This window comes from Phasianus colchicus, chromosome 1, assembly GCF_987193195.1.
Source record: "Phasianus colchicus chromosome 1, bPhaCol1.hap1.1, whole genome shotgun sequence".
Classification (NCBI taxonomy): Eukaryota; Metazoa; Chordata; class Aves; order Galliformes; family Phasianidae; genus Phasianus; species Phasianus colchicus.
Window position 1 is genome coordinate 197,413,852 of NC_143436.1, and position 137,652 is coordinate 197,551,503.

At 53.3% G+C, this 137,652-nt stretch overlaps 8 protein-coding genes and 1 pseudogene across 25 annotated transcripts; 6 read left to right on the top strand and 3 right to left on the bottom strand.

Annotated features, from left to right (window-relative positions):
• The first annotated feature begins 695 nt into the window (after positions 1 to 695).
• Positions 696 to 43,909, top strand: STIM1 (stromal interaction molecule 1). Of its 10 annotated transcripts, XM_090134309.1 has the most exons (15): positions 698 to 1,156; positions 12,847 to 12,980; positions 16,917 to 17,031; positions 20,170 to 20,281; positions 21,163 to 21,278; positions 26,377 to 26,554; positions 29,125 to 29,302; positions 31,556 to 31,723; positions 32,370 to 32,470; positions 33,109 to 33,344; positions 34,672 to 34,752; positions 36,595 to 36,661; positions 36,903 to 36,973; positions 39,138 to 39,156; positions 42,338 to 43,909. In XM_090134309.1, exons 1-15 carry the CDS (start codon positions 1,048 to 1,050, stop codon positions 42,855 to 42,857), a joined length of 2,205 nt encoding a protein of 734 aa, XP_089990435.1. In that variant the 5' UTR covers positions 698 to 1,047; the 3' UTR covers positions 42,858 to 43,909. The 10 variants fall into 10 exon arrangements, with proteins under 10 accessions (XP_089990432.1, XP_031455094.2, XP_031455095.2 ...); XM_090134306.1 differs by having other exon boundaries at positions 696 to 1,156; positions 36,595 to 36,973; positions 42,338 to 42,835; XM_090134310.1 differs by lacking the exon at positions 34,672 to 34,752 and having other exon boundaries at positions 701 to 1,156.
• On the bottom strand, positions 43,909 to 53,342 carry LOC116232704 (sodium-dependent proline transporter-like). Of its 7 annotated transcripts, XM_090134318.1 has the most exons (18): positions 52,789 to 53,342; positions 52,336 to 52,683; positions 51,773 to 51,863; positions 50,618 to 50,937; positions 49,142 to 49,340; positions 48,336 to 48,467; positions 48,094 to 48,242; positions 47,647 to 47,696; positions 47,405 to 47,543; positions 47,194 to 47,328; positions 46,985 to 47,088; positions 46,734 to 46,858; positions 46,532 to 46,644; positions 46,065 to 46,199; positions 45,851 to 45,950; positions 45,510 to 45,628; positions 45,228 to 45,401; positions 43,909 to 44,732 (listed from the first exon to the last, which is right to left on the bottom strand). In XM_090134318.1, the coding sequence occupies exons 4-18, from the start codon at positions 50,681 to 50,683 to the stop codon at positions 44,598 to 44,600; spliced, it is 1,875 nt and encodes a 624-aa protein (XP_089990444.1). In that variant the 5' UTR covers positions 50,684 to 50,937; positions 51,773 to 51,863; positions 52,336 to 52,683; positions 52,789 to 53,342; the 3' UTR covers positions 43,909 to 44,597. The 7 variants fall into 7 exon arrangements, with proteins under 7 accessions (XP_089990444.1, XP_089990441.1, XP_089990440.1 ...); XM_090134315.1 differs by having other exon boundaries at positions 45,510 to 45,950; positions 48,094 to 48,467; positions 50,802 to 50,937; positions 52,793 to 53,342; XM_090134314.1 differs by having other exon boundaries at positions 45,510 to 45,950; positions 48,094 to 48,467; positions 50,802 to 50,937.
• Positions 53,343 to 55,126: 1,784 nt separating this feature from the next.
• On the top strand, positions 55,127 to 73,470 carry RRM1 (ribonucleotide reductase catalytic subunit M1). Of its 2 annotated transcripts, none has more exons than XM_031599232.2 (19): positions 55,127 to 55,256; positions 56,030 to 56,118; positions 58,195 to 58,372; positions 58,795 to 58,895; positions 59,470 to 59,529; positions 61,939 to 61,978; positions 62,834 to 62,996; positions 63,785 to 63,926; positions 64,519 to 64,602; positions 65,203 to 65,364; positions 65,863 to 65,942; positions 66,426 to 66,627; positions 67,528 to 67,677; positions 68,592 to 68,813; positions 69,731 to 69,807; positions 70,106 to 70,241; positions 70,820 to 70,915; positions 71,728 to 71,916; positions 72,230 to 73,469. In XM_031599232.2, exons 1-19 carry the CDS (start codon positions 55,238 to 55,240, stop codon positions 72,410 to 72,412), a joined length of 2,373 nt encoding a protein of 790 aa, XP_031455092.2. In that variant the 5' UTR covers positions 55,127 to 55,237; the 3' UTR covers positions 72,413 to 73,469. The 2 variants fall into 2 exon arrangements, with proteins under 2 accessions (XP_031455092.2, XP_031455093.1); XM_031599233.2 differs by lacking the exon at positions 55,127 to 55,256 and adding an exon at positions 55,302 to 55,475 and having other exon boundaries at positions 72,230 to 73,470.
• Positions 73,471 to 83,795: 10,325 nt separating this feature from the next.
• On the bottom strand, positions 83,796 to 88,245 carry LOC116232702 (olfactory receptor 52K2-like). 2 transcript variants are annotated; one of them, XM_090152430.1, is made up of 3 exons: positions 88,127 to 88,245; positions 87,354 to 87,500; positions 83,796 to 86,078 (listed from the first exon to the last, which is right to left on the bottom strand). In XM_090152430.1, the coding sequence occupies exons 2-3, from the start codon at positions 87,489 to 87,491 to the stop codon at positions 85,092 to 85,094; spliced, it is 1,125 nt and encodes a 374-aa protein (XP_090008556.1). In that variant the 5' UTR covers positions 87,492 to 87,500; positions 88,127 to 88,245; the 3' UTR covers positions 83,796 to 85,091. The 2 variants fall into 2 exon arrangements, with proteins under 2 accessions (XP_090008556.1, XP_031455089.2); XM_031599229.2 differs by lacking the exon at positions 88,127 to 88,245 and having other exon boundaries at positions 87,354 to 87,883.
• A 2,359-nt stretch (positions 88,246 to 90,604) lies between these two features.
• Positions 90,605 to 91,721, bottom strand: LOC116232701 (olfactory receptor 52I2-like). The gene has a single exon (XM_031599227.2). It carries the CDS (start codon positions 91,565 to 91,567, stop codon positions 90,605 to 90,607), a length of 963 nt encoding a protein of 320 aa, XP_031455087.1. The 5' UTR covers positions 91,568 to 91,721.
• Positions 91,722 to 106,180: 14,459 nt separating this feature from the next.
• Positions 106,181 to 107,126, top strand: LOC149920378 (olfactory receptor 51H1-like; annotated as a pseudogene).
• Positions 107,127 to 123,123: 15,997 nt separating this feature from the next.
• LOC116232700 (olfactory receptor 51G2-like) lies at positions 123,124 to 124,098 on the top strand. The gene has a single exon (XM_031599226.1). It carries the CDS (start codon positions 123,124 to 123,126, stop codon positions 124,096 to 124,098), a length of 975 nt encoding a protein of 324 aa, XP_031455086.1.
• A 3,946-nt stretch (positions 124,099 to 128,044) lies between these two features.
• LOC116232699 (olfactory receptor 51E2-like) lies at positions 128,045 to 129,001 on the top strand. Its single transcript, XM_031599225.2, has one exon. It carries the CDS (start codon positions 128,045 to 128,047, stop codon positions 128,999 to 129,001), a length of 957 nt encoding a protein of 318 aa, XP_031455085.2.
• Positions 129,002 to 134,976: 5,975 nt separating this feature from the next.
• On the top strand, positions 134,977 to 135,939 carry LOC116240327 (olfactory receptor 52R1-like). Its single transcript, XM_031610646.2, has one exon. The coding sequence runs from the start codon at positions 134,992 to 134,994 to the stop codon at positions 135,937 to 135,939; it is 948 nt and encodes a 315-aa protein (XP_031466506.2). The 5' UTR covers positions 134,977 to 134,991.
• Positions 135,940 to 137,652: the final 1,713 nt, after the last annotated feature.

The following is a 137,652-nucleotide window of genomic DNA, read 5'->3' on the forward strand; positions in this document are numbered from 1 at the left end:
TTCCAGGCCCAGTTCGTGTCTCCAACCCCATCCTATTCCCATCCTCATCCCACCCCATCTCCATCATAGCGCCCATCTTCATTCCCATCCCAACTTTTGTCTCCATCCCCACACTCACCCCACCCCACATCATCCCACCCCATCCCTATCCCCACCCATATCCCATCCCATTCCCATTCTACCTCCATCCTCATCTCATCCCCCTCCCATCCCCGCCCCTCCCAGCCCCCATTGCCCCGGGGTGGGGGATGGGCGCTGCTTTTGCCGCCGTTCTCCCTTTGCCGCTCGCTGAGGTCTCCGCACACGAAGTCCAATTCTGGTCACCCATCCAATCGCCGCACGCAGCCGTTCCTGCTTAGCTTTCGCGCCTCGCCGGCGGCCCCAAACCTAGTCTGCACTTCCTCCTCGCGTCCAGCAGGTGGCGCTGCGGCGCGGCGGAGGTGAGAGGGAGGGCGGAGCCGAGCGGAGGGGCGTGGCCAACATCCCGCGCACCGATTGGCCGAGAGGCGCGGCGGCGGCCCCGCCCCCTGTCAGCGAGGTGCGACGGCGGCGCGGGCGGGTGCACGGCGGGACGGGAGGGAAAGGGGGCGCCGGGGGGGAGGGGCGGCGGGACGGAACGGCAGCGTGCGGGGAGCGGGGGGGCGGTGCGGGAATAGAGAGCGGGCGGAGGGGCGCGGCCGGGAGGGGACGCGGGGCGGGGAGCGGCGCCGGGCCGGCGGGGGGCGTGGTCTGACCGAGGGGCGTGGGCAAAGGGCGTGGTCGTGTGTGGGGGCGTGGTCTGCCCAGCGGGGGGCGTGGTCAGGAGGAGAGTGTCTGAATGGGGGCGTGGTCGTGCGGGAGAGGGCGTGGCCAGACAGAACGGGCGTGATTAACACGAGGGCGTGGTCATACGGAGGGGGCGTGGTCTGGTTGACGGGGGCGTGGTGTCACGTGGCCCCGCCCCGGCCGGCAGCGCGCAGAGCGGCGGTTCGAGTCCCGGTCCGGCGCTGACCCGGCGGTGCCCCGCGGAGCGTGGAGGCCTCGATGCGGATCGGGAGCTGAGCGGGCATGGAGCTGCGGGCGGCGGCGGCGCTGTGGGTGCTGTGCGGGTTCCTTCTGCAACCGGGCCGGGCCGAGCGGCCGCCGGGCTCCCACCTGGACGAGACGGCCATCGCAGGTACGGCCGGGCCGGGGCGCCGGGGGGGGGTCGGGAGCGGCCTCGGCCGAGCGAACGCGGGGCGGGCAGCGCCTCGGGCGGTCCCCGGGCCTCGGGCTGGGATTCGGGGCCTCTCGGGTTCTGGGGGGGGGTGTCCGAGATCTGGGCGGTCCGTGGGCCGTAGGGCGGTCCGAGGCCGGCCCGGTGCCGGTGGGACCCGGAGGGGCGGCGGGGTCAGAGCGGGTCCCGGCCGGAGCCCCGCAATGAGAGAACCGTCCGGGCAGCGGCCGTTGCGTGGGGAGCGGCGGCCGCGGGGTCAGCGGGGGGCGGAGCGGCTGCGGGCGCCGCCGAGGGGACGCCGGAACCGGCAGAGCCGCTCCCGCACGGAGCGCTGCCCGCAGCCGCCACGCATCGCCGCGGCTCCCGAGGGGGGGGGAGGTGAGGTCGGTCCGACGGCCGGTCCGGCTCCGTTCCGAGCGCTCCGGGGGCCGGCTGGGAAAGTGATCTGCGCGGCCCCGCGGCCACAGGCAGGTTTGTGCCTGCGAGGAATGCTCCGGGACGGCTATTTTTGGAGGCGGCGGCGGCCCGGGGTGGTTCAGCTGCTGCCTGGGAGCGGAGCGGGCCGGGCTCCAAACCTCCACCTCGATGCGCCGCTCGGCCGCCGCCGTCCACGTGCAGCGGGTGGGAGCAGCGCGGGGCTCTGCGCGATCCGCGTCCGGACCGCCTCCCTTTGCCATGGGGCTGTGCGGGCTTGGAGAGCTCAGAACGGCCTGGGCTGGAAGGGCCTCAAGGATCGCGAAGCTCCAACCCCTCATTGCACGCAGGGCCACCAACCTCCACATTTCAGAGCAGCCCAGGCTGCCCAGGGCCCCATCCAACCTGGCCTTGAACACCTCCAGGGATGGACGGGGCATCCACAGCCTCTCTGGGCAGCTGTTCCAGCACCTCACCACTCTCACAGCAAACAACTTCCCCCTCACATCCAACTGAAATCTGCCCTCCCTCAACTTCCAACCATCTCCCCTTGTCCTGCTGTCATCTCCCCTTTCCAAGAGCTGACTCCCCTCCTGTCTGTAGGCTCCCTTTAGGTACTGAAGGCTGCAATGATTCACCCCACAGCCTTCTCTTCTCCAGGCTGAACAAGCCCAGCTCCCTCAGCCTGTCTTTGTAGTGGAGGTGCAGCTCACAGCTCAGCGTTGTGGTGCCCTGGGCTGGCAGGGAGAGCAGCAGGTCATTGCTGGACCCCATGCTTTGGGGTGCTGTGGGAAGCAGGAGTGCAGCTTGTGGCTGGCCGTGCACACAGCTGTGCTGCTGCACCATCAGCTCTGTGCACCCATCGTGCTTGCAGGGGTTGCGTGTCCTTCCCTGCTGTCCTGACCCAGTGGATGCTTTGCTGTGTGGCTGCAGGGCAGGGTCGGGGCTGCAGGGGTCCCTCAGTCCCCTCTGGGTCTGCATTCTGTGGCTGTCCATGCTGGGATTTTTGGCTGGATGTGGCACCCAGCAGGAGTGCAGCTCGTCCAGAGGGCCGTCCCCATGCCTGGCAGGGCATCATAGAATGATAGAATGGCCTGGGTTGCAAAGGAGCACAATGCTCATCCAGTTCCAACCCCCTGCTGTGTGCAGGTCACCAACCAGCAGCCCAGGCTGCCCAGAGCCACATCCAGCCTGCCTACAGGGATGGGGCATCCACAGCCTCCTTGGGCAACCTGTTCCAGTGCCTCACCACCCTCTGGCTGAAAAACTTCCTCCTCATATCCAACCTAAACCTCCCGTCTCACTTTAAAGCCATTTGCCCTCAGGGTGATGCTGGGCTGCACACCGTGGGGCTCTGGCAGCCTCAGGCCGTGCCTCCAGCAGGTATGGAAACATTGGAGGAGCAGAAGGAAGTCATTACAGGCATTACGTTACCCTGGCTGTGGGTTCTGTACACAAATCCTCCCTGCTTGTTTATGCTTCGGACGTAGCTTTGGGTGCCTGTGTTGGCTTGGCTTCCAGGCCTATTTTTAAGCAACCTACTTTTTCCACTTAGGAAAGGACACGGTTTGGGGTGAGTCCTACCCTGAATGCCCTATAGCATGGATGGGGATGGGGATGCTGTCCCAGGCACACGCTGCTCTGATGGCCCAGTGCTTCTGTATCCCCAAAAGGCCACGTTCTGAGGTCAGATGAATTCATCCCTTCCGATTTCTGCAGCTCCTGTGCCTGAACGTGTGCAGTTCTTGGAGCACAGGAACACAGCAAGCAGGGGAACGTCAGGAATGTCCCACAGCTGAGCAGCGCCGGAGCACTCAGAGCTGCAGCCACTGCAGGAAGGGGGAAATAGCACGGGATTAAGGCTGCTCAGCATTGCCTGCGTTTAGATCTGTAAGGCTGCCAGCACATAATTAATCTGTGACTAAGCAGAAGAAGAAGTTGTTTTTTCCTTCAGACAAGGAGAGGTGGGAGAAACCTGAATTTGGGGCTGGGAGAAGGATGTGGGGGCTGGGGAGGGGAGGTTGGCTTCTGCCCCCAGGTTGGATGAGAGGTGATGGGGTCAGGTTGGGTACTGGGGAAATCCCTTCTCCAAAGGGCAGCCAGCACTGGCACGGGCTGCTGGGGGGGTCAGCGACCCTGGGGGTGTCCCAGAGCCGTGGGGATGTGGCACTGAGGGAGGTGGGCAGCAGGGTGAGGTCACAGAATGGCTCCAAGATCATCCGGTCTGAACCCCCCAGTGATGTTGGAGGTGTTTTCTGGAATTGATAGCTGTATGATTGGATGGCATGGAAATGGGAGATGGGATCCCATTTATCACAGAGCTGCAGAACTGTTGAGTTGGGACCCCCACCATACGTGTGTGCGCTCAGCTCAGGGTCCAATGCCCACCCTCAGCCTTGGGCTCCCCCAGGGATGGGGTCTGCAGTGCCACGGGGTGAAGGGCATCCCCTCACATCCCACCCAGCCTCCCTCCTTCAGCTCACAGCCATCCCATCCCATCCCCTCCCACCCCTCCCCTCCCCATCTCTGTGCCCATACAGCACCAGACGCTTTGAGAACACAGCCTGAAACCTCTGCTGTTGTTGGAAGCTGGTAGTCCGTAATTGGCTTACACGTAAATGAAGTGGTCTGGCTCTAAACGGAGCTAATGGGCACTTGAATTTGATTTACTCCTGCTGCTAATCAACTGTTGCAAAGCGTGCTGTTACAAAGAGCTCACGGTTCGCTGCTGGCATCTCTTCATCAGCGCCTGAGCGCTTCGTAGGAGCATCTGTGCTCCAGAAGCTGCCATGGTGGGGTTCCTCCAGCTGTGCAGCCCCAGGTGGGGGACCAGGGCTGTGTGTCACCATGTCACAGTGTCGCCATGGCGCTGCGATGGGGGCAGTGGGCTGTTGGTGGCCCCACACGTGGCACACTGTGCGCTGGGGGCACCCATTGCAGGCAGCTCAGAGCCCACCCTGTACCCCTATAGCTGGGGGCCGCGGGGTGCCAGGAGCACAAGGACTGCTTGATTTCTGCCCCCTGCACTCCAGGTGCTGTGGTTCTCATCCTGCATCTCATGTGTTTGTCCCGTGGCCGTGGTGGGACGCGCTGCTCACCAGCATGGGGCCATGCAGGGGCTGAGCGTGGGGACAGACTGGTGCCAGCTGGGGGCTTTGTGCCACGGGGCTTTGAACGGCACTTTCTGTCTTTGGTGCTTAGAAATGATGGATGGGGAACGATGCACTGCCTCTTCTATGAGAGCCGAGCGAGGTGTTAGCACCTGGATTAGAATCATCACGTTGTGAAGGCTGGAAAAGCCATCCGAGAGCCCCAGATCACCCCACTGAGCTCAGTGCCTCCTCCCCGCAGCTCACACGAGCAGCGCATGTGCCATGGGCTGTGTGCACAAGTGTGTGCACAAGTGATGCAGGGAGAGGAGTTGCTGGTAGTGCTGTGCTAGGAGGGCTTCTGCAATGCTCACCCTGTGTGCCCACCCTGCTGTCCAGGGGTCCATAGATAACAGCAGGACAAGGGGAAATGGTCTGAAGGTGAGGGAGAGCAGATTTCAGTTGGATGTGAGGGGGAAGTTCTTTGCAGAGAGAGTGGTGAGGTGCTGGAACAGCTGCCCAGAGAGGCTGTGGATGCCCCGTCCATCCCTGGAGGTGCTCAAGGCCAGGTTGGATGGGGCCCTGGGCAGCCTGGGCTGCTCTGAAATGTGGAGGTTGGTGGCCCTGCCTGCAGCAGGCAGGTTGGAGCTTCGTGATCCCTGAGGTCCCTTCCAACCCAAACCATGCTGTGATTCTGTGCTGCATTGCTTTGGTTGGCAGGAAAAAGACAAAGCTCCTTTCTCCAGCAGGCCCAGCCCTCACCTATGAACAGGGAGATTTATTTTCAGCCTCACCATTGTTGTTGCTGCTGGTGATGACTTTGTGTTCTGCTGCGCCCTGGCAGGGAGGGGAGCTCAGCCCTGTGCAGTGGGTGGGAAGCAGAGGTGCTGAGCAGCCCCAGGGTTCCCTATGGCTGCACTGTGGGTTGTGCCCACCCTCCCTGGGTGGGGGGGGCCATGAATGCTTTCACTGCATGCACTGCACCAGGGATCCCCAGCAAGGGAAGCCCGACTGCTCTGCACACAGCAAGGGTAAAGCCATGTGGGTTCCTGGGGGTTTTTGCCAAGTTGATGGGACAAGGGGGAATGGTTTTAAACTAAGGAGGCTGTGGATGCCCCATCCCTGCAGGCATTCAAGGCCAGGCTGGATGTGGCTCTGGGCAGCCTGGGATGCTGGTTGGCCACCCTGCACACAGCAGGGGGTTGGAACTGGATGAGCATTGTGGTCCTTTGCAGCCCAGGCCATAATATGATTCTATGGTGGGCTGCCCCATGGTGGGCTGTCCCTCCCTGAGCTCCTGCATCTCCTGCAGGCAGCAGTTTTACCCCCCCAAGGGATGTGGGTTGCTGTCACTGCTCCCTTTGCACCCTTGGAGCTTTGGTGTAAATCAGAATTGGCGATTCTCCATAAGACCTGAGGGATAAATAAGGTTAAAATGGGGAGCAGATGCCCTTGTATGGCAATATGGGGCTGGTGATGCTTCCTGGAGTGAATTATGCTGTAAAGGGATGTTCCCTGTTCCTGATGGGGAAAAGCAGCAGCCCGGCACCCAAGGGACCTCCACAAGGGGCTCATGGTTTGTGGCTCATTGCGTGCCCACCCCGGCTGCTCTGTTTGCCCATAGGTGCTTCTCTTATCTTTTTGGTATACTGTAAAGAAGAGAGAGAGAAGAGAGGAGGAAGAGATGGTTTGAATGGAGGGCTGGCTTAACCACTTCCTTCCAGTGCTGCATCTCACGGCTACAACCCAGGAGCTGCTCAGAGCTGCTCAGGCTACAGAGAAAAGGAGCACAATGATCATTTAGAATCAACCCCCTGCTGTGTGCAGGTCACCAACCAGCAGACCAGGCTGCCCAGAGCCACATCCAGCCTGGCCTTGAATGCCTGCAGGGATGGGGCATCCACAGCCTCCTTGGGCAACCTGTTCCAGTGCCTCACCACCCTCTGGGTAAAAACTTCCTCCTCATATCCAACCTAAATCTGTCTCCGTTTCAAACCATCCCCCCTTGTCCTTTAGGGTTAGAGCCCAGCAATCAGAGCAGGCTGCTTGGAGCATCCCATGTGCTGCACAGCAGGCCTGGGAGGGCACCCAGCTGGGGGTGGTGAGGAAGCTGAGCTGTGCATGCTGAGCTGTGCATGCTGAGCTGTGCTGCCGTCACGCTCCTTGCAGGCAGAGCTGCTGGCACAGCTGAGCGCTGGGCTTTCAGCGGTGCTTTGAAGCGTCCCATCCATCTCCTTTGATCCCAGCACGGCTCTGCCAAGCAGCCGCCCTGCCCACGTTGCTCTGCAGGGCATCCTGCTGCAGCTCAGTGCCAGGCTGCTGCGTTGGTGCTCATCAATGAATGCTTTTTGGATGCCGGAGGGAAATGTTGTGTTCCTCTTTGCTCTGAGAAAGCCTGGAAAGCTTTTGCTTCTGCCTGCAATGTGCAATTTTGGCACGCCTTGCTCTCATTGCTCCCAGTGTCACTCAGAGCTGCAGGCTGGAGGTCCCCTGATCAGGCAATGCTGCAGCAGTGATGCAAGGAGGATCAGACGCCGTGGCAGAAGGTCGTGGTGGTTTAGATTTGGTTTCTTCTCAGCTTTCTTTGGCATGGTGCAATTTCTCAGGCAGGAGTGACTCACCGAGCTCCAGGCTGTGGTTTCCTGGCTTTCAACAGTGTTTCTTTCACTTTGTGTAAGTGATGGTTAGCTTTGCATTGCAGTGCCCCTGGGCTGCACCAATAGAAGGGCAGTGGGCAGGGATGGGGCTGTCCCTCCTCTGTCTGCCTCCTGAGGCCCCGTATGGAGCACTGCACCCAGACCTGGGACCCCAGCACAGGAGGGATATGGGATTGGATCCAGAGGTGGGTGGGGGGATGCTCAGAGGGTCCAGGGATGCTCAGAGGGTCCAGGGATGCTCAGAGGATGGAGCACCTCTCTATGGAGACAGGCTGGGGGCGTTCAGCCTGGAGAAGGGGAGGCTGCAGGGAGACCTCACTGCAGCCTTGCGGTACGTAAAGGGAGCCTATAAGCAGGAGGGCGAGTTGTAGTGCAGCAGCCCAGACCTGAGCAGTGTGAATCACACTGAGCTGCAAGTATCCTCATGCTGAAAGTATTTTAGGAACGCCCTCTTGCTCGGCTTTGTTAATGGGACACTGTGGTAGGAGCCCGTAGGGGATGCACCTGGTGTTCCTAGCAGTGCGTGGATAACCATCGCGGTGTGTTTGTGGCGTGGAGCAAAGGCTGGGAAAGCCTCTGTTGTGTGTGGCTCCTTGTTTTCATTCACCGTTTGCGGCTCTCAGAGAGAACATTGGATCACCTCCATGAGGACATTTGGTTTCCATGCAGTGGGACCAATTTGGGATGCAGGGTGGGCAGAGCTGGTGCTGCGTGCAGCCCATGGGATTCTGTTGGTCACAGCTTGGAAACCGCGCTGGGTGGATGAGCGCTCGATGGGACGTATCCCTGCCCGTGGGGGAGCTGGGGCTGCTGGAAGTGCGATTCCCAAGGAACAAAAGCAAGCAGGAGTTGGTTCTGCTGGCACCCACATGGTGTGATGTGTGCTGTCCCCATCCCCACCCATGGCCACCCCTGCCCAGCCCCGTGCAGCCTGCCAGCCTGGCTGCTCACAACCCTGGGCCGCCCCATCTCTCAGGCTGCAAATGATCAACGCTGTGATATTGAACATAATTAAGGAATCCTCGCCTGCAGGACGTGGAGGCACTGCTGCACCAAGCAGAGGACTTCCTTAAATCTAAAGGGCCCTCCCAGTTTGGAGAGCTGCGATGGTTCGATTGCCATCAGCACAGAGGGGAAGGAATGCATGAACAGTTTGGTTATTTGCTTTGGTGTTACGCAGTAACCCAAGCTTTGGTCATTGCAGCCCTTTAGAACTTTCTCTTGCTTTTTGCAGCCCGTCTTGACGTGCTGCCTTCCAGCAGGTTCTGCACAGAAGCACTGAGCTTTGCAGGGCTGGATGAAAGCAACCTGCTCACCTTCCGTGGGCAGAGAGCAAGCAGGGACCCCTGGGCTGCAGGGGAGGGCTGTGGGTGCTGGGATGGCAGTGACCCCAGGGCTCTGCTGGTGTTGGGAAACTGATTGTAAAGGCGGTGGGGCTGCACTGGGATGAGCTGGGAGATGGAAATTTGGGAGGGGGGGTTGCAAAGCACTGAAGAGGTGGGATGGCAGAGGTGGTTGGGAGCAGTGGCTGGGGGTGCTGGGATGGCTGTGCTGCTGTTAAAGCTGGAGAACCTGATGCCACGAGCAATGAGGGGACTGAGGGCAGTGAGCTTTGCTGAGCTGTGCCAAGGAGAGGAGCCCAGCTGTGCAGCCACTGGCATGGCATGGTGCTGCTGAGCCCCATGCTGGTCCCTAAGCTGCAGCAGGTGGGATGGAGGGGCTGCTGTGCTGTCCTCTGTGCCTGCATTGGGCTCCCCATGTCATCCTGGGGTACACTGGGACCCCACAGCTGCTGTGTGCTGTGCTGCTGTGTGCTGTGCTGCTGTGTGCTGTGCTGCTGTGTGCTGTGCTGCTGTACCACAGCACAGCTCCCTCCTGATTCAGGTGCCCCTCCTTGCAGAGGCACCCAAGGGTGTAGCTGAGTGTATCAAAGATCAAACGATCTAATCGTGCCTTTTGTTGGCATCTTATCTGGGCTGCTTTCTTCCTTTGTGCCTTGTGCAATCTGTCAAAGGGTAAATATTTGATTGCTTCAGGAGCTCCGTGGCAGAGGACTGGGGTGTCTGCACTGCTGTGTGTGAGCACAGAGCTCAGCTTTGCTGCTCTGCCATTGTGCTGCGCAGGCAGTGGTGCTGCTGAGGGGATGGTGATGGAAGGCAGCAGTGAGAAAGAATGAATATTTCAGTAGTGCTGAGTCAGATGTCCATCCAGTTCCAACCCCCTGCTATGTGCAGGTCACCAATCAGCAGCCCAGGCTGCCCAGAGCCACATCCAGCCTGGCCTTGAATGCCTGCAGGGATGGGGCATCCACAGCCTCCTTGGGCAACCTGTTCCAGTGCCTCACCACCCTCTGGCTGAAAAACTTCCTCCTCATATCCAACCTAAACCTCCCCTGTCTCCTTTTAAAGCCATTCCTCCCATCCCAGCTCGCTGCTTTGCTGACATCTCGGAAGCTGAACCCTCGTGGTGTGGGAAGCAGCGCAGGCAGGAAGGCCGTGTGGAGCCCTTGTTTGTATTAACACAAATATGTAAACAGTTCCTCTTTTTTCCCCAAATATCACACACTTTCTTTTTGGCTGCCGTTTTGGTGTTGACGGAAGCAGGCTGTATAAATCACAGCTGTTCTAATCGAGTTCCATCAACTCCCATCCCCACAGCTGCCCTCATTGGCGGCACCTCCTGCCCCACTGCCCCCAGTGGGGTGTCCTGGGAGGGATGGGGGGCTGTTGGTGGGACTGCTCCTCTTGGGCCTGGAATGAGGAACATTGCTTCTTAAAGCACCTGTTGATGTGGGACATCCATCAGCATGGGGCTGAGTGCCTGCTGGGCTTCTGGCGGGGGGGGGGGGCTGCATCCCAGGGGGGTGCTGGGCAGCTCCAGGGGGGAGGGTGATGGTGGGGCTGATAGCAGGGAGATAAGGAAGGATGAGGTGACAAGAGGAGGATGAGTCAGTGGGGGCTGTGGCAGTTCGGGGGAGGGTCTGTCCTGGCGTGGATGCTGGGATGAGGGTCTGTGTGTGGCTGCAGGAACCATCGCAGCCCAAGTGACGGAGTTCTGGAGTTGCAGAGGTTGGAAGGGACCTCAGATCATCGAGTTCAGCCCCACTGCTAAAGCAGGTCCTACAACAGGACCCGGTCCAAATGGGTCTGGAGTTTCTTTAGAAGGGATGGCTGTGTGTCTGCAGTGCCCCGGGGGGTGACCACCTATGGGATGTGAGGGCTGTTCCCATCCCGCTGTGATATGCACAGGCTGTTTGAAATGCAGTCTTGCTTAATCTCCCATTAATCTTAGGCAGGGCTGCTCACCCAGCCTTTGTTCTTTGTTGGGGGATGGCAGTGCCTGGGGTGGCCCCTGGAGTCCCTTCTTTATCAGATTCCCTTATCAGCAGGAGCTGCATTGCTCCTTCCAGCCTTCCACTCACACTTCTTTCTTCATACCCAGGCTGCAATTAATTAGCAGCACCCAGGCCACAATCATTGAGCAGCACCCAGTGTTGGGCAGCATCAGGGCAGAGCACACAGAGCATGAGGAGTGCAGGCACACAAAGTTATGGGAGGAGAACAGGCACAGCATCTCGTGGTGCCCCACATCCAGCTCTTCCTTGGTTGGCTCTAATGAATTGTTAGGAATATCTGGGAATGAGCACTTCTGGCTGAACCTGCGCTCATTTAGGAACCCTGGTATGGATTTATGGTAGCTGCAGGTGTTTGGTTTGGTCCTGTGCTCCATGTGAGCACGTGAAGCTCTGGCAGTGGCAAAATGATGTCTTGGTTGCTGTGCTCCTGTTTGCTGCATCACTGAGTGGCCAGGGCTCCCCTTCCCACAGAACCATAGAATGGCTTGGGTTGAAAGGATCACGAAGCTCCAACCCCCACCAATGCAGGGCCACCAACCTCCACATTTCACAGCAGCCCAGGCTGCCCAGGGCCCCATCCAACCTGGCCTTGAACACCTCCAGGGATGGACGGGGCATCCACAGCCTCTCTGGGCAGCTGTTCCAGCACCTCACCGCTCTCACAGCAAACAACTTCCTCCTCACATGCAACTGAAATCTGCCCTCCCTCAGCTTCAAACCATTTCCCCTTGTCCTGCTGTTATCTCCCCTTTCCAAGAGCTGACTCCCCTCCTGTCTGTAGGCTCCCTTTAGGTCCTGGAAGGCTGCAATGATTCACCCCGCAGCCTTCTCTTCTCCATGCTGAACAAGCCCAGCTCCCTCAGCCTGTCTTTGTAGTGGAGGTGCTGCAGCCCCTGATCATCTTTGTGGCTCCTCTGGACCCTCTCCAGCAGCTCCCTGTCTTTCTTTTCCTGGGGGCTCCAGACCTGGACGCAGTACTGCAGATGGGGCCTCACAAGAGCAGAGCAGAGGGGGACAATCACCTCCCTGCCCCTGTTGGCCACCCCTCTTCCCCTTCTGGTGCCTCTGTGTGGGGCACTGGCGTTGGTATCAGTGCTGCTATCAGTGTTGGTGCTGGTCTCAGTGCTGGTATTGGTGCTGGTATCGGTGCCAGTGCCTCACATGTTGCAGCAGGCAGCTGGGCAGATGCAGGCAGCGTCCCTGGGCACAATCAGTGCTGCTTTGCTCACTGCACGTGCAGAGCATGCGGCAGCAAACCCTGCACTTCCCTTCAGTCACCTCTCCTTCCATCGCTGGGCAGGGATGAGGTTTGGGCCCTGAAGTCGTGGGAGTTTTCCTGCCTCATTTCCTTGGATTTCAGTCTGAACCTCACGGCTCCTGATAGGAGCAGGGCTGGTGGCTCTTAGGCTCATTTCCCATTGATCTCAAGCAGTCTTTGCTTGGAAACTCTTATTCTGTGTGTGCTTACAGTGAGTCCATTGGGCAGGGGCTCACTGCTGAGCTCACAGGACCACCATGTCTTGAATGGGGTGCCTGGGCTGGGGGCTTGGGGGTGTGGGGTCTCACCGTGGATGGGGTGGGATGGAGGTTGGTGTGAGGTGGGGTGGGATGGGATGGGATGGAATGGGATAGGTGGTGCTGGTGGGGACTCAGGTGTGCAGCAGGGTCTACAGTGTTATCCTTGAACCAGAGAAAGCTGTGCGACAGCAAGCCAGAAAAATGCATTTCCTGCTCAGGAAGAAGGGTGCCTTCTCTTAGTTGGTGTGCTGCAGGAGCACCCTGCTCTTGGGCACTGTGCTGGGGGGAAAGGTTGGCTCTGGCAGCAGTGATGTTTTGTGCGTGGCTGGTGGGCTGTGCCATGGGTTGTGCCATGGGTTTTGTTGGGGTTGTGCCATGAGTTGTGTTGGGACCATGCCATGGGTTGTGCCATGTGCTGTGCCATGGGTTGTGCTGGGGCATTGCCATGGGTTGCATTGGGGCTGTGCTGTGGGTTGCATTGGGGCCATGCCATGAGTTGTGCCATGAGTTGTGTTGGGGCCATACCATGGGTTGTGCCATGGGCTGTGCCATGGGCTGTATTAGGGCTGTGCCATAGGCTGTGTCCTGGTCTGCCTCACCATGGTGTTTCCCCCCCAGCAGAGTTCTGCCGCATCGACAAGCCGCTGTGCCACGATGAGGATGAGCAGCTCAGCTTTGAGGCCGTCCGCAACATCCACAAGCAGATGGACGACGACGCCAACGGCAACGTGGACGTGGAGGAAAGCGATGAGGTTGGTGCTCCGCGTCTCCCTGCCCTTCTCTCCAGCCCTGCAGGGCTGCCCGCGTCCCAGCGTGCCGTTCTGGGGCTGTGGGCTGCACTTTGCCCACCTGCTAAGGAGACGCCATCCCATCAGTCCGAGCTCCGATCCCAGCTGTGTCTCTGAGCTCTGCAGTCCCTGCAGCGTGTGGCTTTTCTGCTGTTCTGAGGGCTCCTGTGCTTCATCTTTGGTTACATACGGGCAGTTACCAGTGCATCCCAAGGCTGGGAGACAAGTGGGTCTGCTCACGTGCCCACGGTTTTGGTTCATTGCTTCTTTTGTAACTTTGGAGCAGGGAAGGCCACCTGCTCTGCTCAAAGCTCCCTTTGCCATCTCTTGGAGCAAACACTGCTGTCCCTTCCCACTCATCCCCCAGCACACCTGGAACAGTTAGCACAGCTTTGTGCCCACTGCGGGAAAAGAAAACTCATTTCTGTTGTCTTGGCCCTTGAAATCTGAGCTGATGGCTTTATGAAAGAGAAAGGAAATGATTGCTTTCCTACATGAGCACCAAAAGAAGCAATGACTGCTGGAGCAGGGAAAGCTTTTTGTTGTTTATAACAGCTTCTCCATTGCAGTGGGTGCACAGGGTGAGGGATGCTCTCCTCTAAGCCAACAGATGGAAGTAACACAGTTGAAGTGTTAGAAAAGGCAGACCGAGGGGCTCTGCTATGGGCCATGGGATCCCCATTCCTCAGTCTGTAGAGGGCTGGGGGCTCAGTGTGGGCTGGGAGCACAGGATGGAGGGATGCAGGGCTGAGCAGAGCTGCTGTGCTCTGAGGGCTCAGTGAGGCTGTGGCTGATAGGGGAACCCTGTGGAATGGCTGCGTTTTGTTGTGAGCTCACTGAAGTGCAGCCTGCTGCTTCTGCACCCACAGCTCTGTCCTGTATTTGCTCATCCCGACGTGCTTGGCAAAGCAGAGGCTCTGAGAGCCCCTCAGTAGTGCAGTTCAGTGAGCAGCCCTGCAGAGCCCTGCTCTGGCATGCATCGGACAGAAATAGCCATCCAGAGGGTTGAACCCCATACCCAAAGGTTGAGCTGTGGGGCAGTGCTGCTGCTCCTGCAGGTCCGTGTCCCCAGGTTGGGCGCAGCAGCCCGGAGCGGTGCTTATGGGACACATTCAGCCCGGTGCTCCCATCCAGCAGTGCCATTTCCTCAGCCTAAATTCCACTGGGTGGAGTAATTAAAGCAAATGAAAAGCTTTCCCAGTCAAAGAAATGAAAAGCTTTCAGCTGTGTTGCTTGCAGCGTTTCCCTGTGGCGGCTGCAGCTCTGCCTCCATTCCTGGAGCTGTGCTGGGTTGTGCTGGGGCTGAGAAGCAGCAGCACTGCCTGCAAACCCTGCCCTGCCCTGGGATTCCTGCTGGGTCCGTCCTGCCTGCTCGCTCTGCAGTGTAGCAGTGCCATATGAGCAGTAACATTCATGGCTCTGAAGGGCTGCAGGACCCGTGGCTCAGCCTGGGCTGCTGCTGTCCTGTGAGCACAGCCTGCATGGCCCCTCATCTTCTGCCCCTCCTGTTGTGCCTAACTTTGAGATTTCATCTCTCTTGTATTTAAAGCACTGATTTTCTTGTGCAGAGTCACCGTGGATGGGCACCTGGGTGCGGTGCTGGGCAGCACTCATGGGCCAGCACCCTCCATGCTGTCACTGCCACCAGGTTTTGCTTTGCTTTCCCTTTGGGTGGGTGAGCACATGAGGCTCTGCTGGCCATATAGCAAAGCCATGTGGGTTGCACACTGCTGCATCGCTCTGGGAAAGCTCTGGGAAGCACAGAGGCTGTGCCCTGGGACAGCCACGCTCAGGTGTGCTTCACACTGGGATGTGCACAGATCCTGCCCTGCTCTGTGCTGCCCTTCAGTCCTCACTGCTTTATTCCTTCCTTCCTGGGAGCCAATTTCCAGTGAAGCAGGAGATGACATCCCTGACCTCAATTAAAGCCAAAGAGCCGTCCCTCGTGGGAGAGCTTCTAATTAGCAATCTATTTCTGCTCCCTTTGCTCACCCAGAAGGCAGCTGTGGTGGTGCAGTGCTCGGATGGGGCTGCTGGGCACAGCAGGTGCTGTCAGCCCATATTCCCAAGGAAACCAGGGGTGTCCCACCACCCTGCCCATCCTTCCTCGTTCTGATCCTACGGCCCTCAGCCACCTCCAGGCATGGGCACACAGCTCGGGCAGTGCTGGGGAAGGATTCCCCCCACATTGGACCTCGTGCAGTGGGCAGAGCTGCAGCCTGACTGCCCCACAGCCAGCAGTGCTGTGGGATGCTGTGCTCAGCGCAGAGCTGCTGGGAGCGATGCACAGCGTGGGGCTGTGCTGTGCATGTCAGTGTGCACCTCACTGAGTCCTTAAGGCTGGAGAAGCCCTCCAAGATCCCCCAGCTCCCCCCGCCGTGCCCACACTGCTACATACAACCTAAACCTCCTGCTCACACAGCCAGGATGCTTTTGGTCACACTGCTGGCTCGTGCTCTGCCCCGGATCCTTTGCAGTCACTCTGCCCCAAGCCTTTAACGCTGCGTGGTGTTGCTATGGCCAAAGTGCAGGACCCAGCACTGCTCTTGTTGGCCCCCTCTGCTGCCCCCAGCCCAGCACTGTGGTCGTGATCCCAGTCCCCACTTCCCCCCCAGCCCTCCCCCGGTGGCAGTGCTGCAGGGAGCCCTGAGCGATCGCTTTCCCTCTGTGCTCCCTGAGCTAAATATACCGGGCAGCAGCTGGCCATGCTGTGACATTGCCACGTCCCATAGGTCAGGGCTGTGGGACACAGAGTTTCTGCAGGACCCGCTGCTCAGTGTGTGCTGGGAGCAGCCCGGGCTGCTGCTGAATGCACCCTGAGAGCTCAGAGGGTGAACGCTGCGCAGCTGTACTGCTCTGTCTTCCATTGAAGCACCATCTCCTTCTGCATGGGCAGCTTTAAAGAACTGTTATGTTCTTCTTGCTCTTGGAGCGGGTCCAGAGGAGGGCACTGAGATGAGCAGAGGGCTGGAGCAGCTCTCCTGTGAGGAAAGGTTGAGGGAACTGGGATTGTTTAGCTTGGAGAAGAGAAGGCTGCAGGGAGACCTCATTGTGGCCTTCAGTGCTTGAAGGGAGTGGATAAACAGGAGGGGGAATGGCTGTTTGTGAGGGTGGATGGTGACAGGACAAGGGGGAATGGCTTTAAAGTGAGACAGGGGAGGTTTAGGTTGGATATGAGGAGGAAGTTTTTCAGCCAGAGGGTGGTGAGGCACTGGAACAGGTTGCCCAAGGAGGCTGTGGATGCCCCATCCCTGCAGGCATTCAAGGCCAGGCTGGATGTGGCTCTGGGCAGCCTGGTCTGCTGGTTGGCGACCTGCACACAGCAGGGGGTTGGAACTGGATGAGCATTGTGCTCCTTTGCAACCCAGGCCGTTCTATCATTCTGTGATTCTTCACCTTAAAATCCCTTTAGCAAAGAAGACTGCTTGTGAATCATAGAATCAGCAAGGTTGGTGAAGAGCTCTGAGGTCAAATCCAACCCAGCACACTCACTGATGGCACCAAGAAGGCTGGAAGAGCCCTCCAAGACCCCCAGCCCACCCCACTGTGCCCACATCCCGCAGCGTCACATCCCCATGGCTCTGGGACACCCCAGGGATGGTGACCCCCCCAGGCAGCCTGTGCTGGTGCTGCTCTTTGGGGGAGGAATTCCCCTGGTAGCCAACCTGGCCGTCCCCCAGCATGACTTGACTCTCACACCACATTGTGCTGGAGGGGATTTCAGCCAGGAATTATCTTTGAATGATGCTGGATGTCCCAGGAATGGGAATCTGAGCTGCAGTGCTTCCTGTGACATCCATTGGCTGTGGGGGATTGCAGGGAGGGCAGCGGATGGGATGCTGTGCAGTGCCTGTGCTGCTGGAAGGGTTAATGGAGTGCTGCTGCTGTTTCTTCTCCTAGTTCTTGAGGGAGGACCTGAACTACCACGACCCCACCGTCAAGCACAGCACCTTCCATGGTGAAGACAAACTCATCAGCGTGGAGGATCTTTGGAAGGCCTGGAAGACCTCTGAAGGTAAAAAACCCACAAAACCAACCAAGCAACCCAACCCAAACGCAAACAACACGAGCAGCCATGTGGAATGGTGCTGCACATGGGGCTCCACATGGCAGCATGTCTGTGCGTCCAGAAGGGCACTGATCTCTGCTTTGCTGCCCTTTGTGTGTCACTGTTCCAGCTTCCTTTTTTGGGCGCTTCTGGATTTTGTGGCTCTCAGTGCATTTTTCAGCTCTTAGTGCAACCTGAGGATAGCAGGGGAAGTACCACAGCACAGGGCTGGCAGCAGGGACAGGGAGGTGATTGTCCCCCTCTGCTCTGCTCTTGTGAGGCCCCATCTGCAGCACTGCGTCCAGGTCTGGAGCCCCCAGGACAAGAAGGACAGGGAGCTGTTGGAGAGGGTCCAGAGGAGCCACAAAGATGAGCAGGGGGCTGCAGCATCTCCACTACAAAGACAGGCTGAGGGAGCTGGGCTTGTTCAGCCTGGAGAAGAGAAGGCTGTGGGGTGAATCATTGCAGCCTTCCAGGACCTCAAGGGAGCCTACAGACAGGAGGGGAGTCAGCTCTTGGAAAGGGGAGATGACAGCAAGACAAGGGGAAATGGTTTGAAGTTGAGGGAGGGCAGATTTCAGTTGGATGTGAGGGGGAAGTTGTTTGCTGTGAGAGTGGTGAGGTGCTGGAACAGCTGCCCAGAGAGGCTGTGGATGCCCCGTCCATCCCTGGAGGTGTTCAAGGCCAGGTTGGATGGGGCCCTGGGCAGCCTGGGCTGCTCTGAAATGTGGAGGTTGGTGGCCCTGCCTGCAGCAGGCAGGTTGGAGCTTTATGATCCTTGAGGTCCCTTCCAACCCAAACCATGCTGTGTGTGTACGATTGGTTTCATTTCTCTGTTCCTATAAATATATGTTAGAATAGGGCCATGTGCTGCCCTGTACCAACTCCTCGAGGTTCAGGTCGTGTTCTATGGGTCAGCAGCATCCTCCGTATGGAGCAGAGCTGTGTGTTGTCTACTGATAAAATTACCCACAGAAGTTTACTGAACCCCAGAGGCACCCTCAGATGGAGGTAAAGTCCTAAACTCAGAGCTGTGCCGGGTGCATTGGGCACAGCAGCTCACCCAGGGCTGGGGAAGTTCAGTCCCTGGTGGGAAACCCCCAGTATTGCTGAACCGGTGCGGAAACTTTTGGGTTCCCTGCCACTTTATGGCACAGTTTCACTTTCTCCCCAATCAGGATGTTAGAATTTCTGTGCTGAAAAACATTAAAACTCCCCCTGCCGCCCTGCCCTGCGTTTCTTCTTTAGAAACTTCTCTCCTTTTGCTTTTGCTCCCTTCCTGTTGGTGACACATGCAGGAAGTGGTGCATCTCTGTGCAGCATCACTTCTGGTGGCAGTGAGTTTGGTCAGCACTCAGCGTTGTTTTCCCATTGCTCTGTGTCTCTGTCTGATAACAGAAAGGGCTCTTCCAGCATTGCTGGCCTCATCCAGAGCCCTGTTTGGGCAGCTGAAGCTGAGCTGTAAAACCACAGGTCCTGGTGGATCTGTGCCAGCACGGGAGGTGCACCCTGGGCACACGTGTGTGTGTTTGTGCGTCCTGTTGATCACAGAATCACAGAATGGCCAGGGTTGGAAGGGACCTCAAGGATCATGAAGCTCCAACCCCCCTGCCACATGCAGAACCACCAATCTCCTCATTTAATGCTAGACCAGGCTGCCCAGGGCCCCATCCAACCTGGCCTTGAACACCTCCAGGGATGGACAGGGCATCCACAGCCTCTCTGGGCAGCTGTTCCAGCACCTCACCACTCTCACAGCAAACAACTTCCCCCTCACATCCAACCTCAATCTGCCCTCCCTCAACTTCAAACCATTTCCCCTTGTCCTGCTGTTATCTCCCCTTTCCAAGAGCTGACTCCCCTCCTGTCTGTAGGCTCCCTTTAGGTCCTGGAAGGCTGCAATGATTCACCCCACAGCTTCTCTTCTCCATGCTGAACAAGCCCAGCTCCCTCAGCCTGTCTTTGTAGTGGAGGTGCTGCAGCCCCCTGATCATCTTTGTGGCTCCTCTGGACCCTCTCCAACAGCTCCCTGTCCTTCTTGTCCTGGGGGCTCCAGCCCTGGACGCAGTGCTGCAGATGGGGCCTCACAAGAGCAGAGCAGAGGGGGACAATCACCTCCCTGTCCCTGCTGGCCACCCCTCTGCTGATGGAGCCCAGGATCCCATTTGCTTTCCGAGCTACAAGAGCACACTGCTGGCTCATGGATCCGCTGGGGGCCATGGATAAATCTCTCAATGCTTGTGGCTCTCAGAAGCAGACTGAATGTGGTTGGGATGCTGAGCATCCATCCCTTCCCATAGAAGAGCAGTGCAGAAGGGCTGGGCAGGTTGGGGTGTGGGCTGCCTGGGATCTGAGCACCGTCATCAACAGCAGTTCTCATAACTTGAGACTGTCAGAAGACACTTCTGGAATCTGTGCTAACTCATCCCAGGCCTCCTGTGGCTCCCAGCAGGGAGCAGAGGCTCTGTCTGGCATTCTGCCCCGGGTCAGTCAGAGCTCCTGAAGGCCGTGTCTGCCCAGCAGTGCCTCGGGCCCTGGGGCATGGCTCCTGTTGGGTGCTGGCTTCCATCCCAGCGCCTTCCCATGGCACAGAAATGAGTTTCCTGCAGTTTGTGGGCTGGGGATGGTAACTACAGGGAGTTTCCTTAAGCTCGGGCAGTTTGCTGACATGCATCTGAGTCAGTTCCCAAGTTTGCTGGAGATGACACCTTCCTTTGAAGCCCTCTGCCAAGCTGCTGGCCCTGCTCCTGTCCGTTCTGCCGTGGTTCTGCTGCAGGCACTGAGCTCTGCAGTGTGCTGGGAGATGAGCTGGGAGATGCTTCTTGTGTCCATGGGGGAGTGAATGGACTCACTGCCTTCCCCAGGGATCACAGCATCGCAGAATTGTAGGGACTGGAAGCGACCTCCAGAGATCATTGAGTCCAACCCCAGTGCAGAGCAGGCTCCATACAGCCAGGATGCTGCTGTCCCAACCCCACGGCTGTTCTCCCTTTGCTGAAGGCAGATGGAGGAGGTGCACATGGTGCGGTTACCATTCACACTAATGCTGCCTGGATGGTTTCAGCAGCAATAATGCTAAGCTGCTCGTGTGTTTCTTGCCCACAGTGTACAACTGGACAGTTGACGAGGTGGTGCAGTGGCTCATTACCTACGTGGAGCTGCCACAGTACGAGGAGACCTTCAGAAAGCTGCAGCTGAGCGGACACGCCATGCCCAGGTCAGTGCTCAGCCCCTGGGACGTGTGCCAGGGATGGAGCAGAGCCGAAGCAGCAGTGATCCAATCCTGTGCACGGAGCTGTGGGCAACTCCTGTGCCAGCCCAGCTTGGCTCCGGGTGTTTGGCTGTGCTGCAGGCTTCACTGCGGGGTTGTGCATGCAGAGAGGTTGGCCAGGTGCTGTGGCTGTCAGTGCTGCTGTGCTGGCTTGCACAGCAGACATCATCAGCCTGAAGCTGTGTGCTCAGACTGCAGCCCTAAGCTGGAGCAGAGCAGGTCCAGGCGGTGCCCCGGCTCTGCCCACACTTCCTTTGTAACTCATCATCCTCAGCACAGGGATGGTCCCTGCTGGCTGCATCCCACGTGAGAAATGTGCTCTGCAATCCGAAAAGTCAGCTGTCAGCAGCTGGCAGTGTAGATTTGATTAATAGATGCATGCATGGTTAGCAGGGCACTGACAAGCTCAGTTTGCCCAGGAAGGAGTGTGAGCAGTCAGGATGAAGGGAAAGCCTTCGCTTTTCTCTGGGGCTGAAGGCAGGGATGTTGCTTTTGGTACAGATCTGGAACAGGTTGCCCAAGGAGGCTGTGGATGCCCCATCCCTGCAGGCACTCAAGGCCAGGCTGGATGTGGCTCTGGGCAGCCTGGTCTGCTGGTTGGTGACCCTGCACACAGCAGGGGGTTGGGACTGGATGAGCATTGTGCTCCTTTGCAACCCATTCTGTGATCTGCACCAGAAATAACACAACTTGAGGGCTTCCTTTAGCCCTGGCAGCTCTCTGCTCCTGCTCACCCCATTTCTCTGTCCATAGCTCCCGTATGATTAACTTCTGTTCCCTCATGAATTGGGATGGTTGTGACTGTGCCTCCTCCTTGCGTTTCACAGATTAGCAGTGAACAATGCCACCATGATGGGGACTGTGCTGAAGATGACAGACCGCAGCCATAGGCAGAAGCTGCAGCTGAAGGCTTTGGACACTGTGCTCTTTGGTCCTCCTCTCTGTAAGTAACACTGCACAGCTCCTTAAGTGCAAGGAGCTGCATCTGCTCAGCATCAGACAGCAAAGATCCAGCTACGTGGCCCAGGCTTTATGCTGCATGAAGTCTGCTGGGTAATTGCAATGAGGCAGAACCTGCAGCAGGTCAGCTCAGAGCTCCAGCCCTGCCCTGGAGGACTGGGTTTGCACTGAGCTGTGAGCACAGCTGGAGGGAGGGCTGGGATGGCACTGAGCTGAAGGAGGGCCGGTTCTGGAGTTGCCTGTGAGCATCTTTAGATGATCTGGAGGCCCTCTGATTATCTCTGCAGCTCGGGGCGCTCCTTTGCATGCATTGCACATGACTCACAGCTGCAGTCTCATTATTATGAGTCTCTCCTGCTTATGCATGTTGTCCTCATTAAGACCGGTGCTTTGGGGAGGTATCTGAGGCCTGGCTTTATCAGGACCCTGTGGTTAAAGCTGTCCCAGTTCCTGCTGGCATGCCCAGCACCAAGGAGGAATTTGGTTGGCAGCCACACAGGCGCTGTAATGGCAAAGTAAATTGCTTTTAATGGCTTTGGATTAATGGTTATTCTCTGTGTTTGAGGAGCTGCTGGGCAGCCGTCCTGGCACGAACCACGAGCTGCAATTGTGCACACAGCAGTACAGAGCTGTGCAGAACTGAGCAGTGCACGGCTGCACCGCCTGCATCAGTCCTTCGTGGCTTTCTGCAAGGTTCCTAGAAGACAATTTTTGGGATGTGGGACCAAACTGAATGAGTTACCTGTGCCCATCCCACAGCTGTGCCACCCCACAGCTGTGCCCATCCCAGAGCTGTGCCTTGAGCTTCTTTTCCCATGTCTGCACCTGGCCTTGTTAATGCAGCTGTGCCACAGGGCTGTGCTGCAGCTGCTGTAGGGAACTGCTCCAGGGTTTGTGCTGTGGGGCTCTGGAGGTCCCTTCCCAGCACTTCAGATGTTGTTCTCAGGCCCCCCAGAGCCCCTCCTGGTTTCCACTGAAATGCAGCTGAGGTCTTTTTGACGCCGTGCTCATTCATGCACAGTTCTGTTGGCAATCTGGGAGCATGGGTGGGCTGCTTGCTTTGGGCTGGTTGGCAGCAGGGGGTGATGCTCTGCACTGCACAATGGGTGCTGCAGGGGGACGGGCCGAAATCCATTCGCTCCAACAATGACAAATTAACTTTGCTGCTCATTTAATAGCACAGAGAGCTCCTTTTGTGGGAAAGGCATTGCAGTTGGTGACAGAGGCTGCATTTTAGTGTAAGATGTAACAGCTGCAGCACTGCCTGGGCTCCGCGTGGCACTGCACAGCGCCCATTGCTGTGTGTTGCTCAGCTCCATCCCATGGAGCTGCAGCGATTGCTGTTCTTCCCAGCAGTGGAGGTTTGATCCTTATGGAAGCAGTGAGGCTGTGGTTACACCTCGGGGGGCTCAGCCTGTCTGCCCACCCCTCCTGCTGGCAGTGCAGGACCTGTCTGCAGGGCGCTGCTGGTGCTGGACACCGACCTGCAAACATGGATCCGAGGGACTGGAAATGATGGATGTGCAGCAGAGTGCCAGGAGCTGCTCCTTGGGAAGAGGATGTTGTGATAATCCATCCGGAACGGGAAGTGGGGCCAAGGCCAAGATCTTGGTTCTTTTGTTAGTGTTGAATTTGTAAGGGAGCGTTGCAGAGAGAGGCGGAGCTGCTCCACCGTGCTGCACTGGGTGCTGTGCAGGGGATGCTTTGGGCCATGGCCTCGTGCTGCTGCTGCAAGGCAGGGGGAGGTGTGGGATGCGTGGGATGCGCTGCTGTCCCCCCAGCTGGGGTAGAGTAGAACAGCAGGGCTGTGATTTCCCTCCTCCCGTGCACCCGTGGGGATGGATGCACCGCGTGTGTGCTGGCAGCATGCAGCCCATTGCTGGCAGGGCAGAGTGCTGACAGTGACAGCTGGCACTGGTTGTTTCTCAGCCATATAGTAACGATCCAGTCCCGGAGGTAAAGGTCACTCTTATTGAAAACAAACAAGCAAAACAGCATCGTTACCCTAAAGGAGATGATGCACATCTTTGTAAGCCGTGTCAGCGTTGCTAAGCGGTGCTTTTTATTGAGCCAGTTTCTGCTGAGCCTCTGTTAATGTGTCTCTGATGGATGAGAGGTGATGGTTCCTTATCTTCTAGAGAGGCAAGCTGAGTTGGGAGAGGGGTGTATCACAGGCAAAGGTGCCTCGAGGTGCTGGAACAGCTGCCCAGAGAGGCTGTGGATGCCCCGTCCATCCCTGGAGGTGTTCAAGGCCAGGTTGGATGGGGCCCTGGGCAGCCTGGGCTGCTGTGAAATGTGGAGGTTGGTGGCCCTGCATTTGGTGGGGGGGTTAGAGCTTCATCATCCTTGAGGTCCCTTCCAACCCAAACCATTCTGTGATTCTATGACTCAGGTTGGGAACGTGGCTGCTTGCAGGCACTGCTTTCTGGTGGCTCATGGGGGGCTCACACAGGGGAGCCCATTGGGGTACCCACATGTTCCAGGAGCTGCAGCACCTGGCAGATGGGATGCCATGTGTCTGCCTGCAGCACTGAGGAATCCTGCTGCTTTGCTGTGTTTTTCCATTGCTGTGCACCAAATGTATGGGAGGGATGGCTGCAGGGAGCAGGGCTGGGAGTAGGCAGGACCAGGAGCAGGGATGGGAGCAGGGATGGGAGCAGGCAGGGATAGAAGCAGGACCAGGAGCAGGGCTGGAAACAGGGATGGGAGCAGGACCAGGAGCAGGCAGGGATGGAAGCAGGGATGGGAGCAGGCAGGGATGGAAGCAGGACCAGGAGCAGGGATGGGAGCAAGGCAAGGATGGAAGCAAGGATGGGAGCAGGACCAGAAGCAGGCAGGGATGGAAGCAGGGCTGGGAGCAGGACCAGGATCAAGCAGGAATGAGAGCAGGCAAGGATGGGAGCAGGGATGGGAGCAGGACCAGAAGCACGCAGGGCTGGGAGCAGGCAGGGATGGAAGCAGGAGCAGGCAGGGCCGTGGGAGAGGCAATGACAGCACGCAGGGTCATGCTGCAGCCCTTGGACACAGCACAGCGAGGGCAGAGGATGTCACTGGTAATGAAGTCCCTGTAATTGGGATGCAGGGATGGGATGGGAGCAGGGCTGTGTCATGTGCTGCTGGGGGGACGCCAGCCTTTAACAGCCTCATCTTTTCCCACTTACGGCACATGGCAGTTGTTGTTGGCTTAGAAGAGAACTGCATCAGAGAGCCAAGGTCAAACACAAGGCTTGCTGTCCTAACAGCAGATTTACTGTGCTTGTTGCTGTTAAGCATCCGCTTTTCCATCTGCATTTTGAAGCTACTTTCATGGGATCGTGGCCTCATTTTGAGCAGCACAGACGGGAATTAGTCTGGATTCTCATCTTAGGGCTTTTCTGCTTCAGCTCCGTAGAGATGGCAGGGATTTATCAGAGTGCAGAGCTGTGCGTGGTGACAGACCTGGAGCTGGGGCTGCACATAGCTGTGCTGCTGAGCCTTGAGCTGAAGTGGGCTTTCCTGGCAGTGGTGTCAGTGTCAGTGAATGCCATGTGTGCTGGTGCTGGCTCTCATTGGGGCATACAGGGATTTCATACAATCATGGAATCACCTCAAAAGCTGGAAAAGCCCTCCAGGGTCCCCAAAACCCCACATCCCCGCAGCTCTGGGACAACCCCAGGGGTGGTGACCCCCCTCCACGTGCAGCTGTGCTGCTCCTTGGAGGAGGAATTGTTCCTCCCTCCCCTGGGATTTCGGGGGCTATAAATACTGTTGGTGCCTCCCAGCTCCAAATGACAAGGCATTTCTTTAGGACTGAAGGTGCTGCTGCTTACTGCTCAGCAGCTGCTCTCAGGAGCTGAGAGGATGAACTCTCGTGTCCTTTACACCCATGGGTTCCTCCCAGCACTGCAGAGAGCAGCAGGGCTTGCATTGGGGATGGAGGAACAGATCCATTCCATGGTGGGAGCAGACTGCTGTGGCGGCCATCCTCCCCACTGAAGGCACAGCTCTGCCCTTCTGTGCCCCTCTGTCCCACTGCACACGAGGTAGGGATGCACACCAGCACCCCCTCATGCTGTGCCAAGCTGCTGCTGTGTGCTCTGAAAGCCTTAAGTGCTCACAAATGGAAAGGAGGGGAAGTGAAAGCCCTGTGCTTGCTCAGTCATTTGGAGGGAGGATATTTTATGGTTTGTTTGTTTTTGTTTTTCTTTCCCCTCCCAAAAAAAGCTTGCATTTTAAGGAAGCAGAGATGAACTCGAGGCCCTGAAAGGCTCTTTGGTCCACATTAAAATAAGCACAGATGGAGCAGAAATAGAGATAAATGGAGATCTGGCTCAGAGCTTGCTCCAGACCTGGGCCAGTTCTGCACTGCTGGGCTCTGCACTGTGCTGCCCCAATGCAAACAGTGCACAGGAGCAGAGGGTGCAGGGAAAATCGATGAGCAGAGGGCTGGAGCAGCCCTCCTATGACAAAAGGTTGAGGGAACTGGGATTGTTGAGCTTGGAGAAGAGAAGGCTGCAGGGAGACCTCATTGTGGCCTTCAGTACTTGAAGGGAACGGATAAACAGGAGGGGGAACGGCTGTTTGTGAGGGTGGATGGTGATAGGACAAGGGGGAATGGCTTTAAAGTGAGACAGGGGAGGTTTAGGTTGGATATGAGGAGGAAGTTTTTACCCAGAGGGTGGTGAGGCAGTGGAACAGGTTGCCCAAGGAGGCTGTGGATGCCCCATCCCTGCAGGCATTCAAGGCCAGGCTGGATGTGGCTCTGGGCAGCCTGGTCTGCTGGTTGGCGACCTGCACACAGCAGGGGGTTGGAACCAGGTGAGCACTGTGGGCCTTTGCAACTCAGACCATTCTGTGACTATGAAATCTGGGAGCAGATGGTGGCTGTGCTGCTGCCCTGCACCAGGAGGCCCCTCTGCAGTGCTGACCAAGGAGGAGAGCTGCTCTCCCTGCACAGCACCACTCCTGAGCTCCAGCTCCAAAGCACACTGCTATAGGGGGGATGGTGACATTATGATAAATGTCCCAGCTCAAAGCCCACCCCCAGGCAAACAAACGACCTTCCCACGCTGTGCTCTCAGCAGCCTTTCCTTCCCTGGCAGTGACACGACACAACCACCTGAAGGACTTCATGCTGGTGGTGTCCATCGTCATCGGGGTGGGCGGCTGCTGGTTTGCCTACATCCAGAACCGCTACTCCAAGGAGCACATGAAGAAGATGATGAAGGACCTGGAGGGCCTTCACAGGGCTGAGCAGTCCCTCCACGACCTGCAGGAGAGGTAAGAGCTGTGTGGCCCCCATCGGCTGCTGGCTTTGCTGCTGGTTGTTCCTCATTGGGATCTCCCACCTCATTCGCTTTGCAGCTCTCCCCTCGGTGCAGTGTGGGTGCCCTGAGCTGCCTGGTCTGTGCGACCCTGCACACAGCAGGGGGGCTGAAGCTAGATGCTCATTGTGGTCCTTTTCAACCCAGGCCATTCTATCATTCTATTATTCTGTGGCTTCCCCCAAACACACAGAACTGTAACGCAGATCTGTACCTCTCTGGAAAACAGAGCCTCTTATGGGATGGGAAGTAACCCAGTTGGCTTGTTGTCATCTGGGAAGGCTGCTGCCCTGCCTGGCAGCCCCTTGGGAGCCATCCGTGCATGGAAAGCCTTTCTGTGATCACATCAGTTGATATCTGCATGATGAGAGGTTCTTAGAAGTGTACCGGGCTGCCGGTGCCCAGCGCAGCACATCCACGTCAGCATTGCAGATGTGTGACCTGCTTTCTTTTTGACTTGAAGGGTTTTCCTGTCTGCCTGCCAAGGGAGCGGGCTGTAATCCACAGCTCATTTCACACAGCTCTGTGGAGTTCTCCATCGCAGGCAGGACATAACCTGGAGAACCAGGGAACCTCTGGGTGTGCAGCTCCTGCAGCCGCCGTTTGCAGCAGTGCTCATCCCTGGCACCGTGCAGGACAGGGGATGGGCAGGGCTGTGCTGGGGGGCACCTGGAAAGCAGCAGATGGGCTTGGGGAGCTTAACCTGAGCTCAGAACCAGGTGAGGAGGCACCAACCTAAGCGCAGAATCACAGAGGTGCAGGGGTTGGAGGGGTTGGAAGAACCTCCCTCGCCCTGCTGGCCACACTCCGTGCAATGCGCCCCAGGTCTCACTGGCCTTTTTGGCTACAGGGCACACTGCTGACTCATGGCCACCTTCTGGCCACCAGGACTCCCAGGTCCTTCTCTGCAGAGCCCCTCTGCGGCAGCTCAGCCCCGACTGTACTGCTGCTGTGATTGTTCCTCCCCAGCTGTAGGATCCTACACTTGGCCACGTTGGACACCCTCAGGTTCCTCTCATCCCAGCTCTCAGGTCAGGTCCCCATGGGCCTGGGCAGCAGTGAGGCAGTTCTGCTCAACAATTTGCTTTCTAGGAACTCCTTTCTGGACCTCAAACCATGCTGTCCCCACTGATGGAAGTTCAGTGCTGAGCACATCTGCAGGACGGCCCCATCTGCTGCTGCTGCTGTTATTCCTGTCTCTGCTGTGTTCCTGGAGATTGGAGAGGGGAACACAGACACTGAGAGCCGTTTGTGGCTCATCTTTTGGGAACATCCATTAGCACTGATGCTTCCCAGTCCCCCGAGTGGCCCATCATGCAGATAAGTTCACATCAGAGCACATCTCTCTGGGGATGTGCTGCTGAGCTGTAGGTCCATTCGTGCCCATGGCACAATTGCAGTGCTGCACTCCATCCTGGAGCTCACCGCATGCAAAGGGCTCAGAGGGTGGCTTTGTCCACTGCCAGCATCAGAAAGCACAGCTCTGCTGTGAGCAGAAGCCAGTGGGAAGGGAAAATGCAATGGTAGTGCACGCTTGGAAATTGCCTTGAGGATAAAACTCCTATGGAAGGAATTCTGCATCATAGCATGGGGAAAATTCTCCTTTAAATAGAGATATTTGGGTGGTTTGGAATTCTTATGGCCCTACTGTGGGAGAGCTTCAGCAATGAGCTCAGGGCAGAGAGCGTGGGTTTATCTGAAAGCTTGGAACGCCTTGGCAAAAACCTCTGTTAATTGGGAAGAAAAACACTGGAGTTTCTCAACAGAGCTGTAAATTGAAAATAAACCTTTTCCAAGAAGAGAGCCAACATCATGGCTGCTGAGAGGCCAGATTTGTTGTCGATTGCTGTCTGGGTGCCAAGGATGAGCCTGCAAAGCAAGGGCTCTTGGGTCTGCATCCTTGTTCTGTGCTCTGCTCTGTGCTCAGTGCATCCTTGTTCTGTGCCCTGCTCATGGGCTCAGTGCATCCTTGCTCTGTGCTCTGCTCTGTGCTCTTTGCATCCTTGCTCTGTGCCCTTCTCATTGGCTCAGTGCGTCCTTACTCTGCTCTGGTCTGCTCATGGGCTCAGTGCATCCTTGCTCTGTGCTCTGTTCTGTGCATCCCTGCTCTGCACTCTGCTCTGTACTCAGTGCATCCTTGCTGTGTGCTCTGCTCTGTGCTCAGTGCATCCATTCTCCCTGCTCTGCTCGTGTGCTGCACACATCCCTGGGCTGCGCACGCTACAAGCTCAGCGTTTGCTGCAGGGCTGCAGAACAGCCCTTGCGTGCTGCACAGAGCCAGGTTGTGGCTGAGGATCGTTTTTCCCTTTTGTCTGTGCCCATGGGGGTGTGACGGGCAGGAGCAGCTACGGCTAAGGTGGGTCCATCTGTGACCATTTCCTTCCAGCACAGTGAGCTTTCTCAGCCTTCCAGCTGTGATGGCTGCTGGCACAGTGTGAACAGGAGCGGGGCCGATGGGGCGGCCACCATGGGCTCCTATGCACAGCACCCCCTGCTCCTCACGGCTCCCATCTCCCTGTCCTGCAGGCTGCAGAAGGCCCAGGAAGAGCATCGCTCCGTGGAGGTGGAAAAGGTGCACCTGGAGAAGAAGCTGCAGGATGAGATCAGCATCGCCAAGCAGGAGGCGCATCGGCTGCGAGAGCTGCGGGAGGGCACTGAGAATGAGCTGAGCAGGCAGAAGTACGCAGAGCAGGAGCTGGAGCAGGTGAGGGGTGGCCCGTGGTGCACAAACACACACACGTGGCGTGCCATAGGAGCAGCACGCAGCCAGCACTGAGCCTGCCCTCCGTTAAGCCCAGTGCCGTGCTGCTCGTAATGCCTTTTTGCCTTTGCCTTCCCACTTTGTGGAGGAAAAGATCAGAGAATCACAGAATGGTTTGAGCTGGAAGGGACCCCTGGGGGCCTCCAGAATCACAGAATGGCCAGGGTTGGAAGGGACCTCAAAGATCATGAATCTCCAACCCCCCTGCCACACGCAGGGCCACCAACCTCCACATTTCATACCAGACCAATACTGGAGCTGGTGCCACTCCCTGCAGTGGGCACAGCTCCATCAGTGCTCAGAGTCACTGGCATCACCTGGCCCTTCCATCACATCCCTGCAGTGACTGGGGAGAGGTGGTGGCTGTGGGGCTGCCCCACGGGGCAGGAGTGCTGCCTGGCCTGCAGCTGCACCCCACCATCCCCCTCCAAAGCACCAGCCCTCAGATTTCTCTCTTTTCCATTTGTGGGTTTAAGAGAGATTTGGGGCAGCTTTGTTGTTCTGCTGTTGGCTCCAGAAATGTCTGAGGAAAGCTTCCTTCCAAATGAATCTGGAAATGTAGACCTGGGGAGAGTTTTGTGTGTGATGCTGGCAGCAGTGATGTGCAAGTGATGCATTTGTGTGGCACTGTTTGAATAATGCATCACAGGTCAGAAAAAGGGCTTCCAGTGTGACATCTAAAAGCCCAGGGAGCCCCAGCAAGGGCTGGAGGGAAGAGATGGAAATAAACAGCATTACTGATGGTGGCTCAGCAACAGAGAGCAAAGGGAGATGTGGGAGCTGTGCCTCAGAACCACCTGGTGCCCAAACCTGCAAAGCTTTAAAGCCCAAAGCACAAATCCAGCTGCCCCTCCATTTCACCCAGGGGAAAGTTGTGATGTGAGCTGATGTGGCCACAGGTCAGTTCCAATAGAAATAGTGTGAGGCAGCACCGTGTGCCCCACAGCTGCCATGAGGTGTTTGTGTGCCCCAACACATGTGTGTCCCATCCGTTCCACCTGGGAGGAGGAAGGAGAGGAAAGCAGAGCCCAGCATTGCACTGGATGGGGAGAGGTCAGTGCCCAGCCAGCAGGGAGCCGTGCTGCGAGATTCCTTCCTCCTCTTGGTTGGAGTGGGAGCAGTTCTGACGCCCTCAGGCCCCATCCAAGATCCCAGTTTGTCACACAACCTCTCCACAAATGCACTGAGCTCCATTCCAGAGCCCGTGGGTGTCTGTGCCCACCTGCACAGCAGTGCTGGGGCCGTTCTATGGGGTGCACAGCTCTCCAAGCCTTCCTGCCCCACCTGCTGCCAACTCGAGGGCACCCATCCGTTCCACCACTCTGCCCTCAGGAAAGCTGCCAGCCAGAGGTGACTTAACCTCTCTGTTGTTTCTCAGAGGCCTTGATGAGGGATGCCTCCAAAGGGTGAGTACTGGCATCGTCCTCCTGCCCCCACCGTTTGCCTGTAACACAGCCACCATCCCAGTGTCCCCCACACACAGTAACCCATCACTCCCACTGACCACAGAACTCGTCTGGTTGTTTGGTGCCGTGGATATTAAACCAAGAGTTTCTTTTGCACCCGTTGGTTCTTACCACTAAAATGGTTCTGTGGGGTCGGGAGTTCCTGCTGGAGCACAGCAAGTGGTGCTGAGAGCTCAGTGTTTGGGGCTGGGCTGCTTGCAGCAAATCTGTCCTCGGTGGGTCTTACTGTGCCCAAGGGGTGACCACACAGCACAGGGTCAGAAGGCACTCACTGCTTTATGAGCTGCCACTGAGTGGTCAGAATGGGACCTTAGAGGTCATCACAGGGGAGTATACACCATACAACCCCTGTTTGGGTTCATTCCCTGTTATGGATGTGATGCACACAGCACATAGCACATAGTAGGCAGCACACAGCAGGCAACAGGCAGCAAGTATCATAAAATGGCCTGGGTTGCAAAGGAGCACAATGCTCACCCAGTTCCAACCCCTGCTGTGTGCAGGTCACCAACCAGCAGCCCAGGCTGCCCAGAGCCACATCCAGCCTGGCCTTGGATGCCTGCAGGGATGGGGCATCCACAGCCTCCTTGGGCACTGCGTGGGGTCAGTGTGAGCCAAGTGTTGGACCAGCACTGGCTCCTGTTTGCCCCAACCCCATTGCCCCCATTCCATTGGTGCAGCACAGCAGCCATTCCCTTCCCCATAACACAGCACTGCTGCCTCTCCTCAGGTCCGAATGGCTCTGAAGAACGCCGAGAAGGAGCTGGAATCACACTGCAGCTGGGCTGCCCCCGAGGCCCTGCAGAAGTGGCTGCAGCTGACCCACGAGGTGGAGGTGCAGTACTACAACATCAAGAAGCAGAACGCCGAAAAGCAGCTCCTGGTGGCCAAGGAAGGGGTGAGCATCTCAGCATCCTGCTCTGAGGTCCTCCCATCGCTGCCTGGCGGGAGGTTTGGGGATGGAAGCTGCACAGTGTGTTCTGTGTCTTCGTATCATGTGCACAGACCCTGCTGTGGCTGTCCTACATGCACAGGCAGCACCGTTTCTTATGAGCACGTGAACTGTAGCAGTGAATCACCCTCTTTGTATTCCCAATTGTTCCAAGCTTTCTGTGCCAGCCGTGGAGCTGAGAGCTGCAGGGGAGCTGCTGTAACATGCATTCATCGCTGTGGATGTGTGCAGAAGCCAGAACTCACAGCTCACAGGAGTCCATCTGCCCTAATGCACTGTTATCATGGATGTGACGTGTGATAGTTCTATCCTTAGAAAGGCCAGGGCAGGCTCTGGGAGAGCCCTTCTCTGCATGGAGCAGTTTGGGTCCCTCTGACTTCTGGGGTGCCATAGGGCTGGGGGTGCAGAGCAGCATCACCCTGCTCACCCCATGGGGGTCACCCTCCTGTCCAACGCATCTCACACCATTCACACGTGTGTCAGCAGCTGCAGGGCTATTTCTGTCACAGCCCCTCCAGGATGTTCTTGTCCAGGAGGAAGCACGAGGTGCTCTTCTTCCTCTGACCTTTCCTTCTTTCTGTTAACATTCCAGGCTGAAAAAATTAAGAAGAAGCGCAACACTCTGTTTGGAACATTTCATGTTGCTCACAGCTCGTCTCTAGATGATGTGGATCATAAAATCTTAACTGCAAAGTGAGTGTCTCCTCAAGTCCTCCAGTCCCTGCTTCTCCTATGAGGAAAGGTTGAGGGAACTGGGCTTGTTCAGCTTGGAGAAGAGAAGGCTGCAGGGAGACCTCATTGTGGCCTTCAGTGCTTGAAGGGAGCGGATAAACAGGAGGGGGAACGGCTGTTTGTGAGGGTGGATGGTGATAGGACAAGGGGGAATGGCTTTAAACTGAGACAGGGCAGGTTTAGGTTGGATATGAGGAGGAAGTTTTTGGGCCAGAGGGAGGTGAGGCAGTGGAACAGGTTGCCCAAGGAGGCTGTGGATGCCCCATCCCTGCAGGCATTCAAGGCCAGGCTGGATGTGGCTCTGGGCAGCCTGGGCTGCTGGTTGGCGACCTGCACACAGCAGGGGGTTGGGACTGGATGAGCATTGTGCTCCTTTGCAATCAGGCCATTCTGTGATTCCATGATTCCTCCCCAGCCCTGCTGTGCTCTCAGTGCTGATGGCTGGACCCGCTCCCATCCACCAACGCCCTCTGTGTGTGTGAGACCAAACCAAACCCACACGGAGCCCCGAGTCCCACAGAAGCAGCCTTTCATAGCGTTATAAAACAGCTTGGGTTGGGGTTGTGCCTCACCTTCAAGCCGTCCTGCTCTGCTTGCAGGCAAGCACTGAGCGAGGTGACAGCGGCGCTGCGTGAGCGCCTGCATCGCTGGCAGCAGATCGAGCTGCTCTGCGGCTTCCAGATCGTCAACAACCCCGGCATCCACACCTTGGCATCCGCCCTCAACATCGACCCGGGTTGGATGGGCACCCCGAGGCCCAACCCGTCCCACTTCATCATGACCGACGACGTGGACGACCTGGATGAGGAGATCGTGTCTCCCATGTCCATGCAATGTATGCAGCCGTGGGGCAGCGCCGCGTCGGTTCACGGGGCGGAGGGGAAGCGTAGAAGGGAACTGTAGGATTGATGCTGGGGGAGCTGAGGGGGGCTGCGTTGGTGTTTAAGGATGGGAGGGGGGTGGGTGGGAGCTCGGGGTGGCACTGCTCACATCCTTGGAGGAAAGGCAGAGCTGGGGCACCGCGTGCCTCTCGCTCCGGGTTGCTGAGATGTTGGCTTGCATCTCTTTGTATGGGAGAACTTTGTGAATCAGCCCTGGCTGCAGCACCCACGCTCACACGTGGCCTCGCCTCTCCCAGCGTCCACCTGCAGCTTCCTATCTGTAGGTGTGTGAGAGGAGGGAAGCCTTGGCAGGAGCAGTGCTGGGAGCAGAGCAGCCCGTGCTGACAGCACTGGATGCAGCAAGCTTCCTAGTTTGCCTTCTACAGGTGATTTGCTGGTCAGGTCCTCCTCAGTGCTGGGTCTGTAAGTGGCAGGAGCTGGGAGGAGGAGCAGAGGAGCCCTGTGCTGTCCTGTTGGTGCCATCAACTCTTGGAAAGGGGAGATAACAGCAGGACAAGGGGAAATGGTTGGAAGTTGAGGGAGGGCAGATTTCAGTTGGATGTGAGGGGGAAGTTGTTTGCTGTGAGAGTGGTGAGGTGCTGGAACAGCTGCCCAGAGAGGCTGTGGATGCCCCGTCCATCCCTGGAGGTGTTCAAGGCCAGGTTGGATGGGGCCCTGGGCAGCCTGGGCTGCTGTGAAATGTGGAGGTTGGTGGTCCTACATGCAGCAGGCAGGTTGGAGCTTTATGATCCTTGAGGTCCCTTCCAACCCAAACCATGCTGTGATTCTGTAATCTTCCCTCCTCTGGGTTCAGCCCTGCTCAGGGACAGGGAGGGAGCAGAGGTTTGGAGCAGGGCAGCAGCACAGAGCACCCAGAGGTGAAGAGAGATGTGCAGCAGCTGGGCAGGCTGCAGGAGGGATGGGCTGTGGGCACTCCATGGGATCAACAGGTGCAGGGCATGGAGCTTTGGGCATGTGTGTTTTAGGAGGAAGTTTTTCAGCCAGAGGGTGGTGAGGCACTGGAACAGGTTGCCCAAGGAGGCTGTGGATGCCCCATCCCTGCAGGCATTCAAGGCCAGGCTGGATGTGGCTCTGGGCAGCCTGGGCTGCTGGTTGGTGACCTGCACACAGCAGGGGGTTGGAACTGGATGAGCATTGTGCTTCTTTGCAACCCCGGCCATCCCATGGTTCTATGGTTCTGTGATTAGGCAGCAGCAGGAGGATGCTCAGGGCTGCTGCTCCCCACAGTCACTTCTTTCTCTCCCCCCCCACCTCCCCCAGACGCAGCCTGGCTCTTTGGGCGCAGGTTCAGCGATCGCTCATCTCTGTCCTCGGAGGATCAGTCCCTGTGGAAATACCCTGGTTTGGTTCTTTTTAATTATATCCACGTTATTTTGTTCTATTCTCTGCCCTTTTTCTGGACTAAAAATACATACACAGATTTTCCAACTTTCTGGCACGGAACAACTAACAGATGTACCTCTGTACATGGAGTCACCCTCACTAACACCAGGGAGGAGCCTGGTGGGATGAGGAAGAACCACAGCTGGCTGCACGCTGGGCGTTTGGGTTTAGAAAGCAAAACCCCATTGGGCTGCTGCTGGGCAGTCGGAGTGTTGCTGTGGGTGGCTGAGGGGATCTTCCCTCCCAGTCCCCAGAGCTGTGTGTAATGAAATATGCTGAGCAGTGCTGTGTGCTGTGCCAGTCTGTCCCCGGGCTCTGATCCTGGGGCTGAAGGCTGTGAGCAGGATGATTGTCTGCTGTAGGACTGGGGATGTTGTGGATGCCCCATCCCTGTAGGCAGGCTGGATGTGGCTCTGGGCAGCCTGGGCTGCTGGTTGGTGACCTGCACACAGCAGGGGGTTGGAACTGGATGAGCACTGTGCTCCTTTGCAACCCAGGCCATTCTGTCATTCTATGATGTGAGGCTGTGCTGCAGCAGGGGAGGGCAGGGCTCAGCTTTTGGTCTCAGGCTCATTGCAAGGGAAAGGAGAGCACAGAGCTGTAGAGTGCCAAGCTGGTAAGTGGGGATAACAGCAGGAGAGACCTCATGGGGAAAAGATGTATTCCAGGATGAGCAGACACCCATGGAATCACACTGGAGAAGACCACCAATGTGAAAATAAAGCTGCCTGAGTGATGCTTGCTGTTCCTTCTCCCACTCGAGGTGTCCCTGCAGGGATCCTGCATTGCTGCCAGCAGAGCAGCAGGAGGATCTGATGTCCCTGAGGGATGTTAAGGCAGTGATGTGCTGGTTCTTCGATTCCCAAAAGAGCTCTCCTTCTGCCTCACTTTTGAGCTTTCCTCTCTGTTCACCTCCGTAACCAATTGCACATTTACTCCTCATGCTGTGTATGTAATCCTGAACACCTTATCTCCTGCAGAAGCGGAGCACCTCGTGTGGATGTGACAGAGAATGGACTGCATGGAAGCAGCTCTGCTCCAAAATCTGCAGCACAGGGCTTGGGGCACAGCTGATGGACTGAGCTCTGTGCCCTTTGGGACCAGCCCTGTGATATCCATCCTCTTCAGGGCCAGCCCTGTAATTCCAGCTGTGATGGCACCTAACATAGGCCCCATTGCTCCATCCCTGGAGGTGTTCAAGGCCAGGTTGGATGGGGCTGTGGGCAGCCTGGGCTGGTATTAAGTGTGGAGGTTGGTGGTTCCAACAGGGGGGTTGGAGCTTCACGATCCTTGAGGTCCCTTCCAACCCATTCTGTGATGCTGTGATTAGTACCCAGTTCCCACGTGTCTGCCACAGAGGGCACAGAGCTGAGCATCCCTGGGCTGACCCCCAGGCTGCAGAGGAATGGGACAGCCCAGCCATGGGGTATGGGGTGGGTCAGTGCCTGTGCTGGGGGAACCAGTGTACCCCAAATGTGCTGATGTGCTGCAGAGGAGCCCAGCAGGGAGCAGCCAGGTGGGGCTGGGCAGGGTGAGGCACACAGCTGCAAGCAGGACGGTCAGATAAGGTGTTCAGAAAGCAGCTGCATTGGGAATGTTGGGCACAGCTTCTCACCAACCAACCATTAACGTGGCATGTGAAGCAGCAGCACCAACCTAACGCTTCTGCTCCAAAGCATCGCTGTGGTCCACGTCACATCTGCTCCAAAGCAGTGCTGTGGTCGGGCTCACGTCTGGAAGCACTGCTGTGGTCGGGGTCACGTCTCAGAGCATTCAGCCCTCTCCCTTCTCTCCTTGCAGCTCCTGCTTTGCCCAGCACCGTTCGCCAGCGCCTGGTGGACCCCCAGCACGGCCACGGATCTCAGAGGTTGGTAGAGAGTTACGTGCACAGCCAGCATGAGCCGGGCCAGCCTGCCCAGCACCCGGCGGGCCGAATGTCCCTCCGTCGAATGCACAGCCTCTCCTCCGGACAGTCTTTCAGTTCTGACCTTCCTGGCACCGCTCCGTCATCCACCACAGCCACCTCTTGCTCCTCATCCGCCACTCCTGCACCTGCTTCCCATGTCCACCCTCTCTATCACCATCACACCACCTCTTATTTCCTTCAGATGGACTCCAACCCCGATCTGCCCCCTCCTGATGTCACCTCTGGAGCTCGCTGTGGCACTGAGAGCTTTGGGTATATGCCGTTTCTTTTCTCGCTCCTTCCCTCCTGCTGTGTCCCAGGGCTGCTGCTTGCAGGGCTGCTTTCTCTCCTCCATCCCTCCCCGCTTTCCTCTGGGGTCTCTGCTTCATGGTTTACCCATAGCTGTGTTTCCTCCCCCCCTTCCCCCTCAGGATTCTCAGGAGTCCCAGGGAGCGCTCCGCTGTCCGTTCCCATCCCCATGAGGGTAAACCCAGGGGTGTTGGGTTGGCTCTGGGGCACTCAGACCATGGCTGGGGGCTGCAGATGAGGGGATGCAACCCACTGTGCAAACACTGACCTTGCAGGAAGCCTTTGTGCATCTGGGGGCTTGCAAAGGACACAAGATGGGTGCGTGCTGCGAGCTCACATTGGAGCTGCTGGGCGCTGTGAGCTCAGTGCTGAAAGGACCTGGAGATCCACTGCGTTGTGCTTCCAGCTGAGGGACCTCTGAGCAGCAGTGCAAGGCAAGGGGAAATGGTTTGGAGTTGAAGGAGGGCAGATTGAGGTTGGATGTGAGGGGGAAGTTGTTTGCTGTGAGAGTGGCGAGGTGCTGGAACAGCTGCCCAGAGAGGCTGTGGATGCCCCGTCCATCCCTGGAGGTGTTCAAGGCCAGGTTGGATGGGGCCCTGGGCAGCCTGGGCTGCTGTGAAATGTGGAGGTTGGTGGCCCTGCCTGCGGTGGGGGGTTGGAGCTTCGTGATCCTTGAGGTCCCTTCAACCCAAACCATTCTGTGATGCTATGAGGCAGAGCTCCATGTGCCCAGATCTCAGGCTGCTGTGCAGTGCCTCTCAGATGAGGACTGGGGGATTTTTGGGGCCCTCTGCCCCCACAGCAGCCATTGTCACCCCGCATCCTCTCCTGCACAGAGCTGTGTGTGGGTACAGCTGTGCTGGGCAGCATCCTGCATTGGGGCAGAGCAGGGGATGCTCACAGGCAGCAGGAGGACCTGTGTCACCCTGCTGGGCACCCTGCGTCTGTTGGGAGCTGCAGTGAGGCCCCCAGGTCTGGGGGGCTGCAGTGGTCCTGGAGCTGCCCCATGGCTGTGCTGCATTGCCTTGTTCCGTGCTGGGCCTCGGGAAGGGAGCTGGTAGGAGCAGGCTGGGGAGGTCCTGGGGGGCTGTGCTGCTCCCATTGACCTGCCCTGATAGGCAGCCATCCCAAATCACCCACCTCCATCTGTGCAGCACACTGCAGGGCCTGGCATCGTGGTGCAGCATGGGGTGCTGTGGGCACAGGGTGCTGCTCTATGGGGTGCTGCACATTAGCAGGCGCTGAGCCCTAGGCTGTTCCTCTCAGTGGGGGACACAGGGAGGCACCAGTTTTGCTGCAGGAAACCACAGCACTGGGTCCAAAAGCAGCATCGTGGTTTGCTGGGCAGTGTTTGTTTGGGGATTAGGAGAAGCAGCGTAATTAAAATGCCACTTAATTAATTACTGCCAATTTGGGTCCTGCGGAGGCTGTCCTGGCTCTGGGATTGCTCCCAGCTGCCCTAACCTGGCTCTGCAAACAGCAAACAGCTGAGTGCTGTGCTCTGCTGTGCACTGCTGAATGGCTGCACGGGTCGGTGCTGAGGGGCTGCAGAGGGAACCCAATTAGAACAGGTCATTAGCAGGGAGTCAGGGCTGGCTTCTCACATTCCCCTCCATCGCTCAGAGCTAATCAGAGCTAATTGCTGCTCGCTGCTTGCTCTCTGTCCCCGATGGTGCAGCACTGTAGTCCTGCAGAGCACGAATGGTTGGTTGGCCAGGTTGGATGGGGCCCTGGGCTGCTATGAAATGTGGAGGTTGGAAGCCCTGCACACAGCAGGGGGGGGTTGGAACTTCATGATCCTCGAGGTCCCTTCCAACCCAAGGCATTTATGGTTCTGTGCTTTGGCTCAGCTCTGCAGGAGCAGAGCCCTACATCCACGCTCTGCCTCTGTTTGTCATGGAAAGCAGTGATGGAGAACTGGGGGAAGTGGAGCTGTTGCTTTGATGTTATCAACAAGCTGCATCTGTAGCAGCTCAGTGCTCCTGGGCAGGAGGGATTTGGGACTGCAGGGTCGGCTCAGCCCACGTGGCTGTGCTGGGGGGCGAGGAGGGCTGCCCAGAGCCCCGGCAGGGAGCTCTGCCGTCCAGCAACCGCTCACTGTTTGCTTCTCTTTTGCAATTGGCTTCAGAGGATCCGGTGCGAATAAGGTCAGAGCTGGTGGGAGTTGGGAGGCTGATGTGTGTCTGTCCGTGTCACCGTGGGGCTGGAGGGGCTGCAGGGCTGCCTGCACAGGAATATCCGTGTGCACAGGGCTGTCTGTGTGTGCATAGGGCTGTCTGTGCACAGGGGTTTCTGCTCACCGGTGCCGGCTCTCCGTGGTAGCAGTGGGGAACGGGGGAGGTTGGGCTGTGAGACCCCAGCAAGGAGGGGAAGCAGCAGCTGAGGCAAAAGCAGAGGGGCTGCAGTTCACTCTGTGTCAGAGCAGTGCTGAGCACAGCACCCACACGCTGCAGCAGGAGCCCATTGCAGGAGCTCATCCCGTGGACCGCAGGGCTGAGCGGTCCGTGTTTCTTTTCTCTTGCCCTCCCATCCTCTCCTCTCTTCCTCCATCCCCACCAGCCCTTCCTTCTGCCATGGTTTGCTCTCTGCTTCTTTTGCTCACCAAATGCAGCGCATCCACATCTCCCTGCTGGCTCCCATTCCTTGCGGGCGGTTTGGATTCCTGGCGCAGTGATGGAGGAGGCACAGATGGGAGCAGGGAGGGCAGATGGAGCAGAGCAGTGTGCAGCTCCTGTCTGCAGGCTGCTTAAATCTGCCCCAGCCCACCGGTGTGAGCACACCCAGCTGCACGCAAAGGAGACTCCAGAGGTGCCCGGGTCTCTCCGTGCTCAGATCTGAGTTCAGGAAAGGCAGCAGGTGGTGGCTTTGCCATAGCCCAGGAATGCTCAATGGCACTTTCCAGCTCTGTGCCCTGCACCCAGCCCTGGCAGCACGCTGTCCTAACAGCTGCAGGCAGCATTTCCTGTGGAAAATCTATGGGCAGCAGCAGGAACTGTGCCAGCCCTGTTGGCTGAGCCCCAGCTCTGTGTCCTCTGTGCCAGCCCTCTTCCTTGTGCCTGGTGCCACGTCCCCATGGGCAGCACCAGTGTCACATCCCCATGGATAGTGCTTGGTGTCACATCCCCACAGATGGCCCTGGTGTCACATCCCCATGGATAGTGCTTGGTGTCACATCCCCATGGACAGCCCTGATGTCACATCCCCACGGATGATCCTGATCTCACTTCCCTACGCACAGCCCTGTTGTCACATCCGCATGGATGCTACATGGTGTCACATCCCCACAGGTGGCCCTGGTCTTACTTTCCTATGGACAGCCCTGGTGCCACATCCCCATGGATAGTGCTTGGTGTCAAATCCCCACAGGTGTTTTTAGTATCACATCTCCATAGATGACCTTGGTCTCACATCCCCACAGACAGCCTGGATGCCACATCCCCATGGACAGCCCTGGTGTCACATCCCCACGGATAATGCTTGGTGTCACATCTCTGTGGATACCACCTGATGTCACATCCCCACGGACAGCCTCAGCATCATTTCCTTATGCACAGCCCAGGTCTCACATCCCCACAGACAGCCCTTATGCTACATCCCTATGGATAGTGCTTGGTGCCACATCCCCGTGGATAACCCTGATCTCACATCCCTATGGACAGCTCTGACCCCAGAACCATGCCAGCCTCCTTCCTCCTGCCCACGATTCGCACCCCACCAATCATGGGGGCATCCCACAGTGCTGACAGCAGTAGAACCACAGCAGCGGCCCCTCAGTGCCACCAGTGGAGGTGACACCCCGAGGTGACACCCTGAGGTGACATCGCTGCCATGTCCTCGGCATCACCCCCGCTGTGAGCACAGAGCAGCTGTCCCGGGTCAGGTTTCCATCGCGTGCAGTTGGAGGCAGAGCTCCCTGCGGCCCCAGAGGACGTTCCCCATCTGCTGGCTGTGATGTTGTGGCTGCTGTTGTCTCATGGGTTAACAGTGGCCCCTCGGGAAGGAGGAGCAGAGGCTCTGCATCGCCTCTGGGTGCTGCATCAGCTCGTGGGTGCTGTGTCACCTCGTGGATGCTGCAGGGTGTGCAGCTCCTATTCTTGCTGTAGAATCCCTCTCGTTTGAAAGGATGTCTCTTGCACCAGAGCCTCGGTGCTTACAGAGCCTGGGTTGGCTTTAGAAGAGAACACCACTCTTTGGTGCCGTTACCGCTTCGAGGTGCAGAGCAGCAGGCGTTGCTGCTGAGCTCACTTCTTGCAGGCTGCAGTGGCTGACGTTGATGCTCGGGTGAACTTCATGGAGCCGTGAAGGCTGGAAAGACCCCCACGATCCCCAGCCCACCCCGCTGTGCCCACATCTCACTGCCCCATCCCCACGGCTCCTGAGCACCCCCAGGGATGGTGACCCCCCCTATCCTTGGGTAGCTGTGCCGGTGCATTGCTGCTCTTTCCAAGAGGAAATTGTCCCTCATCCCCAGCCCGTCATACCCAACCTGACCCCACTGTTACCCAGGGCTCGTGGTCAGCCCCAGATCCACGTTCTTTTCCATGGCTTTGTTCCCAAATACCTTTGTTACCATCGCAGAGCTCAGTGCTGTGAGGGCCGCCCCGCCTTCCTCTCATTGGCGCAGTGCTGTTGGGTGACCCCCAGCGATCTGTTTGTGGCTTCTCCCATCGATACCCTTTCATACAGTGCTGCCAGGTCCATTGGGGACACCAGGGGACACCGCGTCCTGATGTGCCCCGAGGGGCAGAGGGTGTGGGGCAGCAGTGCATGGCTCTGTCCCATTGAGGACATGGGGCAGTGGGGGCAGTGAGAGAGCACTGAGGCTTCCACCGCTCTGTGGACCCCTTCCCCACTTTGAAAAGAAGCCGTTCAGGGCAGCAGAGCAGCATTGCATTGCTTTTGGCACCGCAGGAGAAAGGCACCGGGCGGGGGCAAAAACCGCTGGGCTGCGGGGCTGGGCGGGGGGCGCGGGCTGGGCTGCAGCCCCCAATGGGGCCGGGGTCGGTACGTGGGTGCAGGGCTGGGCTGAGGGCCGGGGGGGCTCGGGCCCAACTGCAGGGCTGGGGCTGCACTCCTGAGCTCAGGGCCGCTGCCGTGGGTTGGGGGTCTCTGTGCCACGGCTGCGCTCTGGCCATGCCTGTGTGCGGCCAACGGGGCCCCATCCTGGGAACTCATCCTAGGAACCCATCCTGGGAACCCCCAGTGCCCATGGGACGTGCGGGAGGACGGAGCTCAGGGGAAGATGTGTGCACAGCTCCCACCCCTCTGCTGCGGTGCCATCCGGTCGGTCCGGGTGCTGCTAACGGTCTGTCCGTCCTCTCCATGCAGAGACCTGACGCGCTGCGACTCCGAGTCGTCCATCCCGCACCTGAGCGAAGCCCAGCGCCTGCCCAGCGCCGCTCCCAAGCTGCTGGCCGCCCGGCCCGCTCTGCTCACCCGATCCATCGAGGATGCCGGACCCGGGCACACCCCAAACGGAGGCAGCCGACACGCGGAGCCCCCCGGCCCGGAGCGACCGTCCGAGAGCCCCTCGGTGATGAAGAAGATGATGATGGTGAACCACGGCATGGAGAAATCCTCCAGCCTGGGGGAGATCGGCCACCCGGCAGCCTCCAAGCACAGCCACTCGGATTCCTCGCGGTCGCACAGCCCCAGCTCCACCGACCCCGACACCCCGTCCCCCATCTCTGACTGCCGGCCCAACAGCTCCAAGAGCACCCGCATCCCGCAGCTGGCTGCCAAGAAGGGCGCAGGGGATGAGGACGGCAGCCTGACGGGCGACGAGATCGACCTGGGCCAGAGCAAGAAAAAGTTCCCCCTAAAGATCTTCAAGAAGCCCAGGAAATAGAGGAGGAGGGCGGAGGAACCCCACGGAGCGACCCGCTGGCACCGGGGGAGCGCGCCCGGCCCCGGGCGTTGGGAACCGCGTCCCCGCGGCAAGAGGAGCTATTTAAACTTATTTATTGGCCGGGCTGAGAAGCCAGAAGGCATCTGCTCCCCCCAAAGGCGACAGCCGCCCTGTTTCACCCCCCCCCCCTCCCTGTCGCTGTAGTCCCCGGCTTTGCTGTGCATGGCTTCCAGTTATCCGCCTCTGCTCGGCCACACGGCATATTTGGGTTTGGTTTCAATGCGGTTTTATTTGTATTTTTCTATTTTTTACCTTTTCTTTTTTCGGTTCTTCTGCCTCCGCCGCTCTGCGCACAGTCGGGGCGCTGGGGGTTGGGGGGGGCTGGGGGGATGGATGCCCTCCTGGCTCCCAATGGGCAGAGCACTCTGAGCCCCCTCCCCGCGGTGCTGCGCCACCCAGCAGCGTTATCCCGCTCGCATCCCAGCTGGGGTCACTGGGGATGGAGTTGGGGCACAGCAGCCGCCCGTAGCTCCGTGTGTCTGCCTGGAGAGGGCCGGGTTGGGCTCAGCTTCAGGTTTGGGGGCAGTGCAGATGGATGGCCGCACTGTGGGGTGGGCTGTGTGCCCCACAAGCGTTGGCGTATGGGGTGAGCAGAGGCCCAGCGGGTGCCTGAGGCTGCTGGAGCTGCTCTGCTCAGGGCCGATCTCTGCCCTGGCACTCACTGCCCTGCCCGGCCCCCCACACAGCACCGCTATGGGGGGCAGCTGCTGCCCCGAGGCCGACCCAGACCCACTGAGTGCAGAGGTGAGGGGATGCCGGCAGCCTCTGGGGCCGTGCTTTGTGCCAGAGTAACATATCCACATACATTGCCAATACGGGAAAGGGCTGTAAAGGTGTTTTTCGTTTCGTAGGTGGTAGTTAGACAGTGACACTGTTGCTTTGAGATAAGTGAAAATTTCCTCTCAATGACTTTAAGTGCCTGCAGTGCCCAACGCTGCGCTCCGGGCGCTGCTCCCGGAGGGGGGGGTCGGAGATCCACGGAGCGGAACTGGTGGTGACGCCTCTGCCAAGTCGATTTATTTTATTTTATTTTTGGGTCATTTCATAAAACTTTTAAATCCAATAAAGCATGTAGTCTATTTTACGAGCAGGCGCCTGCTGTGCTCTCTTCCTGCCCTGCAGAGGCGGGGTCCCGGCTGGGAGGGTCGGGGCAGGTTGTGTGCACGGTGGGAGAGCTGCTGCAGGGCTGGGTGCCCAGAGGAAGGATGGATGGACACCAGGACCAGGCTGAGGACACCACCCAGCAGTGCCCGGGCAGCCTCCGAGGAAGGCTCTGCCACGTGGGCTCATCCCCACCTGTCCTGTCCAGCAGTGTGTGGGGATGCTGAGCTGGAAAGGAGCTCATTGCATCGGTGTGCTGCAGCCCCTGAAGCTCCAGGCTCGCCCTTGGGCCATCCAGCCCCGGGCTCAGGATGTGCACAGGGCCACGCAGAGGCGGCTGCTGCAGGCAGAACACTGCCAGCCCCACTGGCAGCCCCAAAGTGCTCAGAGGAGGTGGTACCCACGGGCCAGCAAAAGACTGGAGCGCAGCCCAGACCGCCAGCCCTGCTCATAGAGAGTCCCTTCGAGGCGCCTTTTGGAGAACACAGAACGTTTCCAGGAAAGAGGATTAAAATCCACGCTGGGATCAGTGATCACCAACCTCTGGGATGCATCACCACAGCGCTGCCCGGCTCCGGTTCAGCTCTCGCTGTGCGGCGGTGTGGTGAAGTCGCTGCTGCTCAGGGTGATGGTGAAGGGCACCTCGATGATGTCCTCGGCACTGGCGGCGGCCGTCCCCCAGGAGTGCAGGGGCTGCATGGCTTTCTGGAAGCGCTGTGGGTGCACGAGGGTGGGAGACTGCTGCAGAGTCGTTCAGCCCCCACACTGCGCCCAGACCTCGTGGCTTCAGCCCCTTTTCTCTCTTGGTGAGGAGAGAGCATCAGCCCCGGTCTGTTACTGCCCTCTCTGTCCCTGTCTCCAGCAGTGGGTCAGCCCCTGCTCTGCTCCCATCACTGTTCCTATCCCCGTCCCAACCCCATCCCCATGTCTGCATTCCTGTCTTTCTTCCTATCCCCATCCCCACCCCCATCCCATCTCCATTCCATCCCCATCCCCATCCCATCCCCATTTCCTCCCCATCCCCATCCCCATCCCATCCTCATCCCAACCCATCGCCGTCCCTACCCCCATCCCAACCCCATACCCATCCCATCCCCATTCCATCCTGACCCTCATCCCATCCCATCCCCACCTCTATCCCACCCCCATCCCCATTCAGTCTCTATCCCCGTTCCACCCCATCCCCCACCCTGCCCAGTTCACACTCACGTCAGTCAGTGTCCCAGTCTGGTGGCACAGAGCCACGATGGCACCGATGGGGATCTGCACACAGCTGAGGACGCCCATGCAGACACCCAGGCTGGTGCCCCACGCTGGGAACTCATAGGTGCCGTAGCTCAGGGGAATGTTGTACATGTCCAGGAACGTGAAGATGAGTGTGAACTGTGAGGATGGAGTGGGCAGCAGTGTGGTGACGGCACCGTGGGGACATCAGGGCCACCCGGGCTGCCCCCCTGCCCGAGAGGAGCTCAGGCAGTGCCCAGCACTCACCAGCAGCAGGCAGGGGGTGAAGAAGACCCAGCACACCTTGAAGCAGCCCAGCACACGGCTGTACCACGGCGGGCAGAGGCAGATCATGGTCACGATGTCCCGGCAGAACCGCTCAATGCCTGTGGGACACGGGGTCACAGCCAGCCCCCCACCCCAGCAGGGCTCTGTGCCAGGCACCCACAGCGCCTGTGCCCCCCATGACATCAGGATGGTGCTAAGCAGCCCCACATGTGGGTGGGCAGTGCTGAAACCGCTTCCCAGGGTGCAGCGAACATCACAGCCCAGCTCTGCTCCATGGAACCCCCCAGCTCTGCTCCTTGGAGCCCCCCAGCTCCGCTCACCATAGCAGGAGGCGATGCCGATGCACATGAGGAGGGTGATGATGATCAGCCCGAAGCCGGTGCTGTAGGTGTCGATGAGGGTGAACCAGAAGATGCCCCCCTATGAGTGGGCAGGACGTGGGGTCAGCACCTGGGATCCATGCAGGGGGGCAGGCATGGCCCTCTGTGTCCCCAGGACAAACCCCAGGATGCATCCAGCATGGGCCCCACGCACCTGGGTGACGAGGAGGAGTCCCAGGAGGAAGAAGGAGAAGCAGAGCACAGCCAGGAGCATCACCTTTCTTCTCCCCTCCCGCAGGGCTGGGAACTCATCCATGATGGCGGTGGTGATGGCCTCGATGTTCCCAAACTGAGGGATAGGGATGTCAGGGAGGGTGGCAGGAAACCCACCTTGACCAGGACGGTCCCCATTGGGTTGACAGCACCCTTGTCCCCATTGCACTGAACACACGTGGCCTTGGGTGCATCCCCACCAGGGGCACATAGCTGCCTCACCTCCCTGCGTGGACCCCAACCATGGGGACGTGGCTGCATCCCACCCCAGTGGCAGCCCCGCACACAGAGCCCCCCAGCCCCACGTTCTGTGCACATTTTGCCTCCTGCATGCCGAGGTCAGGGTGTACCTGGCACCCCAAGGCCAGGCACAGGGCGGGACAGGGGGCTTCCCAGTGTGACAATCACCAAAGTGTCCACTCCCAGCATGAAGAGCATCAGGAAGAAGAGGATGGACCAGAATGGGGAACCAGGTAGCAGGGAGAGTGCCTCAGGGTACGCCACGAACGCCAGCCCAGGGCCTGCAGAATGGGGACATGAGGATGAGGGAGAACACCGTGCTGCTCAACTGCATCCCCTCACACAGCACCCCGTGTCTCCAAAGCCATACCAGACTCAGCGACGCTGCCCACAGGGATGTCCCTCTTCAAGGCCATGTGTCCCAGCACCGAGAAGATGGCAAAGCCAGCAAAGAAACTGGTGCAGCAGTTCCCGATGGCGATGACCAGGGTGTCCCTGCCAGGGAGAGCATCACTACCCCACATCCACGGGGAGGATGGTGTGGGGCACCCCGCTGGGGCCATGCGTCCCCAGGGACCACACACCCCCATTGCTGCCCCTCAGCACCCGCTCCCAGCTCACCGAACGACGTTGTTGTCAAACTTGTTGTAGGAGGCCATGGACAGCAGCCCCCCAAAGCCGATGCCCAGTGAGTAGAAGATCTGCGAGGCTGCATCACTCCACACCTGGGGGCATGAGGCCACGGGGGGCTGTAGGGTCCCACCCACCCCACTGCCCCCATCTGGGGGTGCCCACGGCTCTCACAGTGCCCGGCCCCAGCGTGGCGTTACCTGCGCGCTCAGCAGCTTGCTCCAATCCGAGGAGAGGTAGAAGCGGACGCCATCAAGGGAGCCGGGCAGCGTGGCCCCACGGATGATGAGGATGAGGAGGATCAGGTAGGGGAAGGTGGCCGTGATGTACACCACCTGCACAGGGCACAGCTCAGCCCCACTCTGTTGGCGCAGCACCCCCGAGCCCCAGCCATGCCCCCGCCCCGCTCACCTTGCCTGAGCTGTGGATGCCCCTTAGCATGCAGAGGAAGACCACAAGCCAGGCTGCCAGCAGACACAGTGCAAGCAGCCACTGCACAGAGCCGGGGTCACCAAGGCCAGAGCTGTGTGTCACTCCCAGCACCTGCTCGCTGAGGTGTGGGGATGGGAGTCAGTGGGACAGGGATGCTGAATCCCAGAGCCCCCACACTGTGGGACCAGGGGGAAGGAGCCAGCTTGCTTCCACCAACTTACTTCCAGAAAGCCTCACTGGCACTGGCATCAGTAGCACTCCCTGATGCATTCTGCAAGGTACCATCATCATCACCACCACCATCATCATCACCACCACCATCATTATCATCATCACCACCATCATCAACATCATCACCATCATCACCATCATCAACATCACCACCGTCATCATCAACATCATCGCCATCAACAACACTACCACCACTCCCATCATCATCATCACCACCACCATCACTATCAAAACCATCATCATCATCATCACCCCCCACCATCACCATTCCCACCATCACCCCCACCATCACCACCATCATCATCACCCCCGTCCAACCCTCCCTGGCCCCAGCCCCAGCCTGCTCTGCTGCCCCTTCCCCAGCTGCAGGTAAAGCCTGACCCTGAGGGATCCATGTCTCCAGATCCCCTGCCCCATCCCTGCTGAGGGCCGCTGACCTGGCAGAGCTCTGTGTTCCGGGGGGCATCGCAGGACCAGGGCAGGGGGCTCTGGAAGGACGAACCCAGGTAGTAGAACGCCCAAGCGATGATGACATTGTAGTAGATGGACACCAGGGAGGACACAACCAGCATGCCCACACCAACACCTGCACCAGGGAGAGGGGCTGCTCCGTGCCTGCCTCGGAGGGGCTGGGAGCTGAGAGGAGCACGGGGAGAGGTGCCCTTGGTGCTGGGCCTACCTTGCAGGATGGGGCAGCACGTCCAGACGGTGATGGGCCCCGCGGCCCCGTACTGCCCCAGGCTCAGCTCCATCAGGAAGAGAGGCAGCCCCACCAGGAGCAGCATGAGGAAGTAGGGGATGAGGAAGACGCCTGGGAGGAGGAGAGGGGCAGCGGGTCGGGGGATGGCCAGAGGACACACCAGGTCCTGCAACCCCCCAGGAGATGGGCACAGGGCAGGGAAAGCCCCCGGGCTCCCCAGAGAGCTGTGAGCACCCATCCCTGGCAGTTATTGCACAAGGCCTCAGGTGGGGTTTTGGGCCCCTGGACCATGGGAGATGTTCCTGCCCACGAAGGGGGGTGGGTGGTATTCAAGGTCCCTTTCCACCCAGACCAGGAGCCCCATGGATGTGAAGCCCAAAGGGCAGCGTGGGCTCCTGCTGCCCATCCCAGCCCCAGGAAACACCCAGCTGTGTGCACCACTTCTTCCCCACTGCACTGCACAGAGCACGGAGTGCTGGCAGTGGGGCCACTGGGGATGAATGCAGGGATGGACACACCGAACCCCACACCCACGCCCCAAAGCAGAGCAGCATCCACAGCCCTGCCCTGGGGCCAAATTCCTTGGTGAAGGCAAGGTGCAAAGCTCGGCCCGGGCGCATCCACCCTGCTGTAGTGCTGGGCACATCCTCATTCCTGCATGGCACCATGGAGCCAACTTGGGCACCCTGCACCTCGCACTGGGGTTAAAGCAGTGGGGCCAGAGGGCAGCACAGGACCCTCAGCCCCCCGAGCACGCTGAGCCCCAGCGCTGGGGCAGCACCCACCTCCTCCATTGCGGTAGCACAGGTAGGGGAAGCGCCAGACGTTGCCCAGCCCCACGCAGTAGCCCAGGCAGGAGAGCAGGAAGGTGTGCCGCCCAGCCCAGGTGTCGCGGGGTGGGTTGGGGGCCGGGCTCCCCACTGGAGCTGGGGGCTCTGCCCAAGGTTGGGGGGTGATCGGATCCTGTGTCTGGAAGATGTTCACCTGCAGAGGAACAAAGAATTGGGAACACACGCCCAAGATCACACCAGAGCAGAGGAGGATGAGGAGGATGGGGTGAGGAAGAAGCATCACTGTGCACACAGTGCCAAGATAAGGGTTCTGGCTCAGGGTGGTGTGCAGGGGCCACTCTGTGCTCAGTTCACTTGCATACAGGACTTGGGATGAGCAGGACAAGGGCTAGGGCTCCTTGATCTGCACCACTCCTCCCTAACAATGTGATGGGCCATATGGAAAGTGATCTGCATCCAGCTGCATGGAAAGCACTCCTCCAGCTCTGCAGTCCCCAGAGGCTGCAGAAACCCCAAAATCCAGCATGTACCTCCCTGCAGGCAGTGGAGCAGCCATGAGCAGCTGTGTTTGTTGCATCATGCAGTGCTGCAGGGTGATGCTGTGGGGTGCCCTGGGATGTGGGCATTTGGGGTGCTCAGAGTCTCTGCAGGGCACTCCTGGTTGCTCTGGTGCAAAGTTCATGGGCACTTCCCCTCAGTGCCAGCGCCAGTGCGGGGCTGTGCCCCACAACAGAGCCACCCCTGTGCCCGTGAGATAACAGAGCACTGCACTGACTGTCTGGGTGACACAAACAAACTGCAGATTGCAGGAACCGTGCCACCAGGACAAGGCCACGGGGAGGGCTCTGCCCTTTGCCTGGTGCTGCGTCAGAGCCGTCCGGGAAGCACAGCATGGGGATGCCCCATGTGATTACAGGAGTCAGCCCGAGCATGGAAGCCAGGGGGTATCTAAGCCTGGGGTGCTGCTCCTGCACTTTGCGCACCCACCCAACGCACCCACATCCCAGCCATGGGGTCACAGCATGAGCCATTGAGTGAAGAAAGCAGGGAAAGCAGTGGGGGCACTTCAGCCCTCTGCAGATGCTCAGGCTTCCGCTGTGCATCAGTTCCTCTAAGCTCAGAGCGGGGCGCAGCAGACACAGCCTGCCTGGGTGGGTGGGAGCCCTGCCTGCACCCAGCACAACACCCAACACTATGCATTCTGAGAACCTCCACAGCTGTGCCCCATGGGGATGGGGGCACAGCCTGCAAGGGCTGCCCCAAGGGCTTCCCACCACTGCAGCGCCTGAGGGACAACGCACTGCAGAACCCCCATGCAACCCGAGCGTCCCCAGCGCCGCTCCCAGCAGAACTCATTGGGGCACCCAACCACCGTGGGGCTGGGGAGAGGGGGACCTGCACCCAGCGGGTCCCCAGTGCTGGGAGCAAGGTCAGGACAGTGCAAGGACGTCCCCAGGGTCCCAGTCCTACCGTGGGCTCCGTTGGAGCGGCGGGGGCCGGGAGCCCCGTTGTGTGGAGATCCCCGCTGTGCGGCATTTCCTTCTGCAGGGTGTGCTCACCTGTGCCAGGTGCAGCTCCGCCCCATCTCGCTGTGCACCCAGGTCCTGCCAGCCCTCAGGCAGCCGTGGCCACATGGTCCCCCCGAGCTACTCACCCCATAGCTGTGAGCTGTGGAGCCAAGGTGCGTGCTGGGGTGGCCGGCTGCAGCTCCAAGCCTCTGTCAGGTCGTGGTTTCACGCTGCACTCCTCGTGTGTCTGGGCTGAGACGTGCAGAAGAGCATCCCTGTGCCCTGGCAGAATCACAGAAACACCAAGGTTGGAAAAGACCTCCAAGATCACCCAGTCCGACCACCCACCCATCACCAATAGCTCTCACTAATCCATGTCCCTCAACACAACGTCCAAACGTCCCTTGAACACCTCCAGGGTCTGTGAATCCACCACCTCCCTGGGCAGCCCATTCCAGTGCCTGGCAGGAGAGCACCAGGGCACTGCAAACTTCTGACCCAGCGCAGAGGAGAGGTGATGAGCTCCCACCCTGTGCTGCAGGCATGAGGGCATGAGGAAGAGGGGAGAGTGGTACTAAAGGATGCAGGGATCCTCTGTGCCCTCCAGGCCGGACATCCGCCCAGCGTGAGGAAGGAGCTGTGTTGAGAACCTCCTGTTCCAGGTGATGTTTGCTGGTTGAATCCCCCAAAACACCCATCATTGTCACCCTGCTTTCCCAGCTGGTCTCTGGAAAATCACCCAGTCCAACAAGGAGCAGAGAAACGGGCTCTGCATCAGCAGCTGAAAGAGAGCTGAGGTTAAAGCTGCGATCTACCCGTGAAGCATTTCTCCCATAGCACCCCATTCCAGCACGGAGCTCTCAGCATCTCCGCCTCCAATCCAGGGACACTGGGTCAGACCGCTGCCCTGCTCTGCATACCAGCTCCTGTCCATCCCAGTGTCACCTGCTTTTTTTCATGGCCAGTGCTCTGGCTCTGCCTCACTTTGGCCATGTCCATGATGCTCCATCTGGGGCTGTTTCTGACCTCTGAACGGAGCAGGTTCTTCAGAACCTGGAAATACCCCTGCAGCCAGGACTACCCCCACCACCGCCGGGAAGAGGGAAAGAAGAATCACCTCCAGTACAAATTTGGCTCTTTTCATCCAAGAGCACCTCTGGGGATGGGAATGGGACTTGAGCTGCCCGGCGTCCACTAAGCTGGCAACCCTGAAGGAACACAAAAAGTCTTTGTGGGTTGACTGCAACTGAATTCACGTGAGTAAAAGGAAACCAAAGAAGACAGAGCCATTCTCTTGGTGAGGGTGGCTGCCTTCATCCCACGCCATCCACCAGGAGCTGCTGTGGTCCTGCAGCAGTGCAGTGTCCTGCAGCTTGCAGGAGAGCAGTCTGCAAACAAGCAGCATCTCTACAGATAGGCCTGGGTCAAGGAATTAAATGTAATTCCACCCAAATGAGGGAAATGAAGAGATATTTTTAGGCTGGGTCATTTTGGTGGCCTTGTTTATTGCACTGCCTTGTGAAAAGTTGCCCTGAGAGACACATTATTAAAATTGGGACATTAGCATAGTGTGTAAAGATGCACAGAACAACCAAGATGAGGAGGATTAGAATTTTCCATCCTATTTTCTCCTCATAGAGCAGATCCCATATGAAACCTCATGAGAGATAAGATGCTCACAGCTTCCCCTGTAGCCCAGAGGTGTTCAGACCCCTTGGTCCAGAGAGGGCTCCACATTAGGACATCACAGCATAGTCAGCTCTGGAGTGGGGTAGGATGCAAATCCCTGCATCTCCCTCTTGGTCCGTCATCGTTGGCTGCAGTGCGCCAGGCTCCCAGGTGCTTTCACACCAGCTCAGAGCACGAAGGCAAGAGGTGGATGGTTGGAACTGACGATCTTAGTTGTCTTTTCCAACTTTAATGACTGGATGATTCCATGAGGTGGGAGCCATGCACTCCTCAGTAGGTCTGTTGCCTTTATCCACAGCAGAATCAGATCTGTTGTCTTGTGGCTTCACACCGTGGGACCTGGAGGTGAAACAACCTTGGTTCAGCTTTGGGTCCTGTCCCAGCTCGGTGCCATTCAATCACGAAGCTGAGGCAGCCTGCTGGAACAACCCCTGCCATACAAACCTACAGCAACAGGAACCTGTGAGCACAGACGCTCCATTCCAACCACAGCTGCCTCGGGGCTGGGTGGAGGTACAGTGTTGTGCAGCCTCAGGAAGCTTGGTTTTCGTGTTACATTTCCTTCCAAATTTGCCTCTTGGGCGTTGATGGTGGTTGTTCTGATCTTGCCACAGCGGTGCTGGAGGGGAGGAGGCTGCTGTTCCCCTGCAGCAGTTTAACCCATGACGCACAGTCACATCCTCATAACGCGAAACAACTGCTCCACCTGCTATTGTTTTTCAAAAAAGAGCGAATAAAACACAAAGCACCTGAGGGCAAAGATCTGTGAGCACAGCACAGGCTTCAAATGAATCAAGATGCAGTGTTTTTTTTTCCTTCTGCAGGCCTTTTTCCAACCACATAGAGAAACAAACAACCCCCAATTTATTTCCATTTCCTGATCAGTTCCAGATATTCCTTCTGTCACCGCTCAGAAACGAGAGCTCGTTGGGTGTCCAGCCGTGGTGCGTGGTGCTCCCAGGCTGACTGGATGATGCACTGATCTTCAGAGCCAGGCTCAGCGCTGAGGGATCAGCAACTGCCGTGTTTGCTGAGCAGTGACGGAACCAACACCCTCATCTGTGCAGAGAGACAGTCAGAAACAAGGGGCTGGAGTACATGGCACAGCTGCCCAGGGAGGGGGGGTCACTGTCCCCGGGGGTGTTCCAGGGCTGTGGGGATGTGACAGTGAGGGACACGGCCAGTGGGCATGGTGGGGTGGGCTGGGGTTGGGCTTGGGGATCTTGAAGGGCTTTTCCATCCTTCTTGATTCCACGGCTCTATGAAATGGGGCTATGTCTGCCTGGTGGATGGTCATTAGGGGCTCCCATTTAGGGCTGGTCCTGTTCAATGAACATCTTCATCAATGATCTAGATGCAGGAGTTGAATGCATCCTTAGCAGGTTTGGTAAGGACACTGTGCAGGGGGATCTGCACAGCTGTTTACAAAGGGTTGATGGTGACAGGACAAGGGGGAATGGTTTGAAAGTGAGACAGGGGAGGATCAGTTTGGATATGAGGAGGAAGTTTTTCAGCCAGAGGGTGGTGAGGCACTGGAACAGGTTGCCCAAGGAGGCTGTGGATGCCCCATCCCTGCAGGCATCCAAGGCCAGGCTGGATGTGGCTCTGGGCAGCCTGGTCTCTGAAGGTCCCTTCCAACTGATTGATTCTATTCTGTTCTAAATAATAGAGCTCCCAGCTGCTGCATGCCACCAGGAACCTCACTCAGAGCCCCACAGGGTCAGCCCCAGGCAAGGACAGCACACCTGTGAGGTGACTGCAGTCTCACAAAGCAGAACTGAGTGCTTCTGGTGCTGTGTTCACCTCAGCTTCCCTTCCCCACGCTACCTGGTGCTGTGCACCTCTTGGTTGGAAGGAGCCCCGTTATCACAGCACCTCGGGTGGCTGCTGGCACACACAGCACCAGCACATGTTAGCAGAGGAAGTGCTGACGTTTGGGGTTGTGATACCTGTAAAAGCCCCAGCAGTGCTGTGGGTGCTGCTGTCCTCGAGCACTGCCTGGACCCTGGGGCATTTTGTGAGGGAGTTGTGCAGGAGTACATGGAGCTGTCATACAGCACAGGGGGAGCAGCCAGCCGCCCAGCACTGTCTCTCCCAATGTCTGAAGGGTGGCCATGGCCTCCTGAGACCCCAAAGGGCTTTCTGAGATCCCAAGGGGCCTCCTGAAAGCCCAAAGGGCCTCCTCAGGCCCCAAAGGGCTTTCTGCCATGATGCTCTTTCTGTCCGCATCTAAGGGCACAGTGTCCCCGCAGCACTGCGGGGCTGCCTGTCCCCATGGGGCTCTCCCTTCTCAAGGTGCCCCTCCCAACCCCTCACAGCAAGATGTGGGCTGGCTGCCATGACAGCACACAGGCCTCCATGATAGCACATAAGCTGCTGCGTGCCTCAGGGGTTTTGGTGTTCTTTGGAAAGGGAGGGAGGGCTGTGGGCGAATCGTGTGAGGAGGAGCATTAAATATGACGTTTAATTACTATTTAGTGCAATCACCAGTGTATTGTGGTTATACGTATCGCGAAATGAGGTAATATGGCCCTTCGCGGCCGCCGTACGTCGCGCCCTCGTTCGGCTGAGAACCGCCCTGAGGGGGGGAGGAGGGCGCCGCCGCCATCTTGGAAGCGGGCACACAGCCCGCTCTGCTCTCGGGGGTTACCGCTCCCGAGGAGGGCACAAGGGGAAAGTGAGGGTAAAGCAGGGGGTGAGGCTCCGCTGAGGACGAGAAACAGTGCCGAAGCGGCTGCGGAGGGGAAAGAATGAGTCGGCGCCCGGATCCAAGATGTCGCCCGCGGCTTCAGCCGGTGGGGGCGGAGCGTACGGCGGCGCGGCGGGGTCAGCGCGGTTGGCGGGAGCGGGAATTGACGCTCGGCAGCCGTTGGGAGCCCGCGCCGCCGCCGCCATGCACGTCGTGAAGCGCGGTGAGCGGGGCCGTGTGGGCGGGGGGACCGCGGGGAGCCGCTCCGGGCTCCGTCCCGGATTTGGCCACGGAGCCCCGCCGGGCCACGCGGCGTCGGTGCTGTGGGGATGGGCTCCTCGGCCTCCGCGCTGAAGGGGGTCGCGGCGAGGTGGGGGTCGAGCGCTGCCCTTGTCAATAGCAGGAGAGGTGGTGGCCCTCGGCTGTGCGGGTTGGATAGCAGGTAGAATTCTTTGCACGGGATGCCTGGGGAGGTGGGGGAGCCGCTGTCCTGGAGATGTGATGGAGTCGTGCGGAGCTGGCACTGCGGGACACGGAGTCACCAAGGTTGGAAAAGACCTCCCAGATCACCCAGTCCGACACCCATTTACACCAATACAGTCCCACTAAACCTCGGGCCTCAGTGCTGCTAAGAGACGTTTTGTCAGCACTGAGCGTTCCTTGAGCATGGTGGGACAGGTTGGGGGTTGGATGTGGGGATCTGGAGGCATTCAAGGCCAGGCTGGATGTGGCTCTGGGCAGCCTGGTCTGCTGCTTGGCGACCCTGCACATAACAGGGGGTTGGAACAGGATGAGCATTGTGCTCCTTTGCAACCCAGGCCATTCTGTCATTCTAGCAGGCTTTTCCAACCTTAAGGATTCAATGAACCCAAATGGGTTGTCCTTGATGACTCCCAAGCTGGTTGGCTCCTTGTGTGAAGTGCTGGGTGGGATGCTGTGCTTAAATAATCCATTTCTTGTTGATGGAGCTGCTGTTTGTAACCTTTTCCCCACCAGATGGACGCCAGGAGCGTGTCATGTTCGACAAGATCACATCGCGCATCCAGAAGCTCTGCTATGGGCTCAATGCTGACTTTGTGGATCCAGTGAGTGCCTTTTTTCCTGCTGGCCCATTCTCTGCCCCTCATGTATATTTTCCAGGTGACAAGAACGTAATCATAGAATAATAGCATGGCCTGGGTTGAAAAGGACCTCAGAGATTGATTTTCAACCCCCTGCTATGTGCAGGGTCACCAGCAGACCAGGCTGCCTAGAGCCACATCCAGCCTGGCCTTGAATGCCTGCAGGGATGGGGCATCCACAACCTCCTTGGGCAACCTGTTCCAGTGCCTCACCACCCTCTGGCTCAAAAACTTCCTCCTCCCCTGTCTCAGTTTGAAACCATTCCCCCTTGTCCTATCACCATCCACCCTCACAAACAGCCGTTCCCCCTCCTGTTTATCCGCTCCCTTCAAGCACTGGAAGGCCACAATGAGGTCTCCCCGCAGCCTTCTCTTCTCCAAGCTGAACAAGACCAGTTCTCCCAACCTTTCCCCATAGGAGAGCTGCTCCAGCCCTCTGACCATCTCAGTGCCCTCCTCTGGACCCGCTCCAAGAGCTCCACGTCCTTCCTGTGCTGGGTTCCCCAGGCCTGGATGCAGCACTGCAGATGGGGCCTCACAAGAGCCGAGTAGAGAGGGACAATCACCTCCCTGTCCCTGCTGGCCACCCCTTTTTTAATGCAGCTCAGAACAGAGTTGGCCTTCTGGGCTAGCAGTGATCTCTGCCAAAAGCCCACAGCTGTGAGCAAGGTGGAGGTGTTCTCTGCTGTTCACCTTCACAAAAAGCAAGCACAGCAACCTGTTCAGGAGCTGTTGGCAAATATGTTTGTAACACATTTTTTCTAACTGTTTGTGTTCTGATGCTTTTTGATTCACAGGTACAGAGTATGAGATTGAACTGTGGGAAGGTCTCTGCTTTACCTGTTCTAAACTGCTTTGGGTAGATGGCCCAAATACTGTTGGAGTGGTTGAGCTTCTTGTGCTTAAAAAGTGTGGTTTGTCGCTCTGACTGACAAATATTGATCGTGGCAGATTGCTCTCAATTTCAACCTGCAAAGCTTGAGCAATGCTATGTGGAAATTAGACCTTGAAGCTCTCTTAAAATAAGGTGCCCTGTCTGTCAGAACCCCCGTCATTGTAATATATCTGTTTCTTTGAGCTGTGTGGGATTTTGGGTGTGTGTTTGATCCCACCCATGTAAGCTCCTCTTTTCACAGCTTGTGCAGAGGATGACTCCTCATGTATGGCTATGAGATTGGTTCTGCGCACCTGCATAAAACATCTGTACATTTGGAGTTGCCATCTTGGGCTCTTCCCATCTCTGAGATCTGTTTTCACATCTTAATTTGCAACTGTATGATAATTAGCATTCTTTACCAACAAGTGTGGTGCTCTTCAGCCATAGGTGGAGAGGAGGAGCACTGGACATTTGTTTTCATCTCAGCAATGCTGAAACTGAAAGTCTGCTGCTGTGATCTCAGTGGGAAGGGTTTGGTGATGAGGACATAAGCAAGATTCCTGTGCCTGCTGAGTGCTCCCACCTTCATGATGAAGCTAATTTAACACCAAGTCCTGCACTCTTGTGTGCCCTGCAGCAGTGTGTGGGTTTTTCCCAGGAGGGGTCCCAGCTGGCAGATGGAGGTTAGGCTGAGGCACGGTGCAAAAGCCAGCATATCCCAGCAGGGCTGGGTTTTTTCTCTCTTGCTGTATCACTGTAAGCATAGCACTTCCGTGTCTCATCAGGCATTTTACAGTCAGGCTTCAGCTGGAGTTTCAAAACTTCCAAGCAAGCACTCTTTTAAATTGACTTTTTTGGTGGGTTTTTTTTTTTTTTTTTCTGGTGAACTTTGCTGTACATCAATCCAGCCTTCAGGAAAGTGTCTGCTTAGAAAAGCTTGTTAATGGTTTTGTTCTGGTTTAATGGTTTCTGCTCTCTTTGCTCTCTCCCTGCTCTCCCTCCCGCCCCTCTGTCTCTTGGTTTAAAATTTTAGGTACCAGTGTTTTGCTGGTTTTGATTTGCTTTCCTAATTAAGCAGTGTAAAAGGTATTGCTCATACCCCGAAAGGCCAAAAGAAGGGACGTTTTCACAGGTAGCTGATCTGCACTGTTTGCCTTTTCCAGGCTCAGATCACCATGAAGGTGATCCAGGGGCTGTACAGTGGAGTCACAACCGTGGAGCTGGACACCCTGGCTGCTGAGACAGCTGCAACCCTGACCACCAAGCACCCTGACTATGCTATACTGGCAGCGAGGATTGCTGTGTCCAACCTGCACAAAGAAACTAAGAAAGTATTCAGTGGTAAGTCTGCCTGGGGGCATTTAGATGGTAATTAGTCAGAAAGGGAGAAGGGGGTTGTTGAGGGTATAAATACACAAATGTTCCTTCAGCAGAAGTTACAAGAGTACTCGGAGTAAACAAAAAATGCCACGGAGATGAAAATAGATCAGTGAGGAATGGAACTGATTGAAATCAGGATGCACCCACTGTCTTTCCCATTTATTCCATGTTACAAATCCTATAGAAAACATTACTGGGTAAGTGCTGAGGTCAGCAGATCAGTGCTAACACTGACTAGAAGAGAAGATGTGTTTGTGTGGACATGGAAGGGATTACTTCTGAGGATGGGTAGTCCTATCTGCTAAACTCTTGAAAACAAATGACAGATGTATGTTCAGATGGCTCTGGAGATACCTTTCTTATTAAATATGTTTCTGTTGTAGATGTGATGGATGATCTCTACAACTACATAAACCCTCACAATGGGAAGCACTCACCAATGATCTCCAAGGAAACACTCGACATAGTTTTGGCCAACAAAGATGTATGTAACACTTCTCCAGTCCCAAGTTTTGGAAATACTGTGAAGTAGTTCAGATGATTTATTTGCCTTATTTTTAGGGAAGCTATTTGTCTGGGGACAAAAAGCCCATATAGAAATGAATACAGATGATAAATGCTCTGGAGATTTTAAAAGAGAGTGTGAGAATGTCCTTCATGTAGGGGTGTTTTCCTGGAGGTCCTCTTTGTTGTGACAGCACAATGCCTTCACTTGGGAGAAAGTACTTGGTGATGTAGCAATGTGTTTGTGCACAGAAGAGGGAGAGGTGAGGCTTGGTGTCTCATTTCAAGCCGTTCCAGCCTCGTGTTTTTATGGGGAAGTTGCATTCCTGTTTTGATTATATCTTGTATTTCTTGGTGTAGCCAACAATTGTGCCCTGTACTTGAAAGAAACTGTGTGTTTGTTTGAACCTGCCTGTTGCTCCCTCCTTCCTTCCCTCTGGTGTGGTGTCTGTTTCACTGAATCTTTGGGACTGAAAATATCAAACAATGACAGCATTGTTATACCTGAATACAAGGCCACAGAAAAGATCAATTTTTCTCTTATTTCCCCTCAGCGCCTGAATTCTGCAATTATCTACGACAGAGACTTCTCCTACAACTATTTTGGCTTTAAGGTAAGAGCACATTACTCACTTTACTCAAGATAACCAAGCCTGCTGTGTTGATGCCTTTCTGGAGCTGAGTCACCTGGGAGGGATGGGAATCCTTGCAGAATCATTAGGTTTGAGCAAGAAGGACATCAGTGGGTTGGTGAAAACAGAGAGTACCTGCACCAAGGAGTTGCCTAACTGCATGACTCACGTGCTTTCTTCTTGGCTTTGCAGTGTACCCATGGCTGTATAACATTTTAGCTGTTGGGCTCTAAGCTTCTGCAGCAGATAGCTCTGAATGTGGCTGGAAGCTTCCCAGCCCATGCTGTTCCTCAATAATATAATTCTTAATAACCCCGAAAAGGATTTTTTGTTATTTTGCCATTGTTTTGTGTAACAGTTCTCAGTGTGCCAACCTACGCGTTGTCTCCTTCCATGCTGCTGGAACATCTCCCCCACAGCCAGACCTGTCTGCTGTGCCCCCACCATCTGCTTCTACCCCCCTCCCTGCACGCTGTTCTGTGCTGAGTGGCTTTGGGCTGTGATGCAGTGAGCTCTGCAGGGTTAGCTGGGGAGCACTTGGCTTTTCATCATAGTATGATAGAACGGCCTGGGTTGTAAAGGAGCACAATGCTCATCCAGTTCCAACCCCCTGTTATGTGCAAGGTCACCAACCAGCAGACCAGGCTGCCCAGAGCCACATCCAGCCTGGCCTTGGATGCCTGCAGAGATGGGGCATCCACAACCTCCTTGGGCAGCCTGTTCCAGTGCTTCACCACGCTCTGGGTGAAAAACTTCCTCCTCATATCCAACCTAAACCTCCCCTGTCTCAGTTTCAAACCATTTCCCCTTGTCCCATCACCATCCACCCTCACAAACAGCCATTCCCCCTCCTGTTTATCCGCTCCCTTCAAGTACTGAAGGCCACAATGAGGTCTCCCTGCAGCCTTCTCTTCTCCAAGCTCAACAAGCCCAGTTCCCTCAATCTTTCCTCATAGGAGAGCTGCTCCAGCCCTCTGATCATCTTAGTGGTCCTCCTCTGAACTCGTTCCAAGAGCTCTGTGTCTTTCCATAGCATTTAGTGCTTCTGGTGGCTTGTTAAATCACAGAATCACAAGGTTGGAAACGATCTGCAAGATCATCCAGTTCAACTGCCCTCCCATCGCCACTGCCATCACAAGCACTAAACCAGATCTCGCAGCTCCTCATCCAGTCTCCTCTTGAACACTGCCAGGGATGGCGACTCCACCACCTCCCTGTGCAGCCATTGCAGTGCCTGACCACTCTCTGGGAGAAAAAGTTTTTCCTCATGTCCAACCTAAACCTCCCCTTGCACAACTTGCGGCCATTTCCTCAGCTCCTGTTTGCTGCCTGGGGGAAGAGGCCAAACTCCTTTTCAGCACAGCCTCCCTTCAGGAAGTTGTAGAGTGCAGTGAGGTCTCCTCTGTGCCTCCTCTCCTCCAGACTGAACAATCCCAGCTCCCTCAGCCATTCCTCATAAGACTTGTGCTCTAGACCCCTCACCACTTTCGTTGCCCTTCTCTGGACACGCTCCAGGGCCTCAATGTCTTTCCTGCACTGAGGGGCCCAAAACTGAACACAGCACTCGAGGTGCAGCCTCACCAGAGCTGAGTACAGGGGGATGATTACTTCCCTACTCCTGCTGGCCACACTATTTCTAATGCAGGCCAGGATGCCATTGGCTACAATGGGTCTCCAGAACTGGTGATCTTTGTGTCCAGCTGTGTCTGGGAGCTTCTTCCACCAGCACGTGTGCTGTGGTGCACTCAGTGTGGGGGCAGGGGGCTGCAGTGAGGAAACCACTGTGGTGTGTGGATCTGAGCAGCTGCTGAATGGCCAAGGGTGGAAAGAAGGGACCTTGAGGGGATGTTTGTGTGCTTCTGAGTGTACATAGATACGCATTTTTGACCTTCCCTGCTGTAATTATTGCTGTAATTCGTTACCCACAAGTCTAAAAGGCATCTGCTCCAAGTGTGAGATTACCATATTTGTTAGTTGGTGTGTTCAGCACCCCGCACAGCAGATTGTGATACAGGTTGTCCAGAAAGCATTATCACAGTGTAATTAATAATGCTGAGAGATGGCATTATGAAGAACAGATGCTCTCATGTTATCTAGTCTGAATTCACTGTGGGTTAAAAGACAGTGATGAACCTTGCTGCTCCGTGCTCCCCTGCCATCATCAAAGCAGAGTCCTCAGGGCTGGAATCTCGTAGTGGGTTTCTTTTTCAGTCATTGGCCACCCAACCTGCTGTGCAATTAACAAGAGGAGCAGTGGAGTGCAAGGCTGGTGCCTCAAATGAATCCTGGGATGAAGAGCATGCGAATGCTTGGGGTTGGAGCTCTCTGTATTAATGGGATGTTTTTTAAGCTGGAAATGTGAATGACCTCTGAAATGTTCTTCCTTCTTAGACTTTAGAGCGCTCCTACTTGTTGAAAATCAACTCAAAAGGTAAGAACCATCAGTATCAGCTCAGTGCATAATTTGAAATCAAAGCCATGGCACAGAGTACGGGGTGGGCAGGTAGACAGGCAGGCTATCTCATGGCTTTCCATACCGAAGTCCAGCCAAAGCACTGAGTACTGACTTGAACCAGGTGAAATGCTCTCTGAGCATGTGCAGCATCTTTTCTTGGCTAGGAATCTGCCATTGTTCTGGTGGCAGTGCTGTGCTTGCAAGCATGAAAAACAGCTGATCACTGAAGAGCGGCACTGTGGCAAGTGTACGGGAGTGTTCCAAGTAATGCCAGTGTGGCCTGGACAGCTGAGCTTCACCTGTTTGGTAGATAGACCCCAGTACTTTGAAAGCTCTGGTTATCTAGGATGAACTAGCTCTGTCTGAGAACCTCTTCCTTAATGGTGGGCACTTGTAAATGAATGTCAGTTGAACGGGCTGCTGTGCTATCACTGCCAATCACTGCAGGCCTTTAGCCTGACAATCCCAGGACGTCAGAGTTGGAGGTGTTAATTGTAATATCATAAATATAGAGAACAATTGGATGCTGGCATGGATATTGGATTGCATTTTAACTGTTAAGATAGATTTTTTTTTTTTCCCCCTCATGAGAGCAGTGGAACAGGTTGTGGAGAGGGGCTGTGCAGTCTCAGCCCAGGAGTTCTTTATACTGCTCTGAGCTGACTCCTGGGCTATAGACCTGCTGAGGTCCTTCCAATCTGAGTTATTCTGTGGATCTATGAAAAATACAGCTCTTCAGTGGCCCACTGCACATCACAACTTGTTCCTTTAGCCTGTAATAATTGTAACATAACTGGCATTCTTTTCTCCCTTCTGCTGCTCTGTGTCCAGTTGCTGAGCGTCCTCAACACATGCTGATGAGGGTGGCAGTGGGAATCCACAAAAATGACATCGATGCTGCAATTGAGACTTACAATCTTCTGTCTGAAAGGTGGTTTACCCACGCCTCACCCACACTGTTCAACGCAGGCACCAACCGGCCACAGCTCTCCAGGTACCTTTGGCTTCCAGGTCTGGGGGCCCCCAGTACAAGAAAGACAGGGAGCTGTTGGAGAGGGTCCAGAGGAGCCACAAAGATGAGCAGGGGGCTGCAGCACCTCCACTACAAAGACAGGCTGAGGGAGCTGGGCTTGTTCAGCCTGGAGAAGAGAAGCTGTGGGGTGAGCTCATTGCAGCCTTTAGTACCTAAAGGGAGCCTACAGACAGGAGGGGAGTCAGTTCTTGGAAAGGGGAGATGACCGCAGGACAAGGGGAAATGGTTTGAAGTTGAGGGAGGGCAGATTGAGGTTGGATGTCAGGGGGAAGTTCTTTGCAGAGAGAGTGTGAGGTGCTGGAACAGCTGCCCAGAGAGGCTGTGGATGCCCCGTCCATCCCTGGAGGTGTTCGAGGCTAGGATGGATGGGGCCCTGGGCAGCCTGGGCTGCTATGAAATGTGGAGGTTGGTGGCCCTGCCTGCGGTGGGAGGTTGGAGCTTCAAGATCCTAGAGGTCCCTTCAACCCAAACCATTCTGTGATTCTCTGATTCCAAGTTTTCTTAGTGCATAACTGGAGGAAGATCAAGTTCTGGAGTCTGGGTCTGTTCCAATGACATGCTGTCACAGCTTCCAAATTGAGGAGTTGTGTTTCTGGGATTCTTTTATGAAGGCTTGAGAAGTGTTCTTTGCATAGCACGTTAAGGTTACAGTGTCTGCCATCATTTTTCTGTGGCTCTAATGAAGTTCTTACAGTTTTTTGTTGGTTTTATTTTAATACTTCTCTACTAAAGCTGTTTTTTTTCGTTAGCTGTTTCCTGCTGTGCATGAAGGATGACAGCATTGAGGGAATCTATGACACTTTGAAGCAGTGTGCCCTGATCTCCAAGTCTGCTGGTGGGATTGGGCTGGCTGTGAGCTGCATCCGCGCCACGGGCAGCTATATTGCTGGGGTGAGTGTGAAGATGGTGTATGCAGCAGAGCAACCTTCTGCTGTGGGGAAATGTCTGCATTCCAGCTGCCAAACCAGCACTGCTTCTATCGAGACAGCTGAGCACAGCAGCTTGTCCAGCTCCATAGACCTTCCTTTCAATGTGCTTTAAAACAAAAAGGTTGGTTTCCCTTGGTGCTTGGGTTTCCAAAGAGAAGTCCTTGCAACAAGCAGATCTCATTCTGCTGCCTGATCAGACAGTTCCAACTTATTTATGTATCAGCAGCCTAGGAATATGCCTGGAGGCCAATGCATTATCCCTTTCCCTTTTTATAGTTCAACTACTTAAGGTATTCAGTGGACATATGTGGATTTTATTTTTTTTCTTTTGGTCACTGTCTATGTAACCTCTGCAAGACTCCAGATTGTCTTGTGTTGAGGAAATTAGTTAATGATGGATTTCTTTAATTTAAAAAAAGAAAGAGTGGAGGGTTCAGGGTGGGTGGTGGTGCCACCAAAGCACTGACTGAAGTGATCATTTCCAGATTTCAAGAGTTCTGCTGATGGCTGAAAGTTGCTTTTTTGGTAACAGTGGTTTTCTTGTGCTTCTACAGACAAATGGGAACTCCAATGGACTTGTTCCTATGCTGAGGGTGTACAACAACACTGCTCGCTACGTGGATCAAGGTGGTAACAAGGTAATGGCTTTCCATTAAACTGGGGGGGAAGAGGAGAGTCACACTGGGGGAGGGTTCACCTGTGAAAGGTTGGACCAGTGACATCAGTGATGCAGTGGTAGTTGACACATTATTAGGAAAAGGACTTCCTTCCCTCCTTGTTGGAAGCCTAGTGTTCTCCTTTGACTGTGTATTCCATCATGCAGGTGTATCTTCTGGTATTTGTCTGCTGCATGAGATGTGCACTTATCATCTCTTGCAGTGGTTATCAATCACTCCTTGGATTGAATCAAGCTGTAAGGCTGCAGAAAGTTTCTTGTTCTGCATCCTTTGCATTGAGATAGTCCAGAGGCCAATGGAGGTACGACTCAATAGGTAAATCTAGGAATTGTCAAGCTCCTCTGTTGACAAAGAGGAAATAATTTGCATTAAGAATCTGGAACTACTAGCATGGCCTAGCTCCAGTGAGAGCAACAGTAATACAAAACAGCACATTGAAATTGCCTTAATGAAACTATCAAAGTGACTTTAGTTAAAGGTTTTGTGTGCCCATGGCAGCAGTGTGGGAGGTTTCGTTTTCAGGATGATTTGTTCTGATCTTGGCTACGTTGTCTGTATCAGAGACCTGGGGCTTTTGCCATCTACCTGGAGCCGTGGCACCTGGACATCTTCGAGTTTCTTGACTTAAAGAAGAACACTGGGAAAGAAGAGCAGCGTGCCAGAGACCTTTTCTTTGCCCTCTGGATTCCTGATCTCTTCATGAAGAGAGTTGAAACCAACCAGGTAAGGAGCTTGTTGGGTGCAGAGGAGGTGTGTTAATGGGGGAGTATGGGGTTCACAAACTGGAGCTGTCCTAGGAAGTTGCTGTACCTCAGCTCAGCACTAGGTTGTGCAAGTGGAGAACTCCAGTGGAACACTTTGCTTCAGGGCTGAATCACTTACATACTTATGTGCCAAATTTGTATTCTGCAGTTTTCATATAGCACCAAAATCTTCTCAGTAACTAGATCCTCATACGACTGCTTGTTATTCCTTGAAAATGGGTTATATTCTGAGAATCAGTCACTTCAGGATTCAAAGTTCAAACAATTGATTTTTAAATAGGTCAGGCTACTCCAGTAAATACCTTCCCCGTGCCTGCTAGAAAAGCTGGCTCCTACTTTTTCAGGATGGGAAATGTGAGCTTTCATGTTTCTGTTTACAGCAGGATCTGCTGATGAAGTTGAATGCTGTTAATTAACGAGGCACCTACAGATTTTGAGTATTTTTTCCTTCTTACAGGATTGGTCTTTAATGTGTCCAAATGAGTGTCCTGGCCTAGATGAGGTCTGGGGAGAGGAATTTGAGAAACTATATGAGAGGTAAGGAAAGTGAGCAGGCTTTTATACAGCGGCCATCTGATTGCAGAACTGCCCTCGTGTGGTATCTGGGAGCCAAAGCACAGGGCTGTTGTGCTGGCTTAGAAGGGGCTGCTCAGTTCAGTTATCACAATGATAGCAATGGCACAGATGGGGATATCCAGTTACTGCTGCTTCAAAGTGTGAGTTGCTCAGTGCAGGCTATGCATGAAAGGTTATTTGAGAGTGAAGTTCTGAAATGGTCCCTACTTAAAGCAGTAGGTGGCTCTGTTCTGAGTGAATTGTTTAGGGTGCTTTAGGGAAAGCTTCCTATTTCCTTTATATTGGAACAGTCCGAATACTTTACTGTTCAGTCTCTGCTGGCTAATTGAGAGAAACTGAGTGGGGTTGTGCCTTCTTGGGAACCTGATGAATAGATTGATCATAGGATCACAGAATTGATTCCTGTGAGTCTGGGAGTCACCAAGCACCGTGTGCCCTTTGCAGCTATGAGAAGCAAGGTCGTGTCCGCAGAGTGGTGAAGGCCCAGCAGCTCTGGTATGCCATCATCGAGTCACAGACAGAGACTGGCACGCCTTACATGCTGTACAAAGACTCTTGCAATAGGAAAAGCAATCAGCAGAACTTGGGGACCATCAAATGCAGCAATCTGTGCACAGAAATAGTGGAGTATACCAGCAAAGACGAGGTGAGTGGAGAGCAGCAACTTGCAGCAGTTTAGGAAAGCTGTAAATGTGCTCATTGCAGCTTTTTAGAATATAACCAACCCTTGGCTGGGGAAGGGAGCAGGTAACTAAGGAAGTCATGGGGATGTTTTCACTCGAGTGTGTACAGCTCTTCCATTGTGTGTGTGTGTGTGTTGGGAGGTGTCCCCTCCTTTCCAACTCCTTTTGAGGATTTGCTATTAAAATAAGGTACCCATCAAAGTGAACCTCTGGAGCTTGAGAGATAAACGAGCTTTGTGTCTTGCAGGCAGGTGGTGTAAGCACCTCCTACCTCCAGATCTGAATTTCACTAATAACTGTCACTGAGTTCTCCGTCTCATTTAAGTGCTCTGTGGAGTTGCTATGCTTGGACTTCAGCCTTTGCTAACAAAAGTAAAGAAACGATGCAGAAATGAGTTAGTGCTAATGCAACATGAGACATCTCTAGTGCAGTTAAGCTCTTGAGGCTGTTAAAACTGAAAGCGTCAGCGTCTACTGCCTGAGCTGAGCCGAGCTGCTCCAATTATCCTGGGGTTGGAAATGAAGTGATTGTTAAAAAATAACAAGGACAGTGCTCTGATAGATTCTGGATCTCACGAGGATCATCTGCTGATTCTAATAAGAAGAAGTTGGGCTTAGTTTCTGGAAGGAAAGCTTACAGGCTAGAATTTTTATGGTGATACTGATATCAGCTAACTCTTTTTGAATTGTTATTGTCCTTTTTCCAGCTTGTAAAAGGCATACAAGTGAGAAATGTGTTTTTATAGCCTTTTAGCTTGCGTGGTACTTTGCTTGGATAGAGAGCGTGCTCTGGAATTGAGGTAGTGTGTCTTTTGCACGGGGTGTTGGCTGACACATTGTTTTCAATGTTTTCTTCTCCACAGGTGGCAGTTTGTAATTTGGCCTCCATAGCCCTGAACATGTACGTCACTTCAGAGCACACTTACGATTTCAAGAAGCTAGCTGAAGTCACAAAGGTTATTGTCCGAAACCTGAACAAAATCATTGACATCAACTACTACCCTGTGCCAGAGGTGAGTGCTGTGCTGCACTGCTATGGAGCTGACAGCAACCCAGGAGCTGTGACAGAGGATCTGCTGCTCTCTGCAGTCCCAATTTGAAGGAATCACTGAGGGATTCTGTAAACCTGTGGTGCACAGAGCTGGGGGCTCCCATAGCTGCTTGTCTGCAGCTGTGACCTGTTGGTGGTGGCATCTTCAGCCCCCCACCCAGAATGGTTCCTTAGTGAAGCACCTGTAGTAAAAGCTTTTCCTTGAGATGGTTCTGCAGGTGGATTTGTTGGTGTGTGTATGGACTTCCATAAAGCACAGAGCAGCATGAGGCATGAAGTGGGGAGCAGAACAAAAGGAATGATCCTGGAACTCAGCCTTGAGCTGTTGGTTTCGTACATTTTTGGGAGAGTGTGTGGATAGTTTTGTGGAAGACAGAGGATTGGGAGTTCTTGAAGGGGAAGGGGGTGCAGAGTTATGTGCATTGCAAGAACACATAAAGGCAAGCAGCAGGGCTAGGCATTGGAGAAGGAAGTAAGCAAATATACCAAATTGAAGGCCAAACCTGATGAAGATCACTTTTTTTTCCAAGCATGTACAATTAGAGTACTTGAACTCAAATATCTTCATGGATCTGTTTTTCAAGGAGGGTTTAGTATTCATTTCTAATCACACCTTTATTGTGTCAGATCGAGTAATCAGAATTAATGATCACTTTAAACAAACTTAATCTGGATCCTCCAATTCCTGCCTTACCAAACACTGAGCAGTGGGGAGCTGGGCAGAACTCAGAGCCGGGTCACTGCAGCAGAACGAACTGCCAATAAAAATGAGGGCAGCCACAGGGGGAGGTCAGACTTCCTTCCAGAGTTTCTATCCAACTTACTCTGTTTCCATGTAGCTCAAGTCATGATTCCCTCTGCTTGAATCCCCCGCAGGCAGAGCGCTCCAACAGACGCCACCGCCCCATTGGCATTGGTGTGCAGGGCCTGGCTGATGCCTTCATCCTGATGAGGTTCCCCTTTGAAAGTCCCGAGGCGCAGCGCCTGAACCAGCAGATCTTTGAGACCATTTATTATGGTGCTCTGGAAGCTAGCTGTGAGCTGGCTGAGCAGCAAGGGCCGTATGAAACATATGAGGGTTCTCCTGTCAGCAAAGGGGTAAGTGCCAGGAAGTATCCTGCTTAAGGGCCAAGGCTTTGAAGTACAGGTTGTGTGATTGCCTGTGGGTTTTGATACAGAAGGAGAGGTATGACTGAAAGTTTGTAATCATAGAATTGCTCAGGTTGGAAAAGACCTCTAAAGATCATCAAATCCAACCACAACCCAACCATCCTAACCTAAGTCTAACAACTCACCCCACAATCATGTCCCTGAGCACCACATCCAAAGGGTTTTTAAACACATCCAGGGATGGTGACTCAACCACCTCCCTGAGCAGCCCATTCCAGTGCTTAACAGCCCTTTCTGTGAAGAAGTTTTTCCTGATATCCAACTTAAACCTCCCCTGGTGCAACTTGAGGCCATTTCCCCTTGTCCTGTCACCAGTGAGAAGAGACCAGCCCTGCTCTGCTGTAAGCACCTTTCAGGTATTGGAAGAGAGCAAATGGTCTCCCCTCAGCCTCCTCTTCCCCAGACCAAACAGCCCCAGTTCCTTCAGTGTCTCCACATAGGCCATATTCTCCAAGTTCTTCACAAGCCTTTCTGCCCTTCTTTGGACCTGGTTCAGCAGCTCCATGTCTTTTCTGTATGAGGTGCCCAAAACTGAACAGAGTACTTAAGGTGAGGCCTCACAAGTGCTGAGTACAGTGATGCATCAGTGCAAAGGGTGCTATTTTTCTTCCATCATTTGACTATTAAAGTGCATTAAGAAATGTATAAGATAAATGAGGGTGAAGAGGAAGACAAAAGAAAAGCTTCAGCTTCTGCTGGGGGGCCCTTCTGTGCAATTAAAAGATTGTGAGAATTTGATACAGGAGCTTAGCTGAGACTGAACTTTAGAGGACAATTAATAAGAATAGCAGATCGATTTATAACATGATTTATGAAGTACAGAGAAAATAATTTGTGTTCTTCAGATTCTTCAGTATGACATGTGGAATGTCACCCCATCCGATCTGTGGGACTGGAAGGCTTTAAAGGAGAAGATTGCAAAGTAAGTAGTCTTGCATGGTTAGTTTCAAATTGCATTGGATATATTATGACTGAAAACAAAAGGTTGGCTGCAAGAATTCAAATGGCTCTATTATTTCCCTATTACTTCCTTCTCATAGGTTTTTCTCTGTGGATGGCTTTCTTTGTTTTAGTGGTTACATACAGGGGGTGCCCAACACATATGCTCTGTTCTAGCTGAAATGTCTGTGTGTGAGCTGAGAATTCCTGGTTTGTTCCTGGGTCTTTTCTCTCCTTTCTCCCCTGGCTGAAGCTTTCTAACTCACAGCTTTCATTGCCAGGTATGGTGTCAGAAACAGCCTTCTCCTTTCCCCCATGCCAACTGCTTCCACTGCTCAGATCCTGGGCAACAACGAATCCATTGAGCCCTACACCAGTAACATCTACACACGCAGAGTCCTTTCAGGAGAGTTCCAGGTAAGCACTTGAGGTAGCTTTGCCAAAGAGCTTTTCTGTAGTTTTAGTTTCAATAACTTTCATCATCACAAAAGACAAAATGGAGGCTACTGATTGATTACTCTCCTAAGAAGAAAGGTTGAGGAAACTGGGCTTGTTTAGCTTGGAAAAGAGAAGGCTCCAGGGAGACCTCATTGTGGCCTTCCAGTACTTGAAGGGAGTGGATAAACAGGAGGTGTGTCTGGGCTGTGTGCTGGCTGCTATGGGGTATGCAAAATTTTAAAGAATTGCTGCTTTTCTCTGGGAAAAAAACAATCCACTTCATTAGACCTTGACACTCTCTGCTGCATGGGTCAGGTGCAGGGCCTCTGGACAGATACTCCAACAAGGAGAAGTTTGCTTAGTGCTAACTGGAGAATGAAAGTTTGGCAGTGCTGCACAAGGTCTTGTGCAAATATTAGAAAATCCCTATGTGTGTTGCTGTGGATATTTCTCCTCTAGGTGAAAAACCTCCTCTAGGAGGTGCATCCGTGCTGTAAGGCAGGGCACGTAGCTTAGAGTATGCAGTGCTTTCATTCCTTGGCCTTTGCTGCTTACAGGTTGTGAACCCACACTTGTTGAAAGATCTCACAGAGAGGGGTCTGTGGAATGAGGAGATGAAAAACCAAATCATTGCCCACAATGGCTCCATCCAGGTATGCATGGAAATGAGGGGGGCTGGGACTGTCTCCAGTGTGAGGAATGCTGGTGGGACTGCTGGGAGCAGATTTGCCACACAGTGATTTTAAGGTCTGCTGTGCATGAGTGACTCAACCAGCCTGGGAGGAGAAGCCTTAGTCTGGAACATTTCCATTAGAAAGATGAGGGAATGTGCCTGAGTGCTAATTCTTTTCCTGCTGGAGCTTGCCCATGGAACAGAGAATTCCAATGGAAATATGCAACTAACTAACTATTACTTGAACAAATAGAGAGCTGAGCTGCTTTGCTTTATGCAGGTTCCACAAATGTTTGGATTCCCTTTTGTCACAGAGATTGTGGAGGGGTAATTTTGTAGCAGTGAGTGGGCTTGAGACGTGGCATCCAGATCTGGGAGATGTGTGGAGGAGAATATGGGATGGATTATTTATGCTCTGGAGGTTGAAATGCTGCTGTGCTTGGAGTCACACATGCTAAAATAAGTGCATCCTACTTGTGCAGTTGGACATGAGTGGGAGTGCTGGAGTGCTTCTTGTAAAGCCTCACAGCTATTTAGAGCAAAACATGAATGTCCTATTTGAAAACAGCTTTTTTTCTCTAAATTCCCCAACATAGACCACCTTCTAAAAGCAAGCAAGGTTTCTTTGTGCTCGAGTGCTTTCAGATACAAAATGTTTGGGTTCAGTGAGGGAGCTGCAGCTGCAAGAATTCTAATGTGGTGGAATCAGTGATTTGTGAAGGGTTTGTATGCATGAATATGAACACTTGAGCAGTCACGGGTTATGCTGCATTGGAAAACTCTTCCTTTCAGAATATATCTGAGATTCCTGCTGACTTGAAGCAGCTTTATAAGACAGTGTGGGAGATCTCCCAGAAAACTGTCCTCAAGATGGCAGCAGACAGAGGAGCTTTCATCGACCAGAGCCAATCTCTCAACATCCACATTGCAGAACCCAACTATGGCAAACTGACCAGCATGCACTTCTATGGGTGGAAGCAGGTATGTGGGGGGGCTGGGTGGGAGCTTTGTTCAGAACAAGAGAGCAAATGGGGCTCAATAAGTGCTTTCATGAAAAATTGGTCTGAGTAAATGACCATTTCTTCCCAAGAATCCAGAGTTACTAGTGGAATATCTCTCTTGAGCAATAAAGCTGCAGATCCTGTGGCATTGCTCTCATGAGCTGTGCCCACAAGACATCACTGTGAGGCAGTCACAGTGGTGTGGCCTGCAGGAGGGCAGAATTAGCAGCTCCTTTTGGCTGTATCACTTGCCAGCCCGTTCCAGCTCCTGGATTTGTGCTTTTCCTCTGCAGGGTCTGAAGACTGGCATGTATTACCTAAGGACAAAGCCAGCTGCTAACCCCATCCAGTTCACCTTGAACAAAGAGAAACTCAGAGAGCGGGAGAAGGCCTCTGAGGAAGAGAAGGAAAGGAACAAAGCAGCCATGGTGTGCTCCCTGGAGAATCGTGATGAGTGCATGATGTGCGGCTCCTAACAGCCCTGCAGTGCCAGCAGAGCTGCTCCACCCCATGGATCCCATCTGAGATAGGTGCATTTAGTGTCACTTCAGGGCAGAGGAGCTTGCTGGAGCTGTGGCAGGAGGGTGATCACTGTAGTGTATGGTAGCTTCCCCTGCTGAGAATTAGGGGATGGTGCACATGTATGGGTAGAGTGCATAAAAAGTTTGTATATTGCTTTTGTAGCTGGGCTTCCTGGAAACCTAAGTGCTCTTGCATGGTCTTGGGTTGAACCCTATAGAAAGAAGTTTTCCTGAACAGATAGGAAAAGTGCTAATGCCACTTACAGGTCTGTCCTTGGGACTGGAGACACTTCTTTTCATTTACTAAAGACTCATATTCTGTCTTCAGAGACAGAACCTGACCGACGTGTTCTCCTTTGCTGTGACAAAACACCAGGAAAAGAACCTTAGGCTGGGTGTGTGGTATGCCTGATACACAGTCTGCCTTGGCAAAGCAGTAATTTATGTTAAGCTTGAAAAGATGTTGTGTGCACATCTAGTAGTGAAGCCCTTCTCCCACCATTTATCCCTGTCCCCAGCTCTTCCCAAAGATGCAGAATGGTGGTGGGTGTCTTGCTGCTTGGAGGCTTCCATTCCTGCTCTCAGCCTGCATGAAGGACACTCAGTTAGTTCTGCTTTTCAGCTCTGAACAGGAAATGGCAGAATTGCTGCAGCGTGTTCTATTCTGTATCAAAAACCCATTCAAGTTTCTATCAGTTTGCTGCTAATACAATTCCATGCTGTCCTTGAGCAGAAAGCCTTGACAGTGCACACCCCATCTTTTCTGAAGTGCTGCATTCATCCACCCCAGCTGGTTACTTGGAATTTTAGGAACATGTTTTTTACTTCTCAATGTACTTAACTCTCTGCTCTAATGCCATGGGGCTTCATCACCCAGTTCTTAAATATTTATTGAATTCATGTACCATACAACTAACTCTTTAATCCACAAAACTCAATAAAATGTGGTATGTCGAAGGAATGAAGGGTGGCATCTTGGAAATGGTATTTTGATTAAACTTGTACTGTAGCAGCTGGAGACAGCAGCTGTAGCCTTTTTTGGTGAGCCCTGCACCTACTGCACACAGTTCCATGTCTGAGGGCTGCTGCTGTGTGTACCAGGATCCTGTGTTTGCCTGGGTACCCTGCTGAACTCAGTGTGGTCTCTGTCCTTTAGAAGTTTTGGGCTAAAGGTAAAATCATGTAATACCACGTCCATATTTCAGTAATGTGCAGAGGAGGTGGGCTGAGTTCATGGAGCAAACCTGTGGCTGTGCCAGAAGTAAGGTTTGGACCTTTGTGTCTTTTTTCTCCAGTACTTGTTCCATTTCTTCTGCTCCCACTTCCTTTTATAAGGCGCCAGTGAAAATATCTTGGGAAATGCCTCTCTTTGCTTCTAAGGGAAGATTGTTAGGTCTAAGTACCACTCCTGGCAGCTGTGCCTCCTAAGAAATACCACCAAGAAGAGACGCTGCTGTCTGGACCAGCATAAGAGCTCATGTAGACTGGAGTGTGGCTGCTCAGAGCAAGGCACATACTCTGCAACTGCCTCAGCCTTTGTTCCCCGAGCACTGCAAGGAGAGGTTTGGGGTTGGCTGTAGCTGGACAGCACAGCACTGATGTGTCTGTATTGAAACAGGAGTAACTCCCAGTGGACCCTGCAGCCTACACTTACCCTGTTCTTGGAGTTTGCTTTTGCTGCCACCTCCCCAAGGTGCTTCCAAAAGTGAGAGCTGTTGAAATCAGCACTTATGCCTGACCTGATTTCCTGGGGAAGAGTGCTTCATCTCCCACCCGCTGTCAGTAGCCAGGAAAGCAATCTGTCACTGCTTCAGCAGGGTTAGTTTTACTCGGTTCTTTTTCTGACACAAGTTTCTGTTAACTCAGCTGCAGTTGAACTGAAGTGATGCTTTAGGAGGCTCTTTCCCTCTTTAGCATCTCCCCGCTTGATGATCTCTAGGAAACAGCTCCGGGCTGCAGAGAACAAAATAACATGCCTCTTAGTAATAATGGACAGCAGCCCCCAGGTTACAATTCCTAAAGTCAGACCCAGAGGCAGTCTGAAGGACCAGGACAGCTGGGGCTGATGAGGAGCAGCATGGGCTGTGTCCTGGCTCTACCTTAGCAGCCTTGGAGCACATGAGCAGCTCTCAGTGGCACCAAAGCCAGTGTGAATCCAAACTCCTGTGCAGTGCTGTTGGGTCTGGGTAGCTGCCTGTAAGCTCTACATTAGCAGAACTTTCTTGGTGAGAAATGTACCAGGAGCACTGCTGCTGAGATTATTTCATTTCCCAGGGTTCAGTTTACAATTGAATTATGCTGATCTAGAGGGAACCTGAAGTACTAATCCCACCTAATCCCATACCATTATTTCACAAGGCATTCTTAGCACCCATGGCATTTAGAGACCTGTGAGGAGGTTTTGTGGTGCAGAACTTGAAGCTGGCAGGAGGCCTGGGAAGTTACATCCTCTGCAATCACAGGGAAAACTGGCAGCCAGTGTGCTTCTTTGGATTCCTTCTGTCCTTCCTGCTTTCACTGGTAGGTGATGCAGTGTCCAGCATACAGCCTGGAGCCTAAAGGAGTGTGTTTTATTCCCAGCATGCTTATTTGTATTTTGTTTTCTGCCAGACACAATGTCCAGGTTTACTTCTTTGTCAGAGGCTGAGTTGGGTGGAGAGGAACCCAGTGAGGCTCAACAAGGACAAGTGTAGGACCCTCCAGCTGGGGAGGAACAACTGCAGCATCAGTACAGGGCTGAGCTATTGGAGAGGAGCTTTGCAGAGAAGGACCTGGAGGTCCTGGCGGGGAACAGGTGATCATGAGCCAGTAGTGTACCCTGTGTCTGAAGGGTGGTGGGCAGGGGCTGGGCTCTGTTCTGTGCTGCCCAATGCCAGGACAAGGGGCACCTGCATAGACTGCAGCCCAGGGAGTTCCATCTGTGCTGTGAGGGGGGCAGAGCTCCAGCACTGCTGCCCTGAGAGGTGGGGATCTTCCTGGAGGCGTCCAAACCCACCTGGATAATGTCCTGTGCAAAGACTGAAGGGAACTGCTTCAGGGATTGGAATGTTTTGTTGTGTCACTCAGAGCTTCCCCAAATTCCCAGCTGAATTACTGGTGCTGCAACCTCAGCTCCGCAGCCTTCCCTTGGTAGTCAAGGAGAGACACGATCCTTCCTTACCTCTTGCCAGCAGGGGGCTGTTACACCTTCCAGCTCCCTGCTTACTCAGAGAAGCCAACCCAGTCTCATCCATTCATTTTGTGCATCGTTATCTTCTTATCGATCTCTATCGTGTCAATTTTCTTGCTGATTTCATGTGGGTTCTCTCCATTTCTGTCAGTGCCCAAGCCTGGTGCTGAGCCCGCATGCTGCATCGTGCAGAACTGAGAATCACCATGTCTGTGTGCAGTGCTTCTGTTCCACTTCATAATGAGACAGACCTGAATTCTGCTCCAGCCTTGGGGTGAGTGCAGCCCTCCTGCTGGGGCTCAGCCACACTGAGCTGCTGCAGCTCTCGCTTCCCACCTTTTCCTCATTGCCTCTGTGTGTGTTTGAGCTGAATTGTCTTAATTTAAGGCAGCCAAGTGTAACTGTGATTCCTGACTGCAGCTGCAATGCAGTGGGAAAGCACGGATCTCACTGTTCCCCCTAAGGGTTTCCTTGTCTGATTTTCCTATTTTAAAATAGATGCTTGTAAATGTATCGCATTCTTGCTAAAGAAAGTACCCAATGAACTTTTTGTTGATGTTGTTGAGAAATATCAGATGGAAAATACGGAACAGTGCCTACGTCTCTGCCCAGCATTCATCTTCCTAGAGCCTCAGTCCTTCCTAAAACCTGAGCTAGACCTGCCTGGGTTATTTAAGCCTCTGACTGCTTGTCCACTGTGCTGCTCGCTCCCTTCTTCACCCCAGCAGTGTTTTTTCATGCCCGAGGACAATGTTTTCCCTCCTTGAGATCTCTGCTATGTGGTCCTGCTCCTTCCCACCTCCCCTTGGTTGGTCATAGTTTTCAAGGCTCAAACTATTCACGTGATTGATGGTCTTTTTCCAGCCTGTATGATTCTATGAGTGGATGCGTTGGGGATGGATTGATTATTGGACTTCCCAGAATCACAGAATTGTAGTGTTTTTAAGGGACCTCTGGAGCTCATAGAGTCCATCCCCCCTTCAAAACAGGCTCCCTACAGCAGGCTGCACAGGTGGGCATCCAAGCATGTCTGGAATATCTCCAGAGAAGGAGAATCCACAGCCTCCTTGGGCACTGCTCTGCCAGGGTGAGACCAGAGGATGGTGTGGACACAATGCTCACGTGTTACAGTGGTTGCAGGTGACTGTCCCCATATGGCACGGGATGGAGGAACATAGGGTGAGCACTGAGCAAGGGCACAGCATTGGGGACAGAGCTGATCTCAGATCTCCTGCACCACTGAGCTGTGACCCAGCACGCCCTGGCAACAGCATTCTGTCCCGTGCTCCACCTCCGTGGTGTGTAACACTGTTCTGTGCAGTGAGGAGCTTTGTTAGCTGTTGTTGCAGTGAACAGACTCTGCTTTAAGGCACTGTGTTGTGTTGTCAAGTTTTTTTGGCAGTTTGCTGTCCAAATTGGACAGACACCCTGCAGCCCTGTGGATATTTGGACTGAGTGCTACGCTGTGACCCCAGGCATGTTTTTTGTAACACAAACTTGTTTATTTTATCAGATTAGAAATACCAAAGCATTTCTTTCAAAAGGAAAAACAACAGACAGCAAGAACCCAAAGGCTTTGAAGCTGCAGACGGAAAGCTGTGTACCCCTGCCCAGATCCCAGTGCTGCTTTCCACCTATTTGAATAGGAAGCCCCAGGCTTGGAGCAGCCTGCTTAGCTCTGCATGATGCCCACAGCATTCTGCTGCCTGGCACAAGTGCTCTCAGCCCTGCCTGACTCCTGATGGCAGCTCCTGGGCCATGGGTGAGTATTGCAGCCTCTGTGCCCTCTTCTAAACACAGATCCAGGTCTGATCCAGGAAAGGAGCAGAGATCTCAGGAAGCTCTATGTTGGAGCAGAAATACTGCTTGTGGCTCTGAACCACACTCAGCAGCTGTCCAAATGTAAGTGCCTCTGGTGAATAAGGAGAGCAGCACTGTGTGTTTTGTCCTTTGTTCACTGCAGATTTTGGCAGGCACTGCCATTGTAACACTCATTCTTTCTGCACTCATCTGGTGGGCACATCACAGAATGAAGCAGTTACACAGACCAGATTGTTGGGCTGGGGCCAATGGGGGCCAACAAGGACCAGTGCTGGGTGCCACACTTGGTTCACACCAACCCCAGTGGGCACAGTGGGCTGGGGTTGGACTGGGGGATCTCAGAGGGCTTTTCCAACCTTCCTGATTCCGTGATTCTCTGATCTCCTCGGCTCCTGGTGCCCAAAGGAGGTCACAGCTGACCTCTCACACGCTTGGGTCAGCTGGCAAAACTTGGAAATGCAGATTGTCTCCATTGTGACTTGGGCTGTTAATGCTGAGGGCTGGGATGGAGAAAGCTGTGAGATGCAGCACCCAACAGCCACAGCTCCCAGCCCCTGTGCTGCTCTGTCCTGCTGGTCACAGGCAGTCTGCTGTGTGCTGTTCCCTCCTGTGCGCTGCTCTGTGCAGGAAGCCTGAATCCTTCCTCCCAATTTGTGTGACTGTTGGATGCTTGTAGGGGCAGTTTGAGCACGGAGAGGAAATTACAGAGCTCGACAGCATTCAGCTGGTTCAGAGAAGCTTGGAGTTTTGTGTTTGGGTACATACAGTCTCTTCTTACTGCTTTCCTTTCCTTTGACCTGCCTTTACAATTAACTTCTGTGGCATGCCATCAAAGTCTGCACTCCTCCTTTGATAGAATGTGTTCAGGGCTCCATTTCCATGGTGATGAGTGGCTGCGATCTGCACAGAGGTGTTATACCTTCACACAGGACTCCTCTGCACTTGGTTGTGGCTGCTGGCTCGGAGGAGACTGACACTGAGCTGCACCAGGCCCTGGGTGTTACAGGTGAGCTGTCTGCAGAACGGGGCTGTTGCTGTGGTCCCTGCTGTGCTTTGATAATGGCCAACGATCAAAGCAGTTCCTGGGCTTGGCCTGGGGGCTGGGAGGGCAGCCCTGTGTGGCCGCTCTGGTTGGAGCTGAGAAGATTTTGAGCACTAGGTATAAAAAGAGCCTGAAGATCAGCCGGTTTGTGTGGGGATAGAGAAATCCAGCACGATTCCTTGACCAGATCCAACACAGTGCTTTCATGTCCTGAGGTGCAGTGGCCCTGGGGCTGTGCACAAAGGCCGTGCTCAACTTCTCCCTCTGCTGAGATCCCCAAAATGAGCCCTTTGCAGTTGCACTGGTGTGTCTGAGCAGGGCGCGTGTGCTGGGCATGGTGCAGGACACCAGGCAGCTGAAATGAGGCTGGTGGGGTGTGGGTAACACCAGGGCCAACCCCTGGCATGTGTGAAGGCACAGCCCTCTGTGTCTGATGGCGATCTGGAGGGGATGGGTCCTCCCAGCAGAGGTGGCTCTGGGGTTTATGAAGAGGGACAGAGGCCATTCCTGCTCTCTGAGACATGGAAGCCCCACCAGCCGGGATCTCTGCATGCAGCTGTACCCAGAGCCCTGGGCTGTGCCCCAGGAACAGGGAAGGAGTTAACTGAGGATTCTGCTAGCACAGTGCTGGAGGCTAAAAATACAGCTCGGCTTCCCAGCACACGTGTGGGGTTTTGGCAGGGAAAGTGGCTGTGTTTCCTGCAGGATGACGTGTTCCTCCATGGCCATGTGTGGGCTTGGCCCCAGGTGGGTCTCTCCAGGCTTTCTGACAGCACTGCAGAGACAGCCTTGCTCTGCGAGGGATGGACGGAGCATTGGAGGACTCAGAGCCCGTGAGTCACTTGGGATGCTCGAGGCAGCCTTATTAATTAGGACGCCTCAAGGCTGTTCACAGCAAGGGCTGCAGCAGTGCCCCTTCCCTGCTACAATTAAGGCTGTCGCCGGCAATCTGGATGTCAGGAGGAGGTCTGGATGTCCCTCCGTCCTGCTGACACCTCCACCCGTGGTCTGCTGGCAGATCTCATCAGCCCCTGCAGTGTGTGATGAGGCTCTTAATGTGCACAGCAAATGAGGTCGCTCCTGAGCCTCGGTGTCCACCTGTTGTGCCCCTTGCTGGTGCTGCCTGATGCCACTGCCCTTCTCCTCGCTCCTTGGCAGGCCTCAGCTCTTTCTGAGCTGCCCTGGGGCACTGTTGCTTTGCTGGGTCCTGGGCTGGGCCCATTCCCATGGCCAGGAGTCGTTAGGATCAACTCCTGGTGGGTTATACCCCATCTCCAGTCTGTGTGCCAGCAGTCGTTTACTGGATGAGTCACATCAGAGCACAGCTTGGGCAAAAATCAGGTCCTGGTTGAGCAGGGATCTGTAACCACCCCCTCCCTCTGTGCTGCACAGTCAGAACGGAAGGAGGAGAGGCAGGCAGTGTGAATGCTAAGTGTGACATGGAAACGCTGGAAAAGCCCAAAGTCTTTCAGGGATCTGAAAGCAGCTGGTGGAGGCCATGCCTTGGAGCCAGCCATCCTGCTTCTCCTCATGTGAATTGGATCAGGGAGATGTGGCCCAAACCCTGGAAGATGAGAAGTGCTGAGATTCTGCCAGTCCTGGATAGCAGGGTGACCCTGTTCAGGATGGCATCAGCACAGTGCTGTGATGAAGGTGAGTGTCCCATCCCTGCAGACACCCGAGGTTGGGGGCTGTGGTGTCCTTATTCATTGCAGGGAGTGGGACCCGATGGCCTTTATGGGGTCCTTCTAAATTGCTTGGGCCCTGTGATGCAATACAAAGCCAAAGGGAAAGGGCCCCAGAGCCCCTGAACCCTGCCCTTCCCACACAGCCCCAGAGCTGCTGTGGCTGAAAGAAGCCATCAGCATTCCTTTTCCTGCTGCTGCTCAGTGCCAGGCAGGCACTCATTAATTCTCCACTGAGGATTTCAGAGAGAAACAAACACCTCCACTTGCTCTGCTGGGGGAAAGGTGCTGGCCCTCCTACACGAAGCCCAGTCCTGCCAGATCCTCTTTGCTTTGCTTCCAGCTCTGGGTGCTGCAGTCTCACCGCCCCATAGGGCAGCACCCACACAGAGGGGTGTCCCACAGATCCTCATGGGATGGCTGCCTGCCCTTGGGGGTGTGTGGTGGGCAGCCTCATCTCTGCTCACCCTCCTCTGTGCATTTCAACCCTGTAATATTGGGTTTCCTTCCTTGGGTGCCTGTTTTAGCCCCTCTGCCCCATTACCAGGGAGATGTTTCCCATGGGTGCACATCTTGGTGGTATTGCAGAGCCTGAGCAGGCATTGCACGCAGGGCAGTGCTGTCAGCCCCACAGCGGAGCGCAGCTCAGCATGGACACCCTGAGCTCTGCACAGCAGGACACTGCCCCAGGTCACTGCTCTTATCAGAAATCCTCTGCTTTGGGCACAACCACACAACCATCAGCGCTGCAGTGTGCACAGCAGCAATGCAGGGGCCTTTCCTGCTCCCATCTCAGTACAGCCCTTTCTGTTACCTTTAGGGAACAGTGCTTGATTTGCACTCTGAACCCAAATCTGTGCTCCTCTGTGTTTCCATGGAAGCTGAGGCAGTTTCCTGCAGGCTTTTTTTTTTTTTTTTTTTTTTTTTGCATAGCTCCTCATGCTGTTTGCATTTAACCCCTCGTGACGTAGCACAGCAATAGGGTGGATGGGAAGGTATGGCAGGAGGCAGCTCACGCAGTGCTGGGCCAATCGCTCACTGCTGGGGCTGCTCATCCAGCCCCATTGCAGGCAGGGCCTCATTGGGCTCACCCTGCTCAGGCCCATAGGTCCCATCACACTCCCACCCCCTGCAGCATTGCCTTCCCATCACTGACACCCTCTTGTGTTGCTGCCTTCCTGCAATGCAACCACTCATCGTTGCCATCTCCCCGCAGTGTCACCTCCTTGCAGCAATGCTTTCTGCGCTGCAATCTGCCTGCAGTGCCACGATCTGAAGTGTCAGCTCCTCGTCACAGCCGTGGGAGGTGGCCGTGCAGGGAGGAGGCAGAGCTGGAAGGTGGGAGTGATGTGGAGGTGGCACTGCTGGGCTGTGGCACTGCAGGCAGATGGCAGTGTAGGGAAGTGGCAGTGCAGGGCAGTGGCACTGCAAGGCAGAATCACAGAATGGTTTGGGTTGGAAGGGACCTCAAGGATCATGAAGCTCCAACCCCCCACCACACACAGGGCCACCAACCTCCACATTTCACAGCAGCCCAGGCTGCCCAGGGCCCCATCCAACCTGGCCTTGTACACCTCCAGGGATGGACGGGGCATCCACAGCCTCTCTGGGCAGCTGTTCCAGCACCTCACCACTCTCACAGCAAACAACTTCCCCCTCACATCCAACTGAAATCTGCCCTCCCTCAACTTTAAACCATTTTCCTTGTCCTGCTGTCATCTCCCCTTTCCAAGAGTTGACTCCCCTCCTGTTTGTAGGCTCCCTTTAGGTCCTGGAAGGCTGCAATGATTCACCCCACAGCCTTCTCTTCTCCATGCTGAACAAGCCCAGCTCCCTCAGCCTGTCTTTGTAGTGGAGGTGCTGCAGCCCCCTGATCATCTTTGTGGCTCCTCTGGACCCTCTCCAACAGCTCCCTGTCCTTCTTGTCCTGGGGGCTGCAGACCTGGAGACGCAGTGCTGCAGATGGGGCCTCACAAGAGCAGAGCAGAGGGGGACAATCACCTCCCTGTCCCTGCTGGCCACCCCTCTGCTGATGGAGCCCAGGATCCCATTTGCTTTCCGAGCTGCAGGAGCACACTGCTGGCTCATGTTCAGCTTTTCATCCATCAGGACCCCAGGTCCTCCTCTGCAGGGCTGCTCTCAAGGACCGCTCCTTCCAGTCTGTATGGATGCCTGGGATTCCTCCGGCCCAAGAGCCAAACCTTGCACTCTGCTGTGTTGAACCTCATTAGGTTCACCCGGGCCCACCTTTCAAGTCTGCTGAGGTCCCACTGAATGGCATCCCTTCCTTCCACAGGGCAGGTGACACTGCAGGGCTGTGGCACTGCAGGCAGATGGCAGTGCAGGACCGTTACACTGCAGGCAGACAATTGCAGGCAGATGGCAGTGCAGGGCTGTGGCAGTGCAGGGCTGTGTCACTGCAGGCAGATGGCAGTGCTGCCGTCCGGCCAGGAGATGCCTCCCACACTCCACGTGCGCTCCCAGCAGCACTGAGCTGATCCACGGGACCGGGGAGCGCTGCTTGCAGGGCTCCGGCCGGCACAGCCCACTGCAGCACAATGGGATTTGGGGAAGGTTGTGGAAGGACTGCTAGCCCTCAGCCCAGCAGCCCCTAGGGTCGCTCAGATTATGCTCTGGTTTTGTCTCTCTGTTCCTTCCAGGATAAAACACCCCGGGGGTACCCAGGACACTGAGTGTTTGGTGCCAGGGTTGTGGCTGCACAGGGGGATGCAGAAAATGGGAAACGTGTTGCAGTTCTATCCCTGAACTCTGTGATCCAGCCCTGCCCACCCTCTTGGACCTGGTGGCACTTGTACCAGTCCAGCAGCTGGGATGGGAGGGATGCAACTCAGCCCCCACTGCCACCTCCACAGCCCTGGAGGGGTGACAGCAGGGGTGCAGGGTGCCTGGTGCTGGGTGCAGCGGGTCTGGGAACACGGGGATGCTCAGCACAGCAGTGCTCAGGGCTGGGGATGCAGAAGGATAAGAGTTTGCTGTGGCGCTGCTGTTTGGAAGAGCCATGACATGGTCCATGTTCAAGCAAGCCCCTCGGGGCTGTCCCCACACCACCCCATCTGTGTCCCCACAGCTCCACCATGAGATCTCCCTGGTGGGAAAGTGTGTTCTGGCCCCACCATCAGCCAGGAACAGGATTTTGCTATGGAGCATCAGAGTGCGTGGCTGTGATGCCATGAGATGAGCACAGCCCACAGAGGGACCAGGCTGGATCTGCCTGCAGAAGGCCACGTGCCATCTGCCATCGTCAGCCCTGCGCTGTCCCCTCGCCCTGGGGACTCCAGCATCCCTCTGTGGTGCTTTGGGGCATTCTGGTTTTCCTTCCAGGCTTTTGAACAACTCAAAGTTAAACACAACTAAACTTTGTTCTGTTTTGTTTTGTTTCCATTAGGCTTCTTCCCCTGGGAGCAGTCCAATTAGTGCTAATGAGCTGGATGGTAATTACAGGAGGGTTGATTACTGGTGGCTGTTGCGGGTGGGGCCAATTAGCGGCGTTGCCGTTGCGCTGGGGATCCTGCATTGGTTTCTTGGGGGGAGCTGAGAGTCGGTGGCTCTGTGTGGGGGGAGCAGCCCACGTCCCCACTGCCCTGCGAGGGGAGCCCTGGCCAGCAGGACCCACTCAGTGCTGCCAGCCCCCATCCATACCCCCCTCCTTAACCCCAGCTCTGCAGGGCGCATTGGTGGCACTGGGACACCTCCATCCCCTGCTGCAATTTGTCCCCTGTGCAGAGGGACGCGTGTTTTGGGGCTGTGCTGTCCCCTGGCACCTGACTGTGATGTGTGACAAACAACAGCTGAGCCCAAACTTCTCAGAGGTCTGTAAAGGCACCCTCCCAATCCCTCCCTCCCCCCCTCAGGGCCGGGGGCTGAAAATGCAGAGGTGAAAGGAGAAAACCTTTTTGGTGTCCCCTCCAACCCCTGCAGCCCCATTCCGGAGAGCACCTCCAAAGTGCTGCACTCCCACCCAGGGCTGTGTGTGGTGTAAGACGTGCTGCTGGGAAGTGCTCGTTTGGTTGGGGTCAAAACACACTGATTTTGAGGGACAGTGAAGTGCAGGGCTGTGCTGTGCGCCGGTTCAGGGGCTGCCTCTGAGCAGCAGACCTTGCTGGGGTCCTGAAGGGTTAAGTTGTTGTTGGCTTTGGATGCTGCATGCAAAGGAGAAATGAAAAATGATTGCGTGACATGTGATTAATAGTTGGAAGCGTCACGAGGGTAATTGGTGCCATGATGTTACCAGTTGCTGCTGATGGTGACAGAGCTCATCTTGCAGAGTCCATCAGTCAATGAGGAAGGGACTCTTTCCTTGGGAGTCTTCAGCCCTGGGGCTGGGGCTGGGGGAGCTGGGAGCAATGGGGCATGGTCTGCAGAGATGGGTTGGGTGGGACTTGGGCATCTTTTCCAGCCATGATTCTGTGGTTCTATGCCTGGTTCACCCTGCAGCTGGAGAGATGGGCAGCAGGAACCTCATGCAGCTCAACCAGGGTGCAGAACCCCTGGGCAGGAGCAGCCCAGCACAGCTCCTCTGGTCTGTGAGGCTCAGGTCTGCTTGCTGCCATCAGTGTGGGGCTCTGCAGAGCTGAATGAGTCCAATAGCAGTTCTGAGAAACTGGGAGCAGGCACTGCAGCAAGCAAAGATGGATGGAAGCATCACATTTTACAGGAAACATTTTCTTTTCCTTATCCTCTCTCCAAAGCAGGTGTTCACCCACATGCACTCTTTGCAGAATTAGAAAGCAATGCTATTTCCTGAAATGAGCTGTGACCATTCCTGTCTCCTGGTCCAGGTTCCCTTTGCAGTCGCTGCAGAAAGATGGACAATTCTGGGGTCAATTTCTGGGGTCAGTGCATTGTCACACACAGCCTAGGGCAGGATAAGCAGCTTACTGGGCATGCCTTGCTGGCTCAGTGAGCATCTGAGAACCTGACTCCTGGCAACCGCTCCAGCAGTCGGAATATCCCATCCCGGATCTGCTTCATCTTCATGCCATAAATGAGTGGGTTGAGCATGGGAGGGACGGTCAAATAGAAATCAGCCACCAGGACTCGGGTGTGAGGTGCCAAGCCAAGAGAGAACATCTGCAGGTACATGGAGAGGAGACCTCCCATGTAGAACAGGAGGATGACGGACACGTGGGACCCGCAGGTGCTGAGGGATTTGAGACGAGCCCCTCGGGATGGCAGCCTCAGCACCGACCTGAGGATCATCCCGTAGGAGAAGGTGATGAACACGGAGTCTGTCCCCACCAGCAGTGTTGCCACGATGATGCTGTACAGATGGCTGACTGATGGGTCAGCACAAGCCAGCTCCACCACGGCCATGTGCTCGCAGTAGGAGTGGGGGATGACCCTGTCCCTGCAGTAGGGTAAGCTGGTGAGGAGGCACATTAAAGGGGTCATGACAGCAGCTCCCCGGGCCACAGAGAGCAGCCCTATCTGCGTGGTCCGTGCCTTGGTCAGGATGGTGATGTATCTCAGGGGGTTGCAGATGGCCACGTATCGGTCAAAGGACATCGCCAGGAGCACCCCTGACTCCACGGCAGTGAACATGTGGATGAAAAACATCTGGGTGAAGCAAGCCTGAAAAGCAATCTCTCTGCAGCCCAGCCAGAATACACTCAGCATTTTGGGAACTACAGCAGTTGTGAAGATGAGGTCAATGACAGCCAGCATGGAAATGAAATAGTACATGGGCTCGTGGAGACTTTTGTCCAGACTCACAGCAAGCAGGACCGTGCTATTTCCCAGCAAGGCCATGACGTACATAAGGCAGAATGGGATGGAAATCCACGTGTGGGCATCTTCCAAGCCAGGGATTCCCAGCAGGAGAAAAGGCAAAGGAGTGGTGTTGGATTGGTTGGGGAACAGCATGGCACAGCTGACTTTAGTTCCCTGCAACACAGAGACAGAAAGTTTGGGATTTTGCTACCATTTCTTTGGTCATAAAACTGTGTACACACAGCATCATAAAATATAGGGAAAACCTTTCAGGATCTGTTACCCACAGTCAGGTTTTTAAACCAATGCTGTGGTCGGTGCTTTGCATGGCAAAACTGAGCTGAGAAACTGCAGCCAGAGGAACGATGTCTCGAGCAGCAGCCATTGCTACCTTCAGCTGAGGAAGGTTGAATTATGTGGTACCAACAGCCCACGTACTCATCAGTTCATGAGGCTGAAGGACAAAGCCTCAAAGGACATAGAGTGGTGAGGTGCTGGAACAGCTGAGAGAGGCTGTGGATGCCCCGTCCATCCCTGCAGGTGTTCAAGGCCAGGTTGGATGGGGCCCTGGGCAGCCTGGGCTGGTGTGAAATGTGGAGGTTGGTGGCCCTGTGTGTGGTGGGGGGTTGGAGCTTCATGATCCTTGAGGTCCCTTCCAACCCAAGCTATTCTGTGATTCTGTAAAAGCAAAGCAGAACACAGCCCTGCTTGGTGTTCATGTCATAACAGTGTGGGATTCTCCCATTCCTGGCAGGCAGTGCGCAGTGCAGGCTGGTGGGCAACTGGAGATGGAGAACCTTGGGGTTTTGCCCCAGCTGCACTTATCCCCATGGTTATAACACACTTCTCTTCCCATCTGACCCTGCCTGTCTGCTCCCTCCAGCTGCAGCCCCCTGTCCTGCCTTCCTGTGCTTGACCACAGAGGCACTTCCCATCACAGTAAGTTCATAGAATGGGTTGAGTTGGAAGGGACCCTGAAGGCCATCATGTCCCACTCCCTGCAGTGCACAGAGACCCCCACAGCCCCATCAGTGCTCACTGATGCTCTGACCTTGGACGTCTGCAGGGATGGATCCAGAGAACTGAATCATAGCATGGCTTAGCTTGAGAGGATTGCTATCCACACAGCTACAAGATTGCAATTTTTTTTTTTTTAATATAACCTCTATTTCCCCCCCGTGCATCCAAAATTGCACTGCCTTTGGTGTCCCTGAGGTGCTGCCCGCTGCTCTCACAGCCCCTGCTCACTGGGATGCAGTGGGAGCCCACCCAGCTCCGTGGTGTGCAGCTCAGGGCAGCCGGTTCTTCTCAGCTCCATCAGCCTCTGGGTCTGCTCTGCGTGACTTCGCCTTTCCCCCCACCATCCGAGACAGAGTTTGCATTATTTTTAGGAAACCTGATGAGAGCAGCACAGAACAGCCCCCAGCCTAGAGCCAGGCATTGCAGTACCTGTGCAATCACCGCCTGTTGTGATGTTGGGTCTGGCAGCTTCAGTCGAGGTCCCTCAACCATTCCATTCTCCCTCGCTCTCCTGATGCCTCTCAGCTCAGTGCCATCCCACCTGGACACAGAGCAGCAGCGGCGCATCTCTGGACCCTACGCACACACACACACAGGTTAACCAAACTTCCCATCTCATCAGAAAACAAAATCAGGTTTATTTGACAAGAGCAATTTCCCGCTGATTGCCGTTAATTGAATTAGGCTTAACTCGATTCCAGTTCTGTAATTCTCTTTTGGCCCCATCTCCTGTTGGCCGCTGCGGGCGCTGACGTCAGGCTGGGCGCTGTGCAGATAACAGCACTGTCTGATGTCTCCTTGGGGCAGTGCCAGACTGGGGCAGGATGGGGACACCCATGCACTGTACCCAGACCTGCTCTGCTCTTGTCTGCCCCTCGTGCAGAGGATGAATGGCTTTTATCTGGTTTTATCTGGTTTCCCTACTGAAAAGCTCCCGACGTGCAGGAGGTCCCAGCCTGTGCCCCACTCCTCTTCTGCCCCATCTGTTGCTGTGGCTGCAGCTCCTGCCCCATCCTGGCCACGCAGTGCTTCCCGTCAGCCAAACTGCTCACAGCAGCTCTCAGAGATCCCTGCAGTTTCCCGTTCTAATTTCCCTCTGCTTTTAAGTTTTGTCAGTTTTAGAAAGCAGGACTTCACAAAAAATCAGCGTTGCACCTGCAGTACACTGAGATCACTGCCTCCAGCCCCTGGGCACCACCAACCTCCGTTCCTGTAGTTCAGCTCTTCCCCATCACAGCGGAGCCCCTTCTGCTGGACGCAGAGCCCTCACATTGATGAGATGGGCCCTGTGCTCTCCTGTCACACTTTGTCACATCTTCCAGACACGGCCCTTCCCACCCCAGCTCCCCCTCCCTCCCCTCCCCCAGACCCCCTGGGGCAGCGTGAGCTGTGTTGAGCTCATTACAGTTGGTTATAGAGACAGAAACAAACTTCTTTTTTTCAGTGAACAGTTTCTGCTTTTTCTTAAACTTCTTCATTCTAATGGGAGACTGAACTGATTTCTTATAGGATGTCCCCAGCCGTTACCATTCCCTTGCTGGCTCAGCTCCTGTGTGTGTTCCCACAGCCACCCCCCCAGCAGCCCCATCCACGCTCAGCCCCACATCACACAGCTCACAGCCACCTGCAGTGCAGGGCAGAGCCGTGGCTGTGCGTCAGTCCCCCAGCCATGCAGCAGGGAGAGTCCTGCACGGAGGTTCCCATGGGCATCTGCAGTGAGCTCTGATCAGTGCAGGGGGGCACAGCAGGAGCCCACCTTGTTCTCTCCCATCTCACTTATTTTTCAGCTGGCTAAAGGAGATGGGAAAGTGAGGCAGCAGCAGCAGCACAAGTCACAGACCCCCAGACCACAGCGGTGGGAAGGGACCTCTGGAGATCCCCCAGCCCAACCTCTGAAGCAGTTCCTGCAGTCTTTGCACAGAACAGCACCTGAATGTGTTTGGATGCCTCCAATAAGGAGACCCCCACCTCTCAGGACGGCAGTGCTGGGGCTCTGCTCCCCTCACAGCACAGAAGTGGGGGAGGATCCCCTCCCTCGCCCTGCTGGCCACATTCTTTTTAATGCACCCCGGGATCCCATGGGCCTTTTTGGCCACAGGGTGCACTGCTGGTCACCTGTTGTCCACCAGGAGCCCCAGGTCCCTGCCAACAGAGCTCCTCTCCATCTCACAGACCTGTACTGATGCTGTGGTTGCTCCTCCCCATGTGTAGGACCCTACACTTGTCCTCGTTGAGCCTCCCTGGGTTCCTCCCTGCCCAGCTCTCACTGACTGGCAGCACGGCCTTCTGGGCTGTCAGACACTGCTTTCAGCTTCATTCCATCACCAAATTAGCTGAGAGGGGACCCCCACAGACCCCCACCCCTTCATCCAGGTCACTGATGGAAACGTTGAGCACGGCCAGACCCGGCACAGACCCCTGGGGAAACACCACTATTTACAGCCTCCAGCCAAACCCTGCACTGCTGATCACAGCACTCTGAGCTCTGCTAGAGGAGAATGAGGGGATGGAGAGCAGCCCCACAGAAAGGGGCTGGGGGTCTCTGCAGCAAGTTGTACATGAGCCAGCTGTGTGCCCAGGCAGCAGGAAGGACAACTGTCCCCTGAGGGGCACGGGGCCCAGCAATGCCCCTGGGCAAGGGGAGGGCTGTCCCCTCTGCTCTGCTGTGCAGCCCCACCTCCAGCACTGGGTGCAGTTCTGGGAACCACAGTATGAAAAGGACTTAAAATTCTGAGACTGTCCAAAGAAGGGCTACAGAGGTGGGGAAGGGTCTGAAAGCAAGGGGTGTGAGGAGTGCTGAGATTCCTTGGGTTGTTTGGCCCAGGGTAGAGGAGGCTGAGGGGAGGACCATGGCCCTACAGCCCCTCGTGATCCTACAGCCCCCAATGGCCCTACAGCCCCCCATGGCCCTACAGCCCCTCATGGCAGCCTGTGGCTACCTAACAAGGAGGGGTCAGCAACAGAAACAGAGGGAATGGCATGAAGCCATAACGGAGGAGTCTGAGGTTGTATAGAACCTCATAGAACATCGGGATGTTCAGTGATTTTATGATATATGATTCTATGATTCCATATTCGGGAGTCCCAGGAGGCATTCCAGAACCGTAGAGATGTGGCACTGTGGTCAATGGGTACAATGGGGGTGGGGTGAGGTTGGGTTAGGGTTTGGGTTGAGATCTTGGAAGTCTTTTCCATTCTTAAAGATTAGATGATGATTTCTCACTCTTCTATCTCACACATCCTAACAGGAACTGACACTACCGTCCCTGCAGTGTATGACAGCCTCCTGCTGACAGCAACAATAGGTTTGCATTGAGTCAAAAAGGCACCGTAGAAGAAATTTCCCCACTTTGAATATAATCTCTTTATTGACACAAACACACGTGCAGTTGTGAATTGTAAATGATCACAGGGACATTCACAGCACAGAGAGCACCTCAAAACCCAAAGCCGGCGGCCGCCCCTCTGCCTCCTGGTAAGAAGGAAGGGCAATGGATCACGAGCCTGGCATTTGCTATGATCCCAGACCCAAACCCAGACCCCCTGTTGCACTGTAGGGTCTCACACAGCCATTAAAGCCAACAAATCCTCCCCCATCCCCTCATGGCTTCTGTTCCCTGTGTGCATCCACTGGGAATGAAGTGGGTGCTGTATTTGTGTGGATGAACAGCCCTGGAAAGTCACTGAGTGCTGTGACAGGCCTGAGCCTTCCTGGGAAGCAGCAAGTTGAGCATTGCCTTCTGGATCTGCCTGGTCCTCATGCTGTAGATGATGGGGTTCAGCATGGCAGGGACGGTGAGGTAGAGGTCGGCCAGCAGAACCTGTGCACGCACAGACACAGCTTGGCCGAAGTGCTGCGCGTAGATGGAGAGCAGGCCGGGGATGTAGTACAGCATCATCACACAGATGTGGCACCCGCAGGTGCTGAAGGCCCTCCTGCAAGTTTCCTTGCCCAGGACGGCTTTCAGGATCATCAGATAGGACACAGCAATGAAAGCTGTGTCCATCCCTACTATGAGAGAGGACATAGATATGCTGTAGAGTCTGCTGGGGTTGGGGTCTGCGCAGGCAAGGCTGGTGACAGCCATGTGCTCGCAGTATGAATGGGGAACCACGAGGGAACGGCAGTAGGGGAGGTTTGTCACCATCCCTGTCAATGGGACCATGAAAAGCAGTGCTCTCACCACGATGGCCAGGCAGATCCGGGCAACTGTTTGTCGATTCAGGATCATTCTGTACCGGAGGGGCTGACAAATGGCAACGTAGCGATCAAAAGCCATGGCCAGGAGCACTCCTGACTCCTCTGATGTCGTGGAGTGAACGAAGAACATCTGAACAAAGCAGGCAGTGTAACCAATCCGGTTGGAATGGAACCAGAAAATGCCCAGCAGCTTGGGGACGATGGATGTCACCATCAGCACGTCGATGGCGGCCAGCATGGCCAGGAAGCAGTGCATGGGGTCCCGCAGGGACCTGTCCAGAACAGTGACCAGCAGAACCGTGCTATTCCCTAGCAGGGCGAGGACGTATGCTGAGCAGAAAAGGATGCCCAGGCAGATGGGGAAAGCTTCCAGGGTGGGGACACCCACAAGGATGAAGGAGGAGGAGCTGCTGTTGGGGTGGCTGAAGGGGCCGGAAGCCATACAGGAGGATCTTGCTTCTGTGCTTAAGAATGTGAGAAAGACCCCAGAGTGGGATCCATGGGACGTGCAGAACTGGGGGCGCGAAGCTGAGGGCAACACGTCGATGCACGTGCCAAATGGGGAACCCAAACTGTTACTGCTACGTGTGAGATGGGATCTCTGCGATGTAACGTGACTGGGAGAAGGGAACAGAGCAAAATCAGTGATGAAATGGGGCTGTTGGATGGGAAGAACTTCAGATGCTTTTCACGTTCCAGACTGTGCCACCGGCGCTCACCAGCAGTCTCCTTCAGTGCACTGCTTGTGGAGATGTTTCTTCGTTGGCTGCTCACCACAGCCCAGCTGAGATCTCGGAGTCAGCTGCAGGAGGAAGGGATGCTCAGCACTCAGCATCCCTCGGGCTCTGCTGCTGAGCGGTCCCGGCTGCCCTGCACCGTGCACTACACAGAGCTCCTCCAAACGTGCAAGGCGAGATCTGGTGTCCAGAGGTGCTCTGGGACATTCAGCACAGCCATGACAGTGCCATTCCCCGCTCCGTCTTCATTCTTTCAGTCACTCATGTGTGGAGCCTGCACAATTGAGTGTTCTGATGTCAGGAGAAGCTTGAAGGAAATACAAACCCTGCAGCAAAGCCAGGGATGCTGTGGGTGCCCGGGCTGCTGTCACCAGGGAAGGCATAGAGGGATGACAACCCGCAGGTCTGAGCTCTGGGTGCAGAGATGAGCTCCAACGCAGAGCACGGAGAGCAGCTCCCTCCCTCCCTCCTTCCCTCCATGCAGGGCTGTGTCCTGGGCTGAGCAGGGGCTGCAGGCAGCAATCAGACACGAAGCTCTCGTGGGCACCAACCTCTGGCTTGACGTGCGTCTGGACCTGGATCTGGCTCCCCAGGTGCAGCCATCCCAGCAAACAGGTGTGCTGCCAGAAGCTCTCCCACAGCCGGTGCCTGCGATGGGTGTCTCAGCAGCACTGCAGAGCCCAGCCTGTGGGGCTCCTCGGCCTGGCTGGGGGAAAGCAGCACGGCAGAGCTGTGCAGCCCAAGCAGAGGCTGTGCTGGGAGCAGGTGGGGCTGGAAGGCAGAGCGGTGCGGAAGGGCCGGCTGCTATCTGTGCTCTGCAAAGCCCCTGAGAGCCCCCAGGTGAGGCTGGGCTCTGCGCTGCCGGGAGGAGGGGATGTTCAGGGCTGCTCCAGCTCCTGTCATTGGCTCTCCCTAGCAGTGCTGGGCCGTTGGGTGCTGGGGGGGCACGGCATTCCCCAGCGCCTGCCTGGGGCTCGTGAGGCCGATGCACCGAGAGTTAATGAAGAGCTCTTTGATGGTGAGAGAGCAAGGCGGTTTGGAAACTCCATGTTTCCATTCTTCCATCCACTCAGAACCACAACAGCCATCTCCTCTGTCTGCTGGGCTCCCCAGAAGAGTCTGTGCCAGAACACGGGCAGGGAGGTGGATCTCATCAGCCCTGAGCCCTGGCAGCACCATGCAGTGTGTGGGGGGACGATGCCTATGGGTCACACGTACAGAACCCCTGTGGTGGCAAACCTCCAGCACGAGGCCTTCATGGATGATTAACGGGCTGCCCAACCATTATCCCTCATACTGGGAAGATCGTGGCAGTCTGGTGAAGTTCCAGCCTTGTCTCATCCAACCTTAATAATTCGTGATTCTGCTCCATTCAGCCTTACTCCCATTTCCAGCACAAATAGCAGACCTGTAGGGAAGGAGGCAAGAACTGATTCCTGTCATACTTCCCTTGAGTGCCTGCCTATCTTCCAATAATTTGAAGCTCAGGGACTTCCTAGTCTGGATGTGCTTTCTCCATTCTTAGTAACCCCATCCCAAAATCTATCTGGGCTGGTTTTTGGAGCAGATTTTATCATTTATGCTGTCAATCAAGGAGTTTCACAAATTAATGGTACTTTCAGGGAAAACAGATGCACAGAAGGTGAAATTAGCCTGAATGGGAAGAGATAAATGTTTCTCAGTCACTACTTTCCCCATTGTACCTAAGGGACAGATTTTATCTCCCTGGTGTTCCAGACATTTGACTTTCCTGACCTCTACATAATCTCTGCCAAGCTGCTTTGAGCCCTCCACATGACACAAGCCAACAGGCACGTCGGTCTGTTTCTAGTCATTGCTTTTTGCAGTGTAATGCCAATACCATGAAGCCAATACTGTGTGAGCTCTGCCAAGATAATGCTGGCCATAAGAGCTCATTGCAGAGAGGGCTCTTCTTGCAGTGCAGTCAGACACCTCAGCCATTGATCCAGGGATGCAGAGCCATCGATGGCATGAGCCAGCTTGGCAGGAAGGAAAAGTGCCTCCTGCCAAACTGCTGATCTGGAGAGGGCAAACACATCCGAGATCCTACAGTCCTTTGCTGGTAAAAGCACGTGCTTTTCCATCCTCTCACTCAGAGATAATCTGCAAACCCATTTGCTGCTGTGGGCAGTGTTACTCACTACTCACCCTGTATTGCTAAGCTATCCAGATTATTAAAAGATAACGAGCCTCAGACTCAGTTTTTCCTGGGACGTGGTGCCTTGGTTTACCTTTTTCTGGTATATTCATAGTCCCACTCCCTTGCTTGATCTGATGAACAGCAGCCCCCTCTGGGGAGCTGTCCCCACTGCCCTGCAGTTTCACCCATCTCACAGCTGCCTTATGCTTCATGCTCTCTCCTGTCTATTTGCCCACCAGCCTCACGCAGTGCCTCAGGGCCCAGGCAATGGGGACAGCACTGTGGGGCCGTGCCCCAGCCCTGCTCAGAGCTACACACACGGAGGAGGTGCCCCCAGACCCTCAGCCCAGCCCAGCCTTGCATGGATCCTTTGCTTCCACCTGGAAAGTGGGACAGCTGTAACTGCAGCCCATTTGGAAACGCCACGTCAGGGAGATATTGCAGTAGTTTTGGTGATTTTTGAGCTGTACATCAACACCAACGATGGGAGCAGCACTTTGAGACTTCAGGTGGCGCAGCACTTCAGGTCCTGTCGACACACTTCGGAGCATTTTCTTCTTAATTCATTGGCTCAAAAAGCTGATAGGGCTATGCTTCATGCGATTCGTCAGTTCAGTAATGTGTAAAGTGACAAGTTTTGATCATTGCAGTAGTCAAAATCCTGCAGATTTTCTAGAAATGAGGAGCACTTCCAGCCAGCCTTACCTGGCTTGCTGTACTCCATTAGAGTTGTTGCAAACGGATCGTATTTGTGTTTAAGTGCCCCCAGAGAATGAGGTGCCCAGTACTGAACAAAGCACCACAGGAGCTGCCACGTTTGGGTGCTTTGCAGACTGGCAAAGTGTTACTGACCTCATGAGAAGTGAACAGATCCATAGATCCTAGGATGTGAAGTTGAGATTTTAACTCTCTCCTCACCCATTTTGTTATAGATCTGCTTCTCTGCTGCTAAGTAGTGATCACTGCATTATACGGATTTGATGGACTTCACATTTCTGTGCAGTTCTCAGATGTGGTCCATATATCAGCCGTGCAATCTGAGTCCATGTAAAACACATAGCTGACTGCTTTTGCAACCAACGGCCACCCAGCATTCCTCATCAGCAAGAGTCAAAGATCTCTTGGATTTTGATTTTAAGAGGCCTAGGGTAACCATCCAGCCCCCATCACATCCCCAGTATAAGATCAACTCATCTCCAGTAGATAAAAGTACAAACACACAACAGTAATTCACTGCAGAGACACCTTCCTTTCCCCCCAGCACCTCTTCCAGAGCACTTTCCTACAGCCAAGCCCATTCCTCACCAGAGCTCACGGCTTTTGTCCTGTCCATAAGGGACAAGAAGGACTCATTACCTTCTTGATGATGTTTGCCATCCTCTTCAGGTGAAAAGGAGTGGACCAGAGCTGTGATCAGATAATGGCAGATCATAGATGAGTGGATCAGCAGATGTTAAACCTACATGCCCACAGCTTGTTTGAAGTTGGCTTAACCATGGAAAAGCCTGCATCCAAATAGCCAGCACTGATGCAGTGAATTCATGCAGGAAGGTTAATTGAGGTCACAAGTCTGTAGCTGTCAGTTCTCCACCCCAATACTCACTTAATTGATGATGTCTGGAAGTAATTAAGTAGATCATTAACCCAGTAAGAGACAAAGTTCACATATATATATTGGCATATCTGGTGGCTGTTAGGGCAGATTGCTTTATGCTCACCTCGGTCTGGCTGTGGGCTGAACTTGGCTCAGAGCTTGGCAACGTGCTTAAAAATACTGGCATAGCCCTGGCTTAAATGCAACCTTCCACCCAGCTCAGCACGGTGCTTTGGGCTGGCTCTGTCATCCTCAAGGACTTTTTGTGTCTCACACGGCTGAGCAACTCCTCAGCTTGCTAAAAGGACTCGAATGCCAACGTTTATGCATCTTCAGGAACCTGACCACCCTAATTGCTCACTGCTGGCTCAGAAGAGACTGTAATCATCACAGACAAGAAACTGCTGCCCGGGAGTAGCCAGGAATAGCAATGGTTTGTAAACAAATGTGCTCCTCCTCCCCACTGCTTGGGTTCTCAGAATTCAAGCAATGACAGATTTCTTAGGGACTGGTCCATAAAGGTGAAAGGTTTCATAGAATCATAGAATCACCAAGGTTTTCATCTCTGTCTGAAGAAGAAGAGAGTCTGGAAATAAAATCATAGCATCATTCAGGTTGGAAGAGACCTCTAAGATCACCCAGTCCAACCATCAACCCACTAAACCACATCATTCACTAAACCACGTCCCTCAGGGCCACATCCAGCCTTTTTCTGAACACCTCCACAGACGGTGACTCCACCACTTCCCAGGCAGGCTGTGCCAGCCTCACCACAACATTTTTCCTAAAATCCAACCCAACCCTCCCCTGGCACTCCTTCAGGCCATAAATACCTTACAACAACTCCTGAAAGGAAGTTGTGTCCAGGTAGGAGTCGGCCTCTGCTCCCAGATAACAGTGATAGGATGAGAGATAATGGCATTAAGTTGTGCCAGAAGGAGGGTCGGGTTGGATATTAGGGCTGATTGGCCAGGCTGCCCAGGGAGGCAGGGGAGTCATCCCTGGAGGTGTTCATGGACTGTGAAGATGTGGCACTTGAGGACATGGTTAGTGGGAATGGTGGGGATGGATTGGGGTTGGACATGGTGATCTTAGAGGTCTTTTAAAACCTTCATCATTCCATGATGATCTCACATGGGAGCTCTAGCTGTTCTCCCTAGAACCTTCCCTTCTCCAGGCTGAACACCCCCAGCTCTCATCCTGGCTCCTTAGCAGAGGTGCTCCAGCCTCTGAGCATCCCCACAGCCCCCTGTGGCCCCACTCCATGAGCCCCACATCCTGGCTCCAGAGCTGATCACAGCACTCCTGAGGGGTCTGAGAGCAGAGCAGAGAGGGACCTGTGTTCATCCTTGGTGTTGCCCCTACCCAGCTGCAGGACTTTGCACTTGACCTTGACCTTGCTGAACCACTTGTTGTTTGCACAGACCAGCTTCTCCAGCCTGTCCAGGTCCCTCTGGATTGCACCCCTTCTCCTCAGCATATGGACTGCCCCACTCAGCTTCATGCCACCCCCAAACCTGCTGATGGTGCACCCAATCCTGCTGTCCATGTTGCTGACAAGGGCACTGGATAACACCACACTCCGTGCTGAGCCTTGAGGAATACCACTCATTACTGGTCTGCACCTGGAGACTGAACCACTGGCCTTGATCCTTTGAGTGCAACCATCAGCCAATTCCTTACCCTCAGAATGATCCTTCCAACAAATCCACATCCCTCCAATTTACAGTCAAGGGCCATCCACAGCCTCCTTGGGCAACCTGTTCCAGTGCCTCACCACCCTCTGGCTCAAAAACTTCCTCCTAAAGCTGCCACTTGTCACCAGTCTCCACCAGTTCTTTTAGCTGTGGGCTCTTTGAATGCAACCATCCAACCAATTCCTCATCCGAGCAGTGGAGCCTGCCTGGCAAACTGAGCCAGCTGCTAAATCCAGAGAACTGGAAAATTTTCAGAGCACTCAGCTTTGACGTCACAGTGCTGATAGTGAGCTGGGTGTAAATAACGTTCTTGTTTGAGCTCCTTTGTCTGCTTTTCATTCCTTTCTGTGTGCTAAGAAAACGAGCCAAGGGCCTGCAGGTCCCCTCCAAAGAGCTGCTGGTGCTGCTGGAGGGGGAAGAGGGGCAGCAGCAGTGTGTGTCAGCTGGGACGGGGGTGGGCAGTGGGGGACCTTTGGGGTCTTTTGCTGTCGTTTTGCTCATGGTTCCCCTCAAACAACAAAGACATGACTTCTGTTGCCTGAGTTATTTATTGATGCATGAGGCAGCCACGGATCTGATTCATAGGTCAGAGCTTCAAACACTGCATGCAGAAAAACAGCCCACCGTCAACCCACAAAATCCATCATTTGTCTATGGAATGAATGCAACTACTTCATTTATTTCTCCCAAGTCCTAGAACAAGAAATGTGTTTTGCTGCATGTCTGGCGTACTTCTAAATCTGGATTATGAAAAGAGGAGATCCCTGTTTGCAGTGTGAAAGGAATTTATGGGACATGGGAACAAATCCTTGCCAGTGTCACTGGCACATCCATAACTGTTGCATCCCTGACCTTGCATTTGCAACTGCAGACCAGGAGGTGAGAAATCTTCACTCCCAACAAGGTCCTCTGACATTTTATGTTCTTCTTTCAATATATTTTCATGATAAACCCCCCTGATGGGCTCAGCTTGGGTGCACGATGGTCTCTTCCCACGTTGGACCCATTTGTGCCCAGAATAGGGGATCCCCTGACATCCCCACTCAGTCCCCAACCCAAACCCAAACCATCCTGCCCGCACCAAGCACACCTCCCCATGGGTTTCTGGAGCCACATTTACAGCCTGTTTGTGCTGTGCAGATAATGAGTGAAGTTACTTTGCTCCCAGCTCGGGAAATGAAGATCTTGATAAGAATTTTCCCAGAAACTTCTGCTTCCAGAAAGTGGTACTTACCTGTTTCTTCCAAAAATAAATTTCTAAATGGTAGGCAGTGAAAAAAAAAAAAACACACAAAAAAAACTCCCTCCCCAAAAAAACCACAATGAAAATATAAATATTCAATGAAAATATTTTGTAACATCCATCTCTGATGAGGCTGCTTTTCTGGAATGCACTAAGATTACTGCAAGGAAAGGAACAAATACCAGAGAGAGGTTACTGCTGCAGGACTCTGACTGCAGCCACTGAGCCCTCCACCTGCTTGTGCAGACTTTTACAGCGCCAGGTCTGGTTGCACAAAGTATATTTGCTCTACAGTTTCCAGCCATAAATTATTATTTGTGTTATGATAGCAACTGAGAGCCAGTGTGGCACAGCAATGAGAGAGAAGAGCATTTCTCATCCCCAGAGTTATCGATCCAAGCAGAGGAAAATCAACAGCTGGGTGAGGTTCAGTGAGCAGTGCTGGAAACTGTAAGTAAAATCAGGAGCCTACTTTAGCAGGTGGGTTGGACTTGAGGATCAACAAAGGCCCCTTCCAAACACTATGACTCTGTGAGCCTCCTCTTTATTCGTCCTTACCCCATGAATGATGAACCTTCATTACGTAGACGTTCCCCATGGTGATATGGACCACAGAGCCAGCTCCTTCCCAAACCAGTGCACCACAGACAGCCTGATCAGTGGCAGGTAGAAGACCAAGATATGGGCAGATATGGGCAATGCAGGTGCTGAACACCTTGAGCCTCTCCTTCCACAATGACAGCCCTGAGGGCCAGATCAGAGAGACATTGAGGACATAGCCAGGACTATGGCCAGCACCATGGCCAGGATCAAGCCCAGCACCATGGCCAGCACCATGGCTAGCACCATGGCCAGCACCATGGCCAGCACCATGGCCAAAACCACGGCCAAAACCATGGCCAAAACCATGGCCAGCAAGGTGCAGCCCTTTACATCACTGCCTTGTGATGAGGGAATGGTTCATCTGGTGTTCACCCAACAATCCTGCTTTTGACCAAAACTACACACCTGATCTCAAAATTGGTATGCAGACCACACAGTGCCACCTGTCTTCTCATAGGTGCACTCTGAAACCTCTAAAGAGGCCCAGGATCCAAACAGGCCCCCATGGAAGTGCTCTGCATTTACCAGTATATGTCACAGTGGATCAAAATGGTGATCTGAAGATACTGTACATGAATTTTAAAAATTAAAATCTCTCATTTTTTGCAGCTTAGCCTCTTTGTAGTGTTGTAAGCATCCAGCCTGAGACTTGGAGCAACTTTCTCTTCTGAGAGAAGAACGCTGACACTAGTCCCCCTGTTCTCATTGTTTAAACAATTAAAATTGAGTTGTGCTGCAGGAGGGTCTGCTTTGCCACAAAGCCATCCCAGACCAAAAGCAGGTATCTCCATGAGAAATAGGGATTGGATGAAGAAGGGATGAGCAAAACAAGTGCTGCAACCTATTTCAAGAAGAATATGTCCAGCACAATACACCCTGAAGACAAGGAATCACAGACTATATGGCCAAGAAAAAATACATGGGCTTCAAACCTGTTGCATTGCATAAAGGATGAGGCAGCGCACAGTGAAACAGATGGAGCAGAGGTGAAAAATTCCCACTCTGAGAAAGACGTCAGGGGAGGAATGCAGCCCTGAAGCTGATGTAATTGAATACTGACATGAAGTCCGTGCAGATTTGCTTGAGCTCCTAAGCCTTAAAGTGAAGAATGGTATTTATAAAATATGCTATTACAGCTGGCAGTGGGAATTTATAGACAAGAATGAAACAGAGAGAATGGAACACCTCTGCTATGAGAATGGGCCTGAGAGCTGGAGCAGTGCAGCCTGCTGGGAGAGCTGAGAGCAGCCTTCAGTATCTATAAGGGCTGTAAGAGAGAGGGGGACCCTCTAGCAGAGGGTGATAGGACAAGGGGAAATAGTTTTAGACTAAAAGAGGGGAGATAAGGCTTGGACATAAAGGAAGGAGTTATTTACAGTACAGGTATTGAGGCACTGGCACAGGTTGCCCAGAGGTGGTGGTGCCCCATCCCTGGAGACACCCAGGGTCAGACTGAGGGCAGTGAGCACTGATGGAGCTGTGGGCGTCCCTGTGCATCGCAGGGAATGAGACCAGGTGTCCCTTTAAGGGCCCCTTCCAACTCAGATGATTCTATGATTCTATGGATTCAGTCTTACCTCACTGAAGAAAGTGGAAATATTCTCACTGACTCCTGCAAGAAAGGAAAACTATTTCTGTATTTCATGTTCCCAGTACAGCCATTGAGCAAGTTGCACCATCACCACCTGCAGTAACACTCACAGCACTGTGTGCCAAGGTGCTGGGGGCTGAAAGTCACCACTGCTGCAAACATCTGCACTCCCAAAGGGAAAACACAAAGTGATGGAGTTGGAGGATGAAAGAAGTGGCAGCAAATGGCTTTGTCCCACGGTCAGCAAATATTACCTTACCCAACACAGAAATCTCAGGAAAGGACAAAGGACTGTAAATTAAAGTTGCAGAGGACTGTGTAGGTAAGGGTAAAAAGTGCCTGGCCAAGTCCAAAGTAAGCACGTTTCTGATTGCTCCAAGTTTTGGAGTTTTTGTGTTCATAGCACAGCTTGGGAATTTGGACATCTCCCATCCCTGTGATGTGCAATGGGGCACAAGGTAAGGAAACCTCAAACTGAAATCTACTCACAAAATGCCATCTGAGAATCGCTCCTTTCCTCCCTGAAGGTCTTTCCTGATAAGCAAAGCAGTCAGAGCTTTTCTGAGAGCTGTGAAGATGCTAGAGAGGTTGCTCCAGCCCCCAGAAATCACAGGGAACTTCTGCTCAGCACTGGCTTTGCTCGCTGTAAGCTGAGACACATCATGTCTGAGAGGTGACGCAGCCCCCAAGGAATGACTGCGCTCATCTGACATCCACAGCTCGTTATGTGGCAGCAGCTCAGTGCCTGAGCTCGGGTCCTGCTGCCCAGAGGCAGCTCTGGGGCAAATCCTGACATTCAGAGTGCAATGCTGCAGATGGCAGAGGGAGCTGCAGACAAAAGCAGATTGCAGGAGGAAGTCATAGAATTGTAGAATGACAGAATGGCCTGGGTTGCAAAGGAGCACAATGCTCACCCAGTTCCAACTCCCTGCTGTGTGCAGGTCACCAACCAGCAGACCAGGCTGCCCAGAGCCACATCCAGCCTGGCCTTGAATGCCTGCAGGGATGGGGCATCCACAGCCTCCTTGGGCAACCTGTTCCAGGTCATGTGTGGATGATAAAGGAAATCCTGGAGAGCAAAAGCCAACAAGTTCCAGAGGCAGCATTAGATCTGCTAGGCACAGCTTTGGCACAGAGAGGAGTCCTGCAGCCTTGGTAACACAGGGCATCCTCAGACTGCTGACATCCCCACCTGTCCCCCAGGCACTGCTCCGTGCTGGGACAACCCTGCTGCTGGAGGTGGCTTTGCTTCTGCACACAGCTCCACACTATGACATCACTGCAGTAGCCTGAGGGTCAGCACAGGGGGCAATGCTGCTTAATCACTGCACCGACTCCAGGTGACACAGGACTGGGGAAGTGGCTGATCGTACCCTTAGAGCTCCTCCAGCCTCCTGCTGCTTTCATTTCAGGAGGGGGTTCTCTGTTTCAGACAGCTCCCAGCCATCCCTCTTTGAAGGTTCTCTCCTTTTGAACTCAAGTTCTCAAAGTTACTCAAGTAAATAATTCAGACCTACATCAACTTTCAGCAAGGAGCTCCTCTCATCTGTCAGCCACCTTGCTAAGGTTTGTTTGCTCGGAGCATCCCCACCATCAGTTCATTTGCTGGCCTCTGGTTACAAGGCACGGCAAAGCCACAACCCTGCACAGCCCCCGGGTGATGGTGGTTTGTACACCTGCACCATTCACACTCTGCAGGTTTTTCAAGATAAAGTTTATGATTATAATATGATATCATAAGACAACGATCTTATTGGCTGGAGATTTTGGGTTGATCTATCTTTTCTGGGATCACTTTGGTGACTTCACTTAGGAATTGAATGAACCATCAGTTACCAGTGACAACATCAGGAGGTGGCCAGAGGGGACGTGCAGGCTGCTGGAACACTGACCAGCTCCATCATTTGCATCAGGGGATCAGCCTGATGATGAAGCCCTGAGGACCAATGTGCTCAACTGATGTGCATGGATCAGGGAGTGCTTCCACCATGTCATGTCCCTGAGAGTCACACTCACAGCCTGTGAGCAGGCTTAGCCAGGCTGGATGTGGCTCTGGGCAGCCTGGTCTGGTGGTTGGCCACTCTGCACGTAGCAGGGGATTTGAAACTAGATGGTCACTGTGCTCCTTTCAACCCAGGTCATTCTATCATTCTATGATTCTATGAGCACAGCTGTGCTCTGCTCTCTACCTTGATCTGAGCTGCTGCTCCATCCTGCCCTGGTCCAGGGCTGCTCACTGGAGCTGAAGAAGCTCATTCAGAACCAATAGGGAATCCCAAATGCAGACAGAATGGTGCTTCCTTTACTTGAAGTCATTTTTGCTAATGGGAGCAGTGGTCACTTTGCTGTAAGCACTGAGATGCTTACATTTAGAGGAACAGTTTATTTATTCCTCAGTGTTCTATGGCTGTGTGCTCCCCTATGGCAAAGGGGGAAACAATTCCCCTTCCTTTCACAACACTCTGGTTCCCATTTTTCTATAATCCCTTGCTCTGATCCCATACCACAACCAGCAGATGAACATCAGAGAGCTCTGCTGTTTGCCAACCCTACCTGTTCCTGCAGACAGAAATTGCTCAGGACAGCGCAGTTGGTGCGACTTCTGCCCAGAGCAGAGGGACTGGAGCTATTCTGCATTGCTTCAAAAGGTATTCAAGTTGGATGTTAGGAAAAATTCCTCCTCCAAAGAGCCTCTGGGCACTGGCACAGGTTGCCCAGGGAGTGGGGGGTCACCATCCCTGGAGGAGTTCCAGCAGCATGAGGATGTGGCACTGAGGGATGTGGTCATTGGGCATGGTGGGGTGGGCTGGGGTTGGGCTTGGGGATCCTAGAAGTCTTCAGCCTTCGTGATTCCATGATTCCATGGAATATTTTATGATAGAACCTTTGGAGAAGTGCTGCTGCATGCACGGGCATAAGGATGGTGTGACTCTGCATTCAATGTGCCTTTTTTAGCACTTCCCTTTCCTATGCAAAAGCTGATCTCTGAAGGCCAGGCTGGATGGGGCTTTATGCATCTGGTCTTTGGGAGGTGTCCCTTCCCATGGCAGAGCTGGGCTGGGGGCTTGAGGTCCTTTCCAACACAGATCATTCTATGATGCTTTTTCCAGTAATCAGCACTTCAGTTCTGGTCTGTGCCAAGTGTCACTGCGGACCCCCCTCATGGGGAGGTCCATCCATTGCATTGCCTGGATAGAGCTGTGGGGCTTACAGCTGCTGCACAGCAGCCAAGTGGGACTGCTGGGGCACTCACAGGGCTCAGGCTGCAGGGAGAAGTACAGCCAGAGCATGCAGCAGCTGCAGTGCTCCTGGAGCCCTCAACATCCTCTGCTGTGCTTGGGGCAGGGTGGGTGGGTGCCTGCAGGAGGGCAGAGCAGAGGTATTCCTGCAGTACAGTGGTGATGGGTTGGAGGGTTGAAGCAATGCAAGGAATTACACAGGTTTCTGGTCAAAGCAACAAGCCAGCATAACAGAGAAGCGCAAAGACTTTGCTTTACTTGCTGAGTGATTGTTTTGCTTAGCACTAATTATGATTCAACATATTCAGATGGCTTAATATAACAATTCGACCTCAGTAAGTATAACCTCATCATGAATTTTCCTCATGCCATATTAGGGGTTGGAGCCTGATGACCCTTGAGGTCCCTTCCAACCCAAGCCATTCTATGACTCTATGAATGTGAATAGGACATGTAAGCCATTTTTACAATAGCTTTGCCCCCACCAGAAGCCAAGAGGGGTCTTCACATCCTCAGCTTTCAGTCCTTTACACTCTCAGTCCCTTCGGTGTGCCAACCTCCATCCCCCACACTGCTTGGTTTTGTTTTGGGGAACTCTCATCCCTCGTCCCATGGGCAGTCAGAGCTGATGCTCATCCCTGTCTCCCTCTCCCCAGTGGGTGTCTGAGTGGCTGATGGAGGGATAGAGCTGCTTGCAGGTGGCCCATAGCACCAAACAGAGACACAGTGTTTACTGTCTGCTTTTGCAGTGTTTGCCATCAGGTTTTATTACAGCCTCGGGCAGATGAAGCACCACTTCAGGCTCTCATCCATAGCTGAGCCTCTGAATTTCTTCCTTTCCATTTAACCCTTTTTGTTGGCTGTAAAGCACAACTCCATTTTCCTTCCATCTGAGTTACTTTGGTTATATGTCCTGCAGGTTTGCTGATAAAGGTCCCTTAAACATTACACATTTCACCACACTTACACAAAAAAGAGAAGAAATCAATACAGACACAATCCTCATCTAGAGTGAGGCATTACCTCTCGTGGTCGGACTGCATTGGGGTCAGGGTACACACTGATCCTTCTCTGCCTTCCTCTCCCTGGATGTTAGGGAGTATTTCTTCTCTAAAGAGCACAGCTGCCCAGGGAGGTGGAGGGGTCATCAGCCCTGGAGGTTACAGAACTGTGGGGATGTGGCACTGAGGGATACAGTGGGTGTGGTGGGAGCGGGCTGTGACTGGGGATCCTAGAGGTCTTTCCCCACCTTAAGGATTCCATGACTCTATGATTCCCTCCCACTATGTGCCCTTTACTACCCTGCAGGGACTGTATGGTTAGGGCTGCAGAGCTGTGCCCCAGCTGTCCTGTGCCCACCACTGCAGGGAACAGCCAGAAACACTGACCTCCCCATCCCTGTCCCGTCCCGTCCCGTCCCGTCCCGTCCCATCCCGTCCCATCCCATCCCATCCCATCCCATCCCATCCCATCCCATCCCATCCCATCCCATCCATCTCATCCAACACATCCCATCCCATCCCATCCCATCCCATCCCATCCCATCCCATCCCATCCCATCCCATCCCATCCCATCCCCGTCCCATCCCATCCTCATCCCCACCCCCTTCCTGCCCCAGGCTCCTGCTCTGCCCACAGCTGAGCTGCTTTCAGGCTCCTCTCAGAGGGCTGAGTACCCAGCCTCTGAAGCCTGAGGTACCTGAAGTCTGGGGCTACAACCCAGGGAATGGTGTTAAATGCCACACTGCTCTTTCTTTGTCTGCTGTGCACAGCCCAGACTGTGATCCCAGGGCTGGCCCAGTGGATTTTTCTTGATTGACACAATGGATGTCAAGAGGTTTCAAACTAAAAGAGGGGAGGTTTAGATTGGGTATAAGACTAAAGTTTTTTTATAATAAGGGTGGTGAGGCATGGGCACAGGTTGCTCAGAGAGGTGGTGGGTATCCCCTCCATGGAGACACCCAGGGTCAGACTGGACAGGGCATTGAACATTAATGGAGCTGTAGATGTCCTTGTTCATTACAGAGGGGTTAGACTACATAACCCACCCTAAAGCTCCCTTCCAACTCAAACCATTCTGATTCTATGATGTGCCAAAGGGTAACAAGTCTTGACTCTCAGGAGCTCATCCTCCCCACTCTGCTGCAGTGGGGTGTGTGGGCTGTCTCACAGCAGGGCTGTCATTCTGGGATGCTCTGTTATTTCCTGACCCCTGAACCTTCAGCACATGAGACGTTGGCTTCTAACAGAACCAAGTCCAGTTCCCTGACCTTCACCCACACCGGGATTCCTGGTGTGCTGCTGAGCAGCCACTGGATGGCATTGCTTCTTTGCTGCCTCTCCCTCCCCACGCTCCTGGGGAACGGCACCTTTCTCCGGATGATAAAGACTGACCACAGCCTCCATGCACCCATGCACTATTTGTTCTCCATGCTGACCGTGGCAAACCTGGACTTGCCTCTCTCCACCCTGCCCACCATCTTGGCCATTTTCTGGTGTAAGTCCAGTTCTGTCTGTTTTGAGACATGCGTTGTCCAGATGTACTGCATCTGCATCTCCACCATCGAGTCCGGGGTCCTGGTGGCCATGCTCTCTGACTACTTCATTGCTATCTGCCACTCTTTGCACTATGGTCTGTCCTGACCAGTCTCTGATAATGAAGATGGGGGCTATTTTCACACAGGGCATCTGCACAGTGCTCTCCATTGCTGTTCTCATCAAGAAGATGCCCTTCTGCAGGTCCCAAGTGCAGTCCCACTCCTGCACAGGAGGACAGGGATCATCAAGACATACTGAGACTGATGTGCTGGGTGAACAGCCTGTATGGGCCAACGGTCGTGGTGCTCCCTGAGCATCCTTCTGTCCTCCACCATAATCATCAGGGCCATCCTAAGCATCGTCTCCTGGGAGCACAAGCTAATGCCTTCAGCACATGCATCTCCCAGCTCAGTGCCATCCTGGTGTTCTACATCGTGCTCATCACCCTGACTGTTACTCACAGATCCAGAAGACTGCTCCTGATCCCATGCTCATGGCTGATTCCTGAATCCTAGTGCTGAACTTGCTGGTGCACAGCTGGAGGAGCAGGCGGGTCTCCATCCTGCTCAGCCAGAGGGGAGTCCAGCAGCACACCTAGTGCTGGGGAGGGATCCTTCCTTCCCTCTCCAGATGGGTTTCTCACAGGCAATGCCTTATCCTGGAGAAAAAACACTCCAGGAGAAACATGTCACCCCTTTTGCAACACAGCTCTTTTCCTCCCCATGGAGGGATGGATGACTGCAGTTCACTTTGGAGGGCAGAGCTGGGGTGCACAGTGGTGCTCTCCTCCTTGCAGGTGGGGGAGGAGGCTGCTGGGAGCAGCCAAGGAGTCACTCTGATGGCAGATCCAGGCGGTGAAGAAGTACAAACAATGCTGCCAGACTTGTGCTTTTAATTACGAGCCTCCCCACATCCACTGATTGCACAGAGCTCACAGATCCCAGAGCTGTGTGATCACATGAGACTCTGCAGCCTTCATTATATGAATCATCTGTTTCTCAGCTTGGCTGTTATGAAGAACAGACAGGATCTAACAGCTGAGGACACAAAGCCAGGGAGCTGAGCCCCATCTCCTTGCAGGGTCTGCAAGGGGAACGTATGCTCTTTGCTGTCTCATGTTATCATCCTCTCTGCCTGTAACTCTTTGGGAGCACCTCAAAAACTCCTCCCCACTCCCAGGCTATCTCCCAGTGACGATAGGTTGGTTTGGGGTGCAATGTGCATGCAGTGCAGTCCAACACATCCTGTGACATGGTGCTTTCTGTGGCTACATCCCCATGTTTCCTTCATGATGTGTTATGGACCCTCTTCACACCCCGACTGGCTGAGCTGCCCATTTCACCAGATGAGCCCCCACCCTGTCCCAAGGTGATCTACCTGCTGTCCAACCCCCTTTGGTTGTGGAAAATAAACCTCCCAGCAAGCCAAATCCCTGTGACTTCGTCCTGCCTGTTGATCACAGCCAACTGTCTTCTCCATTTCCTTCTGCCTCCAAATCAATCCTTCATCACGGTCTGCTCCCCTCCTCTGGGTTATCTCATATGTCAGCAAGTGCAAAGCCTGACCTGGGCCAGTTCCAGAAGAGCTTTGCCAAATGCTGCATCATTGCTCCCAGCCCTCTTGCAGCTCAGCTCACACAAGCTCAGCATCCCAGATGGGGCATTGCTGCGGTGTGATGGCAGCCAGGGGTGGCCATCACCGCAAGGCTGGGGCTGCTGATGTGTCCCAAACTGTTCCCCCATTGTATTTGTACACTCACCCCCTGGGAGCAGCAGCTCATCCCAGGAGATGAGGGCTCCAGAAAGAGGGAGCAAAGTGAAGAGGAGGAGAAAGAGCCACCAGCACCGTGCAGGGTGGGATGGGCAGCACTGAGAGATGGAGCAGAGGAGAGCACTGATTTCAGCACAGGCACAGGGCAGGAGGTGTGCAGCTGTGCAAGGAGCTGTGAGGTCAGGGCTGGAGCTTCCCTCAGCTGTTCTGAGAGCTGCTATGGAGAATGCACATGGCAAGGATCATTGAGGTGAAAGGGAGAGAGCTGCCTGGGCAATTTATTTATTTATTTATTTATTTTTGCAAATGTGAGAGTTACGGGAAAATTGTACTCGGATTTTTCTTTTTCAATGGCCAAAGAAAATGCTCTGTCTCCTCCACTGCCTGTGAGATGCTGAGAAGCAGAAGCAACAAACACTGCTCCTGTGTGTGCTGCAAAGGATCATGTCACTCAGACATTGGTCTCTGCAGGAGAAACAACCTCGGAGCAGAAAAAAAGGTGGCTGCAGGGAAATGTGAACGTGAGAAGCTGCCAGAAATCTCTCCTGCAATTTTCCCCAGGATTTGTAAAGCAGATGTCTGCAGCCCAGCATGCAGCTGCACCAGGGGAGGACCAAGGAGCTGGTACAAGCAAATGGGATCCTGGGCTCCATCAGCAGAGGGGTGGCCAGCAGGGACAGGGAGGGGATTGTCCCCCTCTACTCTGCTCTTGTGAGGCCCCGTCTCCAACAGCTCCCTGTCTTTCTTGTACTGGGGGCTCCAGACCTGGACACAGTGCTGCAGATGGGGCCTCACAAGAGCACAGTAGAAGGGGACAATCCCTCCCTGTCCCTGCTGGCCACCCCTCTTTGCTTTCCGAGCTGCAGGAGCGCACTGCTGGCTCATGTTCAGCTTTTCATCCATCAGGACCCCAGGTCCTCCTCTGCAGGGCTGCTCTCAAGGACTGCTCCTTCCAGTCTGTATGGATGCCTGGGATTCCTCCGGCCCAAGAGCCAAACCTTGCATTCTGCTGTGTTGAACCTGATTAGATTCTCCCGGGCTCACATTTGAAGCCTGTTGAGGTTCCTCTGAATTGCATCCTTTCCGTCCACAAATCATCATTCTGTGATTCTGTAATTCTGTGAGCTGCACAATGATCTGGGCTGCCTGAAACTTCTGTGGCTGGGGTTTGGGTGACAGAGGAGCAAACCTTCATCATCTGTACCCCCTCAGGATCATCACCCAGACAAACTGAGCTGTGCACAGGGTGTTTCCATCCTCCTGCTGAGATTCCCCAGCTGCTTTGATCTGCACAAGGTTGGGTTGACCTTCCCATGGGGTCCTGAGCTCCCAGCAGTGTGACACCGTGCAGGCATCACGCGTGGCACTGCGGACAGGCAATCTGACATGAGTTTGAGTGTTCTGCTAATTGCAGTGACTCAGACTGCGGGTGCCGGGGGGAAGAGGAAGGCTGCTGTTTGCAGCCTGTGAGTGCAAAGCAATTCCCTGGACTGCTTTGGGATCAATGCAACTGATGGCAGTCAACTGCTGACAGCTCTGGTGGTGGATTTGACCCCTTCGCTACAGGCAGAATCCACAGTGGGGCTCGCTGGGGAGAGCTCTGTTCATTGCAGACAGCAGTGCTGGGTGACAGCAGGACTCTGTGCCACCACCCAGCCCACACCTCTCCACTGCCATCCATACAGCAGTTCCAATGGGACCCCAACCCTTCGCTCACACTCTGCATGATGCTATAGTGATGTTAATTTGTTTTGATTCTACGTCTGCATTTACTTCAAGACCACCTCACCGCCTTTCTGGACTCATGTCTCCATGCACCTTGCTGCTGTGGATGCTGGTCTGCAATGGAAACACAGCCCTGAGGTGTGCATCAGCAGTGCAGCAGCCCCCAGACCCACTGCTGCCCCACTGCCTCTGAGTCACAGCCATGTGCAGCCTTCCTGCAATAACCAACAGGACCACACGCCTTCCTTGCCTTCACTGTTTGCTTTTCAGTGTTTGACTTTCCGTCAACGGCGCCCAAAGTAATAATGTACATTCCGAATTTTCTATGCTTTCCAGCTGTCATCCCTTTTTCTTTTCTGCACTTGCTCAGCCCTCCACCTCTGTATTATGTTTGCAAGTTCACCAAATCCTCTCTTGCCAGCAAAAAGCGTGAATTGTCAGCTTTACGCCAGCACTGCCGTGGCCGGGTCGGTGCGGTGGCTCTGATGATGCTATGAAGGGATGAGAAAATAAACCATGTCCAATCACTGCCTCACTTGCTTCTTATTCTGATCAATATTTGTATTTTTTTCCCCATCTCACATCGTAATCGGTGTAGATTTCCTACTGGAAAAGCAAACCATGCACTTCCCTCACAATGGTTTCAGATAATGTTGTTTGAATCAACAAATCTCACAGATTTCCTTCCAAGAAAGAGAGAAGGCTCCACACAGCAGCACAGCTCTGCCCTGACGGTGCTGATGGAGTTACAGATCATAAACAACCCAGGTCAGTTCTGGGATACACTGCTGCACACCACTGAGATACTTGGGAGATCATTTTTATTTTTACAGCAGCCATTTGGTTCCTCTATTTACGTATCATGGGATTTCACAGTCAGGAGTTTTTGTTCAATTTCGGGGACTTTGTAGTAAATCGACACAAATGGAGTGATGCTGAGAAGGGAGACACGTTCAGTGGGAAGCAGTTTGGTTTTTCTTTGGAACTGGACTTGAGTTCCCCTGACCCTGTTTTAAAGCACATCTTCTGCTTGCACCTCCATATCCACATGTTTGCACATCACCATGCAGATGATGTTTGCATGGAGTTTTAGCTCTGTGCAAACAGATTTCACAAATCAATTTCAGCCTTCAGGATGAAGTGGGCCATAGCTGAGGCCAACCTGAGTTGGACATTTTAAGTATGCAATGTAGAGGCACCTAAAAGGGGATACAGCTTTTCAGAAAAGCTCTAGAAATCCACCTTCTCTCAATGAAGTCTGAGTTTCTTCTGCATTCAGTGACCCAAATTTGCGACTACATGTGGCCTCCTATGATAGTCAGAGGTGATGAGCCAATGCAGTCTCTGCAGAGTCTCTCCTCCATGGTGGGCTGAGCAGCTTTGCACTCTCAGGCAAGTGAACCTAAATTAAATCCCCCTCTTTGAAACTCCATCCTCCATAGGAAAGCCTTCATCTTACGTCTCACCCCAGGAGTGTGACACAATGGAGGAGCCTGAGAGCTCCCTGGGTTGTGTGCCTGCTTCTGACCCATTGGTATCTCTCCAGAAGCTCCAGTTCATGAGTCAGCATTGGGCTGTGCTGTGCAGGCTCCCTGATTTGCAGAATAATCCTAATCTCCAGCTGTGGGAGAGAAGTGAGGCTCCATGTGTGCCAGTGCCCCTGCTTGTAGGGGACGTGGTCAGCCCATACCTGGAGCTGCTGCCCCCAGGGCTGGGCTCTCCTGTGCCCTCCTCCTCCTCATGGCACCCTGGCTGGGTTTGGCCATTCCATTGTGTCAGGTTCTTGCAGAAGGAGAGAGTTAATGCCACCTCAGTGTGAGGGACGGACCAGATGACCTCTTCACATCTCTTTTGGCCAAATTGCCTATGATTTCTGTGATTAGCACGGGATGGGCAGCACACCGTTGTAGCATCATGGCTCTGATGATCGAGGGCAGTTGGTGGGCATTCATTTCTGCTTCTATTGCAGGGCACTGCATTACCAACTCTGGGCTGTAGTGCCAGAAACTATTGCCCAGCAACAAGTGTCTGCCATCATCAGACGTCCATCCTAGTGAGCTAGAAAAAAGAAGTAATTCTGTTAGCAGCAATAAGATTATGACTTCACTCGACAGCAGTAACTCATATCTCAATTATCAGGTCTGCTCGGCTCTTATCGTGCTCCCTTTTAACAGCAGCCATCTGATAACGCCTCTCAACCGCCAGCCTGAATTTCCACCAGCCTGGTGATGTCACAGTAATTTATTTTGGAAAGCAATAACAGTTTGGCAGAGTAACTTCTCCATTTCATAGCGCTGCTCCCAGTGCTGATATCTTCTTAAAATCACGGCGCAAGCCCGACTGCTGCTCTGCTTTCTGAGGGACCGTGCCAGCCCGCCTGGCCAGCAGGCTGATAAAGGTGAATCAACGCATTTGATCTTATCAGAATGAAATGATTTCAAGCTTGAGAATATGAAAAGCTTCGGTGAGATCGAAACCCAAAGTCTTCTCCACTTTTTTAGAATGATGCTTTGGAATTTTTTATCTATCTACACCTGGTAAAGACAAATGTGAAGTTGCTGAGGCACACATGCACCATGGTTCACAGAATCACAGAACCACAGAATTGTTGAGATGGGAAAAGCCCTCCAAGATCACCAGACCAATACCAGACCACCCCACCGTGCCCACTGCCCACATCCCCCAGTGCCACATCCCCACAGCTCTGGAACATCCTCCAGAATGGTCACCCTTGGAGATGGTGATATCCTTTGGAAAAGGGACCTTCCCTAATATCCAACCTGACCCTCCCCTGGTGCAGCTTACGGCCATTACTCTCATCTACCTTGACTGAGATGGGACCAGACAAACTGGAGACTGCATGTGTTAATTGATTTGTATCATTCTTCTTTTTCTGAGAAGGAAACATTCCTGCAGAGCAGGTGATGCCTGTTCCTGCACCCAGCAAATACTTGGAGTCATTGGACCCCATTTTATGCACTCAGTGAAGGTTTCCCATAGGAGTGCAGGTGCCTGAGCCCTCCTCTGTCATCTCTTGCAAGAAAAGAGCAGCCCACATCTAACAGCAGGAGACATTTCCCTCTCTGCTGGAGACACGAGTGGAGGCAAAAACTGCTTTCCTAGTCATGACAATGCTGGTACATGGAACAATCCTTTCTTCCCACACGGAGTTTTCCTTTATTCCTTTGAGTTTCACTGTCCTAGATGGCTGTAGCTGCTTTCCATGCTGCTTTGCACAATTGAATGTCTCTGTGGCTCTCAGAATCATTACGGTTGGAAAAGACATCCATGATGACCAAGTGCAGCCCCAGCCCATCCCCACCATGCCCAATGGCCACGTCCCCAGGCAGTGCCCCCTCCTGCTGCTGGCCATTCCCACTGCGAGGAGTTCTCCTGTCTGCCAGTCACAGCACACACACTGGGTGCCAGGAGCACTCAGGGATGACACAGAAGTGATGCCCAGAGCAGTGAGTTACTCAGTTCTGCCTCAGTGTTCCTCCCAAGCTGGGTGAACTCTCTGCAACCCAACTCCTGTTTGCAGCCCTCAAAGGGTGTCATTGTGTTGGTGGAGGTTAGGGGCGTGCTGTACACGGTGCTGCTCCAGCCTGCATTTCACCAAACTGTCTGCAGGTCATGCCGACCCACATCACCCCTCTGCTGCTCTGAGTCACCTTTGTCCACCAGCTTCTCTTCAATAGGAAAACGTGATCGAAGGCTTCGCAGTGTTTGCCGATTTCTCTCATCTTGTTTGATTTTCCACCCCACACACTAAAAGCAGAGGGTTTGCTTTCTTTGCACAGAACTCCCTGTCCCTTCTGCACTTTCCGAATCCCCTCGTTGGATTATTTACCTGCCGTGGTCAGCCAGGCATTAAATATGTCAATGTTTGCCCATGCAGGCGCTCCGTCGCTGTGGCTGAGGATCTCATCTGTGCCACGCAGGGCAGCACAGGAAATTGGCTGACACAACTCCGCTTCGCCCAGCGCTTTTGTGGAGATTTCAATTAGAGACACTATTTTTTCTGCTGAAAAGTCCAGATGGTTTGGACCTCTGGAGCACGGGCTTGAAAGAGCTTTGTAAGGCCTTAACTCTTTGTTCTCTGCAGGAGAAGGTGCTGCAAGGCACTGTGTGTCCCAGGCTCTGTGTTGAGGTCACCCGCATTGTCCAGCAGGTGGGGAAGTTAAAATAGGGTGGGCTGGAATGGAGAATAGAATTGGAGACTGCAGGTCTACAGCAGAAAGTTGACTTTTATCAGCAGCACTGAATGAAGAGTTCCTTTGCACACATCTCTGGGTATCACAGAGACGGGCATCGCTGAGTCCCCGAATCATAGAATCATGGAATTATGGAATCACAGAATCCTTAGGGTTGGAAAAGCCTTCTGTGATCCCCACATCAACCCCAACCACACACAGAATCACACACAGAATGGTTTGGGTTGGAAGGGACCTCAAAGATCATGAATCTCCAACCCCCAAAGCATGCAGGGCCACCAACCTCCACATTTCAGAGCAGCCCAGGCTGCCCAGGGCCCCATCCAACCTGGCCTTGAACACCTCCAGGGATGGACGGGGCATCCACAGCCTCTCTGGGCAGCTGTTCCAGCACCTCACCACTCTCTCTGCAAACAACTTCCCCCTGACATCCAACCTCAATCTGCCCTCCCTCAACTTCAAACCATTTCCCCTTGTCCTGCTGTTATCTACCCATTAACAGAGTTGACCCAATCCATCCCACTGTGCCCACTGACCGTGCCCCCAAGTGAGCTGAGCTGTCACTCTGGGTGCAAACTCACAAAAACTAAGAATCATTTGGAAAAATGCCTGAGCACAGGGAGATAAACACTAAATAGAGAAATGCAGAGCCTGGGAGGGGCTGGGGGGTTAATCACAGCTACTGCACAGTGCTTTCCTGCAGGGCACACAGCATGGGGCTGGAGCCAGAAGGGCTTCTGCAGCCTGGAAGTTGCCCAGAAGCCCTGCACTGAAATGCCTGAGATATCTCAAATGGCTGCTGGACTTCTGTGGTCTGAACTGCCAAGGGATCAAGAGAAGGGGAAGCTGGGATGTGGTGCTACTCAGGTGTTAGCACCAGGCACAGCAATGAGGTGCTGAACAGAAGAGAGGACTTTCTTTCTCCATTGGTGATGTTCAGATCCCCAGGTTTGAAAAGGTGAAGTTCACACAGCATCGTGCAGATATGTCTGCAGCAAAGCCTTTCTCCACGTCCTGATCCAAGTACTCATATAACTCCATCTCTAACAGCTGCCCCTCACCTGAATCCTGCCCCCACATGCTTACTGCAACCCAAGCAGGAGGACCCCAAAGCAGGAGGGATGCCCACTCTTATGGGGGATCCCTTATCAGTGCAGCTGCTCTAAGCCCCAGTCCTGCTGAGCTTTCCTCCCCAGAGCTGCTTTTGGGCCTCAGCAGATGGCTGATGTAGAAAAATGTTGCATCACAGCCCAGAGCTGTTGGTTCCAATGTGGTCAGCTGCCCCTCTGGTGGAAGCAGAGGACATCCTCTGCTGTAAATCCTCCTTGTAAATGACTGTTTACATAGGTTGATAGTGGCAGGACAAGGGGGAATGGTTTTAAAGTGAGACAGGGGAGGTTCCAGTTGGAGATGAGGAGGAAGTTTTTCAGCCAGAGGGTGGTGAGGCACTGGAACAGGTTGCCCAAGGAGGCTGTGGATGCCCCATCCCTGCAGGCATCCAAGGCCAGGCTGGATGTGGCTCTGGGCAGCCTGGTCTGCTGGTTGGTGACCTGCACACAGCAGGGGGTTGGAACTGGATGAGCATTGTGCTCCTTTGCAACCCAGGCCATGCTATGATTCCATGACCCTCCCAAGGAGGAAAGGACATCCCTTCTGTGCTGCAGCCCCTCTATCCAGGCAGCGGGGATAATTTTGTCCAGCACAGCCACTGTGGTGAAAGAAAACACGTTCAAACAAACAGGATCAAACTGCCTGTGCATTTCTGAAGCTTTGCGAAGCAGAGAAGGATGAGGAACATGCACTGCTTTTCTTCCTCCCCCTGTGGAAGGGGACCTCCATGGTCTGGAGCAATCTTCAACCCAGTGCTGCATTGGAGAGACATGAAACCTTGGCAGCAGCACACTTTGCTCTTTGTTTGAGAGCTGTGCTCCAGCTGTGCCCAGTACTGCAGGGAGCAGCCAGAAACACTGACCTCCTCATTCCCATCCCTGTGCCCATCCCATTCCATTCCTCTTCCAGTCCCAGGCTTCCACCCTGCCCGCACTGCAGAGCAGTGCATTCTCACCTCTCAGTTCAGATCTGTGCATGGACAGGGCTCACTGTCAGTCCGTCACCCATCTCTGAAGAATCTCCCAGGAGAGAGGAGTAAAGCCAAAAGCGGTGTCAACATGGTGATTTCAGGTAGCCATGGTTCTCCTGCCCTCCTGGATCTTACTAAGCCCTTTCCTCTTTCCTTTGCCTATCTCAGATGAGCATTGATTTGAACAACTTCCACAACTTTTCATGGGAGGACCAAACCCCCATCTCTTCCTCCCCTCCTCACCATCCTTTCTCACAGTCCATCGGATATCAAGCACTGACCTCTGTCCCACGCAGTAAATAGGATTAGGACTGGCTTAGGCTCAAACCATAAATATTTCCAGCAAACAAATTGATGCTGTGCCAACTGGCAGCCGCATTCCCCCTCACATGTGGTTCTGGGAAAGTTTTTTTTTGTTTTCAAATGGGAAAATAGATGGACACCTCACATCCTTTCCTATATATATACATGTTCTGTGCTTCTGGGAAAAGGAATTAAGCAGGAAACCAGAAAACACAGCTCTGTGAGAACACACTATGCAAAGACTACTGCTGGCAGCCTCATGCACATGAGTGACTCAAGTCACAGATCAGAGGGAAATACAAGATTCTGAGCATACCTGGCACAAGACAAATCAATCTTACACTGTACAGTTGGCATACTTATATTCTGTGATCAGTGTTGAGTGTTCAATACTGGAAGGCTGAGTCTGGTTCCTCATTCAGCCACAGCTGTGCTGGGTAACCCTGAGTGGTTATTTCCACCTCCAGGACATCTCCAGAAGACCCCATAAACCCCTTCCATGAACCAGTGTATGCTGCCATGTTGCTCAGCATGCTGAACCTCAGGGAACCTCCATGTACATCCAAGCCAGAAGTGGGTGATCATTTCGGCATGTGCAGGGTAAGCAAGGAGGAGAAATGTTCTCCTTGGCCGTTCCCAGGGAGGATGCTGAAGTTTGCAGACCAGATCATTGCTTGCTCCCGGCTCAGTGCTGTGTGTTTGCATCCTCCCAGCACAGGAAGCTGGAAGCTGCCTGGAATGTAGGGTAAATGATGTCAGAATCCCAGGGGAAAGAAAGTAGAGGTGCTAGGGTGCATCAAATATGAGCATGTGCATGCAGCTTGGGCTATAAGGAAAGCAGAGGAAGAGAAACCGTGTTGTTCCCTCAGATTGCATCAGTCCAAAGAGATTCCAGCTTATGCCTTTTAGACTCCAGGTTCTGCCTTTTCCAGACACCTGTGGAAAAAACAGGTCTGGAAGGACCCTGGGAAGATCTCTCTTCTGTGCCTTTGCCCTGAGACAGGCTCAGCTCAGCCAAAACCAATACTGAGAGAGATGCAGAAAAAACACCTGTGGTGGTGACTCCATGCCCATGCACCCCTACGCCCTGTTCCTTCACCCACCCCTTGCCTAACCTTGGCTTGCCTTCCCAAGACGGTGTCTTAGTCCCACAGGCATGGTTATCCCCTTCTCCTTGCAGTGTCTTTCTACACTGCTCTCTGTCCTCTCCCTGCTGCCTCTGAGACTCCACGGCATCTCAGCTGCTCTCAACTCACGTTTTGTGCTCCTTATGGCCATCTGCCATTCAGCTTCCACTTTCTGATGTAAAGATGTTCCCTGGATAAGGCTTGTTGGCACTGGTGACCATAAGAACTATTCTACTAGATGAAAGTAAGGGTCCCTGCAGCCTGCTATCTCGTACTGAAGAATGGCCATTAATGGCCTTCAGGAAGGTTATTCACAGTTTGTCCTTCTCATTATATGTACCCCAGTGGCCAGTAATCAGCACAGAGGTTTCCTGAACAGGAGGCCACACCTTGGCCATCACACTCAATAGAAAATGATTAATCCATCATGCATGAATTTTCTAACACCTTCTTGTACATACATGTACCTCCAGCTCCCACAACACACAGTGGCAGCGAATAGAAACATTCTGTATTTATTTATCCTTCCCTTTTCATTGTCTTACAGACCTTTCTTGTCATAGAGTCATAAAATCACAGAATCACAGAATCATAGAATCATAGAATGGTTTGGGTTGGAAGGGACCTCAAGGATGATGAAGCTCCAACCCCCCCCACCGCAGGCAGGGCCACCAACCTCCACATTTCATGGCAGCCCAGGCTGCCCAGGGCCCCATCCAACCTGGCCTTGAACACCTCCAGGGATGGACGGGGCATCCACAGCCTCTCTGGGCAGCTGTTCCAGCACCTCACCACTCTCATAGTACTATATATATACATATATATATATATATATATATATATATATATATCCTGTATTGCTTTTTTGTCACTTCTGAGGGTTGAGGAGCCATTGTGTAATAATCCACTTCTTCAGGATCTATTCCATGCCCCCAACCCACTGCCACGCTGCTGTGGGGCAGCCCAAGGGGGAGAACCATTAGATTAGCTCTGACAAGCCTTGGTCTGGCAGACACACAAATAGGGGTTAAGAGTTATTTCCACCTTGCAGCTGAGGTGGTAAAGATAAATTTATTGCCATGAGACGTTTAGATATAACAGGCTGCTGGGACATCGGAGGGGATATCTGCTAATCTGTCTGTGTTTGGTTTTGTAATATTGAGTTTGTTTTTATTGTGCAACACATTATGATTTTAATTAAACATTTCGTGTCTCGCTGGTTATGGAAGGAGGACAGCCAACATCGTTTCACCTCTGTTATTCCCCTGGAGAGATGCTGCAAGCATGCCTCTTGCAAAATTTATTATTATTTGCATTACAGATCCATTCTCACAATAAAAATGGCGAGTATTGCCAGTGTGCAGCAGCATTGCCAGGCATAAATCACAGGGAGCCATAAACACGTCGCCCAATAAACCATCAGGAAAAAAAACCGTGCCTGCCGGGAGAGCATCATAAATGGGAAAGATCATTTACTTCACACACTATTTTCACCCGTCAGCCTCACGCTGTTTGCGCACAGGGAGTTGGGCTCCGGCGGCTCCGATTGATTGGTTGCAAGGCCAGGACAGGCCAGTCCTTATAAACCCTGCCCTCCCCACGCCACGACCTGGGCTGTTCCCCTCTGCATCCAGGCTCATAAACCCGGCTCATAAGGAACCCAGGCTCATAAGGATCCCAGGCCCACACTGCAGCGCCTGGTGAGTACCTGAGCAATGAGTAACCTCTCGGCCACGCACACTTGTGCTCCTGCTCATCCCAGCGTTGCATTTTGGGTGGACGCTGGGGCGGGTGGGGTTGCACATCCCAGTGCTGCTGGGGATGTGAACGCTGCTCGGGGCTGGCAGCGCTGGGTGGGATGGGTGAGGGCTGTGATGCTGCTGTGCTGCGGGCTTTGTGCACGAACCAGGCTGTGCTCCTGCTGTCTGTGGCCTGGCACAGCCAGTGGGAATGGCACATCCCTGTTCTTGCCTTGAAAGCCAACAGGGCTTGGGCTTTGTGGGTGCTGTGTCCCCAGAGTTAATCTGCATCACTTCACAGAGGGGCTGAGCCCCCACTTGGATGCTTGGATGCAGTTGTGGAAATAACAAAGTGTGCTCTTGGGGAAAAAAAACACAGAGGTGTTGGGCTCACCCTTCCCCTGCACTTGCCTACACTGAGCTGCCCCTAAAGCACCAGCACTTTGCTGAAGCTACTGGCAAAAACTGAGGTCAGAGACAGGCAATGGGGTGGCCTGTGAGGGGTGGAGAGGGGGGCAGAGCAGCACAGCTGGTGTGTGCCCTCCAGCAGGCATCTGCATGCCCACCAATCCTGCATGCATGCCTACCATGTGCTCTGGGATGCTGAGCAGAAGCACAGCCCTACATTGCAGTGCCACATCCTTCTGGGCCGGCCAGAAGCACTGCTCAGCTGCTGCCATTAACCTTTCAATTCATGCCCTGTAAGTGGGTGTTGATTTCCTCATCGGGGCTCACCAGAGCTGTAAGTGCTGTCCCACGATTTTCAGCTGGGTCATGGATGTATACCTCTGTGTTATGGTATATATACAAGTACAATATAAGTATTATATATATAAATGTACAAAACATAGATGTGTGCTTATGTATTTTATATATTCTAAGCATTCTGTACATTTTTGTATACATATTTATGTTATTTTTGTACATACACAAGTGAAACATGGAGGGAAAAAACAGCCTGAAAGGAGATCACTCTCTATAACCCATAGGATCACACCATAAATCAGAACAGCTCAGCAGCCAGGAAAGTCCTTTCTTTTGGTGTGTGTAGCATGGCAGGAGTTTCCAGTGTCTGACAAAGCCAGTTTTGCACAAAGGCTTTCCTGTAGAAGGAGAATCCCAGACAAATCACAGCTTGCTCATGCCCAGTCCTTTCCCAGTGGACGCTAACAGTCTTTTGTTTTATCCACTTCCATATTTCTGGAAAGCAGTTGAATCCCAATATCTCTGAGAGTCCTGGATGTCTGCCAGAGGCTGCCGGAAGGGAGACAGGCAGACAGGCACCAATGCCTGCACACAGTTGCTTCTTTTCCCCCATTCTCCAGGTGAGTCTGGACGGCAGCAGATTAATTCTCACTCATCAAATGCTGTGGCATAAGCAGAAAGGGACGGCTCTCGTCTTAGAGAGCACCAAGCTGTCAGCTGGGACCCGAGGTCCCTCTGCACCTCTTCCTTTGGCAGCATCAGCCACTGTCCATGCAATAGGGAAAGTACAGCTGCCCTTTGCTGGACGTGGCCAAAGCTGCCCCTTGCACTGCCAGGGTCCTCCTGAATCATAGGATCACAGAGCGGCGTAGGTTGGAAGAGGCTTTGAAGATGATCCATCTCCAACCCCCCTGCCGAGGATGAAGCATGGCTCTGCCTTCTTCCTGAACACGGGGCTGCCTGCTGACCAAGGCAAGTCATGGGGATGTGTGGCTGAAAAGAAAACCAAGTTGGGCCTCCTGGGGGAAAGGAAATGACTTTGGGGCTCTTCCTCACTTCCCATCGGTTACATGTCGCTTTGGCCCCAGAACAGGAAGATGTTTGTCCTTGCTAAGCTTTGGGTTTTATTGCCACAGTTGCAAGCAGGCTGAGAGTTTAATGGAGCTAAATCATATTAGGAACATAATAGATACATCATGGAGGATATGTGTGTTTATTCAAAAATGAACTGCATTGCAGTAAACCCTCTTGCTCATAATTCAGGCACTTTTTGACCTGCTTACTTTGTACCCTACAGAAAGTACATTAAGACTGTAGCCACAAATATTTATGTTCATTAATCAGCTCTTGTTTTCCACCTCCACGGTTTTTCCTCATCCACACCAACAGTCTTTCAGTCACAGAAGGCACAGAGAGAGCTCAGGAGCATCATTAGCTTCTCCAGCATCTTTGGGTGCATTGTCTCTCATGCAGTATGGATAGTGCTGAGACCAGCCCCATTGCTAAAGCAGTTCCCTGCAATAGGTTGCACAGGTGGCCATCTAGATGGGTCTGGAATATGTCCATAGAATAGACTCCACCACCTCTCTGGGCAGCCTGTGCCAGAGCTCCATCACCCTTACCATAAAGAAAATCTTCTGCATGTTAGTACAGAGCTTCCTATGTTCCAGTTTTATGCCATTACTGCTTGTCCTATTGCTACACACCACCAAGAAGAGCCTGGCCTCATCCATTTGCCTCCCACCTCCCTTCAGATATTTATAAACACTGGTTGGATCCCCTCTCAGTCTTCTTTTCCCCAGGCTGAACAGACCCAGGTCTCTCAGCCTTTTCTCATACAGGAGATGCTCCAGGCCCTGTATCATCTCTGTAACTTTCCATCAGCTTCTCTCTAGAGGATCACCATCTTTTCTAAACTGGAGAGCCAGCACTGCACACACTATTCTAAATGTGACCTCACTGGGGCAGAGCAGAGGGAAGGATCCCCTCCCTCACCCTGCTGGCCACACTCTGCAATGCACCCCAGGATCCCATTGGCCTTTTTGGCCACAGGGCTCACTGCTGGCTCATGGTTCCCTGCTGGCTCATGGTTACCCCCAGGTCCTTCTCCACAGAGCTCCTCTCCAGCAGCTCAGCACTGACCAGTACTGATGCTATGGTTGTTCCTCCCCAGGCACAAGAATCTACACTTCCTCTCATTAAACCTGCCTGCCCAGCTCTCCAGCCTGTCCAGGTCTTGTTGAATGGCAGCACAGCCTTCAGGTGTGTCAGCCAAACCTCCCAGCTTTGTACCATCAGCAAACCTGCCTGGGAGGGGAATCCATCCCTTCATCCAGGGCATTGATGGAGATGTTAAACAAATATTTGATGCTTATTTATTGTCCTTCAACAAAGCAGCTGTGTCTGACCAACCAAACTTCTATTAGTGTTTCTCATCTGTTTCCAATGTTGAAGTCTTCACTGAGACATCGGAGTGTGATTTTTCCCATCCTCAGGTCCTTCCATCTCCAGTTAGCACCAAACATAAATCAGTTTCTCAACAGCTTAGTCTTGGTTGGGATGACTATGAAAAAGCATTTACTCAAAAGAGCAACTCAGCCTGTGGAAACTGTGGACAAAAAACAGTAGTTGCACTCACCAGGAATGTTTTAACTTTAATATTCAGTAAAAATACATGTATTTTTTAAGAAAACTGGATTCTTTTTTAAAATAATTTTACAGTTTAATGGTCAGCTAAGAGTGTAGTTATATGCAACACTTACCTTAATCATGACAGTGTCCTAAGTGACACTTAGAGGCATCTGCATAGTGGGGAGGTGGAAGAATGTGGGGCTTGTCATTACACAGTTCTCTATGCAGTGGAGAATCCAACTATGTGGAGTTTCTGTTGTTGATTTGTTTTAGGTATAGGTCATGTGAGATCTGAGCTGGAATGGAGCATGACTCACATACCACGTGGGAATTCAATGGCTCCTTCTATCAGCCTTCAGCTTTCCTCATGATGGGTATCCCAGGCCTGGAAGCCTTTCATCACTGGATCTCCATCCCTTTTTGTGTACTCTACCTTATTGCTCTCTTGGGAAATTGCATGATCCTATTCGTCATAAGGAAGACCCAAAGTCTTCACGAACCCATGTACTACTTCCTGTCCATGCTAGCAGTCACTGACCTGGGGCTGGTTTTAAGTACACTGCCTACCACTCTGGGCATTTTTTGGTTTAATATCCGAAGGATTGGTTTTGATGCTTGTCTCACTCAGATGTATTTCATTCACATACTGTCCTTCATTGAATCCTCCGTGCTCCTGGCAATGGCGTTTGATCGCTTCATTGCCATCTCCCATCCACTTAGATACCCATCCATACTGACCAAGACGACTGTCACAAAGATAGGTCTGACAATCATATTGAGAGGCACGGTCTCCCTTCTTCCAATACCCTTCTTGCTCAAGAGGTTAACCTACTGTGGGAAGACTGAGCTTTCTCATTCTTTTTGCTTCCATCCTGATATCATGAACCTAGCGTGTGCAGATATAAAAGTCAATATCTTCTATGGTATGATTGCTTTGTTTTCAACGGTAGGGATGGACTTTATCTGCATTGTGCTGTCCTACATCCTCATCATTAAAACTGTTATCAGCCTTGCAACTAAGGAGGAGTGTCTCAAGGCTTTGAATACATGCGTCTCCCACATCTGTGCTGTCCTAATATTCTTCATCCCAATGATTGGACTGTCCATGATTCATCGTTTTGGAAAGAACTTCCCTCCTCTGGTTAGCACTTTGGTGGCCTACACCTACCTTATAATCCCACCTGCTCTCAACCCCATTATCTACAGCATAAAATCCAGCCACATCCGTGAGGCTTTGTTCAGGGCACTGAGGAGGAAGTGTGAACCTGAGTGGTAGTTTCTGCCACCAGTTCTGCCAGAAAATGCTGGTGGACTTTTTTTGTGGTCAGAACTAATGGACTGGTTTCTTAGTGCTGTACCCATGGGTGTCACTGCCAGGCAAAGGAACTGCTCATCCCTCAACCCAGAGCTGTGATCTTTCCTATTTCATCCTAGCACGATGCTTGGTCCTTTCCAACAGCCTGCAAACCCCCAGGTGTGGAAGCCACACTTTTGGGGAAACAAATACAGAAAAACGAGCTTCTCCTTTTGAGTTACACAATGCAGTGGAGCAAGGAACTTCTGCAATATATTTTATGGCACCTAGCAGCCAGATAATATGTTAGCTTCACCTGGGCTCCCTTGCATGGGATCATTGCTCCCTCACTACATGTTGCTGCATAACTAACCAAGACCACAAACTCTGCAGGACAGGAAGAGGCCAAAAGAGTTCTGAAGTCACTCTGGATATCACAGTGAGTAATTTTGTTCAACTGGAAACACCCCACAAGATGGAGATCATTTCCAGAGGTTGAGCACAGAGCGTTTTTGGAAGATCACATCATTTTAAGTGAACCCACAATACTTGGTTCACCTAACAAATGGCTCAGCCTTAGTCTTCATCTGTATTTCTAAACTGCCAAACACTTTTACAGTGCTGTTTCTGCACCTCCTCTTGCTTTCTTTGAGCCTTACTATCCTACCAAGTCTAATGTTCAAGCCATTGTTTTTTTGTATTGAATGTAAAGTATGTCTACCATGTATTCAAATAAAATACACGTATCATTGGAAAAAAAAAAAAAAAAAAAAGACGACAAAGCCTTTTTTTTCCTATTTATCTAATAGGTTGGAGTTGTTTAAAATCTTCAAGATGTGCTGTATGTGAGTACAGTACTGTATGAGTTAGGTATGCATCAGGATGGTGCTTGGGGGTCAGGTGTGGATAGCTCTCTTACTGATGAGGTTTCAAATCTGAAATAGGAGTGGCTAATCTTCCTGACATTACTGACTATGTACTACAAGCTTCCAGTTAAGACCCACCAGGCACCAAATGTCCCCTTCAGAAGGATGGGAAATGGAGATCTCCAGGGTCGGTCAGGTCACACACAGATGTGGCAGTGTCTGCAAGCATCTTCTTGCTCTTCACCGAGATGGATCTCAACCAGGCAAGCAGAAGGGTTTCACCACCCTCGTCTTGCTTCGTCCCATACACAGAATGAAACTGCCCCAAATCGTTCACACCTCCTGTGTTGCATTTTCATTGGTTTTAAGCCACATTTGGGGCAGACTGAGCCTTTGTGCAAAGAAGGAATTGTCATCATTTACCCTGTGAGGGCGAAGAAGCAGAGGGTATTGGGACAGCACTGCATACCAGAACTGGGCTGTTGCTAAGCTTCTCCCACTTCAGACTAACCCAGAATTAGTATCTTTTTCTTTTTTTGGTCTATTCATATCTGCACTTCTAATAAAGACAGAAAAGAATAATGAGAGTACTTCTCCATAAGAAAATGGAAAGGGAGAAGGGATGATTCCCAAGGGGAGGACTCCCAGGACACTCTTTGCATTGTGTTGTGCTAGTTATTTTGCAGTGTCCCCCCAGGCCCTCACAGAGGGTGGAACACTGTTCAGCAGAACACAAGAACTTCTGTCCAAACAGTAGGCACAGCAGCTCCTGCTTGCATTGAGCAGCAGCTGGTGGGAGCTCTTTGCTCAGAATACCTACGGTCCAGCCTGGTGCTGGCAGCCAGCTGCTATCAGAGGAGTAGGAGAACAAGTAAATCTTTTGGCAGGAAAACCTAAAAAAGAGCTTTGCTTGGAGATGCTCAGCTTGTTGGATCCTCACACACCACTGCTCCCTGATTGAAAATTTGCAGACTGTTCTCAGAAGCAACAAAAGCCAGAGGAGCCTGCACTCCAGCAAGGACACATGCATTCAGATGGTGGTAATGAGACAGAGGTAATGCACAGGGTATGTATTAGTGCAGCTGGAAACCATGCTGGAGTGAGGATGCAGTGCATTTGATGCGCCTCCATCACCCAGTTCAGCAGAGCTTCGTCTGCCTCCACATTTCCTTCCCAAATGGAGTAGCTGGAGGGCACCAGGCAGGTGTTCAGGATCTGAGAACCGCTGTAAGGTACTGTCCATTAAGAACACACGTTCACAGATCTTAGTGGCTGGTTCTGGGAATGGGAAAAATAATTGTGGTTTAACATCTGTGTGAGTGAAAAAAAAAGATAGACGAGCCACTTAAACCTGCCAATTCCTATTCTGTGACACTCTGAGCTCTGCACTTTGTACCATGGGATCACATACAATACTTGCTGTTGGATTTATTTCCTATGAATCAAGAGGGCAGTGTGAGACACGTCACAGGCATGGCTTAATGAGGAAAGGAGAGGAGATGGAGGAGGAGCAGGAGAACAGGATGGAAAAAAGAAGGAGTGGAAAGGGAGGAGGAAACATACAGCCAGTGTGGCTTTGTAGAATCTAAAGGAAAAAAATCTCAGATGAAAAATTCTGATTAGCTCCAGTAACAGAAGAAGACAGCACTGAGCACTATGACAATATCAGCCCATTCCCTAGAAGTGCCCAGGTTTTGAAATCTGAACATAAAGGCTTCAAAACCCTTGGGAGACACTGTACCAGAAGTGAAGAGGTCCAGAAAATGGAACACATTCCCTTCTCACTGCTGCATGGGATGGGAAAAGCAGAGGGGACTGCTCAGTGGTGAAGGCTCTTCCACCACTTGCTTTATTCTTGGGAGTTCACTCCATGGGACAAATCTGGTCAATATTTATGAGTCTTTTCTGAGATCAGCCACAGTGGTTGCTGTTAGTGGTCCTCTGGTTGGGATGGCTTCTCTGTCTGCATGTGCTCAGCTCTTGCCAAATGCAGCCAATGGGGCTTGCTGGTGCAAGGATCAGCCAGGGAAAACAAATCTGCACTCCGTGGTGTTTTATTGAAGGTATGGACCCAGTTCTCTGTTCTGCATAAAGCAAGCTCCTTCTATGGATGGTGTTCATCATGCTAGCAATCCAAAGCCATTAGTCATTTCTGAAAATGTTGGTGCATTCCTCAGTGCCAAAGGACTAAAGATCAACTAAAACATCCAGGGAGTGTTGACTTGTTGTGAATGTCTCTCCCAGTTGCATTTTCTCAAAAGAAATGAATGGGATGGCAGAGTTTTAGCAATGAGAATCATGCTGTCCTTACACTTCAGTGGGTGGCAGGTAAGTTGACTCAGACACTTGCTGGCAGTTATTGAAGGGTTTTGTGCATTCCACTTGCATCTTGGTGTAAGTGGTTTGCTGCAAATGTCCTTGCTAGAATAGCTTTCAAACAACTTGATACCAACAGTCTGCCTACCGTGTTTGTAAATTGTGTATAAAAAGCTAGCATATGAGTTTTATTTATCATAGAGTCAGGATGGAATAACCTTCCATCAGGGAAATAAGCTATGATTGCTATTTTAGGATGAGTGCTTCACCACAGATGTGCAGTAAAAACAGAGTTTTTTGCAAACAAATGCTACTTTTAGAATCATTTGGACTAATAACCTGCAGTAAAAACATGCCGCATCCCTGTTTTACATGGAATTTGTTGTCAGAAAGCTCAGCAATGCTGCACACAGCCTTGCTGTGGGAGTCAGACAGGCCTGCATCTCTGTTCAAGCCCGCCCAGATTGCCCCAGGCAGCTGGGGCTGTACACCTATGTGGTGGTAACACTGATGTTGTTTCAGGAATTGGAGCTTCTTCCCAACACCTTTAAATCCCAGTATTTTTAAAAATCTGATCCATGTGAACAGAAGGGCAGCTTAAAGCATATATTTCTGACAGGGCATACGGGAAAAGCTCAAGCAGAATTGGAGTTGTGCAGAGCAATAAAAATCTGTTTTATTTGATTTTGCCCTTGCAGCGGAGGACGTGCCACAGCATAGCATGACCGCTCTTCACTCTGCATGCCATGCCCTTCCCCAACAGCTCTGACCTCAGCCCATCCTCCTTCATCTTGGCCAGTATCCCAGGGCTGGAGGGTGCCCACTTCTGGATGGCGATCCCTTTGTGCTCCATGTACATCATGGCTGTAGCAGGCAACTGCATGGTGCTGTTCATCGTCAAGACGGAGCCCAGCCTGCACGTTCCCATGTACTTCTTCCTCTGCATGCTGGCTGCCATCGACCTGGCCTTGTCCACCTCCACAGTGCCACGTGTCCTCTCCTTCTACTGGTTCGACACCAGGGAGATCAGCTTTGGAGCCTGCCTTGTCCAGATGTTCTTCATACACACGCTCTCAGCCATCGAGTCCACCATCCTCCTGGCCATGGCGGTGGACCGCTATGTGGCCATCTGCCACCCGCTGAGACATGCTGCCATCCTCACCAATGCCACGACAGCAAAAATAGGGCTGGCAGCCATGGTCAGAGGAGTTCTCTTCTTCCTGCCTTTGCCTTTGCTCCTCCTGCCTCTTCCCTTCTGCAGCTCACGGGTGCTGTCGCACTCCTTCTGCCTGCATCAGGATGTGATGAACCTGGCCTGCGCCAACACCACCCCCAGCGTGGTGTATGGCCTCACCGCCATCCTGCTGGTCATGGGGCTGGATGCCCTCCTCATCTGCATCTCCTACCTCCTGATCCTCAAGGCTGTCTTGCGGCTGGCATCATGGAAGGAGAGGCTCAAGGTGTTCAGCACCTGCATTGCCCATATCTGCGTGGTCTTGGCCTTCTACGTGCCACTGATCGGGCTGTCCGTGGTGCACCGGTTTGGGAAGGATCTGGCCCCGCTCGTCCATATCATCATGGGGAACATCTACATCCTCGTGCCAGCTGTGCTCAACCCCATCATCTACGGGGTGAGGACTAAACAGATACAGAGGAGGATCCTAAATTTCATTCACATACACAACAACAGAACTGCCCAGTGACTTGTGCTTGGATGTTGTGTCCTCTTTCCTCTCATTGTCTCAACTTGTTTTACACTCAGAGTCCTTGGAGCTGGGGCTGTCCTCTGTGCAGCACTCAGCACATGGTAGGAGACTCAAAGGTGCTATCACAGGGTAAACAGAAAATAACAGCTGTAAACTCCTTCCAAGAGTGCTTACTCCAGCAAACCTGGAGTGAATCTACTATGATGATCCAAATCCAACCCTGATCCAGCAGATATGGGAAGGAAAAATGTCTCAGCAAACTAACAGCGTCTTGACACTGCACTTCTTTGTTCCCATCTCCTCTCTAACATTTGCACAGCTGAGTGAATGCCACAGTGGTTTCTGAATGATTTAGATAATTCATGGTTTTTGCCTGTGATGTGCTCACTGTCCAAAAACATTTTAACAAAGTTTTTGGCTAAAATTTATTCTTAAGTAAAATAATTACAGGTGACCTTAAAGGTGCAGAAATGCACTTTAAAAGTGCTCCACCTCTATAGTCTTGTTCTGATCTACTGGGTGTCCAGTTAACACAGCTCTGACCCCTCACAGCTCAGAGCTATTGACAGGGGTTGTGAAAATAATTTTCATTTATAATTATATTCTAGAAAACCAGCCTCTCAAGAGAAAAATGAGGAAGTTGTAAATGTGAGGGATACTCCGCAGCTGAAGGAATCACTATTTCCAAGTGGAAGGTGTTTTACTTTGACTTCACATGTGTATGAATTTCCAAAGGAGCTCAAGATCTCTACCTTTCAGATTTTTCTTATAATTTCAAGATATTCTGCATTAAATTAGAATACCACATAGCCTCTCCTCTCTGTAGTCTCACAAATCTTCTATCAGTGGGAGGCTATAAAACTCTTTAAATGTGATGGAAGCCTTCAAGTGTTGGGGCCAGTGACGATGTGAAAGATGATGCAGATGATTTCGTGGTTTGAAGTGCATTCATTTTGACTGGCCTTCACCAATTCACAGGCACATACTTAGAAATGTAGCTTACCAACAATGTTTTTCTGGAGAACAGAAGAGAAAAAAAGAACAGTGTACAAACATTTTTCATTGACATTATCTCATAATTTGGAAAAAGGTTAAAGATCTTGGGAAGGGATGTTGTGTAATTGGACTCTACAATGAAGCAGATGTTCTCATATCTTTTCTTTCCTTAGTCCATTGAAAATCGTTATGTACTTTGTCTTCATAAAAATGTTTTCTTCTTTGTAAATAGAAAAAGGTTCAAGCAATCCCTTCTTTTTCCTCTTGGCTTAAACTCTTGCCTTGTTGCTTGTTTGCTTTTTTAAACTGTGCTCTTCATCCCCAAAGTGGCTGTGGAGTCTCCCTCCTTGGAGATCTTCAGAAGCCATCTGGGCTGCATTGCCATGGGCAGGAATGTGTTTGCTGTTCCCACAGATGGACTCTGGAGCAGCCCCTGGAATTCCTCTGGTGAGAGGCCTGGGTGATCTCCAACTGGCTGTCTCTACACAGGTGAGTAACAGTGAGGAAGTCATTTGGATGCAAAACCGTTCATGTCAGGACATCTCACAGATGACCGACCAGAGGTACCAGGGACTTTCATGATCTGTGCTCCATTAAGAGGTCCAGGAGCTCTTGAACACTGCTATCTCCATCAGCAGAATATTATCAAAGAATCTATGGGGCAATTCGGGTTGGAAGGGAGCTCCAAACATCTCCAGTCCAAAGTCCTGATCAGTGCAGGGGCAGCTTCAGGGCCAGACAAGGAAGCAGAGCTGTTTATCCAGCCAGGTGCTGAAAGCCTCCTAGGACAGATATAGGACAACATCTTTGGACCTCTATTGCAATGATTGAGTGTCCTTACTGTGAATTTTTTTCTTTTTATCTGGCTTGAACCTTTCATTTCAACTCACACTTGTGTCTCTCATCCTCCCACTGCACCACACTGTGAAAGCCTGGCTTCATCTTCCCAATTATGTCCTCATGGGTAGAGAAAGGCTGCTCATTTTGAGAAGAGCCATGCTGCTCTTCTGAAGATGAACAAGCCTATTTTCCTCCTCAAGTATCACTGATCCAGCCCCAGGCACCCTGCTAGCTATCAGATGAATATGCTCCCCATTGTCAATGCCTTTTTTGTGCTGGGGCCCAAAACTAGATTGGATATCTAGATGTGACTTAGCAAGTGCTGGGTAATCCCTCGAGGCTATGGCCTATCACTGTCTGGAAAGGTCAGCCCAGAGCCCAAAACAATGAACACTGTGAGGGACTAGTAGAGAAGGAGAAAAGATCAAAACAAAAATGCTGGGGGGTATAAATCTGCACTGGCTCACAACATACATGTGGAATCATGCTTTACAGTCAAAGAGTCATAGGGTGAACTTTTTTTTAGTGCTAAATGGATCAGAATCCTTGTGGAAAGCTCACAGAATTCTGTTTAGCTATGAAAAATAGAGTATTTTGAAAAACAGCATAAGGAAAATGTACTATTTCCATCAGAGAGAATGGAAACAAAGAAAAGCAAGTGAACACCCCAAAAGTGCAGAGGTTCAAGAGCTCTCCTCCCTCACTGCTGCCAGGACTGGGCACATAGAAGCAGCCGTGGTTCTTGTTCAGAGCAGCAGACCAGGGAGCCCTGCTCATTCTTGAAACTTTCATCATTGTGTTGCCTCTGACGTGTGGTTTATCACTGTGGCACCTTGGACATCCACCACCACCACCGGCTCTGATGATGCATGGGATGTTTATGGGATTGCATCCGTGGGGTATTAAATACCAGAGAGAACTTTATGCCTGTCTGTCCTCCTATCCAGCACAGATTTTGTGTTGCACCAGGGACATCTTACATCTTGCCCGTAACACCAGTTGTGCTGAAAGAGGATGCTCACCCAGAACACATGCTGCTTTGCTCCAGGGCCCTCAGGTGACAGATAATACACTGGAGTGTGGTGTGGTTTCTTCTGATTGCTAGCTAACACTGGAGTAAAAAGAGTGTCCTTTTTGTAGTCTGTATTTCTGTAGCTTTGAACTCTATGAAGCACATTTTGCTATAAGCTTTTCTCCTAAATTAAAGCACATTTTATTTCAAAATAAATACTTTCATTTAAGCAAGTTACAAGTAGTTTCTACCTGGGACTTAAAAGGAATTTCATCCCTTGTCATTTTTTGTCAGATTCTGTTTTATTAGAGCTTGACGGGCAACATATTTTCATACAAATGAAAACAATCTATACCTGCCTAATGTAATTTGAGAAGTGTGAATGAATTTTTCAGAGGCGCGCTATGGATCCAAACACTTTTCAGATGGCTGTGACATTGAGAAATGGCTCTGGCTCATTCTCCATATGTTCCTTATTTTGTTTCCTTTTGTACTGAGAGAAAAATTAATAAAGGAAAATGAATGAACCATCCTGAAAATGCTGTATTTTTTTTACTAGCCATCCATTTCTCAGAAAGACTGTTAATAGAGCCACAGAGTAGGGAGGTATGATGAATTCTCCCTTAAGGGGCATTTTGGATCCCTGATACCCTTGTTCATTGTGGAGTCCCCAAATCAACACCATCCTGAAGTAATAGAGGGCTCCAGTGAGAGGCACAGTGTCCGAATTCCTCTCTCCACCATGAGCAGGGCCAAGTGCCAGAGATGGGGATGGACAGATTTTGCTGGTCTTCACTCAGCCCCAGGTACCTCACAGAGGAAGAGGAAAGAACCAAAATCACTTGCAAAAGGGAGAGGAAAGGGAAAGGAGAAATAAGGAGAGAGAAGTAGGGGAAGGCAGAACACAAGGAAGGCTTGCATACAAATGGAGAGAGAACAGGAAGTCACAGGAGCACAGAATTGGCAAAGGAGTCAACAAAGAGTGACATGAGACCAGTGCAGTGGTTGGAAATGAGCTATCAGTGTTGATATGTTCACTAAGTGTTGGGATTGATTGAGTTTAAGACAGTTTAAAAGAAAAAACAAAGGTTTATTACCCGCAAGACTCTTACGTAAATTGACATGGCCAAAGATTTGGCAGAGAGGTAATAAGAAACTTCATCAAGAGGAAGATGTCCCTGACAATGACAGAAGGACACTCAGACAACCTTTAAGGGACCTGTCCAACCCAAATCAATCTTTGATGTTATACTGCATGGACACCACAGAAACTGCACAGGGAGGTACAGCGTGCCCCACCGCAGAGCAAGTAACTCAACAAATGCTGGAAAATATTGTAAGAAAACAGATATAAAACATACCAAAGTTTTACACCACAACATCAGTCATCAGCACTGAGGCGGATAAAAGTTGACTTCTTTTGTGCTTTTTTTTTCTCTCCCTAATTACATCATAATTGGCAGGGGAAATTCAGAACTCTCTGCTAGGATTTACATGGCAGCTTATAAATATCTCCCAGTCCCCACAGTGCCCAGTCCCTGCATGGAAACCTGCAGAAGGCGGGTGAGTATTGAGGGTTGGGGCAGAACTTGACTGGTCTTGAGGCTCGCACTCACCCTGGACATGCCGTGCCCTCCCTTCTTTCTGCTGCCTGCACCTCTGCCATACAAGTGACCACGGCCCCAGGGCAGTTCCTGAAGGCTCTTGCCAGGTCACCAGCGCTGCCCTGCCTGTGCTGCAGGGCTTCTCAAGCAATCCCTTTTCCCCACCTATTGGGAAAATCCCAGGAGCTCAGCCATGTTCGGGGGCTGAGTGAGCTGTGCAGGAGAGGAATGGGCTCTGCCAGAGCACTGCGTTTGAGGGGGGTTCTCCAAATCCGGTGGCACTGCCTCAGGGCTTTGCTCTCCAATTGCATGTTCCTCACCCATGGCAAACACCCAGAGCCTCTGCTTACAGGAGCAGGCAGCGTGCTTCAGAACAAAGCTTCTGCGGAGCTGGAGGGTTGCTGCTAATGACTTTGCATCCCCTCTGTGCCCATTAACAGGTTTACTTTGGACTGCTTTGCATCTGCATCAGTAACAATCCTTTTTGCATGTTGCATGAGTCTCAGTAGGGCCAAGTGTTGGGTCCTGCATTTTGGTCACAACCACTGCAGGCAATCCAACAGGCTTGGGGAGGAGTGGCTGGAAAGCTGCCTGATGGAAAGGGACCTTGGTGTACTGGTGGACAACCAGCTGAGTATGAGCCAGCACTCTAGCATGAGCCCAGGTGGCCAAGAAGGCCAATGGCATCCTAGAATCAGGAATGGTGAGGTGAGAAGGACTAGGGAAGTAATCCTGCCCTCTACTCAGCACTGGTGAGGCCTCACCTTAAGAACTGTGCGAGTGTGAGGTGTTTTGGACACCTCAGTACAGAAAGGACATTGAGGTGCTGGAGCAGGTCCAAAGAAGGGCAACAAGGCTGGGAATGAGCTTGGAGAATATGGCCTACGAGGAGAGACTGAAGGAACTGGGGCTGTTTGGTCTGGGGAAAAGAGGCTGAGGGGAGACCTTATTGCTCTCTTCCAATACCAGAAAGGTGCAGCTGAGCAGGGCTGCTCTCTTCTCACTGGTGACAGGACAAGGGGAAATGGCCTCAAGTTTGGCCAGGGGAGGTTTAAGTTGGATATCAGGAAAAACTTTTTCACAGAAAGAGTTGTTAAGCACTGGAATGGCTGCCCAGGCATGTGGTTGAGTCACCATCCCTGGATGTGTTTAAAAACTGTTTGGATGAGGTGCTCAGGGACATGATTTAGGGGTGGGTTGTTAGAGTTAGGGTAGTATGATTGGGCTGTCATTGGACTTGATGATCTTTAAGGTCTTTCCAATCTAAGCAATTCTGTGCTTCTAGGATTCTTTAAACACTTGGCAAAGTGAGACAGACAGGGATACTTGTAAGTGGGAACTGACAGGACATCTGTGGAAAACGTGATCTCCTGAACTAGTGCAAGCAGCTGTCCCAGGGCTGGCTCTCTTGCACTTCTAGAACCACATCACCCTGCAATCTGGGTTTGCTGCTGGCCACATCATCTCAAGGGTGCTGGATGCCTTGTTACAGGATGTGAGAGCCCTCAGGGTAGGCAAGACACAAGAAGGGCTTCATGTCTTCTCTGAACTCCACTGGTCCCTCCCACCCCCCCACCTTCCTCCTGGTTGGCATTCCTGGGCTGGAGAAGGAGCAGTTCTGGATTGCCTTCCCCTTCTGCATCATGTACGCCATAGCTGTGCTGGGGAACATCATCCTTCTCATCGTCATCAAGACAGAGTCAAGCCTGCATGAGCCCATGTACCTCTTCCTGGCCATGCTGGCCTTCACGGACCTGGTCCTGTCTACATCCATGCTGCCCAAAACGCTCATCATCTTCTGGCGGGGCTCCAGGGAGATTGGCTTTGTTTCATGCCTTGTTCAGTTGTTCTTTGTCCACAACTTCACAGCAGTGGAGTCGGGTGTGCTCATGGCCATGGCCTTGGATCGCTATTTTGCCATTTGCCATCCCCTGCGGCACTCCAGCATCCTCTCCATGCCGGTGGTGGCAGCTCTTGGGAGCCTGGTGCTGCTGCGTGGAGTCCTCATGGTGGGTCCTACCTGCTTCCTGCTCCGTAGGAAGGCCTTCTGCCAGCATCGTGTCATCTCCCATTCCTACTGTGAACACATGGCCGTGGTCAAGCTGGTATGTGAGGACACCAGAGTCAATGCTGCCTATGGCCTCTGTGTGGCCTTGTCAGTAATAGGAGTTGACCTTACAGTGATCGTTGTGTCCTACACTATGATCCTGCGGGTGGTACTGAAGCTGTCATCCTCAGACACTCAGCTCAAGGCCTTTAACACATGTGTATCACATGTCTGTGTCCTCCTTACATTTTATGTCTCTGGACTCTTCACATTCCTTGCCCACCGGTTTGGACACAGCATCCCTCAGCACATCCATATATTGGTGGCCAACCTCTATATGCTGGTGCCCCCCACATTAAACCCCATCATCTATGGGCTGAGAACCAAGAAACTCAGGAACAAGGTAGTTGTCCTCTTCCATCAAAGGGGAATCTGACCTGTGCCTGTGTGTCACAAATGGTTCTCCTTTTCTACTGATGACTTCCATATATTTGAGCAGTTAATTGCTGAGACTCTTTGTTCCTGGAAATACAGTTCCTAAGTTCATGGAGTACATGGTGAGCATTCTTGGTAGATTTTCTTTTGCTTGTAATTAAAGATTTCCTGTGTAATTAAAGATGGCAGAAAGACTTTCAGTCTGCCTCTTACACTGTTGGGAAGCGAAGGGGTTACATCTCCCAGAACTTAAAATCCTCTATGACAAAATACTTTCACGATTAAGCGAATAAATATTCCCAGAGGGTTGTTGTTGCCTATCGTAGGCGTGGCGACCTGGTTCGGGAACGGCACAGCGACCAATCCCAGGTCGCTCGGTCCATCGGCTCACTGACACCAATGTGGTGGACGGCAAATGGCGTTTATTGGCAGGAAAAACAGCCTTATATAACCTGGGCACTGAACGCTATCGGCTATCGGGAGGGGGACCCTGTCTTCCCGTACAACGCGATATCTTCCGGGCGCCAGACCCTCACTACCACATATCCCTCCTCCCTATGCACAATTAAATTAGGTAAAATATAACAATATATAACAATCTCCAATAGAAAACTCGAATAGAAAACATAAGGTGCTCTGAAAAAGAACATTCTTATAACAGTTGTTGGTGCTCTACCAACATGATGTTAATCGGAAGAAAAAAGGGGATGGGCTGTGGCCTCAGGTGCACTCCCCAGGGATGCACCAGGTGAGCTGGATGTCCTCGAAGAACCTCACCAGGTAGGCCTCGCTCGCCTACAGCTGGGCTCTGGAAGCGCAGGTCGGTCTTGAAGTCCTGCGTGATCTCGCACACCAGGCGCTGGAAGGGCAGCTTGTGGATCAGCAGCTCCATGGACTTCCAGTAGTGGTGGATCTTGCGCAGCACCACCGTGCCGGGCTGGTCACACCGCCTGTGGCCAGCGCGCTCTTGTGGGCCGCCTTGGTGGCAACCGGGCCTTTCGCTTCCGCAGGCAGGGTCGAGGAGTCGACTGCTGCCTGGAGGCAATTTACAAATTGTGTAAAGCTCTCACTTTCATTTTGTCTTATGGTGGACCATGGCAATGGCTTAACAATAACTTTAGAGGCTGTGCAAATAGCATCCCTAACCGCACAAGTAGTTGTCATAACTTCATGGGCCTGGAGGCCCAGGGCCTGTGCTTGGGAGGTAATCATTGTTGGGTCTGTACCCATCAGCCGCTGCAGGCTGGAACCATGTAGCGGGTGATCCGCCCCAGTTACTTGAGCTAGTTGTCTTGCACAGTTATCTTCCCATTCTTGTTTAAAAACAATCATCCCTGCTCCGTCAAAAATTAGTCTACAGGTTTGTTTTATGTCAAATGGGAGCATATCGTCTCCCCCAAAAACACCATCTATAAGGGTGGAGACCATAGCTGAGTTAAGCCCTTTATCTGCAATTGCCTTAACAACTGCTTGTATATCCCTAGGGTTTATCGGCGAGTGGACCCTCTGTCCCCCATCCATCACCCGGACTGGGAACACTAGTGTGGCCGATGGGGCCCAGTCAGCACATGCAATCTTTATTTTTCTCCAGTCTGTAAGAGGGATTTCTCCCCCTCGCGGTTTCTCTTTAATTTGGATAGGAATATTTCGGCTCTTAACTCTGTTCGTATTCATTCCCTCCTCCGAGTTTAAGTCAATTGCGAACCACTCGTCG

What these genes read in the sequence shown, in the direction of transcription:
- STIM1 (XM_031599234.2), top strand. Translation starts at nt 1,048, where the DNA reads ATGGAGCTGCGGGCGGCGGCGGCGCTGTGGGTGCTGTGCGGGTTCCTT. An exon ending in AGCGGACACGCCATGCCCAG is followed by an intron (nt 20,282 to 21,162) that starts GTCAGTGCTCAG and finishes TGCGTTTCACAG; the next exon opens with ATTAGCAGTGAACAATGCCA. An exon ending in CAGAGCAGGAGCTGGAGCAG is followed by an intron (nt 29,303 to 31,555) that starts GTGAGGGGTGGC and finishes GCCTCTCCTCAG; the next exon opens with GTCCGAATGGCTCTGAAGAA.
- LOC116232704 (XM_090134312.1), bottom strand. Translation starts at nt 49,427, where the DNA reads ATGCTTCTTCCTCACCCCATCCTCCTCATCCTCCTCTGCTCTGGTGTG. An exon ending in GTGCTACCGCAATGGAGGAG is followed by an intron (nt 48,468 to 49,141) that starts GTGGGTGCTGCC and finishes TCCTCCTCCCAG; the next exon opens with GCGTCTTCCTCATCCCCTAC. An exon ending in GGGCAGCGTCGCTGAGTCTG is followed by an intron (nt 46,645 to 46,733) that starts GTATGGCTTTGG and finishes CCCATTCTGCAG; the next exon opens with GCCCTGGGCTGGCGTTCGTG.
- RRM1 (XM_031599232.2), top strand. An exon ending in AACTAAGAAAGTATTCAGTG is followed by an intron (nt 58,373 to 58,794) that starts GTAAGTCTGCCT and finishes TTTCTGTTGTAG; the next exon opens with ATGTGATGGATGATCTCTAC. An exon ending in ACTTCTATGGGTGGAAGCAG is followed by an intron (nt 71,917 to 72,229) that starts GTATGTGGGGGG and finishes TTTCCTCTGCAG; the next exon opens with GGTCTGAAGACTGGCATGTA.
- LOC116232702 (XM_090152430.1), bottom strand. Translation starts at nt 87,491, where the DNA reads ATGCGCCGCTGCTGCTCTGTGTCCAGGTGGGATGGCACTGAGCTGAGA. An exon ending in AACAGGCGGTGATTGCACAG is followed by an intron (nt 86,079 to 87,353) that starts GTACTGCAATGC and finishes TCTGTGTTGCAG; the next exon opens with GGAACTAAAGTCAGCTGTGC.
- LOC116232701 (XM_031599227.2), bottom strand. Translation starts at nt 91,567, where the DNA reads ATGGCTTCCGGCCCCTTCAGCCACCCCAACAGCAGCTCCTCCTCCTTC.
- LOC116232700 (XM_031599226.1), top strand. Translation starts at nt 123,124, where the DNA reads ATGGAGCATGACTCACATACCACGTGGGAATTCAATGGCTCCTTCTAT.
- LOC116232699 (XM_031599225.2), top strand. Translation starts at nt 128,045, where the DNA reads ATGCCCTTCCCCAACAGCTCTGACCTCAGCCCATCCTCCTTCATCTTG.
- LOC116240327 (XM_031610646.2), top strand. Translation starts at nt 134,992, where the DNA reads ATGTCTTCTCTGAACTCCACTGGTCCCTCCCACCCCCCCACCTTCCTC.